This window comes from Rattus rattus, chromosome 3, assembly GCF_011064425.1.
Source record: "Rattus rattus isolate New Zealand chromosome 3, Rrattus_CSIRO_v1, whole genome shotgun sequence".
Taxonomy (NCBI): Eukaryota; Metazoa; Chordata; class Mammalia; order Rodentia; family Muridae; genus Rattus; species Rattus rattus.
Genome location: NC_046156.1, coordinates 64,199,271 through 64,307,573, shown reverse-complemented (window position 1 = coordinate 64,307,573; position 108,303 = coordinate 64,199,271). Strand labels below are relative to the sequence as shown.

General features: G+C 51.4%; 9 protein-coding genes across 17 annotated transcripts; 5 read left to right on the top strand and 4 right to left on the bottom strand.

Moving 5' to 3' along the window:
* Positions 1-5,215: 5,215 nt before the first annotated feature.
* Dcst2 (DC-STAMP domain containing 2) lies at positions 5,216-14,161 on the top strand. Its single transcript, XM_032896939.1, has 14 exons — positions 5,216-5,477; positions 5,603-5,773; positions 6,082-6,183; positions 6,370-6,567; positions 6,919-6,984; positions 7,443-7,656; positions 8,001-8,158; positions 9,057-9,221; positions 10,609-10,776; positions 10,881-10,981; positions 11,708-11,838; positions 13,070-13,197; positions 13,745-13,838; positions 13,927-14,161. Exons 1-14 carry the CDS (start codon positions 5,216-5,218, stop codon positions 14,159-14,161), a joined length of 2,193 nt encoding a protein of 730 aa, XP_032752830.1.
* Positions 14,162-18,372: 4,211 nt separating this feature from the next.
* On the bottom strand, positions 18,373-34,221 carry Zbtb7b (zinc finger and BTB domain containing 7B). Of its 4 annotated transcripts, none has more exons than XM_032897966.1 (4): positions 33,981-34,221; positions 33,544-33,644; positions 21,066-22,237; positions 18,373-20,696 (listed from the first exon to the last, which is right to left on the bottom strand). In XM_032897966.1, the coding sequence occupies exons 3-4, from the start codon at positions 22,229-22,231 to the stop codon at positions 20,231-20,233; spliced, it is 1,632 nt and encodes a 543-aa protein (XP_032753857.1). In that variant the 5' UTR covers positions 22,232-22,237; positions 33,544-33,644; positions 33,981-34,221; the 3' UTR covers positions 18,373-20,230. The 4 variants fall into 4 exon arrangements, with proteins under 4 accessions (XP_032753857.1, XP_032753858.1, XP_032753859.1 ...); XM_032897967.1 differs by lacking the exon at positions 33,981-34,221 and adding an exon at positions 33,799-33,842; XM_032897968.1 differs by lacking the exon at positions 33,981-34,221 and adding an exon at positions 33,816-33,831.
* Positions 34,222-42,047: 7,826 nt separating this feature from the next.
* Positions 42,048-51,335, bottom strand: Flad1 (flavin adenine dinucleotide synthetase 1). 4 transcript variants are annotated; one of them, XM_032897963.1, is made up of 9 exons: positions 51,238-51,335; positions 50,599-50,829; positions 47,492-48,236; positions 46,695-46,842; positions 45,669-45,767; positions 45,396-45,585; positions 43,461-43,534; positions 43,191-43,373; positions 42,048-42,392 (listed from the first exon to the last, which is right to left on the bottom strand). In XM_032897963.1, exons 2-8 carry the CDS (start codon positions 50,677-50,679, stop codon positions 43,238-43,240), a joined length of 1,473 nt encoding a protein of 490 aa, XP_032753854.1. In that variant the 5' UTR covers positions 50,680-50,829; positions 51,238-51,335; the 3' UTR covers positions 42,048-42,392; positions 43,191-43,237. The 4 variants fall into 4 exon arrangements, 3 of the variants coding, with proteins under 3 accessions (XP_032753854.1, XP_032753853.1, XP_032753855.1); XR_004387351.1 differs by having other exon boundaries at positions 42,060-43,373; positions 45,669-45,736; XM_032897962.1 differs by having other exon boundaries at positions 42,060-43,373.
* Positions 42,060-42,736, bottom strand: Lenep (lens epithelial protein). The gene is made up of 2 exons (XM_032897965.1): positions 42,480-42,736; positions 42,060-42,392 (listed from the first exon to the last, which is right to left on the bottom strand). Exon 1 carries the CDS (start codon positions 42,717-42,719, stop codon positions 42,534-42,536), a length of 186 nt encoding a protein of 61 aa, XP_032753856.1. The 5' UTR covers positions 42,720-42,736; the 3' UTR covers positions 42,060-42,392; positions 42,480-42,533.
* Positions 51,336-56,162: 4,827 nt separating the features above from the next.
* On the bottom strand, positions 56,163-59,892 carry Cks1b (CDC28 protein kinase regulatory subunit 1B). The gene is made up of 3 exons (XM_032897961.1): positions 59,631-59,892; positions 57,183-57,310; positions 56,163-56,654 (listed from the first exon to the last, which is right to left on the bottom strand). Exons 1-3 carry the CDS (start codon positions 59,687-59,689, stop codon positions 56,602-56,604), a joined length of 240 nt encoding a protein of 79 aa, XP_032753852.1. The 5' UTR covers positions 59,690-59,892; the 3' UTR covers positions 56,163-56,601.
* Positions 59,893-59,938: 46 nt separating this feature from the next.
* On the top strand, positions 59,939-71,458 carry Shc1 (SHC adaptor protein 1). 2 transcript variants are annotated; one of them, XM_032897958.1, is made up of 13 exons: positions 59,939-60,185; positions 63,490-63,657; positions 64,231-64,301; positions 64,786-64,849; positions 64,979-65,098; positions 65,476-65,529; positions 65,816-65,867; positions 66,031-66,157; positions 67,774-67,960; positions 68,048-68,117; positions 68,198-68,329; positions 68,469-68,707; positions 69,768-71,458. In XM_032897958.1, exons 2-13 carry the CDS (start codon positions 63,493-63,495, stop codon positions 69,894-69,896), a joined length of 1,410 nt encoding a protein of 469 aa, XP_032753849.1. In that variant the 5' UTR covers positions 59,939-60,185; positions 63,490-63,492; the 3' UTR covers positions 69,897-71,458. The 2 variants fall into 2 exon arrangements, with proteins under 2 accessions (XP_032753849.1, XP_032753848.1); XM_032897957.1 differs by lacking the exon at positions 59,939-60,185 and having other exon boundaries at positions 62,507-63,657.
* An 89-nt stretch (positions 71,459-71,547) lies between these two features.
* On the top strand, positions 71,548-76,678 carry Pygo2 (pygopus family PHD finger 2). Of its 2 annotated transcripts, none has more exons than XM_032897959.1 (3): positions 71,548-72,167; positions 72,564-72,613; positions 74,040-76,678. In XM_032897959.1, exons 1-3 carry the CDS (start codon positions 72,065-72,067, stop codon positions 75,102-75,104), a joined length of 1,218 nt encoding a protein of 405 aa, XP_032753850.1. In that variant the 5' UTR covers positions 71,548-72,064; the 3' UTR covers positions 75,105-76,678. The 2 variants fall into 2 exon arrangements, with proteins under 2 accessions (XP_032753850.1, XP_032753851.1); XM_032897960.1 differs by having other exon boundaries at positions 72,075-72,167; positions 72,458-72,613.
* Positions 76,679-78,354: 1,676 nt separating this feature from the next.
* Positions 78,355-91,214, top strand: Pbxip1 (PBX homeobox interacting protein 1). The gene is made up of 11 exons (XM_032897955.1): positions 78,355-78,449; positions 81,416-81,500; positions 85,100-85,220; positions 85,411-85,478; positions 85,546-85,708; positions 87,218-87,442; positions 87,532-87,555; positions 87,788-87,858; positions 87,960-88,088; positions 88,731-89,947; positions 90,337-91,214. Exons 2-11 carry the CDS (start codon positions 81,450-81,452, stop codon positions 90,428-90,430), a joined length of 2,163 nt encoding a protein of 720 aa, XP_032753846.1. The 5' UTR covers positions 78,355-78,449; positions 81,416-81,449; the 3' UTR covers positions 90,431-91,214.
* A 7,503-nt stretch (positions 91,215-98,717) lies between these two features.
* Pmvk (phosphomevalonate kinase) lies at positions 98,718-108,004 on the top strand. Its single transcript, XM_032897954.1, has 5 exons — positions 98,718-99,017; positions 101,187-101,250; positions 103,335-103,487; positions 106,151-106,280; positions 107,515-108,004. The coding sequence occupies exons 1-5, from the start codon at positions 98,923-98,925 to the stop codon at positions 107,655-107,657; spliced, it is 585 nt and encodes a 194-aa protein (XP_032753845.1). The 5' UTR covers positions 98,718-98,922; the 3' UTR covers positions 107,658-108,004.
* Positions 108,005-108,303: the final 299 nt, after the last annotated feature.

Below are 108,303 nucleotides of genomic sequence, written 5' to 3'. Positions count from 1 at the left end.
CCTTAGACTCCCACCATTTCCACTGTCCCCCCACAGTCCTCGTGCTCTCTCCCTGGGACTAGAGCCTACTGCTCCAACCCTGCACATGCGAAGTAAGTGTCTACCAGTGAGCTCTGCCCCCAGCTCCTAGACTGAGACTTCTTTTGTTTATTTCTTTTTTTTTTTTTTCGGAGCTGAGGACCGAACCCAGGGCCTTGTGCTTGCTAGACAAGTGCTCTACCACTGAGCTAAATCCCCAACCCCCCATCCCTTTTTCAATTCTGTCTTTCTATCACACTTGGTGGATAGACTCCAAACCATTAGACATGCTTGATAGACCCTGGAGATTGGCCCCTCCCACTCTCTCCCAGGATCCCAGGCCACGGAGTCTTTTGCCTATAAGTCCATGGGGTCCTGGCCAATGCCCATTTCTCACCAGGTCTTCAAGGTGTTGTTACCCTGTGCCCTGTCAGCTGCACTCCTCCCCATGGCTCCACCTAGACATACAGGTTTGTGGCAGACCCTGGATGCCACCCAGCAGTTTTTTTTTTTCCCCTCTGCCTTCTCACTTGTTAACACAACTGGATTTTGTTCAAGGACAATAGCCTGATTCTGCCCTGGCCCCTGGGGGTTGAGTCTGGGTTTGCCTAAACCAATCTATGCATTACAGGGCAGCGAAAGAAACTTGTTCTGTAGTCTTGGCCTTCTGGCCAAAGACTGGAGCTGAGACAATAGCTGACAGACAGGCTGATCGCTGTTTTATGTCCCAAGAGCTCCCTCAGCTTCATACAAAGGGAAAAAACTAGTCTTTTACTTAACCCAGCCAGTTTATAGAAGGGGCAGAGGGCTGGGTCATTATACTCCACAATACTAAGTAGGTAATAATTTTAAATAGAGAGATCTGGGCCTGGTGTCACATGCCTAGCACCTCAATTACTCAAGGGGCTGAGACAGGAGGATAGAAAAGTTTAAGGCCTACCTGATCTGTAGAGCACGTTTACCATCAGCCTGATCAACTCCATGAGACTCTCTCAAAAAGTAAAAAGGACTGGGATGTGGCCCAGTTGATGGAGCGCTTGCCTGACATTCGTGATGCCCTGAGTTTGATGTGCTGGGGACAGCACCAAAACCAAACCAAACCAACCCCAAACCTAGGTGTCATGGTGGTATATGCTTTTAATATTAGCCTAAGAGGTAGAGGCAGAAGAAACAAAGGTTCAAGGCCATCCTCAGTCTGTGATATATGAGACCCTGCCCAAAAAAGAGGAGGGGGTAGAGAGAAAGAGAGAGGCAGGGAGAGGAAGAGGGGGGAGGAAAGGGAGAGGGAGAAGAGGAAGAGGAAGAGAAAGAGGAGGAAGAGGAGGAGGGCTGTATATGGCAGAATTTGAGAGGCAGGCAGATAAGATCTGTGAGTTCAAGGCCACCCATATGTGGTTTACATAGCTAGTTCCAGGATAGTCAAAGCTACAAGAGCAATCGTTTAATTAATAAAAATAAACCAGAAATGTGAATGTTCTGGAAGTGAAGGGTAACATTTAGTGTCGGCAGGCACAGGAGGACATTCTGAGGATGAGATATCACAGGTCAAGTCCAGACCCTCTAGGGACTATCTCAGGGAGGGACCCTGCCTCATTCCTTGTGGACTAGATTCCAGCAGAACTGTAGCAGCTGGCTGGGTTGCTCCAGGCCCTGTCCTGTGTAGATCCTAGAGTGTGCAACTTCTCTCTAGGGAAGACGGCAACTACAAAGTCCCTAGCAGTTCCTGAAGGCAGCAGGCCTGAGGCTCTCCATCCACAAAGACAGCCTGCTGGGGGTTGGGATGCACATCTCAAAGGAGGAGCCTACGGATGGCTCACAGAAGCTACGGGGGTCCATCTGAGTACCCCCAAAAGAACATGGCATGCCAAGGGCACTGGTGAAGGATTATAACAGCATTGGCGACTTGGCCCCTTCCCATCGTAAAAAAATAAAGATTTTTGCCCTTTTTCCTCCAATCCCTCCTCTTCCCTTTCTGACATCAGAAGAAACAGTAAGGAAACCTGTAACTCTAGCACTTTCGAGGTGAGGACAAGGAGGATTAGGAGTTCAAGCCCAGCCTAGGCTACCTGAGACCTTGTCTAGGTGGGGAAAGGGTGCAGGGTAGTGTAGTGGGCTGAGTGGGGGTTGGGAGGAGCGGCCAGAGGGAGTGGTGTAGCTATTGATAAACTGCCCTTGCTCCAGTAATTAACTTCCGCATGTTTGCTGGAGGAGTTCTAATTAAACACAGTAGGTCACACACCGTAGGAGCCCTGGAAGGACTTACTGGGAAGAAAGGTTTCACAGGTGGGGCAGGGTGAGGGAAGGGAAGGTGGGGTTAAAAAGACTAACATTCACTCCAGTGTGTTAGTGCATGCCTTACTCCCAGTCCTCAGAGGGCAGAGGCAGGCAGATCTCTGAGTTCGAGGCCAGCCTGGTCTACAGAGTGAGTTCCAGGACAGTCAGTGTTACACAGAGAAACCCTGCTTGGAAAAGCAAAAAAAAAAAAGGGGGGGGGACTAAATTCATTATATGCATATATGAAACTATCAGTGAGTGCTTTGAAATGAGGCACGGAGCAAAGCTACACTAGAAAGAGAAAGAAGGAGAGAACTGAGTAGAAGGGGAGCTGTGTAGGGCCCTTTCACTGCAGGACCCAGGACTGAGGGGCAGATGGAGGTGAGGCAGATTGGAGCAGCAAGGAGAGGTGGTGACATTTTAGAAGTATGGGAGTCTGAAGTCCTGTAACCCCTTAAAATAAGCCCTAACTAGTCAGCATACCTGGGACTTGTGCATGTGTGAGCGAAAGGTCACCCACAGAACAGGAACTCGGAGGTCAGACAAGAAAATGGTCTCTTGTAGTCTTGGTCTTATGGCCAAAGACTTCATGTGTTCAATAAGCTTTAATTAAGCTTTAATTCCATCCCCCTGGCTTTGGGACAAGCTTAGGAAGGGCATCCGCTGCTGTAGAGAGAGATGTGAAATGGCTGCTGGCAAGTTTTCCTGGTTCCTGACCGGGGCAGGAGAGACATGCTTCCTCTCTGGATTTTGAAGTTAACGCATGGAGATGTGATACCTGGAGCTGTGGCAGATGTGTTGTAACCTAGAAACCTCTAGCCAGGGTCATTACTTGACAATCCAGACTGGCCTGGAACATAGTGAGTAGGTAATCTTGAATTCATGGCAATCCTCCTGCCTTGGCCTTATAAGTTTTGGGGTTGCAGGTTGGTTTTTCCAGACAGGGTTTCTTTGTGTAGTCATGGCTGGCTGAATTGGAACTAGCTCTGTAGACCAGGCTGACCCATAACTCGCAAGGCATTTTGGTTTGGGATTTTTTTTTTCTCTCTAAATGTAAACTCTAAAAATGGCTGGTGCTTGTCAATTTTGTTCACTTCTGAATCCTCAGTAAGTAAGTAAGGAATGAATGAATGAAGAAATGAACAAACGAACTGAGTTACTTAAAAATAAGAAGTGTGGGGCTGGAGAGATGGCTCAGAGGTTAAGAGTACTGTCTGCTCTTCCAGAGGTCCTGAGTTCAAATCCCAGCAACCACAACCATCCGTATTAGATCTGATGCCCACTTCTGGCCTGCAGGCATACATGCAGGCAGAAAGCTGTATGTTGTATACATAATAAATAAATATTAAAAAACATAATAAGTGTGCTGCAGTGGTCAACAGAGGTTATAGGTTAGGCTTTGGCCTATGCTGTGTGGGCGGTAGGACTCCAGGACTTATTGAAGGCAGCGGTTGGGAGCCTCTCTCCTCTGAGCTTCCTGTCTTCCTTTTCTGATGTGTAAGAGGAGGCTAAAGCTGTGGACTTTGGGGCACAGAAGGAGCAAACTCCAGTTTTCTCCAGGCCCCTAACACCCGGCTTTACCCACTACTAACTTGTCAAGCCATACAACGCCACCACCTTCTGCTCCTCGTAAATGTTCATGGGGTTCACCAAGAGCTGAAAGAGACCTGAAGGAACAAGGTGAAGCCAAAGTCAACGGACAGTTCCAGCCCTGCCCCAGATCTGCCCTTCTGCTCCCATACTTGCCTATGGCCAGGAGCCCACCCGTGCCTGTTCCTAGCAGGAAAGCAGTGACTGGGAACTCTCCTGGCTGGCGCCACAGGAACCGGCTCCAGGATACTGGAAGACCCCAGCGTAGGAGCCCCTGTATGACTGGAGGGGAGACAGTTCAGCTCAGAGCCTCCTCTTCTAGCTGAATGAGGCTCATTAAGCTTAACACTTTATTTTTATTTATGAGTGCATGTGTGCCTGAGTTTATGTGCATCGTGTTGATGCAGGGGGTCAAAGGATGTTGGATCCCCTGGAGCTGCAGTTACAGGCAGTTGTGAGCTGTTGGATGTGGGTGTTGGATCAGGTCCTCTGGGAGAGCAGTCAGTGCTCTTACCATTGAGCTAGCTCTCTAGCCCTCAAAGTTTGAGGGTCTTGAAACCTTCCCCACCCAAATTATTTATTTAGTTTATGTATATGAGTGCTCTGTCTGCGCGTATGCTCAGAAGGGCATACGATTTCATTATATAGGGTTGTGAGCTGCCATGTGGGTGCTGGGAGCTAAACTCAAGACCTTTGGAAATGTAGCCTATGCTCTTAACTGCTGGGCCATCTCTCCAGCCCCAAGCTTTGAGATTTTGAGAGGATCAGATACTGGGGAATCCTGGTGGTGGGGGGTGGGGGGTGGGGGTTAAGGTGTGGAGCACACTAGGAGGAGGGATGTTGAGGAATAAGGTCTGAGTGGGGTAGAAGAGAAGAGGGTGGGACTGAGGGAGGACAGGAGGGATAGAGGTTGCCAGGCCCCATCGCAGAGGAGAAAGGACAAGAGGAGTCTGGGGGATGATGGAAAGAGGCAGGCATCTCAGGGCTGTCTCACTGGTGTGGGGCTGTTTCCTTTGTTGCCCTCCTGCTCGGTACTGACGCTGTGTAATGTCCAGTAGCCTATTCTTGAGAGCCTCTTTTATCCCAGAAATCTTTTCAAGGATTCCCAGACTGTGAAATGTTGATGAGAGGAAGGACATGTCGCCTGTGTCCTTTGCTTCACACACAGCCCACGACTGGCCTGTGTCCTTCAATTCCTCAGCTCCTTGAGCCCTTAGAACTGGGGAGCAGCGGGTTCTGAGACACACCCATCGTACAAGCCTGCAGAACTTAGAACAGGACGAAGAATTCCAGGCCTGTCCTGGAGACACACTGGCATTTGGTCCCAGCAGCCATGGTCAAAACTGATATAGAATGGCCCGCTGGGGAGGAGAAGTCCAGCATAGCACGGGCTGTGGTCCGAAGTACCTGTGGCTTTACCTTGGGGTTGTCCTTGGCCACAGCCTATGGGCTCTTGCAGCTTCTAGCAGAAGGACACAGCCCCTTTGGCTGCCTGGTGACCACTGTGACTTTGGCTGCCTTCCTTGGCTTGGGCATGGGGTTCTCTCGCCAGGTCCGGGTCTCTGTCTTCCTGATGCTTCCTCAGGTCTTCTCCAGTGAGCCTGGGAGCAGGGCAGGGCTGGGCTGGGGTAGGGAGGGAAGTACTGTAAAAACTCACGTTAAGGATTAATGGCTGCCTTGCGGCTGGGGGTCCTGCTCTGTAACTGAGTTGTCTCCGTAGAGCAGAGCCGTTTGCTGCTGTTGGTGGCTGCCTTTGGGCTGGTGCTCCAAGGGCCTTGTGCCAACACCCTGCGCAACTTCACCCGGGCAAGCGAAGCTGTGGCCTGTGGGGCAGAGCTGGCACTGAACCAGACAGCTGAAGTGCTACAGCGGGCCAAGCAGCCCCTCATCAGTAAGGCCCACCCCTGCCTACCAGGGGCTCCCACCCGGCAGGTCTTCTCTCCTTCAGCCTAATAGCTTTCTGCTAGGACTGTGTCCCACCCTAAGAGGGGCTGGACCTGGAAAGTCACTTTCTAGTCCGGCTAAATCCTCTTCCCCTTGCCCTCCAGCCTCTTCCTCTACCTGGTTATTTTCACAGCCCAGCACCCAGACTCCCTAACTGCTCTGATAGCCGCCCCCTTTTATTCCCTCCCCCCAGGAAATGGTGAGAATCAGCTCCAGTTGGAAGAGGCCTAAAGCAATGTTGCCCTTTGTCCTCAGGTGCTCTGACCAAGATTAAAGCTATTGCCCAGAAGGCCAAAGTGGTGGCTGACCGGGTACGCAAGTTCTTCCGGTCTGTCATAGATGGCGTGAAACATATAGGTAGGTGTGTTACATGTTTGGTTTGGGAGGTCAAAATGCCCCCAATCTCCTTATCCTAGTGCCTCTCCAGGCCTGCTTGGGTCTCATCATACACAGTACATCTGACCACTGACCAGTTCTGGGGAGTTAGTTGGTGTTACCCAAGTCACTGAAAAAGGCCGGTACTGATGGAACAGCTGTCCCCAGCCAGGTGCCTGCAGAACATGTGGTATTGGCTCCTTCATATTGGCGATGTGTGCAACTCAGAGCTGGGCAACCCTTACATAAAATGTGCTCGGGTGTTTGATGATGCCAAGGACAACTGTATGAAGGTCGTGCCGCGATTCCATCAGCTGTGTTATGTGCTCTTGCCATTCAAACTGGTGTTCTGTGGACTTGCCAACTGTGAGAAAGCCAGGGGTTCCCTGCAGGGAGGCATGGACGTGGGGAGTGAAGCGCTGTGGGGTCTGTGAGAACCCAGGATCAGTCAGAAGGGTGGGCACAGGGGATCATATAAGGGGCATTGAGTGTTGAGCCCATGAGGATTCTGGGGTCAGAGAGGGAAAGGTGAGCAGGAAAGAAGGACTTATGGATGCTAAGAAAGATAGATGCACAGTAGAGAAAGGTCAAAAACCGTTAGCAAACGAAGAGATTGATGGGAAAGGCAAAAGGTTGAGAGAGCCCCGTGAGAGGAAGTTTCCAGAGGTGGGCAGGCAGGGGCTGAGCCTCCTGACCCTGAGCTCCCCTGCCTCTCAGTGGTCCAGTTGTTCTGTGTCATCCCCATGTACCTCCAACAGTTTCTGCGAAAGACCATCAAGACCCGTAAGTGACCCCTTCTGCCCCCACTACCAGTGCTCTTGTCTTACCGTGGCCACTGGCAGCTGATGTCTCCTGGTCTGTCCACACGTGAGAATCCAAGAGCAGGGAAGGACTTTGCAGGGTCACCCAGACTAATGTTTCAGTTGAGCTGATTGGGAAACTGAGGCCCGGCGCGTGGGGGAGGTGTCCCATCAAAGTCAGACTTCAGAGCAGAATCCGGGAGGAACAGGGCCTCCCACCAGAGCGTAGGTCATGGCTCACTCGTGATGAAGCAGCAGCCTTAGGCCAAGTCTAGTGCTGTGTGTCTGGAAGGTGTCACTGTTTCCTAGTTTAGGTCTGGGCCCTGGGAGTTCTAGCTGGTTTGTGAGTTTTGCAACTTCTGGGCCTGGACACCCCCACCCCATGCCCTATGTCCTCTTAACTATCCCGGCTCATGTCCCCTCTGACCCCACTGGTCTCAGCCGTGATGAAACTGCTTGATCGGGTACGTCGTGAGTTTGAGTTCAACATGACAGCCACCCACTACTTCTCTGTGGACCTCAATGCCTCTCGGAGCCTGTCCCAGGTGGCTTTGGATCTTCAGGAGGCTGTCAGCATGAAGTTGTACACTGCTAGGGAGGTCCTGTCTATGATGGGATACACCATGCCTCTGCTCTTTGGACTTCTCTACATCCAGTGAGGGTCTACCAAGGGCTTGTGGGAGAGATGGGCTGTAGGGCTGGCCATCTGTGGCATCCTGGGGGTGAGGGGAGGGGAACTGGCAGGTATCCCGGGGTACCTGGAGGTCTGGTAAAGAGAGCCAAGGAGAACTGGAGAGATGGCTCAGTGGTTAAGAGCACTGACTGTTCTTCCAGAGGTCCTGAGTTCAATTCCCAGCAGCTACAAATGGTGGCTCACAACCATTTGTAATGGGATCCAATGACCTCTTCTGGTGTGTCTGAAGACTCATATAAATAAAAATTAATTAAAAATTAAAAAAAAAAAGAGAGGCAAGGAATCTCATATGCTCTTCTCCTCAGAGCCCTCTATTATCGGTATGGTTACCTGCACTGGGACAATTTTGACAACGCCTATATCACCAGGCGCTTTCTGGACATGGAGGCAGTGCGCTCCTTGGCAGGGCTGCGTACGGTGCTGCCACTCAGTTCTCACGAGGCCAGGCACTACGTGCAGCCAGGTGAGGATGCTGAGGATAGAAAGGAAGGGCTCTGGAGCAGCCTGGGCCTTCCACAGCCCCGTATGTCTCTGAGTATTTTGGAGCATAAGGGGCTAGAGAGAGGAGGGATGGCTTCGTGCTGAGATGAAGACACATGGAATGACATGGAGCAGTGATATGAGGTTGGGAAGGCTTTCTGAGGTGAAGGCAGGAGGGGTGGACAACCTAATAGGGAAAAGAAGACTGACTAGGAGCAGGAGCCAAGCAAGCACAGAGGGGGTCCAGGGATGAGATACTGATGATCCCAGGTAAAGCTGCAAGGCTTGTCCATAAACCATCAAACCCCTACCCCTGAAGAGTGCTCCCCTACCCCTGCAGAGTACTCCCCTACCCCTGAAGAGTGCTCCCCTACCCCTGAAGAGTGCTCCCCTACCCTACCCATGAAGAGTGCTCCCCTACCCTGAAGAGTGCTTCCCACCCCTGAAGAGTGCTCCCCACCCCTGAAGAGTGCTCCCCCACCCCTGAAGAGTGCTTCCCACCCTGGAGTGCCCCCCCCCCTGAAGAGTGCCCCTACCCCTGAAGAGTGCTTCCCTACCCATGAAGAGTGCTCCCCTACCCCTGAAGAGTGCTTCCCTACCCCTGAAGAGTGCTCCCCTACCCCTGAAGAGTGCTCCCCTACCCCTGAAGAGTGCTTCCCTACCCCTAAGAGTGCCCCTACCCATGAAGAGTGCTCCCCTACCCATGAAGAGTGCTCCCCTACCCCTGACGAGTGCTCCCCCTTACATGGTCCTCACAGTCTCTTTCCTTGTCTTCTGGGTGAACAGTTAAACCAAGCTGAACTTGTAGGAGCAGGCCCCTTCCAAGGGCTGGGATATGTGGGCAGGAGCATTGGGGAACTTCTGAACACCTACTCCTTCAGGCTCCTTCTCCCTGACCCGATGGGAACAGATTTTATATATTGTGGAGACCTTTAACCTCGCCCGCCATCTCCTCCTTGTGCTCCTTCTGGTCTTTCTGGACTATGGCGTCTTCTGGATACTTGATCTGGCCCGGTACTACCTCCAGGGCGAGATTGTAGCCCGCAGTGAGTGCCCACCTGTCCTGTGTCCATCCACTCACCCCATGCATCCTTCTCGTCCCTGGCTGCTCCTCCTGGGGGTATCTCTGGAATCCTCATGTCACTTTTCCAGCCTCTGCCTCCTATCTGGGTCAAGGATAGAGCATAACAGAATAGCTAAAGGCACAAACTCTAAGTCAAACTGGCCTGGGTTCAAATCCCAGCCCTGCCCTTTATCAGGATGTGATTTTAAGTAATTTGCTTGGGAGTGGGAGACAGAGCCCCAGCACAGTTAATACCCCAGGTTCAACCCCCAGTACACACATCCACATACAAAGGACAAATTGCTTAACTTCTCAGAGCTTCAGTCTGCTCACCTGAACAATGGAGCAATGGCTGCTGACTGGGTTACTGTAAAAGAGTCAGACTTTTTGGGGTTGGGGATTTAGCTCAGTGGTAGATCGCTTGCCTAGCAAGCAAGCTCAAGGCCCTGGGTTCAGTCCTCAGCTCCAAAAAAAAAAAAAAGAGTCAGACTTTTTGTTTAGCACCTCCTTAATCCATGGTTGAGACCAAGTCACAAGCTAAGGAATATAATTAACCTGAATTTGTACATCAGGACATAAAGAACAGAAGAAAAAAATAAACCCAAAGATAAGGTGTCTCAGTGAGTAACGCACTTCTCACAGAGGCTCAGTCTGAGTTCAATCCTCAAAACCTTTGGAAATGTGGGAAGAGAGAACTGACCCCACCCAATCATCATCTAACCTCCAAACACATGCTATGGTATATATACCACCTTAGCTACACACACACACACACACACACACACACACACACACACACACAGATATGCACACACATACACTCATGCATGCACACACATACACTCATGCATGCTCACAGGCATCCACACACATACTCATGCATGCACACATGCACACACATACACGCATAGGTGTACACAGGTGTGCACATGCATACTCACGCACGCATGCACACATGCATGCTCATGCACTAATAACAAATGAGTAAACACCAAAAAAAGGAAAAACGGAACTCAGCCCAAAAGTAAAGCACAACAAACCTGAGAGTGGTGCTCTGTACCTGTAATCCCAGTGTTTGGGAGGCTGAGACAGTACTGTAGGGTTGAGTGACGAGGTGACATAGTGAAACCCAGTCTTTAAAAACAAAGGAAAATTTGTCAGCTCTCAGCCAACATTTCAATGGTTCTGGGATGGTCATGATGATGGTAGCAGTGCCAGCCAGCCGGATCATGGTGTTAGGACAGAGGCCGGACCTTAGGGTACCTTGAGGGGTACCTATGGAGGGTTCTGTCTACTTTCCACCCTGCAGAAGGTGGCAGAGGTTGGGCCATTGCCTTGAGTGTCTCTCACAGTACCTTTGTGCCCTGCAGGCCCTGTGTTAGTGTCTATAAAGGTGGAAGGGACCGGTTATTCGGGGAATATTTACCGTGACCTGGTGTCAGCTTTTGATGTTCTACAACAAGGCAACGTCAGTATATTGTCCCGGCGCTGCGCGCTTCATCCCTCAGAACCAGATGCTAAGGGTTACATCGTTATCGGTAGTTACCTCACTAAGAGTGAGGGGATGAGGGGAGCGCGTGGACCGAAGTGTGGCTAGCGCCTTGGGCAGCGGGTAGTGCTCACCGTGTGCTGTGCTCCCCAGGTACCATGTATGGTCTGTGCTTCTTCGTCACTCTGTTTGGCAGTTATGTCAGCAGGCTGCGGCGTGTCATCTGTGCCTCCTATTACCCCTCCAGGGAGCAGGTGAGGGAGCCATATCCATCAGTGCTTTGGATGCTACTAAGTCGGTGGCTGTCTTGGCTTTGAGGATATTGAAGTCCTTGGCAGCTCAGCCTTTAGTCCTCTGCCAGAGCCCAGAGCAAAGACCAGGCCCTCGGGTGGAGACAGGAGGAACCATATCCTTTGAATCGGGGCTTCCTGAAGCACATCATGCCTTCAAGGCTTTGCTAAACCCTTGGTGGCAGGGTAGTGTGACATACTCGGGTGTACTGTATGACGGTTGCTGTGCAGAGACTACAAGATGACGTAGAGAGTCTGGTCAGGCTGCCAGACAGGCATTTAAATTATTATCACTGCTTTTTGTTTTATGTGCATTGGTGTTTCGCCTGCATGTATATCTGTGTGAGGTTGTCAGAATTCCTGGAGCTGGAGTTGTAGACAGTGGTGAGCTGCCATGTGGGTGCTGGGAATGGAACCCGGGTCCTCTGGAAGAGCAGCCAGTGTTCTTAGTTACAGAACCATTGCTCTAGTCCCTCTAGAGTGCTTAAAGTGTTCTTTTACTTTTTAAAGTTTTAATTATGTGTACATATTTTTCCTGTGTGAGTGTATTCCATGTGTTTGTGGGTGCCCCCAGAGGCCAGAGGTGTTGGGTCCCCTAGAACGGAAGTCACAACCTGTTGTGAGCTGCCTGATGTGGGTTCTGGGGGAACTGGGGTCACTTATTCCCATCCCTGATCCGCCTCCCCCCAGGAAAGGATCGCCCACCTCTATAACATGCTTCTGAGTCGTCGAACCAACCTACCCGCTGCAGTGCAGCGAGCAGTGATGCGACGGGCAGCTGACCAGGGTCACATGAGTATCCTCCAGGTGCTAGCCACCCGGTGAGTCTATTGTGTTTCCCTACGGGTATAGGGTGGTGATAGACAGATGAAGAGCCAGAGGTCAGAATGGGTCCTTGTGCTTCCCAAGTGATACAAAGTCTGGTTGAGGGGGCTGTAGAGATGGCTCAGTGGTTAAGAGCACTGACTGCTCTTCCAGAGGTCCTGAGTTCAAGTCCCAGCAACCACATGGTGGCTCACAGCCATCTCTAATGGGATCTGATGCCCTCTACTTGCATGTCTGAAGACAGGCACAGTGTACTCATAGGCATAAATCTTTATTTTATTTTATTTTAAAGATTTATTTACTTTATTTATATGAGTACACTGTAGCGATCTTTAGATGCACCAGAAGAGGGCATCAGATCTCATTACAGATGGCTGTGAGCCACCATGTGGTTGCTGGGAATTGAACTCAGGACCTCTGGAAGAGCAGTCAGTGCTCTTAACCGCTGAGCCATCTCTCCAGCCCCATATGCATAAATCTTAAAAAAAAGAAGAAGAAGAAGAAGTTTGGCCAAAGAAGGTATCTAACCCATAACTTTCATGCCCTGGAGGGAGAATTAAGGATGGGAGTTTTATTTTTAAAAGATATTTGTTTTTATTATATGTGTATGAGTGTTTGGCCTGCAGGCATGTGGGTGTGCCATATGCACGCAGTGCTGGCAGAGGCCATAAGAAGGCATCAGATCCCTTTGGACTGGAGTTACAGATGTTGTGTACCCATATCCTGGGGACTGAAGCTGGGTCCTCTGAAAGAGCAGCTGGTGCTCTTAACTGCACGTAGGCCACCTTTCCAGACCCAAGAATAAGATTTTTTTTTTTTAAAGATTTTCTTATGTGTCTGAGTGTTTTGCCTGCATGTACGTACTATGTGTACTAAGCACACGTCTGGTGCCCATAGAAATCAGAAGATATTGGATCCCCTAAAACGAGTTACAGATGATTGTGAGCCATCATGCAGGTGCTGGGAACCAAACCCAGGCCCTCTGCAAGAACAGCAAGTGATTGTGCTTGTGATGGGCACCGAGCCATCTCTCCGGCTCCAAAGAGCTAAGGGTTCTTGAGAGGGAGGAGTGAAGGAAATGAGGAGGGGCCAGACAATGGAGAAACAGGCTAGAGTCAGAAAGATGGTGGTTAGGGCACTGGAAGGCTTCCCTCTCGTCTGGTGGCTGGTGTGGGTGTGGGAAAGACGACACTAGCTGAGCTTGGCTTCTGTGACCTTTCTTCTAAGGTACCCTTCCCTAAGTCCATTGCTTGGCCGGTTTTTGTTGCATCAGACTTATTGCCTGGGTTGTGGGCAGCCAGAAGAAAAGGGGGGCATGGAGAACTTTGTGTCCTGCAGTACCCCAGGCTGCAGAGGTGAGTACCCCTATTCCTGAAGGACTCTTGGTATTTGCACATGATGATCAACCACAGTCCTTCCTTTAGGGAATTTTCCTGTACCGTTATATGTCTGTACCCCTCAATTACTATCGTCTCATTTACATAGCTCTATTACTATGCACTGTCTCATTTACATAGCTCTATTACTATGCACCTTCTCATTTACATAGCTCTATTACTATGCACCTTCTCATTTACATAGCTCTATTACTATGCACCTTCTCATTTACATAGCTCTATTGCTATGCATCTTCTCGTTTACATAGCTCTATTACTATGCAGTCTCATTTACATAGCTCTATTACTATGCACCTTCTCGTTTACATACAGCCTTCATTTAGCTCCTTTCCCCTATAATGTCCTCGATTCCCCTGGATGCAAGGGGGTACTGCAGCAGCTCCCTAGTGGGTATACTTGACAAGGATGGTCCTTCCAGGCTGGGAAGGGGAGGCAAGGCCAAATACTAGGGAGCACAAGGTGTGAGGGGTTAGCTCAAACCTCCTTCCCTCCTGGTCTCCTCTAGGTCTCTACTGCCCTACCTGTTTTCGTCTCCTGGACAACACCTGTTCTGTATGTGCGTCTCCCCTCTCCAACCAGGGGCGCCTAGACCTGGAGCTGTGAGTCAGGGATGGAGAGGCTGTAGTGTGTGGGGGTAGAGAGAATAGTGCCCTTCTTCCAGGATATCACTGACCTAGGCATTTCCAGAGACTCCAGTGATGAGGAGGGTCCTCAGCTATGGCTGGCTGCAGCTCGAAGAAGGGCCCCCGAGCAGGAGCTGAAACTTCGACAGCAGCTTCAGGAAGCACTGGGCACAAACCTTTCAGACGAGCCTAGCTCCCAGTCCGAGACAACAGGAAGCAGGTGGGAACAGTACCTGTTCTGTCACATCTACATAGGCTGCCTCGATTCCAGGACAGGGATGGGAGGCAGAGGAGACTGAATTTCCTGAGAGTTTGTTCCCTTGCCTACAGCAGTTTAAGCTTACAGTGTGTATAGTGGGGAGTGGTGTTTCTTTTTTTCTTTCTTTTTTTTTTTTTCCGGAGCTGGGGACCGAACCCAGGTCCTTGCGCTTTCTAGGCAAGCGCTCTACCACTGAGCTAAATCCCCAACCTCAGGGAGTGGTGTTTCAAACCCCCCATTCCTCTTCAAAAAAGAAAATAGAAACTTCTCAGAGTAGGGGGTGGAGTGACACATGATTAGTTCCAGGTCTAGGAAGGCACTGACAGGCAAATCTCTGTGAGTTCAAGGCCAGCCTGGTGTACACAGAGTTCCAGGACAGCCAGGCTATACAGAGAAAGCTTGTCTGGGGATGGGGTGGGGCACAAAACAAAAACCCAAAACAAAACAAGCAAACATAACACCGACCAATTAACCAACCGACCAACCAACCAATCAACCAAAAAGACTTCACAGAAAAGGAGAGAAATGAGCTAGGGTTTGGGGAACCTGGTGGTTAGTCAGGCACATGCTAAGGGAGGCAAGGAAGTAGTGACCTTCTTTGAGTTTGGAGAATGCAAAGTATTTGGGAGGGTAAATAAAGCCTAAAGGCATGTGTGTGAGCGTGTGTGCTTTGTGCTGGGTGTAGGACCTCTGTGTTAGGGGCAGGGCGTGAAGGACCTGGGAAAGCACTGGTCTCTGGAGTATCTCAGGTGGCTGAGGGATAAGTTTACATTGTCTCTTTTTGTTTTGGGATGTAGTCTGGATGGGTAGACCAGGCTGTCCTGGAACTTGTGTAGACCAGCTGGCGTAGAACTTGAGAGATCTACCTGCTTTTACTGCCTCAGTGCTGGGATTAAAGGTGTAGGATCATCCCTGGCCTTGGCCTCAAATGTTTAGCAGTCCTTGCTGTTTGAATGCTGGCATTACACACACTGCTGTGTCTACTTCTGTTTTTTGTACCCCTCTTCCTTTTTCCTCTTCTTCCTCCTTTGTGGTGCTAGGGGGTCTAACCCAGAGCCTTCCTTGCACGTGCAAGGTATGTGGCGACTTTTTTTTTTTTTTTTTTTTTTTTTGAGACAGGGTCTCACTATGTAGCCCTGATTTGCCTGGGGATTCCATTCTATGTAGATCAGGCTGGCCTTGAACTTTGATATGCATCTGCTTCAGTAGAATGCTGGGATTAAAGGTTTACTCTTATCATCAGGCCATTATCTCTCTTTCTCTCTCTCTCTCTCTCTCTCTCTCTCTCTCTCTCTCTCTCACACACACACACACACACACACACACACACACACACACACACACACACACACCATCACACACCATAGCCTAAGTTCTTTTTGTTTATTTATTGTTTGCTGACATTGAAATAGGATTTTTCTATGTAGCCAAGAATGGCCCAAAACCCTCCCTTCCCTAAGGCTAGGATTAGCTGGATATTTCACACCCTGCTCAAGCTTGTGGTCTTCAAAGATAAGTGGGTGTCTGTTGGGGGGAGTGGGAGAGGGCAGTTTGGTCTATATAGTGAATTCCAGACCAGTAAGGTCTACATAGTGAGACCCTGGCTTAACAATCAAAGAAGTCTGAAGTTATTAGATAAGTTCCAGGCTAACCAGATCATTTTGGCAAGACCAGAGAGACAACAAGAAGGAATGAGGCTATAAAGAGGCAGCTTTGAGGTTGAGAGCAGTTGGTAGCCAGTGGTGACACTGGCCTTTAATCCCAGCATTCAGCTGGGGAGGCAGAGGCAGATGGATAGATTATCAGAGACCAGCCTGGTTTACAGTGAGTTCTGGGGCAGCCAAGTATACACAGAGAAACCCTGTCTCAAAAAACAAACAAAACCAAACCAAACCACTTGCCCTACTATCACAGGGCCCAGGTTCAGTTCCCAGCACCCACCCACATTGCAACTAGCAAGTATCTGTAATTCCAGGGGGATCCAACACCATCCTCTGGGCTTTGTGGCCACTGGACATACATACAGTGCTCACACGCGTAAACAAGCAAAACATTCATATATATAATGAAGATTCAGGGGCAGGGATGGCATTGTGGTTAGTACTTTCTATTTTCCCAAAGGACCTGAGTTCAATTCCTAGCACCCATGTTAAGGGGTGGGAACTCATAAGCAATCGTAACCCTGGCTCCGGGGGAATCGGTGAACAAGCACCCACCCACTTGGCAGATACTGATATAGACAGACAGACACGTACAATAAAAAGCTTTAAAGTAAGGGGACAGAGACATTGAATCTATTACTGGGAGCTACCATAACAGGCTAAGGAGGCAGAAGAGCTGGGCGTGAAGCTGTAGTGTCTGAAGACGAGGTTCTGAGAATGTTGGGTCTACACTTAGCCAAGGAGGAGATATCTGTAGAGGCTTCCAGCTCTAGCCACCCAGGGGGCGGGTGCAAAGGAGCTCAGCAGGGCTCTGCCCTGGAGGTGTCTCTTTAAGGAGCTGCCAACTTAAGAGAAATGGGCTCGGCAGTCCCCTTCTGTGGGAAGAAAGAGGGGGGCAGGGGCAGAACCCTAAAGAACTCAACTGCAGACCTGAGGGAAGAGGCTCAAGAGAACAGGAGAGCCTAGCCCATGAAAGGCAAAATGTGAGCCAGCAGGCTGGGACCGATGATCACTCCATAGGCAAGGGACCAGACAACTGGATGGTTTGTGGGAACCTTTCTCATGGTCTCAGGATAGCTAAAACTAGATCACAAAGCAACGGACAAAGAAGACTCAGAAATGGAGACTGGCTTCTAAAGAGGGAGATGTTTAGGCTCCCTTTAATACAATTTTTGCAATTAAAAAAAGGGCTTAATTACTTACTGAGGCAGGGCTTTACTATGTAGCTCCTAGTTGCCCCAACATTGGGGCTGGCCTTGAATTCATAGAGAACTGCCTGCCTATGCCTTCCTAGTCTTACTATGTGGTCCAGGCTGGCCTTGAACTTATAACCCTTCTCCCCCAGTCTCCATAGAATGGAAGTTATGCGCTACCATGCTTGGCTCTAAAAAAGGAAGCCTGATGAAGAATTGGCTTTGCCTACAAGATGCACAGCACCAAAAGATGTTTCCACATCCCAGTGCATTTAGGAGATGGGAGAGAGAGATTGAGGTCTATGAATGCAGGTAGTTAGAATGCAAGCTCAATCTCCAGCCCTGGACTACCGTACCAGAGGAAGAGATTGGCCAGGTGACTGAGGATAAGGTAGTGTCAGAGAGGCTGCTCTGAGACTAAGAACAGAGACCCTTCTAAACAGATGTGAGCCTGCTCCAGCCTCAATTTCTCTAGGGAGTAGGCGGCAAGGACACCTGCTGAAACCAGAGAGGTGGCTGGGAGTGGCGTACGGTTTTCAGAGTGGGTGGTAGAGGACGAAATGACTGCCGTGGGGAAGAGTGTGCAAAGAAGCTGGCCTTGGGAGGCTGAGGGATTTCCAGGTGGAGTGAAGGGCAGATAAGTGAAGCCTTTGTTCTTGGTCAGGGTTTTTTTGTTTGTTTTCCTTTGGTGACCGGGTCTCAGTATTGTAGGCCAGGTTGGTTTGAAATATGTAGGGGGTTGGGGATTTAGCTCAGCGGTAGAGCGCTTGCCTAGCGAGCTCAAGGCCCTGGGTTCGGTCCCCAGCTCCGAAAAAAAGAAAAAAAGAAAAAAAAAAAAAAGAAATATGTAGAGACTGTCCTATCTTGGCTTTCTAAAGGCTGATTCCATTGTTTTCCCTTGCAAATACGGTAGCCACAAGTTTGAGAGTTGAAGTCTGGCTGGGTTGGAGGGTGGATATTCCATCTGCTGTGTTCTCATTAAGAGCACTGGTGGGCAGAGGCAGGTGGATCTCAGAATTCAAGACCTGGTCTACAGGGACAGGGCTACACAGAGAAACCCTGTCTCAAAAAAAAACAGAAACAAACAAAAACGGAGGCAGAAAGGAAGAACAGGGGTAGATGCCAGGAGGGCAGTTGCTAGGGCCTGAGCGGAACAATGGTAAGGTTAGGTTTTGAGCTCACTGGTCCTTCCTCTCCTCCCAGTGACCAGGACGAAGACATAAACTCAAAGGAAGCATCCACAGCATCTCCCGGAAGATCAAGTTTTTTGAGGTCCCCCCTATCCCCCAGAAACCACTCCAGAAATCCACTATCCCCAAAGTCGCCCCTCTCCAGCCCCAGACCCTCCGGATCCCTCCCACTTACCCCCGAATAAAGGAAGCAAAAGTGGACACACATGAATCTTAAATTATTATTATTTCTTCCTGTCACTTACACCCGAGGCAGGGGGAGGGGGCAGGGGTAGGTGAAGGGAATGGGAGGGGGAATGCTTTCCCCCACTAAGGCACTGAGTGGGAAAGCCACAAGGAGAGAGAGTGGAGGCCACTGTCCCCACTCTCTGGGACTTAGCCCCAGGTTTCTCCAGCCGCGGGCTCCCCTATCACCTGAAATGCTAAGATGAGGCCCAGGGCACCTGACCTCCCTCCTAATATATTACATCACTTTTTAAATAGATACAGGGACTGGTCCCGCCACCCCTCCCTGTGTGACCCCTCCCCACTGTTGGGGGTACCTGGGCAGCTGTGCAAATGGGCATGGAGGTGCATGGGGAGAGGAGAGCACCGGGCCCCTGAACCTGCCCCTTTCCAGGAGGGGGAAGGGCCACCAGGCCAAAGGGTTAAATAGTGCAAGGCAGAGCCCAGGCCGCAATGGGGGTCCAGCACCCAGCAAGGAAGGGGTGAGGTGAAGATTCTTCCCCACCCCGGGGAAAATTGATAGTTAAAAATGTGAAATTGGATTTCAATAAGACCATCAGAAGAGGCTATGTACAGAACGGGGGTGGACTCAGTCCTAAGAGTGCCAGGCAAGGTCTGAGGAAAGGTTCCCTTTCCCCTAGGTCTGCTCTGCAGCGCACTTTTCCCAGGGGCAAGTGAGTTGCCTAGCCACTGTGTTGGCAAGGGGGCACCCGCTCACAGGCCAGGATGGCTGAGTGTGACGCTAGCTCACTGAAAGTGATCGCTGGGGGGCGCTCGCCCTTACAGGGCATGGCCACCAGATGGCGCTAGCGTGCCCGCTCCCCACAAGGCTACCTCAACCCCTCACCCCATCCCACACCCAGCGCCCGCCAGCCCGGGGGCGGCGTGAGTCAGGGGCAGCAAGCAGCAGAGGCGGCTCCGGCTTGCACCTGGGCGGGGAGGTAGGGAGGAGAAGAGGGTAAGACGCCCGGCCCGCCCTGCCCTCTGGCCCCAGGGAGGGAGCGCCAGGAACAAGACATTCCCTGCCCCAGGACGCGGGAGGGGAGAGGTGGAGAGCTCCCTTAGCTGGGCGGAGCCCTTCTGCTACCCCCAGGGGCGGGCGAGCCAATCAGGCCACCCTGCCCTCTTCTCCAGGACCCCATGACTCAGCGTTGGAACTGGGTGGAGGGGGACTGGGATGGCTCCGTCCTTACAGGCCCAGTCCCCCGCCACCCTAGTCTTTCAAGCCTCCACCTTGTTTCCCCCTCATACCCTTCCTTTGCCACCCCCCTTTGCATAATTTACGGCCAGGAAAAAGGAACAGAAACCAGGAAGGAGGGGTCTCGGAAGGGAGGGGCAGTCCACCCCCTCACACAGCCAAAACCCAGGGGGCATGGGAGTAGGGCAAGGCTTTGGTCCCAAGCCCCAGCCTCCTAGAAACCCGCATAGCCGAAGTGGGACCCCACAAATCAGAGATAGATTATTGCTTCAATTCCCCAGTAGTGGCTGGGGGCAGGGACTCCACCTTTACTGTGTGTGTGTGTGTGTGTGTATATATATATATATATGTGCAGAATGTGTGTGTGACGCACACACATACATATATATAATATATATATATACACACACATACATATATTTCATGTTTAACTCCTTGGGTGATTACCCCAATCAAGAGAGCTTGTGCCCCAAAAACCTCAGCTTGGAACTGGAATGAAAGCTCTGGGGGAAGGGCCTTGACTTTGATGCCAACAAGGTTCAGCATCCCTGACCCCAATACCACTTGTTTTATGTGCTCCCCACTGCTTGGCATGGTGTCCCAGGCCTTGTGCTGTCCCAGCCTGGCCATTCATCTCTCTTTTTAAGAGGACTCCATGGCACTTTCGGCCTGTGGTGTGGTAGGTGTCCCTTCCTCCTCCTCTTCCTCGGGGGGCCCTTGTGTAGTGACTGGGGGTCCCGTGGTGGCCGACTGCTCCCAGAATCGAGCCAAAGAGAGGCGGAAGGTGTCCAGGTGGCCGTTGGAGAGGTCAAGGCCGGCAGGGGATGAGGTGGTGGTGGAGGGCGGTGGGTAGTGAGGCGGTGCATCATCCTTGCGGCGCCTTCGGGTACGCACCTCCAGGCAGTTCTGACCCTTGAGATGGCGCTGCAGGTGGTCCTCCTTGGCGAAAGCCTTGTGGCACAGGTGGCACTCATAGGGCCGGTCCCCAGTGTGCAGATGCATGTGGTTCTTGAGGTCGTAGCTATGCAGGAAGCGGGCTGGGCAGTGTGGGCACGAGTAAGGACGTTCTCCTGTGTGCTTCCGCATGTGGATCTTCAGCTTGTCATTCCTAGTACAAGCAGGGCAAAGGGTAGACATTCAGAATGCGGGACAGGATCCCCAGCCCATCCTAGCCACACCCCCATGCCTTGACCCACTGGTTCCTCGCTGTTGTTTCCCCCCTCTACCCCAGGAGACCCTTTTTGATTGGCCCTTAGCTCAATGGGCCCCGGCACCATGAGCTCCTCTGCTTCCAGTTCAATCTTCTTGGGCACTAGTCCATTCCCAATCGTGCCCTTGCTTGCCTTGCTTGTCTCTTTTGGCCTCCCACCTCGTTCTAGGAAGCCACCAGAGAGCTGGCCCCCACTAGAATCGTCTGCCTTCACTCAGGTCTCATAGCCACCCTCAGCCCATTCTGGGCCACCCACCGGGTGCTCACCTGGTAAAGCGGACGCCGCAGACCTCACAGGCAAAGGGCTTCTCACCAGTATGGGTCCTCATGTGTCGAGGCAGTTTGCCTGCCCCATGGATTATCTTGTGACAGACCGGGCACTCTTGGGGCATCTGTGAACGGCGTTTACGCACCAGCTTGTCTTGGCCATCCAGGCCCGGTGCCAGGGCGTCCTGGTGCAGCGAACTTAGGTAAGCCATCAGGTCAGGATCGATGGGGTCCTCATCTGAGCCCAGCTCCTCTGGTGATAGTGAGGGCTCATTGCTCTGTGCTAGCCCATAGGCTGGGGGATATACCAGCTCCTCCTCCTCTTCCTCACCTTCAAAGACTTCATAGTTCAGGGGCCCCTCGGCAGGTGAGGCGGCACCTGCGGGAGGACTATAGTTGTCTCCAAGCCCACTGCCCCCACTGTTGCCCACTCTACCAACCATCTCTTCTTCTTCGTAGGCCAAGGGATGGGTGAGTACTGTGGGGGCCTCGGGGACCAGATGGTTCGCTCGGGCCCCTTTGGTTTGAAGAAAAGCTTTTCGGGGTTTGCGGCTGCGGCGGGCAACAGGTCGAGGTGGCGGCGGTGGCGGTGGTAGGAGGGGCACCTGTGGAGGGCTGTCTTCACCATTGGGCATTCCTGAGGTTGAGGCTGTGGTAGTGGCAGTGGCAAAAGCCTCCAGGTACTGTCGGGCTCGCTCACAGTCATCCTCATCTGGGCTGGGGGCTTCTAGCCCACTGCCTTGTAGAATCTCCATGCAAGCAGCGATGACACATGGGATTTCCAGTAGCCGAGCAGCTTGGAGTACAGCCGGCATATTGGCGCTGCTGGTGGTCAGTGTGGCTGTGTAGGCAAACTCGAGCAGGGCACCAAGGGCCTCTGGCCCTACAAAGTCCAGCTCACACACACCGGCCCCTGCTCCTCCAGCAGCTGTCCCACCACCCCCTGTTCCCATAACAGTCCCCCCTCCCCCCTCCGTAAAGAGCTTCTTGAAGTAGTGGCTACAGGCAGCCAGCACAGCCCTGTGGGTTCGGTACTCAAGACCCTGCGTCCTGATGGTGAGGTCACACAGATGGCCCAGCTGGCGCTGCTCATTCAGGCAGCTCAGAAGCTCACTGCTGTGGTCTGGGAATGGAATTCCAATCAGGTCATCCTCAGGGCTCCCCATCTTCTCCTGCAGGATCAAATAGAGGATGAGGTTAAGAGTACTTATCTTGGTATGGGGGATAGGGGCTGGGAACCCCTTCTAGGGTTGGCTAACACTTACTGAAGGAGGGCCACATGCTTCTGGATACTTTTCTAAATGCTTGTCAGCATCCCGTGCTTGTCAGCATCCCGTACCCTCCCCAATGTGACTACCTTCCATGTCATGCACAAGGAAACTGCGGTCCGGACAGATGAAGCAGCTGGCTGTCCAGGTAAAGTGCCCGGTGAGCAGGGTCACTTCGAGTCAGCAGACCCAGACCACCTTCCTGAGTCTCACACTGCTCTAGCCTGCTTCTGCAGTCCTGCCTTCCTGTAGCTCTCTGGACAGACTTCCGTCTCCCCGTCCCCATTCCCTCATCCCTTTAGAAGAAGCACTGGGGGTTGGGGATTTGGCTCAGTGGTAGAGCGCTTGCCTAGCAAGCGCAAGGCCCTGGGTTCGGTCCCCAGCTCCGAAAAAAAAAAAGAACAAAAAAAAAAAGTCCTAGGTTTCAAGAAAAACTGACTAAAGGACCCATGCTTGGCGTCTGAAAAATGAACAATGGAGTGTGCTGGAGCCTCCCCGTAGCTTCGGGAGAGGTCAGGCCTGGTTGGGTTTTGTCACAAGTAGAGTACACCCAACAAATGAAAGGAGCCATCCTCTTCCCCCTCGTGCCCCTCCCTAGGCTACATTCCCCCTGCCACCAAAAGTTAACCTTTCCTTCAAGATCCCCGCTCCCCACATCCTCCCTCCCTCGTGGGCCAAGGAACAGCTACCCTATGCTGGGGTGTCATTGGGCAGGTACTTCCTGCACCCCCACAGATAAGCATCACTGTCAAAAAAACTAAGTCCCACCCCTCCCCTCCCCACTTAAACTATCCTCCTCCCCCCTCTCTCCCTCCCTCTCCTCCTCCCCTCTCCATTCCAGGGGAGCCTCTCCTCTCCAGAGGCCACAGATAGTCTACCTTAGATTGTCTCCCTGCAGGGCCCAGCACTTGTGAGGCAGAGGCAGAGGCACGCGGATCTCGGAGTTCAAGGTCAGTTTGGTCTACATAGTTAATCCCAGGACAACCAGGGCCATGTCAAACAAACAAAAAACAAAAACAGCCAACAAACTAACCAACCACCCCCAAACCCAAAGCAAAAACAAACCACAGAAACAAACCCGGGGCTGGGAAGCGGAGCTGCAAAGGCTCGGCCGGAGCCCTCAGTCCCGGCCGTCAGTCCCGGCCGTCAGTCCTGACGCTCTGTCTAGAGCTACTAAGAGACTGGAATAGCTCTGGGCTCTGGAGTCAGCCAGGCTTGAGTTTGAATTCTTAGCTTCATGATCTTAAGCAAGTGATTTTATCTCTGAGCCTCTTTCCTCATCTGTAATACTGGGTAATTCCAGCTGACTGCAGGGGTTGTGGCGAGGGGTAAATCAGGCCAGGTGTGGTATGATACCTAACACACACACACAGTAGGGGCTCAGTCAGTATTCTGGCCTCAGGGCAGATTCCAGTGCACACATGGCCTCAGCTGAGAAAACTACTAGGAGACAAGGCTGCTTCTTCCCTCCCTGAATGTACCCTGAGGGGGCCAGGTTACTAGGGACCTGCTTGACCTTGGACAAGTCATTTCCTTTCAGAGGCCTATTCCTCCTCAACTGCAGTAAGAAAGGCTAGTCAGACGATCCTTAGGTAAGTCCGGCTGACTAACCCTGGCCATCTATGGGAAAGCGTTTTGGGGGACAGGGGTGTAAGTCAGGAGCACATATTCCTCTGTAGAACACAACACTGTCACAGTGACCTACCTGCTGGCCACCTTCCCTACAAAGCCAGAGCGCCTGCATGGGAGGAACACTGAGTGAATGCTATCCACTTGTCTGGAAGCTACACCTGGGAATCCTCACATAGTTCACCTGTTCCCACTTTAACTTCCCAAACCACTTCCCTCCCCGGGGGGAGGAGGGGAGCAGTCTGGGAGTCTGCTCCTCTCCCAGTACTTTACATACGGTACAAGAGGCAAATAGCCCCAGAACTTAAGAACAAGTAAAAATCAGGTGAGCAGCAGTGGGCACCCTCCAGGGTCCAAGTGTATGTTCATCCTAAAGGGTAGCTATCCTTGTTACCCATTGGCTGGGAGCTGGGTACCCGGAGGCACATGCCTCACCCTCCTTTCCTACCTATCCCACCCATTCCCGTTGGTAAACCTGCCTCCTTTCTCCCAGCCCAGGGCTGATCTCTGTGGCAACTTGGTTCGGCAGGTGTACTGTACCAATTGGCTGATCTTGCTGTCAGGTCACAGGCCCAGAGTAGTTCACTACCAGCTCACACAGGGCTTGGGCAAGGGTGGGTGTTTTAACTCCTTCGGCCCAAATCCAATGCCCATGGCCACAAGGTATCGAGGAAGGACTAGAGACGCAGATGGCAGACAGGACAGGAGAGGGTGTTCTGGGAAATCCCCTAGTCCTGGCACCTATACGACTGAGGTGCCACCTGGAACTACGATAGTGCCAACCAGGCCAAGGGGGCACTCCTAGCCCTATCATATGGGAGGAGTTGGTGGGGTGGAGGCCTCCCCTTCTTTCTGCCAGGGTGGGGCACTGGTGCCAGTATGCCCACCCCACCTTGGGCACCCTTCCCACATCTGTATCCCAGAGGGCCCAGTCCCCTGACGCCCCATGTAGGCAGCCCATCCCCACCCAGCCTGGCATGCCCCCTCTTGCTAAGACCTTGTGGGCATGGGTGTGTGTGGTAGTTGGGGGGGCAGCTATGCCAGGGAACCAGGCAAGGTCTGTTTGGTCTGTTTGCCTGGTAGGGGAAAGAACTGGGGGCCCCGCCCCATCACTCCCCTCTTTCTCGACACCACCCCCCCAGGCTCCCCTCATTGTCAGGCCGGCTAGACCGGCCAAGCCAGTGGGCAGCTTTCTTGAAACCGGGCCCTGTGTCAAGCCTGCACCATCTTTTGGTCGGGGAAAACTCGGGTTGACTATGGTTGAGAGTCCTGATCATGATCACCTACCCCGGTACCTAAAGGCACCTGCCAGACGGTGTCCACCATCAAACCACCAAGAGGTGGAGGCACAGGCTGACTTAGAGAGACAAAGGCAACAAGGACCTTCCAGGTGCTGACCTTAGGCAGCTTCCACACTAGGGCTGAGGGGCTCGAGAGCCAACCCTGCTGGCCTGAGCCAGCTGAAGGGCAGGCATAGGAGGCCCTGAATGGGGCAGCTGAGTAAAGCTGGCCCCCCTTCTCCCCACCTTGGGGATTAGGGACTGAGGCTTAGTGTGGGGGGCAGCCAGCAGAAGCAGGATTAGTGGCATAGAAAATAGATGTGGGTGCACAGAGCACCCCCTCCGCCCATTCCAAGGCCCCTTCTCCCAGCTCTGCCAGGGAGCCAGAGTGGTGCCTGGCCCAGCTTTTTCTGGAGCAGTAGCTTGGAGGCCGAGAGGGCAAGTGCCAGGTTGAAACACCTTCCTGCTAGGGATGACTGAGACCCAAGGCACTGCCCAGTGCTCCTGGTGCCTGGGCTGGTCACCCCTCCCCCTTCTTTCTCCTTTCTGCCCCCACCCCCCACCCCAGCTCCAGCCTCAGGTTCTCTTCCTGTTTTTTTGGAACCCAGTTTGCACGAAGCTGGGGCTCTGGCCTGTGGCTGGACCAGAAGGCCAGGGAAATTGGACAGCCAATCCAAAGTCCTCAGGGACCCAGGAATCCTTAGCCCATGGTTCCCTCCATCCTCTCTCAAGACTTCTGGGGCCAGAGAACCACAGTTATCTGAACTGTCCAGCTTCAGGCAGGTGAGGTGGCCAAGCCACATGTCACTAGAGGATTGGGAGAGTCTCCACAGAGGGGGCCAAAAGACAGGTCCTGGGCGCAGGGATGCCTAAGACACTTACGGAGCTGTCCCCTCCAGCCCCTCTAAACTTCTACAAGCCTTCCCCATCCCCCATGTGACGCTTCCCCCCTCCTAACCTCACCACCCCCAGCACTCACACTTCCTGGGGGCCGAGGCGGGGAAGAGAGACCGCAAGCCACGAAGGGGGAAGGAGGCGAGGGGAGCCGGCTGCTTCCCGGTGCCGTGGGGGTTAAGCTCCCACCAAGTCCCCCATCCTGGTGCAGGGGCTCTAGACTGAGGGACACCACAGCTGCTCCTCTGTATTTTCTTTCTGTAACATCAACTCTAACACACAGCTCTTTATAGCCCATCAAGGAGAATGGAACAAGATAAAGATGGCGGAGAAAGGAATGGGGCACCGCTTTTCCAGCCTCATCTCACCTCCTCTGGGAATCCTACCTTATCAGCTGCCCCTTACTTTTGGGCTTTTGCTTGGACTTCTCTTCTTCTTTCTAACTCTTTCCTACCTTCTGTGGGCCTTGTCTTCCCAGCACAAGATTGAACCTTGGTTCCCTTCCTTAGCCCTGCCAGCTCTCCACCATAGGACCTCTCCACCGTGCCTGTCCCTGGGACTTCTACTAGGAAGCATTGCCACCACACAGGGTTTCTCTCCCTCTTCCCATTACTTCCCTCACCGAAGCATCTCCTAAGCCCCAACATTTACCATGCTCCAAGCATCCCTCCACGCCGCCGCCGTGGAGAAGAGGTCAGAGGAACTGAATCAAGACCAGGGCTTGTTCTGCAAGGCCTGGTCTTATGAAGAGATGGCTGGGTTTCGGGGACCCATACCTGCTTTTTTGGAGGAAGCAGAGGACCAAAACTTGGGAGCCGCTTGGAGAAAAGAGGGGGCAGAAATGGGGTGTGCAGAGAGAGCGGATGTGGGGTAAGGGGGATAGTGAGTGCCTCTCTGCCCGTCAGAGTTTCCAGCCCTGAAGCTGCTGGACTTTCCCTAGAGTGCCCACCCGGAGCCAGGTAACTATTTGCTTGGACAGGCCCTGGTCAGCAGGGTTCCCAGCAGTCTGACTGGGCAGTACCAGCTCTCCTTAGGGCTAAGGAGACTGCACAAAGTGCCAGGGTCTACCTTGTATCCCCCTCCCCCCAGTCATGTCTTTGGCTGGGTAGCCAAGCTGGCTGGTAACCCCACACCCGCTTAGCCGCAGGCAGAAACCTGAGCCCCCCCAAGCCCCAGAAGACACCCCATCCGGGTCCCCGGAGCCCAGCTCCCTGCCAGCCTGTCCAACCTCCTGGCCGGGCCCAGCAAGCACAGCTTCCGTAGGACCCTTCTGCCTTCTGTCCTCTTGGATCCCTTAGACTCTGAAGGCCGCCCCACACTCCAGCACCTCAGCTCCTCTGTTCCCTAAAACCTCCAGTGAAATCTGGGCACCCTCTTCCTAGCCTGTTTTTCAGTACTTCTCTAACCCTTGGCCAATTCTAGGCCTCCGAGCCTCCCCTGGGGCCTGACCTCCTGAGCCAGAGCTGGGCCTACTCACCTGAACGCTGAGGGGCCTTGCCGGCAACTCCTCCTGGCCCCTGGGGGCAGCACGTTGGGAGGGGTGGAGGAGGGATAACTTGGGGGGGGGGTAGGGTAACTGTTCCCCACTCCAGCTCCCTCCTTCAAAGGGGCCGCCCACGACCTGGCCCAGCCCCTCCCCCTACAGCCTTAACCCTCTTGGTGCTGCCCCCCTCCCCCCTGCTTGGAGGGAGGGGTTACAAAAGGACTGGCAGCGTGGGAGAGGGCCCCAGAGTCTCTGCCTGCAGTGCCCAAAGCCCCAGCTGTCCCCACCCCCGCCTGTCCTTACTCAGTCCTAAAAGGGGAAAAAGGTGAGGGTAGGAAAGGTAGGCGGCCCAGTCCAGGAGGACAGAGGTGAGGAGGAGCGATGGGAGAGGTTGTTGGAGGTGGGACCAGGAGAAGGAAGAAGGGAGGGGAGGGGACAGAAGATAGCCTTGGCCAAATTGGGAGGAGGGGAACTCTGGACAGTCAGTGCCAGGGGTGACAGGTGCCTAGGTCCCAGCCCCTCAGGGTATGTGGGATTAGGGGAACATAAAGAGACCCCCTCAGACCCAAGTAAGCTCTGGCCCCGTTCTGGGAGCTGTCCGGATTCTCTTCACCTTGTACCAGGCTGGGGCCCTCAGGGGCTGGGCAAGGCGGCACCCGCCCTCCTCATAGCCTCACCCCAAACCCACTCACATACCACAGTTCCTCGCCAGGGCGCCAGCCCTGCCAACCAGGCCAGGGGGCAGCACTCATGCCAGACCCCAGTGACCAGGGGGACAGAGCTGGCCAAGGAGGGGTAGACATATTGGGGGAGCTGTAGGCACCGAAAGAGGAAGGAGCTGGGAGGGGGCATCTGCTGGGAAGCTCCTCGCCCCACCCCTTGCGCAAGCTACTGCTACCCTGGCTGGTTGGGTGGGACCCGCCTGGGCCTCAGGGGGCAACTCAGGAAAGCTCTGAGATGAACTGGGTGGGCCACCAAATGTCATGAAACTCCTGGGATTTCTTATTCTTGGAATGAAAGGTACCCCAATATCCTCTAAGCAGTAGGCCATCCTGCTGGGCTTAGAGAGAATGGCAGAAATGTCCCTGAAGATACCCCCTCCCTGCTACCCCCAACAGCTGCTGGCTTGGTGCCGCTGGCCTGCTGCTCCTCACCGGCTCCCGGCCTGGCTGGCAGCTACCCACCAGGATGCTGGCAGTCCTGCCCGCCTCTCCCTCCTACCCCCTGCTCGCAGTGCCCTATGCCAACTGTGGGCCTGGGGTGGGGGAGGGTCATTTCTGTGCCCTGGTGCCAGGCAGGCGGGCCCGGGCCCCTGAGGTCCTATAGATAAGCCCCAAGCCCCTGTCCTTAAGCCACCTCCTTAAGAGGAAGCATATTGCCTAGGACTGATACAGAGAATGGCTAGGCCTATGAGCAGTTACTGAAGGATCCACGCCCCAAGGTGGGGACCAGTCTCTCCTGTCACCAGGTGCCAAGCTCCCAGCAATCCCCTTACAAATGCTTGGGCACCAAAGTCCCTGCGATTCCTAAGATCTCTAGTCTAATGCCTATAGCCTGTGAGGGAGTAGGGTGGGGCTGCTCCTTGCCCTTTGATCCCCATAAAGGGAGGGAACTAGCCTGGAGGGCAGGGGGCAGGGAAGGAGTTCATGGGGCCCCTCATTTCCCCTGCCAGGGGCATCAGGGCAGGGTGTGGGCATCTCTTGGGTGGGGCTCATCCTAAGGTGAGGATGGGTAGTATGTCTCAGCAATGAGAGATGGATATCAATACATGGTGTCATGTGGGAATGCAGTAACAAGAACACAGTAAGGAGAATAGAGGGTCTCTATGTTGCAACCCACTCCAGTACTGACTTTTACCCTTACCCAGAACACTCTTAGACTCGGTCAAACCGAGAGCTCAAGGACTACAACTCCCAGTGTGCACCACAACTGCTTTGCATGTGCTCTGGGAGTTGTAGTTCCCTTAAGAAGCTCTGGGTTCTCTTTCCAAGAGCTTAGCTGGTAGGTTAGAGAAAGAATGGTCACAGACCTCTTTAAGTTGAACACTAAGAAAAGTAAGACAGGTTAGTAGGTCCATGATGGAGAGAGAAGACCCCTTTACTCCAGGCAAAGAGGAAAGAAAGGAGGAAGGAAGGAGGAGAGGATGTCTGTTGAAAGGGGTATATGGTTGGGGAGGAGCTGGGGGGGGGAGTGGAAACAGGAAGGAAACTAAAGCCAGAGACATGAAGTCGAAAGCAAGGTCTTGGGGGAGCCCCACTCTGAGGTGTGGCAGAGACTGGGAAGGCATTTCTCCTACCATTCTGGTGACCTGCAAAGGTTTAGGAAGAATTAGTGATGCTAAGTGCTAACCAATTTGTGTGTGTGTGTGTGTGTGTGTGTGTGTGTGTGTGTGTGTGTGTGTGTGTGTGACTAGCTCCATTTGTTTGCCATCAAACCTCTTTTGCCAAGGGTCCCCTCAAAGTCTGGATGTGGTATAGGTGTTTGCAGGTCAGGAACCTCTGAGGTACTAGGAAGGCTAAAAGGCAGAGGAAGAGTTTGGGGCAAGGAAGGGCTCAGTCTGATGGTGAGCACAGCGGAGGGAGGCATGTATGGGGTTAGATCCAGGTGTGAAGCCAAGCAAGAGCAGGGCAGAAACAGCTAAAGGGTCCCTGTGTCACTCTGCTTCCTACCCATCCCAGGCTGTGGGCCAGAAAGAAGGAAACCTTTTTTGGCCTCACTGAGGCATTTACTAAAGGTACCTGGACTAGCAGCCTGTGAACATAAAAGATATGGCACCTCAGAGAGCCAGATGGTGGCTGGGTGTCTTTCCCTGGTGGGGATGGAGGTCAGAAATGGGTAACAGACCTACTTTGAGAACACTTTTTCTGGGGTTCCTTAAATTCTGGGACAAATGCTGACAGGCTACAAGGTTATTGTCCAGGCATTAGCTTGGCTAGTGGTGGTGGGAATGGGGTCTTTCTTGACCCTCTGGTTCTTGATGGGATCAGTCATTCTATCCCTTCTCCTCATTCCCCCAGGCCCGCATTGGCACCTGGCCACTTGTGGGTTGGCAGGACTGGAGGGGGTGGGGGGGCAGCAAGGCAACTTCAAACTGTCCGGGCAAAACGTCAAGTTTACTCACGAGTTTACTCAGCAGCAGGAGGGGGAAGAGGACAGACAGAGCAGGCACACCCCATGCCAGGGTCCTATCCATCTGCCTGTCTCCACCTTCCTCCCCCACCCTCCTTTTTAGCCCTAGGCCAAAACAGGCACAAGCCCCAAGGCCTGGTGGCAAGGCTGTCTTAACTCTCAGGAAGGTCAGAGAGCCAAGCAGGCTGGAGGCAGGAAGCCCTGAAGCAGGCCCAGAGGCTTCTATCAGAGGGCAGTGCCCTGCCTGAAGCCCATTTACTCCCCAGCTTAGGTCTTTGGCCTTGGGCCAAAGGAACTGGGTCTCTCTCAGCCATCTAGAGGAGGGCCTTTCCTCCTCCACCTGGGCAGTCTGCTGGCCTAGTAAGTTCTGATCACCAAATGTCCACTCTTGGGCTGGGCCTCAGGTACCAACACCATGCCATTCAGGATCCCATTCATCTTAGCCTTGGCTGGGAATGGGGGGCTAACACTCTATCTGACCTACTTCCCTTTCCTCCCCACCTGTTTTCACTCTCAGCTTCTCTCCCCAAGCCTCCACTGTCCCCACCCCAGAGGTGCTCCACCCCCCCATGCCTGCTGGGTCCCCTCCCCCACTCTTCCCCAGGGTGCCAAGTGCAAGCACACAAAGGGCCCGATGGTGCATTGTTAGCCCAGCCCCCGCTGCCCGCCGCGCCCTCCTGGGGCAGGCACTAGGCCAAGGAGGAGCTGGGGGCGGTGGGTGCCAGGGGGCACCATGGGGAAGGGGGAAGAGGACAGCACCTGTCTCCCAGACACCGGGGTTGTAGCACCTGGACTGAGTAGTAGTGAGAGGGCCCCATTAGAGCAGGCCTGTCTCCTTGACACCTGAGCCTAGTGGGCACTGCTTGCTTTCTTCCCAAGAGCCCCTTTCGGAGGGTATTAACCCCTTCCTGACCCCAAGGCTGGGGATGGTGGTACCCAAGGGAGGGGGACAGTGTCTGGGGGTGTCAGCAGGCAACAGCGTGCCTACAGCAACCATGTAACAGGCACGCTGGGGGAGCTGGGGTCCCGGGGGCCAGGGACAGGAGGCACTGGCAGAGATTTCTTCTTATTTCATCAGCTGCTCCAGGGGGAGCCCCCTGTCCTTCTCCCCAGTTACCACGAAGGAGGAACACTAACTACCATCCAAACCAAGTCAGAAATATGCCCTTCTCCTGCCTAGCACAATACTTCTTATGCCCAGTATCTCCTCCCAATCTAATGTCCACTCTATGCCAGCTCCATAAACAGTGCCAGGAGGGTACAGGGGTGACCAAACCAGTTGGTGTGTGTGGGGTAGCAAAAACGCAACCCATAATCCTCCAGGCCTTAGCGCCCCCCCACCAAAACACACACAGCCCCAGGGAACAGAGAGTTCCTATCTTGGTTTATTTAACTCCTCACTTCCCAATCTGTCTCCCCCTAACCCTTGATAAACGGTCCCCTCCTCTAGGAATAAGTTGGGGGAAGGAGAAATAGCTGCGCTGACTCATTCCCATTCTCAGCTGCAGCTAGGGGTCTCCAAGGCATTCGGGCGGGGGTCAATTCAAGAACGCCCTCCACCTGGCCCGGAAGCCAGGACAGCTTGCCGGTCTCCCCCTCTCCCCAGCACCCACTTCCGGTGTCCCAAACTAGGTCAGCAGTGCTCGTTTCCTGTGGGTCAGCTAGCACCGGCGCCTCTGCCCCTCCCCTGCTCCGGACCCAGGCTCCCCGCCTTATCCCCCGCCCCCCCAGGGCGCCCCGAGGTCTCACCACGTCTCAGCCGCCCTTTGATACATGGGGGTTGTGCGGGGCGGGGGGCAGGGGACCCGCCCTCTCTCCAAACACTAGCAGGGCCGGGGCGCCTGGGCAGGCACGTGTCCGGGCACAACCCGCTGCCCACGCTGCCCCCCCTCCACACACCCCCCCGCTCTGGCCAGGACACGTCGCTCTCTTACTTGGGTGGGGTGGGAGGAGGGGAGAGAAAGCTGGGAATGGAAAGAGCGCCCCCCGCCCCTTTGAATGGCCAACCTCAGCCCGCGGTGCGCACTAGGTTTCTACCACACAGCGACCCCCACTCTGCTTAGGGCAGGTGCGCCGGCGCCGGCGGCAAGACCGCTGGTAGGTCGAGTTCTTATCACCCAGCCGCGCACAGGAGTTGTAAGAGCAAAAGCTGACTTTGAAAAGGTGGCGGTGGGCCTGCGGCTTGAGAGAAGGGAATGTGATTGCGGGGCGGGAGGGGCAGAGCCGTACTACCACTGGAGAGACGACGCGGCTCTGGAAGCGCAAGAAACCGAATAGTCCAGCCGGTGACTTTCCCCCAAGCCGCGGTTCCTCCCGCCGCCCCCAACCCGCCATGCCACTGGCCTGTGTCCAGCCTACCGTGCCAGGGGGGCGCGGAGCTGGGTGGGGGGGTGGGGACACGCGTTGTCCTAGTTAAAATCCGTCAGGGTTTCCATTCCCCCATTCGGTCGAGTCTGGGGTCTCTCCCTAAAGTCACAAAGGCGACTGGGGGGAAGTTCAGTGCAGCTTACCCTCTCTCCATCCCGTAGCTCACAGTCTGTCTGATATTAGAAGTGCAAAGAAAGTTTCTGGAGACCCTCCGCTCAGAGTTGGGAGGAGGCCATAGTTCTCTACCTTTCCTCCAAGTTAAAACCAATTCCAAAGACCCAGAAAAGCTACAGGGAATGCGACTGGTTGAAATCTGGTGTGTGTGTGTGTATGTGTGTACAGGGGTCTCACAGGACGCACGAAGGACACTGCAGTAGGCTCGAGTCTAGTGGACCCCGTGCCAAGGGACAAAAGTGGGGTTCACTTACCTCTCAGCCGTCGGGTCCGCTCGCTGGTGTTGCAGAGGCACTGAGTGTAGGAAGAACCGCGTTCCCCGCCAGGCTGGGGGGCTTGGGGCCCTGCTCCGGTCCTGGTCAGAAGGCCGCGGTCAGTGGCTCGCTGCTCGTTGCTGGGGGGCTCCTCCTCCGCCACCCTTTGCCTCCTCCTGCTGCCCGCCCCCCCTTGGCCGCGGAGAGCCGTACATTCACCTGGCTCCCACTCGCCCCCCCCAGGGCCCGCCTCACCTGTCCTGCTGTCTCACCTGTCCTCTCTCTCTTGCTTTTCCCCCCATCCCTCCTCCCTCCCCCCCCCTGCCACCCCCCAAACTCCCCCCCACCCTTAGCAACACCCTCTGTCACTTCCTGGTTTTTCATCCGCCCCCCCCAGGCACCCCCTCCCTCCGCCCAATAAGGACATAAACTTCCACCTCTTCCAACAGCTAGTTCCAGCAAGGAGCATGTGGGTCTCTCCCTTCTTTTCGCCCCCTTTCTCCGAGCTTTTGCTTCGCTCCCTACGCCTTTCCCACCCTTTTCCTTTCCCTTCTTTCCTTCAATCTCCCTTCACCTGCCGCGATCCCTCTCCCTCTCTGCTTTCTACTACTATCTCCTCCAGTCCACCTTAACTGGAGCTCCGCCTCCGACCCCCGTCCAGCCCTCTGCTGCTGCCCAGCTCCACCCACTGCACGCCACCGCCCTGCCCACCCATTGGCCTGAACACCCGCCTATCCCAAGTGGGACGCGCCTAAGGTTCATCCAGGGAGGGGTGGAGCCTGGGGCTGGCCAGAAACCAGAAGGGGAGGGAGGCCGAAGACAGTGTCCGCAGTGGCCAGGGAATGGAGCAACCCCCTCAGGGACTTCCTCTCCTTCAAGAGGGGCTTCTGTGGGGTCACCACCTGGGGAGGGAAGGGTAGGAGAGGTTACGGATACGCTGCTGGGGATGAAGACCTAGAATTTAAAAAGTGGGGTCCCGCCGAGGGGTTTTAACCAGGTCAGAGCCCCTGGAGGGAAGGGAGAAAGCCTCTAGACATTGAGCTGCAGCTTCTTGGCCCATCCCTCCCCCTCAGAAGGAGCGGGGGAGTTAAGGCTGCGGGCACTCAGTGTCCCTCCCCACGCGTGACGGCGCCCCGCGGGGAGGGAACAGTGCCCCGGGCAAGGAGCCTCTGCGCTCTAGCCAGTGCCCGTTGCTGCCTTGGCATTTTCAAAGGGGAGGGACTGAGACTGGGAAGGGGGAGGTGCGCTCTCTCTCGGGCTCAGGCGCTCTGCCTTCAACCCGCCGGTACTTTGGAGAAACTGAGACTCTACAGTGGAGGGGTCTTGGCGCAGATTCACTCAGACCCCCAAGTGACGATAGAGTCCTGGGTGTTTTAGGGTGTTTGCTTAAGTGGATTTGGGAAGAACCGGTATTTAAGTGCCCGTCCAACAGAGAATGGTAGCCTCTGAGGGACTCTTACAACTGGGCTGACGATGTACCCCCAAAAGGGTCCCTCCCACTGGTTTCAAACGGAATCAGATCCTGCTCTCTAGGGCCAGGTTCTGCTCGCTGCTGCTGGCTAGGCCGAACCGGGTCGGACTTGTTCTCTTTCCCAGCCCCCTCCGCAGGGGGCCTCCCTCCCTTTCCAGCAGGTGGCTCCGCAGGACACCAGCTCAACCTGTTGGACCACAATGGGCGGTGCCAGGGGGGCCCTGGCCCTCACCCGGGCTGACCCGGGATCCCCAAGCAGGGGGAGGGGTGGAGTCGGTCCTCCCTCCTTCTCCTTCTCCCCCTGACGTGACTCAGCCTCGAGGCCGCTGCTCTGCCCCTCAGCCAGGGGCGGAAAGTGTGAGACGCCCCGGAGGGCTCAAGCCAAACCAAACAGCCCCCCACCCCAGACATTATCTCACTGGAGAATTAGGGGGGCAATAGGGACCAGTGGCTAGCATGAGGAACTCTGGCTCAAGCAATCCGGTCCGGGTTTTCCTATCGTTTCTGTCCCGCTTTCCCCCGCCCCCCACACCAGCACGCTCTAGGTCAAGTCTGATCTTTGCTCCAGGTTTTCTTAGCGGCCCCGCAAGACTGTTTCTGTCGGAAGGATTCCGAGCTTGAAGTGTCTGGACTAGGGTTTTTCCCTTCCTTCTGCTGTCAGGGTTTCGCTGACCAGGGAGGGAATAAGCCGTACCGAAGCAAGGCAGCAGTGCTAGACACCTAAGTAGAGGGGAAACTGTTTCCACGAGAAGGGTACAAGACCTAGGAAAAGGATTTGGGGGAAGGTAGGAAAGGGGCCCAGAAGTGCGAGGGTCTTGTCACTAGCTGTTTAGGGACGTAGACACGAACTGCTCTGCTGTGTCACCCCTGCCTCTGGAATTGAGTCTGGCTAGACACAACCCGGATCTTTCTGCGGCTGGATTATCACTCTCCAGTACTCCTGGAAATCTACTGTTAGTTCTTCAGGAGCTCTTTTCCATTCCATGTTTTTCTTTTTCTTGTGGTACAAATAGTTTCCTTTCATATTGGGGAAACACCGACTTGAAATTTCTGCCTACTGCCCCCCCCCCATTTTAGGTCGTAACTACCAAACCAGAGACAGAGGCCAAGTGCTGGTGAGACCCTGTCCCCTTATTGGGAATCTGGCATCGCCCCTCACCCCCATATCAATCCCCCCTATATACCTGAGCTGGAACTGGAAGGCAAGTGTGGGGTTTACAGGGGCTTCCTGGTGAGCGTCCCTTATCCTCACATTCAGATTTAAATCTTCAGGCAACTTTCTAGATTCTAGACTTTAATGTACAAGGAAAGTAGGTGAATAAATTCCCCGAGAATGAGGTGTTTGCCCTGAGAAGGATAAAAGCCCCAGCAAGGACTTTATACCTAAAGCTGGGGACAGGCTGGCTGCTCCAAGTACACAGAGAGTGGCTGTGGAGCCGCTACAAGTTTGCAGAGTCCTGGAGGAAGTGTGCGGCTGGAGGCGAGGCTTTCCATGTCAGGGTCCTAAAGTGAGTCTGGGGGCCTGTTTCTGGTGGGGCGCTGAGCTGAAAGCAGAGCCTCGGTCTGCTCCGGCGCCCACCTAATCGCTGCTCCCCCGCCCCTTTCCCGCGGCTGCCTCCGCTTCCCTCGAAAAACCCGCCGCCCAGGAAACCGCTGGGGGCGCTCAGACCGCAGCCCCCTCCCTCCCGCCGCCCCCCAGAACCCCTACCGCGACCGCCCAACCCACCTGAAGAGGCGGTGGCTGCCAGGGGTACTCCCTCCCGCCGACTCCCCCCACACCTGCGGGTAGCACTATTTATAACTGCGCGCCTATTCTGGGCCTCTCGGCTGGAGCCCGCTATGCGCAGGGCTAATCGCCGCTGGGATCTCTGCGCCCCCCAGGGCCGGGGGAGGTAAATTTAGCTTCAGGAAGCTCCGGGGAACATTTTCCAAAACTCCACGTCCCAGACAGGCAAAACAGAACCCCTCTGCGCGTAGCCTGCTTCCTACTCGCCACTAGGTGGCGCAAGGCTCCTAAACCCAGTTAAGGGTTTTAGGGTAGCGGTTCTTCAGAGATAGGTAAGGAACTGTGGATAGCTACTGATTCAAATGGATATATTTTAGGAGGCTGGGAAAAGACGCTCGAGTCTGAGAGCCACGGAGAAAAGGGGCCAAGGCTTCTCCTTAGGGATGGGAAAATAACTCATACGTAAATGAAATGCAAATGAGGGCGTTGTTCCTTGTGCCTAGGGGTGTCTGTCCCCTGGTGTCTGATTGCCTCTGTCCACTGTGAAAATGTGGGACTGTCCCCCTTGGCTCTCAGACTCATTTTACTGTGATTTCTTTCTTACCTCTTTGTGCTCCACCCCCAACTCTTTTCTCACATTGTACCCAGATTCTACTTGGAATGTAATCTACAGAAATTTTGGATAGGTTTTTCTTTTGCTGTGATACTTGAAGGTCACCTGTTGGTCTAGTCAGCTCCTTTCAACTCCAACTAGTCTCCTACCGATTATGCCTGCTAGAGGGCTTCAAGGAGCCAGGGGTAGGCAGTAACTCCCCTTTCTGTCTTATCTTGCTTCTCTACCCACACTATCCCACACATGAGTTCCTGAAGCAACAGTTTGAGTGTTTAAGACCTGGATAGCTCTTTTTGGGAGAGAGCATTGAGAGACATTGCTGCATTTCCTTTTCTCTTCTAGGAAAATGGGAGAGTCGTTGGTAAGGAAAACTATATTCTAGTCAAAAGGTGTTTAGATGAGACTTTAAGTTGATCCGAGGAGCAAAGGACACAGTGATCTTGGAGCTCTGACAGGAATCAGGTGCAGCTTAGGAGGGATGCCTCTGCCTCCTGGGCCATTAAACTCTCTTTTTTGGTTTGTCAAGACAGGATTTCTCTGTGTAGCTCTAGCTGTCCTGGAACTCACTTTGTAGACTAGATAGGTCTCCAACTCACAGAGATCCGCCTGTCTCTCTGCCCCCTGAATGCTGGGATTAAAGAATATTGGGATTAAAGGCTATCCCACTACCGCCTGGCTCAATTAAACCATTCCTATCAGAAGAGGAAGGAAGGTTAATGAGGAACCTGGTTTTGATTTTTCTTTTCTTTTCTGGACAGGAGTCTTACTATATCGCCCATGCTATTCTCCAGCTCCTGGGTTCAAACCTCCGAGAATAGAAGGGGAAATAGGTGTGTGCTACCAGCCTGGCAGGCCCTAAAGGCCCTAAAGTCGAGATCTGAAAAGCTCTCACTGAGTGTCTGTTCTACTAGAGTGTTATCCTTCTGACCTTGGGATGAATCACTTCACCTTTTTGGGACCTGTTTATTCAAATTAATGTGATATAATTCCCTTTAATGTTATCTTGCCTACTTTTGTTCTGTGTGTGTATGTGTGTGTGGGTTTTGTTTGTTGTTTGGTTCCGAGATAAGGTTTCACCATTTACTCAAGCCTGCCTACTTTTGAAGTTTACTTTTCCCCCTGAGCACACAGACACTCAGGTGCGGAGGTCAGAGGACGGCTTGCAGGACTTGGTTCTCTCTTTCCGTCGTGTGCCCTGGGGATTGGAGTGATCAGGCTTGACCGCACGCACCTTTATCTACTGAGTCATCTTGCCAACCCTGAAGTGTAATTTTTAAAAAAATCCTTAAGCCAGGTACTCAGGCAGAGACAGGCAACCTTTATGAGCTGGAGGCTGGCCTCATAGACATGATGAGTGGGACAAAGCTACACAGTGAGACTTTTTTTTTTTTTTTTTGGTTAGTTTGGGGCTGGGGAGATGGCTCAGCAGTTAAGAGTACTGGCTGTCCTTCCAGAGGTCCTGAGTTCAAATCCCTAACAACCACATAGTGGCTCACAACCATCTGTAATTGGGGTCTGATACCCTCTTCTAGTGTGTCTGAAGAAAGCATACTCACATACATAAATAAAATATTACTTTGCTTTTTCGAAACTGGGCCACTCTTTAGCCCAGGCTAATTTTGAACTTACTATGTAGCTCAGGCTAGCCCCAAACTGGAGGTGACCTTTTGTCTTCACCTCCCAGGTACTAGATTCTAAACATGAGCACTACCCCCTGCCTGAAGTAGCGGTCGGGAGAAGGATCACAGCATCTTCTCGGCTAGGATGTTTCCAGGCTGTGTGACATGTCTTCCCCCCGTGAGAGCTTCTTCCAGCTGCAGCTCCCCTTGAGCCTCTGTGAGTCTTCATTCCTCTTTCCGTCCACCAGCTCCTCACCACCTGTCCCCACCATAGCATGCGGCTCTCGGCTCCGCATCCTCCATGTACCACTCACTTCCCTTTCCAGACATCCTCTCCTCTAGCAAAAGCCTTTGTGCTCAGACCTCAGACTCTGGGATCAACTTCTACTGCGCAGCTTAGTGCGAGTAAGACTTTGAGTAAAAGAAGGTAGCAAGCGTGGGCTGAATTAGGGAGCGGCAAGTGCAGACTCAGGAAAAAGGAGAGCCCAGGTTCAAAGAGAAGGTAGGATCTCTGCCCGAACTCCAGCTTCTCCCTACCTGCGCAGTGTTCTGGGGCAAAGGGGGGTGGGGTGGGGGTCAGAAGCAGCCAGGCAGCAGTTCTGACCTGTAATATGCAGGTGTTTAGAGGAGCAGATATGGCGGTGGCTCATCCTTATAATCCCAGGACTGGGGAAGCTGAGGCAGGAGGATTGCCACAAATTCAAGGGCAGCTATGACTCCTGATTCTAAAATCAAACCAATGAGCTGGGCATGGTGACACACATGTTTAATCCCAGCACTTAGGAGGTAGAAGCAAGCAGATCTGTGAGTTCCAGGACAGCCTTGTCTATACAGTGAGTTCTAGGATAGCCAGGGCTACACAGAGAAACTGTGTCTCAAAAGACCAAAACAAACCAAAAGTCAAACCGAAGAAAGAAAAGGGTGTACTAGTTAAAAAAAAAAAAAAAAAGCAGGCAACTCGGAAAGTCTCAAAGGGAAAAAGGAAGGAAGCATTAAGCACTAAATGTACTGTTAAGATATCCTATGCAAAGCTCACAGAAAATGCAAGGGGCCAACCAGTAAACATGTCCAGTCCAAAGCCAGTCATGGTGGTATGGAGTTAGCATTTCAAGATTAGCCTGGGCTACATAGTAGGACCTTGTCTCAAAAGAACCAAACTAACCATAAACCACACAGAGAATCCAGTCCATTCTCTGTTCTAGGAGAGCCACTAGCCTATAGCCTGCATCCCTCTACTACTTCCTAATTGGCCTTATATCTTGTGCTTACTCCCTAAAGTGCATCCTCAAATGAGCTCAGGTTCAGCACCTTGCTTTACCTCTCCATTCTGCCCTGTACAAAAGCTCAAGTTACAGAGTCTGTAGAGATGGCTCAGTGGTCAAGAGCGCATACAGCTCCTAAAGAGGATCTGAGCTTGATTCTCTGCACTTCGGGCAGCTCTGCCTGCAAGTCCAGTTCCAGGAGGAGCCAGGGCTTCTAGCACCCACACACAATACACATAATTAAAAACAAGTTCGCAAAGGCTCCAGTTCTAACTTATCCTTCATGGCTTGGCTCCTGTTTATCCAACACACCCAGACCAGTATACAGTAAAGTTATATTTTTGGAATGATAGAGATGTCATCTTTATGTACATTATGTACATAATGGGGGCTTGGAGAAACTGTTGCTATTAGAATTTCTGTTGTTGTTTTCTGTTTGTTTGTTGAGTCAGGGTTTCACTCTAGCCCAGACTGACCTAGAACTTGAGGCAATCTTCTTATCTCGGCCTTCCAGATGCTTGGATTATAGATATGAGCCACTACCCAGCATTGTTGGAATTCTTTACTTTAGTCGTACATTGTCATGTGATACACACACACACACACTGCTGAGATCTCAGGGCCTTGCGCAGCACTCCACTGCTGAACTGTATCCCAACATTTTTGTCTTATTTGAGACGGAGATAGCTTGGAAGTGTACAGCCCAGGCTGGTGTACTGGGGACACTCCTGTCTCAGCTTCCTGAGTGCCAGGCATATAGTGTTTCTTTAAAAGGTATTTGTTTATTTCTTTTTTCCACAGGGTCTCATGATGTAGCCCTGGCTCCGATAAGGGAGCTGAGGAACCGTGACAAAATCTTTTATTCCTTTTCCTTTTTGTTTTTCCTGCTCCTTTCACTAATTTTAAGGTTTGATTATCCAGTTCATATTCACTGAAGAATGTGCTGTGTAGATCGGGATGGTCTCAAAATCTTCCTGCCTCTGCCTCCCAAATGCTGGGATTAAAGGTGTGGGTTACCACAACTAGTACATATAACATCTGTACGACAACAAAAATCAGGCTGTGGTATAGGTAGGTACAAAGCCTTGGGACCAGTTCCCAACACTAAAACCATCCATCCGTCCAACCAGATAACCAACAGTAAAAACAAAGAGACCCAGAGAGAAAGGAGTTAACTAAGAGAAAGGCCAAAGAAGTGCTGGCTCTGGGGGCTGGGACAGGATGATGGACTACCTCCAGGACAGTGCTGCAGGTAAGAAGGAGGTGGGCAACGGCTAGGCCAAAGAGTGCCACTCTGAGAGAAAGTGGGCATGAGCGAGTTGCTGTACATGCGCACAGACTGCTAATGAATGGTTCAAAGAACAAGTGAGCTGGTGGCTGCCAAGGGGAAGTCAGGAGGTGGTCCACTCACTCGGACTGTGTCCTGTCACACGTGTGCTGATAGGCTTGACGGGTGGTGTGACCACACAGGTGTTTTCTCTTATAGCTGTGTCTGAACTGAGACTCCTTTCACAGCTGGGGACCAGTGAGTACACTTCCCAGGTCCCTTAGGGACAGGGAGCTGCCTAGGTCACATCTCCTTTTGGGAGAAGGCCGAGTCTTCAGTTCCTCATCCTAGCATCCTAGGCCTCACAGAATGGATAGGGCTCTATCCCTTCTGCCCTCCTCTCTACACAAAGGTTGGGAGGAACCTGTGGTTTGCCCTTCTATCCTAGCACAGAGAGAGAGTCAGCAAAGCTGGTTTTCAGTCTCACTCTTCCTTCTTGCTCTCTGTCTCTGAGCCCTTTCCAAGCACACATGCCCCCAATTCCCCTTTACACGTAGAGAACTTTTGGCCTCAAGGCCTATTTATTATATAGTTGAGTGATTACCAGGTATCTTAGGGGCAGTCCATTCCTGGTTCTTCAAGTGTGTGGGTTGGTGGGGTCACTGTGCCAATTTTGGAGAATATTAGATCCTGCTGTAGTCTCACTGGAGTCTTAGGCGGCAAGCCAAGCTCATGAGTACCAGAACCACACCAGAGACAGGAGCCCAGGATAGATGCCCCAGGATGAGGCAGGTCAGACGCATAAACGGCTCAAAGCAAGGTTCATGGTTCCCTCTCAGTTGTTTGCGCTCCATCCTTGGTGAAGGCCGGCCGGCTCCAGGAGTCTTAGGGCTATAGAAAAGAGGGGAGAGCTGAGCTGCAGGTTCCAGCCCAGAAGCTGCAGCCACACCTCCTGACACTCTCCCCTCCCCTCCCCACCTGAGTGATGCAGGTCTTGGTGTCAGGGATGACAGGAGGTGTTCCCCGCCACCATTAATCCAGCAGTTCCTTGATACACCAGCAACAAAGAAGGATGTAGGCGACTTCCTTCAGGGTTCGATACATGCCTTCCCACCCTGTGCCCATCTTAATGACAGGCACGCGGAGACCAGTGCCTCGAAGGGCATCTCTCAGAGAGAAGGGCAGGGCCTGGGTCAGGGGCTGCATCGGTGGCTTCATGTGGACAGCAGCTCGGCAGAGGGGTGTGGACGCTGCCTTTGGGACCTTTTATCCACTGTCCCCACCCCCTCAGGCCTCATGACTAAAAACAAAGGCTCTAGGGTCTAGCAAAAGAAGGTTCTGGGGCCTCGGAGCAGGCTGAGTCAGCCTTTTAGATGGGGACGGTGGTTAGAAGGGAGGGCTTGGCCACCCCATCCTTTATCCTCCACAGCCAGGAAAGCCCAGCTTCCCTTGCGAGCAGGCAGTGCTCTTCCTGGTTGCCTCCTCTCCTTTGGTTGACATTGAGGCTCATTCCTAGAAGCTCCTTTCTAGTATGTTCTACCTTTCCTCCAGCCCCCTCCCCCCTCCCGAGTGAGTACTGCCAGTTCGGGAGCTGGCAGCCTCCCTTGACCTCAGAGCAGGAAGGCACAGTCAGAGCAACAGGCACCAACAATGGTACATGAGGTACAATTTACTGACATGACAGGTTACCCCAGGCCAGCCCCCTTCCCTCTGTCTTGTCCCAAGCTTGTGTGAGATCACATTCGGGAGTTCCTTTCCTCATCCTCATTCTCCAGGAGGTATGCTGGGCGGTAGACAGGGTGCCCTCCTGGGCTCAGGCACTTCAGGGCCGGATTCTGCTTTGTGTTCTCCCGACTCCCCAGTGATGTGTACCTGGAGTGTTGAAACAGGAGCACGTGGGTGATGTGTGGGCTCTTTCTATCTCAGCATCCTCTCCCCCCAGCCCTTCAATAACCTTACCCTCTGTCATACAGGATGCAGTATGGGACAAACAGCTGCCGCAGAAATTCCCAGATGTTTCTGTAGGTCCAGTCCTGGAAAATGACAGTCACTAGAACTGGCCCCAGCCACACCTACCACTGCCATCCCCAGCAATGGGCCATCCAGGTACTTCTGTTCCCCTAGCTGTGAGGAAGGCCTGCTGTCTGGATCTCTGTGTGGGCTAAGTAGAGAGCCAGAGAAAGTCCTTACCCAGACAGATTCTATCCCAGGACCCTGCGGTATAAACCCCACACCATGGCGAGGGCTGTGTTTAAGGATAGAGCTTTCTGCCATGGTAGAAGTGTCTAGCCACATGCTGTCTCACACTGTAGGATTTGAAATGTGGCTAGGATAACTTAAGATGTGAGTTGTGGGCTGGAGAGATGGCTCAGCGGTTAAGAGCACTGACTGCTCTTGCAGAGGTCCTGAGTTCAAATCCCAGCAATCACATGGTGGCTCTAATCATCTGTAATTCTGGTTCCAGGGTACTGACACCTCTTCTGGCCTTGTCAAGCACCCCGTGTGCTCATGGTAGCCAGACATACATGTAAGGACACACCCATATACATAAAATATTGGCTTAATTTTTTTCTCCCCTTTCCTTCCTGCTTTTCTCTCTCCCCTTCTTTCTAGCAGGGGTGCTGGAGAGATGGCTCAGTGGTTAAGAGCACTGGCTGTTTTTCCAGAGGTCCTGTGTTCAATTCCCAGCAACCACATGGTGGCTCACAACCATCTGTAAAGGGATCTGATGCCCTCTTCTGGTGTGTCTGAAGACAGCTACAGTGTATTCACATACATAAAATAAATCTTTGTAGTGAGGTCTTACTGTGTACCTCATACAGTTCTCAAGATGGCCATCCTCCTGCCTTAATCTTCACACCTGCTGAGAGTTAAGGTGTGTACTAGGCATGTCTTACACATCTTAGGCTGGCCTTGTACTCATGTAGAGCTGGGAATGACCTTGAACTTCTGTCCTCCCAAGTCCCCAGTGATCTGTACTTAGAGTGGTGCTGGGCAGGCTCGGGCAGGTGGGAGACACTGAACTCAAGGCTTTGTGCATCTAGGGAGGCTCGGCCCCAGCTCAGCTACTTCCCTGTGTTATGTGGTGCTGAGAATTGAAGCTACAGCTTTGTCCATGCTAGGCAAGGATTCAACCAAGCCCATCCCAGCCCTTGGAACTGATCTTTGCATTTTATCTAATTAAAAAAAAAATGACATTATGAATCACATGCCATAAATTTCATCTTCTGAAAGTAAATAAATCAGGGCATTTGTTTTCTTGAGACAGGGCTGGGCTGTCTCATACAATCCTACCTCAGCATCTCAGTGGTTTTAATCATTTGTATTTTCTTCTTTCTTCTATTTTTGAAATAGGGTCACGTGGCTAGACTGGCTCACTATGTAACCAAGGCCTTCTTTGACCCTTAAAAAATAAATTGTATTCATTTATTTGTGTTTTGGGGGGAGGCAAGGTCTGTGTGAGGTCAAAGGGCGAGTTGTGGGAGTCAGTTCCCTTCTCCTGCCACCTTGGTCCTGGAGATAAAGTGAGGTCATCAGGCCTGGCAGCAGGCCCTGGCCTTAAACTCCGATTCTCCCAAAGACTGACATTATAGGCATAAGCACATGATGTTCAGGTGTGCCAGGCAAGCACTACACCAAAGGAACTCATCCTCAGCCCCAAAATCTGTATTTCAGTTCAATTGCAAGTATGGACAAATGACTGCTGTCATACTGGATAGCACAGGCCCAGGTCACTGTTTTGTCCACAGTGAAAAGCACACTGCCTGCCACTGAATTAGTGCTCAGCTTAACTGGTCAAACTGAGGATGAATGGACAGCACCTGTCTGCCCTGGGAGACTGGGCGGGCACTGGGAAGGTCCAGGGACCGGAAGCAGTCAGTCCTGTCTCCTTACCAGCAGCGGGTTGATGCGCATGAATGAAGGCCAGCCAGGGTCGGTGGGGCTGAAATGGTGGAGGCTACAGGAGTAGGGGTCAGTCCGTCGAGTGCCCATCAGGACAGCCTCCAGCTGGGGGTGCTTTCCCTGGAGCTCACCCAGGGCCTGCTTCATGTTACCCTCAGCTTCTAACACCTGTAGGTTATACCTCGGGGAGGAAGCAGACAGGATGAGGACCAGAGGGGATTCTACCGAGCCCCTCTGGGAGCCCAGTCCTCTAGGTCCCCATACCTCTTGATGGTGTCCTGCAGAAACTGTTCCAACTCAGGGAAGGGCGAGATGCTGCGAATGTACAGGATCTGGAGAGGTTTTGGAACATCAGGAAATTTTCTGGGGAGAGTAAGGATCCATAGACTTGCCAGTATGGAGAAGAATATTGTTCTCCAGAGAGCTCAATATTCTCTTGGGACGTGGGACCAACAGCCATACCTCTCCCTTTCCCTTCTTTCCATCCAGCCAACTCACACCCACTTCCTGAGACACCCGCTCAGGTCTCTTTTCCTTTTGTTTGGAGACAGGGTCTTGCTGTGTAGCCCAGGCTGGCCTGTAATTCCTTATGTAGCAGCCAGCCTCAAACTTGTAGTGTTTACTTTACTGCTGCACCACCCGAGAGCTGGGATGACAGGCGTGTGCCAATTTGCCTAATTCATTCTCATTTCAAACCTAAGTGTCAGTTCTGTTGTTAATAAGATTAAAAAACATCTCCTGTCCCGAGGAGAAAACTGGGTTCCACAGGCTTTTAGGTTGCCCAGGCTAGCCTCAAGTCATAGCAGTAGCCTCTGCTGCTTCTGCTGGGGTTGAAGGCATGCACCACCACAGCCAGCTGAGAATTATTATTATTATTATTTTTAAAGATAGGGCTTTAAAAAAGAACCCTCATGGGCTGAAGAGTTAGTTCAGCAGTTAAAAGCACTTGTTGCTCTTGCAGAAAATCTGGGTTCCAATCCCAGAACCCACGTAAAGCAAGCTCACTCCCTGACTTCTGGGACTGTGACCAAGCCAGGTTCTATGACTGCCGGTAAATCTCACCTCCCCGGCTGGACTGCTGACTTCCCTGTGGTTGACTCCACACTTAGACCTGGGGTCAGACATATGCCAGATGTTCAATAAATATGGGGGACCGGCACTGACTGATCACCTAGCTACCTTCCTCCCGAGCGCCACCTGTACACCCTGTCGCTCTGCTTTCTGGGATCGGGAGCTGGAGAGGTTTCAAGTAGGTCTTTCTGAGGCCCTGCCTCCCAGGGGTAGGCTTACCTCTGCACAGCTGCATGGAAGAGGTGCAGGAGGGCGGTGCAGTCCTTGCCCCCATTGAAGCCCACACAGATCTGGGAGAGGTGGTATTGAGCCAGGGCAGTCTCAATGGTCTGTAGGGCACCTGCTACCTTTTTCCCCAGACAAGACCCTGCCATGCAGGCAGGGAAGAGAATGTCAGCTAGGTATACACGGCTGTCAGAGAAGTTATGTGACCTTTGCTTAAAGAATCACTATTGTCCCCATGTCCTGGGACCAAACTCTTCCATGCTGTCTGGCATCGTCTGTCTCCCTGCCTGCTCTTCAACCCTACCTCCCATGACCATGGTTTAAGTCTTTCCTCTCGGGTAGGGACTGAGGGCTGGGAGTATGGGGTATTATGGCTTCCTTTCACCCTCTGCAGCCCCACCTGCTTCCTGCCAGCCTCTTTCCATATTGTTTGCGCTTGCCTACCTCCATGTGCCACCAAATCCCCATCCCTCGGTGCTTATTTGTCCAGAGAACCCTTCTCCTCCCCCAGATCAAAGCTGGTGGAATTCTGGAATCCACTGCAGAATCACATCTCAGCTACAAGCACTGGTTTACCAGCTAACCCGTGTGGTAGAGCACAGCAGTTCTGACAAGCTATACCAACCCCCACACCCAGCAAAGCGCTGGTGAAAGGAGGTATCAATAGTTTACTGGGAGAACGAATAGATCAACAGCAACTCTCTTCGACCTTTTCCTGCATCTGTGGGAAGCCCTCTGAAAGCACTGTTAAACCTAGAGAACTCAGACTCCTTTCCCAAGGAGGCTCCTACCTGACTCAGCGAGTTTGTAAACAGCCTCACTGGCCTTCTCAACAGCATCGGGTAGGTAGGGGACGAGTGATCCTTGGGGCAGACGTGCAGTCAGATAGGCCAGGCATTCCTCCAAGGGCTCCTTTTCCTCGGAGTCTAGAATCAGCTTCACCTGGTAGTAGTTGCTGCTCCAGTCAGGATAGGAACCCAGGTTAAGCCTACGCCCAAAGTGGGCCTGCGCCTCAGACAGGACGGGGGCGATAGAGCCCTCTGATGCAGCCACATACAACTCCTTCAGGTGGAATTGCACGGCTGTGTTTTGGAACAGCCCTTTCAGTCCCTCCAACACTCGTCGCAGCAGCTCCGGAATTCCTGGGAAGAGGTAGACATTTCGGACAGAGACCAGCGGGAATCTGAAGGGGTGGCCAGTTCCGGGATCTGTACCGTAATGCAGGCGGGCAGAGGAGGGCACCATCGACAGCTTCTCCCAACCCTCCCCTCCTAGGGTTTTGATGGCTGCTTGGAGCTCAGGGTGTGGTTTGAGCTCCTCCCCAAAAGCCAGTGCCACTGCCTCAAAGGTCACATCGTCATGAGTGGGGCCAATGCCCCCCGCGGTGAGGACGTGAGTGAAGCGCCTGGAGAATGAGGTGACCTCGGATGCAATGGTGGCTACTTCATCAGGTACAACAGAGACTCGGCACACCTGGACCCCCAGGGAGCGCAGCGTTCGGCAAAGAAAGTAAGTGTTGGTATCTTGCGTGTGTCCCTAGGAATTGGAGGAAGGATGATACTGTCAGTGCTGGAGAATGAGGGCAGATGGGGAGGTAGCTACATCTGTCAAGTGAAGGGGAGATTGTTTCTGGAACCGGAGTGAGAATGAGAAAACTCATTTGAATGTAGAGAAGAGGGCATTCTCCTTGGGGCTGTCCATTCGTCTTGGCCTTACTTGGATTTAAAGATTTCATAGTCAGTTCTGCACACTTTGATCTTGACTTGATGTACACTCAGTCATTAATTCTGTGTGGATATTTGGACTTGGTCACCAACCCCAACAGTTTCAGTTTTGGTCCCCAGTTTCAGGATCCTGTTAGACAGCCTCACCACATCCCTGGTTATTTTGCTCAGTGGCATCCCGGACACAGTCATGGTCAGGCCTTTCATTTTTGTCATCTCCACTTGTAAAAGCCCTCCCCATCTTCTCTCCTCCACACTCTCACTTCCTGGGTGATGCTGACAGCCTCCTGGCCAACTCCCCACCCCCACCTCCAGCCCCCAGCGTCCCACCCCCAGACCTCAATCTCGCTCCATCAAACTCTGCTCCCTGCCTTCTAAGTGACCTTTTTAATGTGTCACTGTGTTCGCCGAATCACTTCTGTGCTCAGAAACATGTTGTCTCCTGCATACAGAATAAAGTTCAAATTCTTTTGCAATCATTAAAGCTGGCTGGCCATACTGTGTGCCCTGTCTTCTTTCCTAGCCTTAGCTTCTACTTCTCTCTCTACAGAGGGATGAGTAGTTAAAGAGTTTGTGTTGGGACTGGGGATTTAGCTCAGTGGTAGAGCGCTTGCCTAGCAAGCAAGCTCAAGGCCCTGGGTTCGGTCCCCAGTTCCGAAAAAAAAAAAAAAAAAAGAGTTTGTGTTGCACCCTGTCTCAAAATAAAATAAATGAAAAGTTTGTGTTCTGGAGCTGAAGAGATGGCTTAGTAACTAAGAGTGCTTTTCCAGAGAACCCAAGCTTGGCTCTCAGAATGGTTGGGCAGCTCATAAGAGTCTTAAGCCCCACTCCAGGGAATCTATAACTTCTGCCTCTGTGAGTACTCCCCCTCCCCCACAGACATATAAACATAAAATTAACATCTTTAAGCCTGGCATATGGTGGCCTACATCTTTAATCCCAGCACTCCAGAGGCAGAGGCAACAGCAGGTGAATCTCTGTGTGGTCAAGGCCAGCCTGGTTAACATTTAAAAAAAAAAAAAAAAAGAAAAAAAAAAAAGAGAGAGAGAGAGAGAGGTCTAAGCCAGCCTGGGATACCCAAACTCAGAAAAAAAGTTTGTGCTCTGGAGAAAAAAAAAATTGGTTTGGTCCCCAGCTCAAAAAAAAAAAAAAAAAGAAAAGAAAAGAAAGAAAGAATTGGGCTAGAATTCCATCTCTACCACTATTTATTTTTTCTTTCTTTCTTTCCTTCTTTTTAAAAAAGATTTACTTATTATATATAAGCACACTGTTGCTGTCTTCAGACACACCAGCAGAGGGCATCAGATCCATTACAGATGGTTGTGAGCCACTGTGTGGTTGCTGGAATTTGAACTCAGGACCTCTGGAAGAGCAGTCAGTGCTCTTAACCACTGAGCCATTTCTCCAGTTCCCACTATTTTCATTTTTATTTATTCTGAGATAAGGTTTCTTTATGTAGCCCTAGCTATTCTGGAACCAGCTCTATATACCAGGCTGGCCTCTAACTCATGAAGATCCACTTGCTTCTGCCTCCCAAGTGCTGTAAAGGCATGTGCCACCTTGCTCCTAGGACCTTGTAGTCTTGTGACCTTGGATAAGTTTCTTAATTTCTTTGAGGCTGTTTCATAATCTATAGAGATCTGTAATAAAAAACCTAAGCGCACAGAATTGTTGCAGTTTGTAAGGCCGCATGTGATGTAGTAAGTGCAGACCAGCCTCTGGTAGACAATAAAAAAGATCAGGGTAACTATTACTATTAGAAACCTATGCTTGCCACCTCCCCACACTGGGGCCATTCAGAATAGAGTCCTTTCTTCCAGTACCTTCCTTCTAGCTCACCTATCCAGTCTGCTGAGCTCCTTGAATAACTTAAAAACACGTGGGATACACATCACATACACCTGTGCTTCCTCTCCTTGCCCTGCCTCCTGTAATTATGTGGCTACTTTGCTCCCCTTTGCTTCTCCGTGGCAAGTTGTAGGAAAGTTACTATCCATCTTTCAACAAAAAAAAACTCAACGGGAGGGTCATTTTCCTCCAATATGTTAGAACTCACTCCAGGGCCCTACTTTGACAAGAAAGGGGATTCCCACTCTGGTTTCCCTCCTTTCACCGGAAAGAGAGCCCACAGCAGTAGAATGCCACACTCTTCCCCTCTTCCATTCCAGACACACCTTAAGGATCTCATCTCCAACAATGATGATGCCCGCTGTCACGCTGCGTCCTGGGGGCAGTTCAGAGGCCCTAGATGCCATGGTCCTGCTCTCTCTGCTTTTTAGCAAGGCTTTCAAGTAGCCACTCAGAACCCCAAATTGGGGCCGTAAGTACTGAGAGGCCGCCAGGTCTACAGGTCTACAGGATGCTGGAGGCCATACCCTGAGTACTCAGTCCGGGGTTGAGGGAGCCTGGAAGAGCCGGAAAGGACAATGAAGATGGCAGGAGTGTAACTTTTTCCTTCTTGGAGGAAGGAAGGCTCAATTTTCTTTAGTCGCCTTTACTCTGGTCTCTCTAACGTATTCTTAAGGCCCAGGTTCCTAAAAGCGTCTCGATTCCTATTTATTTAAAAGTGCCATGTTCTCCCAAGACCTACCACTTTAGCTATTTCCGTTTGCTGAGCAGGTCTGAAATTTGCTCTGTCTTGGGTATCTGCACCTTTAAATGTCTCTCTTCTCTTCGGATCACCTGCCCCTTTAAATGTCTACCTTATTCTGGGCCTTAGGGTCCCTTTAAATGCATTTCTTTCCTCTCTCCACCACTCACCAGGACTTAACCTACTTTTGCACCCTTTCTATCCCGAAATCTGTTTTTCTCACCAGGCTTCAGATCACTGATCTTGTATCATTCCACCTCTATTTTGCCCCCTTCACAGGGTCATTCGCTCTTTCCTTCCCGCATGTCCTAGGACAGCTTCCGTAACTCAAAGTCCCGCCTAACAATGCTTCATGTTGATTGGTTACTCTGGCTGTCGCTCACTCTTAACAATAGTTCTATTGGTCTATTTGGCAATCGCTCATGCGCTTCATCCTAGGCGCTAAAGGAAATGCTAAGTTGTTATTGGCAACACCACGTAGTCATCACTGCCCGGAAATAAAAATAGGGGCCTGCCCTTAGCCCATGGAAGGCGGGACTTAAAGAGTTTGGTACGGGAAAGGAGAATGTTGGGAAGTGCTTTAAGGATTGTCGGGTGCGGCTTTGTGATCTGATTCTGTTTCATTCAAGTATTAAAAAACAGTTAAGACAGAGCCCCAGTATATAGCCCTGGAAATAACTTGTTTATACAGATCAGACTGGTCTCGAATTGGTTGGGGAGTGGTGGGATTCATGGCACGTGTTACTACAGTTTGTCGCATCCACATTTCTTTTTCTGTCTCTCTCCTCTTTCGAGATATGGTTTCTCTGTGTAGCTTGGCTTAACTGGAATTCGCTCTGTGGACCAGGCCTATTAACTCCTCCAGACTCTGCCTCCAAAGTTCTGGGACTTAAAAGGCGTATGCCACTCCCGCCCGGTTTTGCCTCTTATATTTGAAGGAGATCTTCCTTTCAGAGTCCCTGGGATGGGCAGCCCAAGATAGTGCGCCAACCTGGGGTTCTATTTTGTAGCAGAAAGATGAAGACGGTGTTTATCCATCTCACAATGGGGTGTGAGTTGCAGAGTGTGATATCTTCGTTTCTTTCTAATATAAACGTAAAAACTACTTAAGCCTCTGACACTAAAAATTAAAAACCCTTTCCTGCCCCGACCCCCTCCAGAAGAACATCACTTTTCAGTGATGGGTCCCTGCAGAGAAGGAGTAAGTAGAAGTAACTTGTATTCACTTGGGTACCCATAACATCCTATCGAATTCCTATTTCGGTGCCCCTCCACCCTTTGCTTTCTTTGCTGGGGGAAAATAGCTTAGTCACCTGCGATTTTTAAAAACCAAAAACGTTTTTACCATTATTGTATGATGGGAGGGCAGCAGTGCCACAGCAGGCATATGGAAGCCAGAGGACAACTTTCTGGTGTCCCTTCTCTTTCACCTTTACCTGGGTGCTGGGATCTAACCCAGGTGGTCCAATTTGGGTGGCCAAACCTTACTCTTTTACCTGCTGAACCACCTCACTATCCCTGGATATTATGGTTATGTAAACTGTGATCCAGTAGATTTGGATGGGGTCTGAGATCTACATTTCCCCCGGGATTTTCTGTTGTGACTTGAAGGTGTGCTAAACCACAACTGGCCATATTTTATTCCACAAAATCTTTTCAAATAAATATGCTCTTGTTACATGTGAGGAACAATGTTAGCAACGTGGCTTAGTGGTAGAGCACTGGTCTAACATTGGGAGGATCTGAGTTCATATCTCAGGAATGAGAAAGAATTATATATTGTTGGATATAAGTTCAGAAAGGTCAAGGGGTGCCACACAACCTTAAAAATGCTACAGTGAATGAAAGATCAGCTTTAAGTAGTAAGTCCTGTGTGATTTCCTTTGTTTAATAAAAGAAAAATAAATAAGCAGCTAAAAGGGGGATGGGTGGGTGGAGGAAGAGTGCAACCAGAATTATAGACTTGTTTGAAAAAATCTTTTTAAAAAGATGTATTTATTCATTATGCATAACTACACTGTAGCTGTCTTCATACACACCAGAAGAAGGCATCAGATTCTATTACAGATGGTTGTGAACCACCATGTGGTTGCTGGGATTTGAACTCAGGACCTCTGGAAGAGCAGCTAGTGCTCTTAACCACTGAGCCAACTCTCCAGCCCTTGTTTGAAATTCTTAAACTGGGAGTGGTGGTACATACCTTTAATCTTAGCACTCAGGAGGCAGAGGAAGGTGAATCTAAGTTTGAGGCCAACCTGGTCTACAGAATGAGTTCAAGGCTAGCCAAAACCATATAGTAAGACCCTGTCACAAAATAAGCAAACAACAATAATTCTAAAAAGAATATAGGGGTTGGGGATTTAGCTCAGTGGTAGAGTGCTTGCCTAGGAAGCGCAAGGCCCTGGGTTCGATCCCCAGCTCCGAAAAAAAGAACCAAAAAAAAAAAAAAAAAAAAGAATATAAGCAAAAAATACCACCAAAACCACATCAAACATCCACTTGCCTAATGACTGCCTAATACATGGTATTTTTTATTGTATTAGAAATGCTGGGCTGGAGAGATGGCTCAGCGGTTAAGAGTACTGGCTGCTCTTCCAGACGTCCTGAGTTCAATTCCCAGCAACCACATGGTGGCTCACAACTGTCTGTAATGGAATCTGGTACCCGTTCTGACGGGTCTGAAGACCGTGACAGTGACAGTGTGCTCATATACATTAAGTAAATAAATCTTTAAAAAAATTACTAAAAAAAAAAAAAATGCTGACTTCTTCCTAAACAAATGTTCCAAATGTTTTGTTTTTTTTTTTATTCATTTATGAGTACACTGTAGCTGTCTTCAGATACACCAGAAGAGGGCATCGGATCTCTTTACAGATGGTTGTGAGCCACAATGTGGTTGCTGGGAATTGAACTCAGGACCTCTGGAAGAGTAGTCGGGTGCTCTTAACCGCTGAGCCATCTCTCCAGCCCATGTTCCAAGTTTTTAAGTGCTTGGTAGAACCACTGAACTTTTAACACATTGCTTAGGCCATTTCTCAGGATTTTATGAACACTGTGCCCAGAGTCTGCACTTTGAGCATTTCCAGGAGATGTGGATGCCTTGAGGTTTGTGAGTTGGGCTGGAGAGATGGTTCCGCAGTTAAGAGCACTTGTTGCTTGTTAGAGGACCAGGTTCCAGGCCAGCTGAGGCCCAGATCCGATGCCCAGGGACCACATGGTGAACACATACCTGTGAGGACAAAATACTGACACATACAATATGAACCTGAAGCTAGGCATAGTTGTATAAAGCTTCAATCTCAGTGCTTGAGAGGCAAAGGCAAGGCCAGTTTGGTCTACAGAGAGCCTGTCTCAAAACCAAATATATCTTAAGTTTTAAAATAGTGAGTTTACCTAGGAATAAAAGAACAATGATGACAATCTCTCTTATGTAAGGAAATGAAAAATAATTTACTTGGAGACAAGAGAATTCAAACATTGAGTGTTTGTGCATGTGTCCATGTGCCACAGCACACCCGTGGAGGTCAGAGAACAGCCTAAGAGTTCTCCTTGCACCAGTGGGTCAAAGTGGTGGCAGGAACGCACTCTTGCTAAGCCACCTTTTAAAAGTTCTTATATTTGAACGTGTATAAATGCTTTGCCTCCATGTAGGCACTGTACCATATGTACAACATCGGAGTTGTGCATGGCTGTGAGCACGGGACCAAAGGTGGGTCTTTTGCAAGAACAACCAGTGCTCTCAAGTCACTGAGCCATCTCGTCTCCCCTCAACCACTGGTCTTTTTTTTTTTTTTTTTTTTAAAAGATTTATTTTTATTTTTATTTTTTTTTTCTCAGAGCTGGGGACCGAACCCAGGGCCTTGCGCTTCCTAGGCAAGCGCTCTACCACTGAGCTAAATCCCCAACCCTAAAGATTTATTTTTATTTATATGAGTACACTGCAGCTGTCTTCAGACACACCAGAAGAGGGCATCAGATCTCATTACAGATGGTTGTGAGCCACCATGTGGTTGCTGGGAATTGAACTCTGGAAGGGCAGTCAGTGCTCTTAACCGCTAAGCCATCTCTCCAGCCACTTCTTTTTTTTTTTTTTTTTTTTTTTTTTTTTTTTTCGAGCTGGGGACCGAACCCAGGGCCTTGCGCTTGCTAGGCAAGTGCTCTCACGCTGAGCTAAATCCCCAATCCCCAGCCACTTCTCTTAAACAGCTAGTTGACATCTTTTTTCTCAAAGCTTAGTAAATAACTACCGGCTTTACATTCTTACACTCAGTCTACACGCCACGATTTTTTTCTAAAATCATTTTTTAAAATTATTTTATTTATATAAGTATACCATCACTGACATACCAGAGAGAACAACAAATACCATTACAGATGATCATGACCCACCATGTGGTTACTGGGAATTGAACTCAGGACCTCTGGAAGAGCAGTCAGTGCTCTTAACCACTGAGCCATCTCTCTATCCACTCCCCCCTCCCCGCCCCCCTTTTAAGCTTATAGATATGCCAGGTGTGTTTGGTCTCTGGAGGTGTGTTCAATCTCCTGGAACTGGAGTTACAAGTGGTTGTGAGCACTCCTACATGGTTGCTGGGAATTGAATTCAGGTCCTCTCAAGGAGCACTAGTGTTCTTAACTGCTCAGCCTTGTCTTCAGCCCACGCCAAAGGATTACTCCAGGAATGACTTTGGTGGTCTCAGTACTTGAAACTGTCCATGACAGTTCTAATATCAACTCCATTTGAAATCCAGCTCCAGCCACTATTCAGAGGCTGGAGTCTTGTGTGGTACTTAATCCCACTCCCACGTCTTTGCATACGCTTCAAACACTGGGGCTGTGTAAACGACAACACTGACCAGACTCTGTACAACAGTTCATCTGCTTTGATAAGGTAAGACAGTTCCAATAAAATAATTATCATAGGCTAGTAGTCAGTGAAATACATTTCAGTGAATGTTTTTACATCAAGTCCAATTAAAACAGTATATGTGAAGAGTCAGGTTTCCATTATCCCCCTGAAGGTGTAGGAATCAGAATGATTCCTGTCAATCACCTTGGCTGCAGGAGGGAGATGGCTCAGAGGGAATGAAGGGGTGAGGGGCACACAATAGCACAGGGATAGGACGGTTTTATAACCACAGCATTAAGGTTATTAAAAAAAAACTTCCTTTAATCAAGGCTTGTAACATGGAAGAGATTTGTCAGATAAAATGGAAAGTTTCCAATACATTGAAACATAAATCCACAAGTCATCATAAATACAATACCCAATAGTAAAAACCACAATAGCAAATTCACACCATCCCTGTAATAGCCATGATCTGATTTCAAATGCTTCTGACAGATGGCAAAATGGCCTGCTGGATACCGAGCACACTGGGGCTTTGAGGTCACACTCATCTGACGGGGCTGTGGCATTGGTGGCTCAACTCCAGAAGCAAAGCAGGTACCAGCACATTCAAACAGTGTATCCTTTACATATCAAAGTGAGAAGTAAGAAAGCAACACGGTCACGCTATCAGAAAGATGGTGGGGAGTAAGGACAGCTGTGTAAAGCTCGAGGCCCAAAGTCAGTTGGTTGCTGGCTTCATTTCTTTGGCTTCTTGGGCAGTGGCCGCCGGAACAGTAAGATGTGAGGTTCTGAAAAAAAGCAGTGAAATCTAAGAAAGAAACTCCCAGCATTCTGAGCAGTCAGCAGTGCATGCTACTGTGCAGTGCAGTGCCACTCACGCTTTACCACCGCACGCAGGTGGATGCAGCCCCACAAGCCTGGCCTTCCTGCACGTACAGAAGTATTAGGTCTCTCCTCTGGTTTACATAGCCTCGTGTATCCTTTGATCAGTTTTGCCTGGCAGCTGGGTGTCTGCTGTCTTACCAAGAAATAGGATCACTTTTGCTTATTTGGAACACATCCAGGGGCCATAACTGGGGTGTAAGTGGCCTTAAAGAGTCCCCTTTGGCTCAATGAAAGGCTGCAATTGCTTTTGTTTCTTTCTAAGAAGGCTCATCCCCCATCTTCCTACATGTCTTACTCATTCTTGTTACTGTGGTCCCTTTGCATAATGAGTGTGGGAAAGACCCAGCAGTGAATGACACCCTCCTCCCTCTATTGCTCTGCTCTGTAATCTTCTTCCTTCAGCCAGAGATGCCGCCTTACATTTCACTGACCTGGTTCATGGATCATATAGTGGACCCATCCCTGACTCTGCTGAACACCGAGATTTCTCCATTCAGATTCAGACATCAAATGGGTTTTAGGGACCAGCTTGGCTATGTCCTTGGGCAACATGACATGCCTGTAACAGAAACATGGGGATGTCAGTGTTGTATCAGAGTTGGCAGTCTGTCAGACACTGACCTACATACACAGAGAGGCAGAGAAAGGAAGAGTGCAAATGTGCCACGATCCTGGCACTCAGGGATATGGCAGGAGGATTACCAGGAGTTTGAGGCTACCCTGGGCTACAGAGAATCTGTGAAAATAAGCCCAGTTGGTGGTGCACTCCTTTAACCCCAGCACTCGGGAGGCAGAGGCAGGTGGATCTCAGAGGCCAGGCTCGCCGACAGGGCAAGTTTCAGGACAGCCACAGGTGCACAGATAAACTCTGTCTCAAAAATATAAAATCAAGGGGTTGGGGATTTAGCTCAGTGGTAGAGCGCTTGCCTAGGAAGCGCAAGGCCCTGGGTTCGGTCCCCAGCTCCGAAAAAAAGAACCAAAAAACAAACAAACAAACAAATAAATAAATATCAAACAACAAACAAACAAAAACAATAAAAACACCCAAGGATTTTGTACATTTTCATAAAAGTTATTAAAAACACAAATGAACAACTGGAATGGATGACTGGGTATAAGACACTGATGGTATTTGTATCGCCTTTGATTTCACAGGTCTTACTGTCCTCTAGCTGATTCCCCATTCTACCCACTCTATTGGAGGACTGTGTGGAGAGGAAAGGTCTATAATGGAGTGGGGTACGGAACAAGTATGAAGAGAACCATGCAAATGTTCACATCTCTAAGGATGTGCTACTATCCTTGGGAAATCCCAAGCTTCCCCAACCAAAAGTTTATGGCGAAAAATTACCTGACTTGACTCAGACTCCCTCAAATAGACTTACTTTATCACGCTCAATGAAGAGTATTAAATGCTCCCTCTGTAGTAATAACAAGAGCCTTCCCCATAATGTCAGAAAAGAACTTCCATTCTAACATGTCCCAAGCACACAATTGTGACTTTGATGTACAGAAACAAAACAAGACCCCCCCCCCAAGTACCCCACAGAAAAGGAAACCCAAACAAACCCCTCCTTTAAAAACAAAATGCCCGATGCAAGGCTAGAGTTCAGCTTTCTCGGGGATGAAGCGCTCATTTCTCCTCCATGCAAATACTCTTAAGTGTAACATTGTTACACACAAGGAAAACAGTACAAAAGTTAACTGGGTCCAAAAAGCATATAACAAAGCAGCCTAACAGGCTTAGTGTCAGACCCAGGTGACTGTCAGTACAACCCTGTGGGGGGTTTCTTGCCAATAAAGGATGGTTTTATCTGTCAGTACACACCCCACTTCTCCGGGGTGTCTGAAGTAGAACATGTCTAGAGACACTGAAATGGTAGTTTTTATGTTCTCTCAGGAGAGATAATACAAATTAGGAAGTTAAGTATTACAAGGGATACACACCAGAGTAAGGAACCTTTGTAGAAGCTTGTCTTCCCTCGCCTTCAATTCAAATTCATGGACATGGTATTTTCACAAATGCTTGCATATTTGGTGCAAGAATTTCTTACAGTTTTTGGCCAATAGCCAGCATTTAGACTCTCCAACGACCACACACACGAGTTCTCTCAGGGTCTCATCTCAGGAGTCTCCTCTAGCACAATTCCCCTAGCTTTACCCCCCCTCCCCCATCTGTACTCAGCAGTCAGGTTCTTTCTAGAGTCCGTTTACTCCACGGATTTTGAAATTACTTCGCATTTCCAGAAAATATTAAAGGTGTGAGCTATCATACCAGCTTACCCTGCACCTTAAGGGAACACTTGAAACCTCTATGCACGCCACGAATGCTCAAGTTATTTGAAAGGTATCTACCTACGTCCACAGTCTTCATGCCACTTCAAGTCCTGTAAACTCTTATCTAAAACTAATAACCAACACTGAGGCTCTCTTAGAACCGTCCTTTCATCAAGAGCACGAAACTTTCAGCTCTGCACTGGCTACCTTCTGTCTCTTAGAAGACTTTGAGATTTCAGCAACGCAAGCAGTTTGCTATTAGGGAAATTAACCCGCCACAACAAGGTTGTGCGAGTGATGTGAATTCCCTGATCAGAACTACAACGTGCTTCTACTTAACAGCCAGCCAACTCCAAATTCCCTTTCATTGTTTTACAACCTCCGGCCACCTTTTGCGCATGCGCTTCGCTGCTGCACCCAATCCCACCCCCACCCCCACCCCCACCCCACTCCTCGCTAATCTCTTGCGCACGCGCCGGTTCTACACTGTTTTTCGCTCCCCCCATCCCCCGCCGCCCCCTCCGGCCTAGGTATCTAACTCCTCGTGTGCTCTCTTTGGTCAAGGCGCACGACCTGGATGTAGTCCCCGCGCCAGCACTAACCGGTACTCGAATTCCTCGTCGTCGTATTTGTCCGAATAGTAGATTTGTTTGTGAGACATGACTGCTCTGCCCGAGGGCGCTCAGCCCTGTGCTGCTGGCCTCCAGACAACTCCCAGCAGCACGCGCTCCCACCCTCTTTGGCCTCGCTTTCAAACACACCGCCCGCACTTCCTATTGGTCTCTTCGGCCGAAGGCGGGACAGCTCCATTTTGAAGTCCTGGATTGGCTTGCACTGGCGTCTCCTCAAGTCGTAAATGGAGTGCAGTGCTCAGGTTTCTGAAGAATGAGCTGGGTCAAACTAGGATTCTTATTGGTTCTCACTGCGCCCCTTGAGCCTGCTCGCGCAGTCATTGGCCAGCTTTGGAAAGTAGACGGGTAAAGGAGGGACGGCGAGGTAGGGGGTCAGGGGTTAGTGAGGCCGGAAGTGAGTGTAATAAAGTTTGTCTGGGGAGGCCCAGGCCGGGGTGAAAGTTGGGGCGGTGACTTAAGCAGACAGTTGCGTGGTCCGGAACCAGATCGGCCCGCGGTGCGGTGCGGAGACTCCATGAGACCCTGGTAAGTCTAGACTTTCTCTCTGGGGCAACCCACTCCTCTTCCACCCCGGAACCCCTCTCCTAGGACCCTACTTCCGGTCTTGTTGTCTAAGTCCCGCCCCCGAGACCCCTCTCCGGAAGTCCCACCTTCCAACTTCAAGGGGCTCCCTGAACCCCGACTTGTCTCTTATTATCGTGACCACACCCTGTGGTCTTACTTCCCTGGGAATCTAACCCCAGACATGCTTCCCAGCACCACAAGATTAGTTTTTCTAGTTCTCTGAAACTGCTTCTTCAGAATTCTCGGCTAAACCTAGTCTATCAAAAGCCTGGCTTCCAAAAGGGGGAAAACCTTGCTTTAGAAAGAACGAATTGACTTTGTAAAAGTGACGCCTCTCTGGAACCCCGCCCCTTTGGTACCCGCCCCTTCCACTGTCCACGTCTGACCCTGGGAAATGTGCCGTACTCCTTGTTAGGGACCTGGTCCCCTCAGAACTCTCCTTCCTGGTGGGCTTGGGTCAGTACCGCAAAACCCAGGTCTTAAATTCCGGACGTTTCATCCGCTTTCTATATCTCTCTCCTTGTTTTAAGCCTTGGGCTTAATTTTCCTGAGCTCTGGTGCTCTATAAGGTGGGAGGTTGAAAATTGTGGTTGTAAGGAGTGAGCATATAGGCAGCGTCGTTTCTCCCTCCTGTAACTTACGAGAGTGAATTAAGTTGAAGGGGCTGAGTTTCGTTTACGGCTGGAGCGTGGATGAAGGAGTGGCTTTTCTAGAGACTCTTGATTCTGCTCCTTTCTTGGGCAGACCCCATCCTAAAGACAGCCATAGGTGGCGCCTTCCCTGGATTGGACTTAGCATGGTTTGTGTGAGCCTAAAAGGAGTGGAAGTTTTTCTGCTGTCAGAAGAAAAACTGTTTTGGAGACAGGAGTAGGGGTTAGTGTCCTTTCCGTTGTTTTTACAAGACCCCTCCCCCTAACCTGATACTCGAGTTTGGCATTCATCCTGGCCCCACTTGCCTAACCTTCCCTGCTGGAAACATTCCTGAGGCTTTCGCCATTTCCTGCCATTTCCTGCAATTTCCTGCCACTCCAGCTTCCTCCCTGCTGTGCTGAGGTGTTTGACCCGGCTCTTCCCCTGCCCCCACTACCTAGCCTTTGGTTCAGTAGGCAATCTCTAAGTAAATTTAAAGGCTTGTGCTTACTCTTTCTTCCACATGTGCGCATCTGTTGGTCATTCCTGAAAGCTACCACAGAAAGCCATCTCCCAAGATAACATCATGATGTGTGTTTGTGTGATTGGGAGTGTAAGGCTATGGCAGATTTTTTTTTTCCTCTTGTGCCTAAGAGCTGAGGTCTTAGCAAACGGAATGACAGAATTTCTTTTAAGGAAGAGGCGTGGTGTTCAGTAACAGCTTTTCTGGGATGGGGACTAAGGACAGGTGAACGAATGAAGCATGATATTTAACCTGCTTTAAGTGCTACTACTTAGGAGACAGAGGCAGGTGATTCTCTGTAAGTTTGAGGCCAGCCTGAGCTACAAAGCAAGTTCTAGGGCAGTCAATGTAGTTACACAAACGAACCCTGTCTTGAAAAACCAGACAAACAAAAAAGTACCTTTTACTTCTTGTGTTTGGTTACTTTTTAAAAAGTGAATAAAGCTATAGTTTAATCTGGAGCTATTTTGATTGGTCACTTTCTTTAACTTCCTGAATGGCCTTCAGCAGAGCTGTGGCAGGAAACTGTGGGCAAAGAAATACGGGTTTGGTATTATTATGCACTTATGGCCAGATTCCAGCTTCTGATATCCCTTTCTCCTTCCTGTCTTTATTAACACAGATTTGTTTATGGCCCTATTATCCCTTTGTGGCTTGTAGGCACCAGTTCTGTGTGTTTCTTTCTCCTACCTCCAAGGCCAACTCCTCTACTAGTGTGAAGTACATTGTCTGGTGGGGTTTGTAGCCTATAAGGTGTAAAAGTATATCTGTAGGTCCAAGGGGTGGCCAGATCTCTATATCCTCTGGGGGCTTTCCTCACTAGGTCTCTGGAAGAGCACCCCCACCCCCAAGTCTGTTGGTCCTTGGTGACTTGTAGAAACAGCCTTGCTCTAGCTCTTGTCTGGTAGCTCCCAGATGCACCACCCGAATTAGCCTTTATTCCTATTTCAGCTTTGTCTTTCCTCTCGGCCTCGAAGTACATCCACTGGGACTACTTCCCTTCCTGGTTCTCAACTCTGGTCCTCAGCTGTTGGGGTGGATGCTAATGGCCCAGGTTCCCTGGAGCTACCACCTCACTCACTGTATGGTGGGGGTGGGGGTGGACTGGGCTAGGGGGTGAGGGATTCACGTCTTCAGCCGAGTCTGGAAAGGAAATGCTAAACTCTGAGGGACAACTTCCCTCCCCCCCCTCCCCGCTCAGCAGCTTCTGTTTCCTTCCTATCCCTCCCAGTCTTCCCGGTCTTCCTGCTCTCTTTGGCTTGCCCAGGTTTGTTTGGATTGGTCCAGAGTTTTCCTTAACTCCTTCCTTTCTTTTTTCTCTTTTGCTTATTCTTCCTTCTTTCTTTCTTGCCCGGCACCTCCTCCTTCCCAGACAGATCACTAGTTGTTTGTATTGGGCTGGGGAGAGTGGCCTGGCTAGCACAAATTATGTGGGGAGGTGTCTCAACCCCTCTGAGCCTGTGAGTCAGCACTGTCCTGGGGATTGGTCTCTCTCCTTAGTTCCCCGCCCCTGGGGAGGAGCCAGTCAGCTCTGGGTCCAGCCTGTACTCCTCAGCCAGAAGAGGTTTCCTAGCTGGGCTGGGCCAGGATGTGGTCTGAAACTGTCTAGGTCTGAGTTGGGAGAGCAGAGGTCACTTGTCCTTCGCCTTCCCAGGTCCTCTGTTATCACCCGGCTGCCGAGGTCAGACTAGGCTAAGGGTCTGGGGATGCCCCCTGCCTGGCCCCCTTGCCTGAATTGGCAGGGGGGCCGGGCTGGGCAGCAGCCCCCCCCTTCTCACCCCAGCCATGGATCTTCTACCCCCCAAGCCGAAGTACAACCCACTTCGGAATGAGTCTCTGTCATCGCTGGAGGAGGGGGCTTCAGGGTCTACTCCACCGGAGGAGCTGCCTTCCCCATCAGCCTCATCCCTGGGACCCATTCTGCCTCCTCTGCCGGGGGACGATAGCCCGACTACCCTGTGTTCCTTCTTTCCCCGGATGAGCAACTTGAAGCTGGCCAATCCTGCTGGGGGGCGCCTGGGACCTAAAGGGGAGCCAGGAAAAGCTGCAGAAGATGGGGAAGGGAGTGCAGGGGCAGCCCTTCGGGACTCAGGCCTCTTGCCCCTCCTCCAGGACATGAACAAGCTGAGTGGAGGCGGCGGGCGCAGGACTCGGGTAGAAGGGGGCCAGCTGGGGGGCGAGGAGTGGACCAGACACGGGAGCTTTGTCAATAAGCCCACACGAGGCTGGCTGCATCCCAACGACAAAGTCATGGGACCTGGGGTTTCCTACTTGGTTCGGGTGAGTGCATATCCCCTTTTCTACTCCCCCCATACCCCTTCCAGTTCCTCTGCTCACTCCAGATTTGTCGGGACTTCCTGCTCTTCCCCCAGGAACATCTGTGCCATTCTCTTAGTTCTTAAACCTGGTGCATTCCTTCTCCAGTTCTCTGCCCTTAATTTAGCCTGCGAATCTTCTGCCTTTCCTCCTTTGGTCTCCACCCCCCAGTTTACACAATGCTCAAGCACATCAGAGGCTTTTAGTAAAAGTTGAATGAAAATGACTTCTTGATTCTTCCCTTTAGACTCCTCCTTTTTCCAGAGAGGTCACTCCATCCCACCCAATACCTGCTACTCCTCTCACAATGTCTCTGTGGTGCATGAAGTTCCTCTTTGTGGTCTTTCTTTCCCCTTTCCCCTTCACAGTACACCTATGGGGTGGTAGCCCCAGGCAGTAGGAAAGCTACTTCACCTTTACTTTCCTTAGGGACTAAGGACTTCATAAGGCAAAGCCCTAGAACCTTCTGCAAAGGGCTGACTAGTGTGGGGTGGGGGATGGGGACAGCTGATCCATTCTTCCCTCCTTCCCCTACAGTACATGGGTTGCGTGGAGGTCTTACAGTCAATGCGAGCCCTTGACTTCAATACCCGGACTCAGGTCACCAGGTTAGTGGGGATTGAAGTTACAGAAGTCTCAGCCAGGGAGAGGAGGAAGTTGGGCATTTGGTGGTGGTGCTGATGGCGATTTCTCGTGGGTGGTCAGAGAACTGAAAGTTACAGAAGTAGTTCTGACTGGAAGGAGCCAGCTCTGGTGTGGAGCACCACCTCACCTAACTAATCCAGCCTTGGAGACTGTGGGAAGATGGACTAGAAAAGGCAGCAGGGGTAGGAGGTTGCTGATGCTTTAGGGAAGGGGATGGAACATTCGGGAGCTGGGAAGGGGTGGAGCTGCAGCCATTGAGGCCCTAACCCAATCAGCCAGGAAGCGGCCCCTCAGTGTCATCAAATATTAAAGGCCCTTAATTCAATCCACCACGACAAAGAGCCTGGAGTGCTCTGGGAATCTGGCCTGGTCTTCCCTTCCCCCAGCTCTGTGGCAGCCCTAGCCAGGGGGAGCCCATGGTGGGTCTGAGTACTCCTGTTTCTCCAGGGAGGCCATCAGTTTGGTGTGTGAAGCTGTGCCTGGTGCCAAAGGGGCGACGAGGAGGAGAAAGGTATGTGTGGTTGGTGTTGGGGCTGGGTGATTGGAGGCAGGGGAAGGCATGTGCAGGGCGTGTCGGGAGAAGGTGAGTATTTCCTTATGTTGGGAAAACTCAGATTCTGAGACTTTGGGCCCTTCCTAGCCCTGCAGCCGCCCACTCAGCTCTATCCTGGGAAGGAGTAACCTGAAGTTTGCTGGAATGCCGATCACTCTCACTGTGTCTACCAGCAGCCTTAACCTCATGGCAGCAGACTGCAAACAGGTGGGTAGGCTGCTCGAAGGAACCAGGGATAGTTAGTTATGGGAGCATCAAGTGGGGATTGGAGGCCAAAAACTTGCAGTCTTCAGGAAGAACTGGAGAGTAGAGGAGGAAGAAGTTAGGAAGGTTGAGTATAGTGATACCTTTTATCCCAGCGCCCAGGAGGCCAAGGCAGAGGAATCTGAGTTCTAGTCAGGGCTACATAGTGAGACCTTGTGCCTCACCCCACCAAAAGAAGAAAGAAATTAGGAGAATGCAGGGTAAAAGACCAAGAGAATGATCCTGGGGCTCCAAGGTTCTACGCTGGGGTGGGTTCACGTGGAGCCCTGAGGCTGCCTGACATTTACCATTCCCTTCCTTCTCCACCCCGCCCTCATCAGATCATTGCCAACCATCACATGCAATCTATCTCATTCGCGTCTGGTGGGGATCCGGTGAGTTGGGGAACAGAGAAAAGACGGGTGGGGAAGAAGAAACTAGGGGCTGAAATGATGCTGGCTAGAGGCTGGGAGTGGTGGCCACACATGAATCCCAGCACTCAAGAGGCAGGATAGCCAGGGCCATGCAGAGTAATCCTTCTTGAAAAACCAAAAGAGGGAGGGAGAAAATACTGGCTAAAGAAGTGGTGCACAGGGATTGTGAAATATGTAAAAAGGACAGAGTTAGTGGGTCAGGAGGTTAAACTCTAGCTAACTGGCCTCCTGGATCTGCCCTCCCCAGGACACAGCTGAGTACGTTGCCTATGTTGCCAAAGACCCTGTGAATCAGAGAGGTGAGGCGTGGGGGACAGCACTGGGTGGAACCAATTCTCTGAGAAGCAAGTGATCAGTTACACTCAATAGGGCTATCCTGCTGGGAAGGGCTGGGGTGGGGCTCTCGCCCTCGTGTTCTCCTAGCACCCTGCCTCAGCTCACTGGCGTCTCCACTGTGCCCAGCCTGTCATATCCTGGAGTGTCCTGAAGGACTTGCTCAGGACGTCATCAGCACCATCGGGCAGGCCTTTGAGTTGCGCTTCAAACAGTATCTCAGGAATCCACCCAAGCTGGTCACCCCCCATGACAGGTGAGCTGTGGGAAGAGGATGAGGCAGCTCTTGAGCCTCAGACTGGGGTTGAGAAGTGGGTTTCTTCCCCTGCTTGGCTACAAGGGGTTCAGAAAAGATAGTGACCTATATGACCCTGTTCCCTCTTCTGCTGTGTTAGCTCTCAGTGGCTCATCGGGAAAGACCTGAGGGCCTGCTGCAGGGACACTTTCTATCTTTTGTTTGCCTAGGGTGGAGTTAGAGTCCAGCACCTCTCACCAGACTGCTTTTTTTTACTGGATAAACATTTAATTTTTAAGTTCCTCATTTTTGGCCTAGCCCTGTGTTCTTGTACACTTTCACCTTTCTTAAAGATTTATTTTTATTTTATGCATATGTGTAATTTATTGCATATACAAGTGTATGCATTGCCTATGGAAGCCAAAAGAGAGCATTGGATCTCTTAGAAGTGGAATTACAGGTGTTTGTGAGCTGCCATGTGAGTGCTGGGAGCCAAACCTGGGTCCTCTGCAACGTCAGCAGTGTTCTTAACCCCAGAGCACCGTACTCCCCCATTCATTGTTCTGTGTTTTCCTGCCTCTGACACTCAAATGAGTCTGGATCGTAATCCGGCCTTTAATCCTAGCACTCAGGAAGCAGAGGCAGTGGATCTCTGAGTTTGAAGCCAGCCTGGTCTACACAGGGAGTTTCAGGACAGCCAGAGCTACACAGAGAAACACTGTCTCAAAAAACAAACAAAAACAAAAACAAAAAAACAAAAAAAAAGAAAAAAAACCTAAAAGGGTAAGGAAGAAAGAAAGGGGGTAGGGAGGAAGAAAGAATGAAAGAGAAAGGAAGAAAAAAGAATCTGGTTTAAGAGACTATCTTTTTCTTTTTTTGTATGTACGTGTGTGTGCGTGCGTGTGTGTGTGTGTGTGTGTGCGTGTGCACGCACGTGCATGTCTGTGTGGGGCATATGTTGTGTGTGCATGTGTAGAGGTCTGAAGTTGATGTCAGGTGTCTTCCTCTGGTGTTTCACACTTTATTGAGGCAGGATCTCTTTCTGATCTGGAGCTCGCTAGATCTAGCTAGCAGCAACCAGATTGGTCTGGATCCTGTCTGCCTCAAGAGTGTTGGGGTTATAGGTGGCCACCATTGGAAAAGTGGTCTGGCTTGCACATGGAACCTGGGGATCTGAATTCTGACCCTCAGACTTTATCAACTGAGCTATGCCCCAGCCCCAGCACCTCTGACCTGAGATCCCCAGGCTGCTTTCTTAAAGTCTCAAGAGATAAACAATATGGCCACCAGGGACTTTGTATGTGAAATCATCCTGGATGTTCCCTTTGTTTGATGGAGCTTCCATCCCTCTTTGGAGGTAGCATAGCTGTCAAAAGTGAGAGTTTTCAATTCAAAACCAAATTAAATCTCAAATCTATCTCCTTTCAGTTGAGAGACCTTGTATGTATCTCTCCAACCCCAATCTTTATTGCAATTTCTTAAATTGTGGAAGGAATACCAGTCTTAAAGGGTTATAGCACCAAGCCTTAGAGCTGACCACAAGTATATGCTGGTATGTGGTCACTGTTTTCCTCCCTCCCTGGGTCTCCTAGCTACGTATTTACACCTACCTCTTCTCTCGCTCCTTCTTTTTTCAGGATGGCTGGCTTTGATGGCTCAGCTTGGGATGAGGAGGAAGAAGAGCCCCCTGACCATCAGTACTACAATGACTTCCCAGGGAAGGAACCCCCTCTTGGTGGAGTGGTAGATATGAGGCTTCGGGAAGGGGCTGCTCGACCCACTCTGCCCAGTACCCAGATGCCCAGCCACTTGGGAGCTACACTGGTAAGGGGCCAGGGTGGAGATACTTAAGGCCAGGGTGGGAATGGCTGGCTAAGGCCTTACTCTCACCCAGTTTTCTTTTTCTTACAGCCAATAGGGCAGCATGTTACAGGAGACCATGAAGTCCGTAAACAGATGCTGCCTCCACCACCGTGCCCAGGTGTGAACACTGCTGATAGAACAGAGAGGAGTACAGAAGGCAGGGCTGGGATTGATGCTGTCTTTTTTTATCTTTAACAGGCAGAGAACTCTTCGATGATCCTTCCTATGTCAACATCCAGAATCTAGACAAGGCCCGGCAAGCTGGTGGTGGGGCCGGACCCCCAAATCCTTCTGTTAATGGCAGTGCACCCCGAGACCTCTTTGACATGAGTGAGTGAGTCTCTTGTAGCCCCACCTTCTGTTGTTTCTTCTTTTCTGCCTGTTGTCTCCTGTCTGACTTCCCCACTGAGCCTGGGTCTTGGGTGTATACTGGGTGAGCTCGCTCTCCTAGCCATCTCTACACCCCTAGAGCCCTTCGAAGATGCACTCCGGGTGCCGCCAGCTCCCCAGTCCATGTCCATGGCTGAGCAGCTCCAAGGGGAGTCCTGGTTTCATGGGAAACTCAGCCGGCGGGAGGCTGAAGCGCTGCTGCAGCTCAACGGTGACTTCTTGGTGCGAGAGAGTACAACCACACCTGGCCAGTACGTGCTCACTGGCCTGCAGAGTGGGCAGCCCAAGCACTTGCTTCTGGTGGACCCTGAAGGTGTGGTAAGTGTGACAGGTGTGGGAGGGGGTGGTAAGGAAAGGTACCTTGCCCTCTCCTTATTGCTTTCTAGGCTTTCTTCGCGAGAGGCTTTCTGGGGGCCTCCTTTGCTCTGCTAGCTACTTGCATCAGGCTGCAGTGGCTCAAAGTTCCTTCCCTGCTGTCCTTGAGTCTGAGCTGTGTTCTTTTCAGTTCTGACCAGACCTCAAATCCCAGTGAAGGGGTTGGGGATTTAGCTCAGTGGTAGAGCTTGCCTAGCAAGCTCAAGGCCCTGGGTTCGGTCCTCAGCTCCGGGAAAAAAAAATCCCAGTGAAACCTACCTGACCTACAGAGTGTTTACTTGATCTGAACCCTCTTTGCTAAGTGAGGAAATGACACTGGATAGGTAGTGATGCCCCGTGTCAGATGGTTAGGGGGTAGAGACTCCAAATTTCCTCTCATAAGAGGAGTCCGGAATCTCTGGAGCCCCTTAGCCTCACACTCAGTGTTCTTTTAACAAATCTAACCTGCTGTACTACTCCATACAACCTTGGTTTCTTTCTTCTTCCTCTTCTTCCTCCTCCTCCTCTTTCTCCTCCTCCTCCTCCTCCTCCTCCTCCTCCTCCTCCTCCTCCTCCTCCTCCTCCTCCTCTTCTTCTTCTTCTTCTTCTCTCGGGGAGTAGTGGTGGGTAGGGTTCAAGACAGGGTGCTCTATGTAGCCTTGGAACTCACTCTGTAGACCAGGCTGACCTCGAACTCAATAGCGCCCCTAGCTCTGCCTCCCGAGTGCTGGGATTAAAGGCTGTGCCCCCACTGCCCAGCTTTTCTTTACTCAGCATTCTTTCCACGTTGTTTCAGCATTGTGTATTCACTTTTGAGACTCCAGCTTCCATCAAGTCAGGATTTTCACCGTCAGCTTCTGTGACTTCTGGTCTCCTTCACCGACCCTTCCTACCTGTGTGACTGTCTTCTTTGTAAAGAAACCTAGATAATCATGGCTGACCTGGCCCATCTTCCTCAGTCTTGGAGGCTAAGGTCTTACTGAGCTCTTCTCCTGAACTGACTGTCTTATTTGCCCCTTCCCAGGTTCGGACAAAGGATCACCGCTTTGAGAGTGTCAGTCACCTGATCAGCTACCACATGGACAATCACTTACCCATCATCTCTGCAGGCAGTGAGCTGTGTCTACAGCAACCTGTGGATCGGAAAGTGTGATCCTTCTCAGCCTCTCCTGGAGGACGCTCTCCACTCCCTTCTACCGTGTACTCGTGGGGCCACTGCTTGGTGGGAAACTGAGCAGCGAGGACACGGCTTTAGTGCCCACTTGAGAGAGGATTTTTAGAAGCCTGGGGAAGCATCTTTCTTCTGCCCAAACCTCACCAAAGTATTAATGTGCAGAGTGGTCCCTTGTCTGGGCCTTGCCTGTGCCAACCTGATGCCCTTCCCCCAAAAGGGTGGGTTTTATAATGGAAAATACCCTGTGGTGTTAGACCCAGTGGAGTAATTGCCCTTTGGGGGAAGGGAAATAATCATACCTCTGGTTTACTCCTGGTCTTCAGGGTACCCCAGACCCCTTTTAACATATCCTACTCCCTATGCATCCCCTTAAAACTTTGTGCCTTCGACTATCATAGGTCTGCAGATACTTTATGCAGAGTTCTCAGGCCCTTCAGATGTGGACAGGGGTTACTGACACCTTGACTTCTGGAACTCTGTTCTGCTCAGCACCCCTTCCTGTGTCTGGGGAGAATAGGGCAGGAGTGGCCGCCATCTCCTCTGCTTTTGGATGTACAGCCTTTTAGAGGTTGCCCCAGGCCAGGATGTGGTGACACATGCCTTTAATCACTGCACTCAGGAGGCAGAGGCAGGAGGATTTGTGAAGCTACCCTGGCCTACAACAGTGAGTTCCAGGACAGCCAGGGCTATGGAAAGAAGACCTGTTTCCAAAAAACCAAAAAGAACAATTACCCCCAGAGCCTTGGGGAGTGGCAGGATTGGACCCGCCTTGCTCAGTGCCTCCTGACCTCAATGCCTTCCCTCCAAGGGGTCTGTATACATTTCTTAAGCCCGCCCCTCCCATGTTTGCATGTGTGTTATAGTCTACAGCCAAAGTGTAGCCGTTACTGTAACCCCATCAGTCTCCCTCTTTTGGGACGGGTATGTGTGGCTGACTTGGGCCTCCAGTATGTGTGCAGTCCAAGTGGGTTTTATGGAGGCCTGGAGACTGAAGCAGTAGACAATCCCCAATACCATTTGCAGATCTGGAACTGCACTCTCTCTCTTTTTTTATAAAAAAAAAAAAAAAAAAAAAAAAAAAAAAGGTATACATTTTAGGGCTGTAGATTTATTTTCCTGGTTTTGTTTTTCGTTGCTGACTTTTGAGCACAGAATTATGATAATCAATTACATTTATACATCACCTCGTTGACTTTTCCAAACTTTTTTTTTAAACATCTTGTTGGGATTTTACTCCCTGGCCTAACTAGGACAGGGTCCCGTACCTACTCCCACCCCCCGCCCCCGCCCCCTTCTTCCTCAAGACATCCGAGCAGAAATTTGGCTGAACGGTGTTGTGGAATTATGTGATAGCTTTAGATCCTCCCTTCTGCTTGAGGGCAGATGCGGCCAGGCCAGCACAGAAACCTTGCAAGCTTACTCTGAAGGCTTTCTGGACAAGGAGTGGTCGACTGGATTTCAGTCTTGGCTGTCGCCTATTTTTGGTTTGGATGTCTTATACCAAAGGGAAATAGTCTTCATTAAAGTCCGTATTTCTTCTACCTCGGCCTCTCAACACCTCTGAAAAGTCTGATTGATGGGGGCTGTCAGTGGGAGGTGGCGGCAGACCCCGAAGGGGCTAGGTTGAGTGGGCTCAAAGCCAGCGCTCAACACCAGTGTACAGACAGTGGGGAGCTGTGAGGCTGTGCGGTGGGGACGTGTCTGCAAGGCTACTGGCTCACAGCGGGAAGGGGCGTGTCTGGGCCGCCCCGAGGCCCACCCGGAGCTTACGCTGCCCCTGTTGAGTGGTGCGTCTCACACAACTACCCAGCCAGCTAGGGCGGCGATAAGCGGCACTTCGGAGGAGTGGCGTGACGAGGCCCAGCCTTCCTGGGTGCGGCGTCTGGTCCCTTCCCAGCTTTCCCTCCTCACGGTGCTTGGTGGTGGTAACCCATTGGAGTTCCGGTTCCGGTTGCTGTGGCTGCGGGCGGGCGGTGAGTCTGGAGCAGGCGCGCAGTTGGTGCTCCAGCTCTGTGCTTTCCTCCTCAGCGTGACTAGGGCTTGCTGCTGCTCGGGGGGGCTGCGCTGCCCCTGACTCCCGTCTGGGCGATGGTGCGGCCTGAGGACGCCTCCATCCCCCGCCGACGCTGACTCGGGTCCCCCAATCCATGGCCGCCTCGGCGCCGCCCCCACCGGACAAGCTGGAGGGAGGCAGCGGCCCCGCACCACCCCCCGCGCCGCCCAGCACCGGGAGGAAGCAGGGCAAGGCCGGTGAGAGCGCAGAGAAGGGCAGGGGCTATGGAGGCCTAGGACCCTGGAACCTCGGATGGAACGGTTGGGGGATGGGGGAAGTTGCCTAGGAGCTTGGAGGTAGCTTCAGGGGAGAAGGGTCAGTGGTTTGGGACAGGTGTCACAGAACACTTTAGGTTTTGGAGGACACTGAATTGAGAAAACTTGGTAGTTTTGAAGAGATTGGGTCATTTTTGATTTGAAGGAAGATGTAGCTGAGAGTGTAGTCATACTAGCCATTTTTCATATTTCACCCCTGTTTCTTAAATAAGTAAGCAAGTATACGTGGAAGTTAGAGTCTGGAGAGTGGCTGGGAGGAAAGAGACTGTAGAAACCTCAGGAAAACTTGCCTCCGTCTGCCCATTGCTGCTCTTCCAGGTCTGCAAATGAAGAGCCCTGAAAAGAAGCGAAGAAAGTCCAATACTCAGGTAAGCGGGGGTCTGTGGTGGGAGTGTTTCCTAGAAGCCCCTCCTGCTTTGTCTAGCTGTGTCCCCGTTGCTCTTCTGTGCTTTCCATCAGGTGCAGGATCAAGAAAAAGTGGAAATACTCTTCTCTCTTTTCCCTTTTGGGTCCTAGTTCTGTCTTGATGACGTTTAGCCCAGCCTTTTTTCCTTCCTTTTGGAGACAAGGTCTCATGTATCCCAGACTGGCTTCATATTTGCTGTGTAGCCAAATGACTTTAGGTCTCTATGATCTTCCTGCTTCAGCTTTCCAAAGTGATGGGATTTCAGACGTGCAACACCATACGAGTTTCTGCAGTGCTGGGGACCCCCTGGATGAGTGCATGTGCCCTAGGAGGCTAGAAGAAGGGGTCAGATTCCCCAGAACTGGAGGAGAGGGGCGCCTAGGAGCTACCAAGTGGGTGCTGGGAATAGAACCCAGAGCTTCTGCAAGAACCTGAAGTGCCCCAAAACCTGCGAGCCATTTCTCCTGCCCGCACTCTACTTTTTTTTTTGAGACAAGGTGCCCAGCCTTGCTTTTTTTTTTTTTTTTTCGGAGCTGGGGACCCAGAACCCAGGGCCTTGTGCTTGCTAGGCAAGTGCTCTACCGCTGAGCTACATCCCCAACCCCCCAGCCTTGCTTTTCTCTCTGCTGGCATGACTGGCATGTATCACAGGCCCAGCTTACTGAGTCTTTTCTAAGTGTCATAATGCTACAATGCTTTGACAGTTGTTCTCTTATAAAAGTTTAGAAAATACAAGGCTTTTAAAAAGTTAAATACTTCCCTGTGCATGGTGGTGCACATCTTTAATCTCAGGACTTGGGAGGCAGAGGCAGGCAGATTTCTGTGAGTTTCAGGCCAGCCAGGGGGCTATACAGAGAAACTGTTTCAAAAAAAAAAAAAAAACCAAAAAAAGAATAAAAAGAAAAAAGTTAAATATTGTGAGTGCTAGCCTAGCTAGCATGCAACAAAGCCTTGAGTTCAAACCCCAGCACCACATACATCAGATATATGCACCCCAGAGAAAGAGGTAGGAGGATGATGATAGTGAGAAGTTCAGGGTCAGCTTGGGTTATATAAGACACTGTCTCAAAATTAAAAATTTTAGAAAATTACTTTGGGGTCAGACCTGGGTTTTGTATTTTTTGAGATTTTTGGTGTTTTTTAAATTATTATTGTTGTATTTAGCCATATGTGTATGTGAATACAACTCTTGAAGGGAGCTGCCTTTTGGTGTTTTGGTTTTTTAAAAACAGTGTCGTTGCACCGCAGGCTCTGCCTTGCCCCCTCTAGCATGTCTAATGTCAGTCAGAGTTTTGGATCCGAGCTGTGTCAGCTTCCAGAGAGTGTGCTGTGTCTGAGGTGCTCTCCTTATTTGCATCTGTCTCCCATCTTCTTCCTGTTTTCACTAGGGTCCTGCATACTCACATCTGACGGAGTTCGCTCCACCCCCGACCCCCATGGTGGATCATCTGGTCGCTTCTAACCCTTTTGAGGATGACTTCGGAGCCCCTAAGATGGGGGGTGCGGGCCCTCCATTCCTTGGCAGTCCTGTACCCTTTGGAGGCTTTCGTGTACAGGGGGGCATGGCAGGCCAGGTCCCCCCAGGCTATGGCACTGGAGGAGGAGGAGGTCCCCAGCCACTTCGTAGGCAGCCACCTCCTTTTCCTCCCAACCCTATGGGTCCAGCTTTTAATATGCCTCCTCAGGGCCCTGGCTATCCGCCCCCAGGCAACATGAACTTTCCCAGTCAGCCCTTCAACCAGTCTCTGGGCCAAAACTTTAGTCCACCTGGTGGGCAAATGATACCAGGCCCGGTGGGGGGATTTGGTCCCATGATCTCACCCACCATGGGGCAGCCCCCTAGAGGCGAGCTCGGTCCTCCTCCTCTCCCCCAACGCTTTACCCAACCAGGAGCACCCTTTGGTCCTTCTCTTCAGAGACCTGGTCAGGGACTCCCCAGCCTGCCTCCCAACACAAGTCCCTTCCCTGGTCCAGACCCTGGTTTTCCTGGCCCTGGTGGTGAAGATGGTGGAAAGCCCTTGAATCCACCCGCCCCCACTGCTTTTCCCCAGGAGCCCCACTCAGGCTCCCCAGCTGCTGCTGTTAATGGGAATCAGCCCAGTTTCCCCCCTAGCAGCAGCGGTCGAGGTGGGGGCACTCCAGATGCCAACAGTCTGGCACCTCCAGGCAAGGCAGGTGGAGGCTCAGGGCCCCAGCCTCCCCCAGGCCTGGTGTACCCTTGCGGTGCCTGTCGGAGCGAGGTGAACGATGACCAGGACGCCATTTTGTGTGAGGCCTCCTGCCAGAAGTGGTTTCACCGTGAGTGCACCGGCATGACCGAGAGTGCCTACGGCCTGCTGACCACCGAGGCCTCTGCCGTCTGGGCCTGTGATCTCTGCCTCAAGACCAAGGAGATCCAATCTGTCTACATCCGTGAGGGCATGGGCCAGTTGGTGGCTGCCAACGATGGGTGACTGTGCGATGGCTTGGGGAAGTGTACATCTCCACCATGCTCTTGCAGGGTGGCTCTCGCTCCTGTCTTCCACTGGCTCCCCATCCCCATGGAGCAGAAGCATGGCTCCTGGGAGCAGAAAAGGAACTGAGGCAGGCAGGCAGGCAGGCAGAAGAGCCTGGGTTGCTTGTTTGTTTGTTTGTTTCTGGGAACTTGTGCACTGAGTACCTCCCAAGACACAGGAAACAAGTCTTGCTGAGCAGAGCCATTCCTAGAGTCCAACTCGAGGCTGCAAGAGAAAAGGGGCTGGAGGAAGTTTCAGAGGACAAGGATGTCCTGTGCGCAGATGACCCCAACACCCGTGCCTACGATCCCTGTGTAGCCCCACGGCTGCTGCTGTAGCTCTTGGAGTCATGTGTTCAAGGTTTCTTCGCTCCCTGAGATAGAGCCCCCTTCTTCAGTCCTGGAAACAAAAGTGGGGATTTCTCTCTTCTCTCTGTCCCTTTGCTTCCCCTGGACCTGACTTACTCCATTCCTCGTGGAGCACCAAATACCTTGAAACAGGAGCGTTCCTGACTAGAGCAGTTGTCTGTCTGGGGCTTCAGGACTGTAGGTAAGAGATGCTGAGAAGACACCTTCCTCATACCAAAGTCACTGGTCCTCTCTCAGCTTCTCTTGTGGTTTTCTCTCAGTGACCATATGTTTTGCCAAAAATTGGGATATGTGGTCCGAGTGACCAGAGTATTTGAAGTTTGGGCTCCCCTGGAAATCTGGACTGGAGGTGTAAGCCCCTTTGTCCCCGCTTGTCTGGTGCACAGTGTGACAGTGCTTTTCTTCAGCTCCTGGTACTCATTTCCTCTGTCTCTCTTGGGGAAACGTACCTTGTACCTCATTCCGTCCCTGATGAAAGGACCCAAGGGAGGCCCTGCTATGGCTTTGGGGACAGGCTGGGCAGTAGGCCCCTCAAAGCCATGACACTATGAGCTGAAAGAACCCGAAGTTTTCTCTTACCCTTTTTTATCCTGCGATGTCATCTTGGGCCTGGTGATCCAGCAACTAGGCTTGGTTTATTTTTATTTTTGTACCACTCTCTGCCAGCGATGGGATTGTGGCCTGATCAGGAGACCCTCTCAGCTGCTCTTCTCTCCAGCTAACCCCAATGTCCATTCCTCAACTGGGTGGGGAAGGCAGGCTTGGGTGTGGCCCTCCTGAGAGAGTCAGAGGTGCCCAGCTTGATGATAAAGGCTACCCTCTGGGACGTCCCATCTCAGTCCTCATGCTCCCTGCATGGGGAGAGAGAAGACACTCAGAGTTGGCAGCCTTTGAAGCTGGAGGCGGCAAGGGTGGACCTGCTTCTTATTCTGCGCCCCTCAGCTCCTAAGCCTCTCTGCTTAGCTCTGTGTTGTACTGTGGTTTTGTTCGCACCTGTTACCTGCCACTACTTTTGTGTTGTCTCCATGGTTTGTAAAATGCTCCCGGGGAGGGCCCATCCCCTTGTTCTTCTCTGCTACTCTTTGGAAGAGAGTGGGTTGGCAGGGATGCTGTTACAGGATCTTTTTGTACGGTTGGATTAATAAAATGACATGAAAATCCAAACAAGGACTCCTTTGTTAATGTTCAAAGAACGTTGGGATAAGCCACTGCTAGGAGGATGCCTAGAGGGTGAGGCTGTCCCTGCTCTAAGCTGCTGAGCGGAGGAGGCCCTTGGAGGAGGCCCCTGGTTTCCCTGTTCCACTTTGTAGGTCCTCAATATGGGGACCTCTGCTTTTGGAGCAATTTTTGGGCTAGTCTGGAAGCCAGAAGGAGTTGGAACCAAGGCCTCTGGCATCTGCCTGAGCTCTGGATTTAAACTTTTCAGTTCCTCTGCGCCTAGATTTTTATTTCAAAATTTTATTTGGGGTGCCCAGGAAGGTGAAGATACTTTGGGCTGACCTGAGGATTTGAGTTCGATCTCCCAAACCCACGGAGTGGGAGGATAGAACTGACTTAGCAGTTTGTCCTCTGGATGGCTCACCAGTTAAGAGTAGTTGCTAGTCTTCCAGAGGACTCAGGTTCAAGTCCCAGCACCCACATGAAAGCTCACAGCCATCTGCAATTCGAATCTACAGCCATGCAAGCAAAACACCCATATATATAAAAATTCGAAAGCTTTTAAGTGCTTCGTTCTCCACAGTGCTCACCGCTGAGTCACATCCAGCCCTGCATTTAATTTCTGGATGCTTTTCTGCCTCAGGCTCCTGTTGTTTTTGTCTGAGTTTCTTGCTTTTGTTATAGTTTGGTTTTTGATTTGGAATTTGTGCAGTGTTACTTTTGTAGCCCAGGCTGGACTTTAACATCCTCTTCTTCATTCTCCGAAGGGCTGGGATTATAGCACCTCCTTCCATTGATTGCTTAAAAGTGTATATTACCTTGTGTTTGTATGATATGTTGAGGTGCAGGCATGTACACATGTGGAGGTTTTACCCAGCTGAGACATTCCTCTGGCCTGAGCCATCCCATAGGGTGAGTGTGAGTGTGTGTGTGTGTGTGTGTGTGTGTGTGTGTGTGTGTGTAGCAGAATCTTTTTTTTTTTTTTAAGATTTATTTTATGTATGTTAAGTACCCTGTCACTGGCTTCAGACACACCAGAAGAGGGCATTGGATCCCGTTACGAGTCACTGCGAGTCACTGCGTGGTTGCTGGGAATTGAACTCAGGACCTTTGGAAGAACAATCAGTGCTCTTAACGGCTGTAGCAGGATCTTACTATGTAGCCCTCGCTGGCCTGGAACTCAGATCTGACTGATTTTAAACACAAGAGACCCACCTGCACACCTGCCTCTGCCTCCTAAGGGCTGGGGTTAAAAGCGTGCACCACCACTCTTGGCCATCCTCCCATTTCCAAAGTAGTGGCATGCTCAGTCTCGGTTGGGGCGGATAGGAGTGGCAGGAGGGCTATTTCTAAACCCACAACTTGCATCGGTCCCCATCCCCCATCCTACAGCTGTCTCTGTCTATCCTGGGACCAACATGGCCCCTGGTCCTTGCTGCCTTATCAGACAGTACCTTCGGTTTTAGGTCTTCCTACTAGACACTAGACATTGAGAAAAGAGGGGAGCTCCCCCCCAAATTTTTTTCGCTGGGGACCACAATTGCCCACCAAAAGATAAACCAAGAGAGAAGTACTGCGTAGATCTCCTCTCCCCTCCCTAGGCGCTCAAGTCCCGCTTTTTATTGGTCAAAAGTTCCCCCTCACACACCCCCGCGGGGAAGTCGACTTTTCACTGGTCAAACACTAGCCACGTGACTCCCCTCCTGTCTTCCTGGGCTGGAAAGCAGGGGAGGTTGCAACAAGTTAAAGCAGAAGATTGAAGCGAGAGCTGGTTCAGGTAAATCCCTTACTGGGAAGGGCCGACAGACTCCCACTTTTATCCCCAGATAACAAAGGAGGGCAAAGTTGTATAAACCCCAGGCGTCCACATACTGCCCAACACAGGACCGAAGGGCGGGGAAGGAGGGAGACAGATGATTCCGAAGCAGGAACTCAGGCAAGTTTTTGTGGTCCCAGGTCCTTCCCTTTAAAGGTCAGAGAAGGATGTTAGAGAGAATCAAGGGCATATCAAACCAGACTTCCCAGTTTTGTGCAGACTGGGAACACTCTCTTTTTAGCCGTGTTTTTAAAACAGCAGAAGTTTTTGTGGATTCCTGTCTGCGTGAAGAGGGGAGAGGAGGGAGTGGGTTTTCTTCATAGAGGTCAAAGACTAAGCGCCCTAAAATCACAGCTGGGAAGGGTGGCAGCTAAGTAGCCGCTAGATTTCTTAGACCGGCTTCCTAATAAGGTATCGATGGGATAGGAGAGCGGTGATGCTTTTTGGTATCAAGGTTTGGGACCCCGAGAGCAGTGCTTCTAGGAAGTCTTCTGCTTAGGTTTTAGGTTTGTCTTGTTGACCCAAATACCATACCATTGCTGGTTTCCATGGAGACAGTGGGTCTGACATCACCCTGGTTGCCATGGTGCTTAGTTCTGGAGGACCTGAGCAGGCTGTAAACAGCCAGGGATAAACAGGGACTTCTGCTCAAGCGGCTGTGGCCACTTCCTTCCTGCTGCCACCTGTTAACAGTCACACATAGCAACTGGGGATAGCAGGACAGTGCAGGGGTGAGAGCCGAAAGCTGAAGGAAGATGGCTGTGTGGGTGTCACTAGAAGAAGGAGTGTGGGGAGCTCGTTTTTTTTTGGGACTTGGTATAGGGAAGTCATTGCAATTGTTCTGTCCCTGTGTGGGATGGGTGCCGGTGTCTAGGAGACATGAGCATTGAGGAAGATGCCACTAGATGTCCCTTACCTATCTTGGGCTTGAATCTTGACCAACAAGAGCCACAGGATTTTTTTTTTTTTTTTCTTTTCTTTTTTTCGGAGCTGGGGACCGAACCCCGGGCCTTGCGCTCGCTAGGCAAGCGCTCTACCGCTGAGCTAAATCCCCAACCCCGGATTTTTTAAGGTAATCAAACAGGACTTAAACCCAACTGGAGTAGATGGGGAGCCTTTGACTGGTACAGTCAAATTCTACATTATGCCACTGGGGAAGCAGTCACATACCTGTCTCTGAATGATCACAGTCCAGGACTCTGTGGGTCAGCTGTCTGTCACTCCATCCCCTTGCTTGATCCCAGTTGCACCTCCCTAGCCCAAGGGCACAGCCTTGCTTCACGCTAGTCTTTGGAAGTGGGGGCGATACCTTAACCCCAGCTGCCCTCCAAGATGATTAGCAAGGGACAAGATCAGAGACCCAGTTTTGCCCCCTCTCATTTTGCAGACTTTAATGTGATTTATTGATGGTAATTGCCACCCCTCCCCTTCTCCCCAATTACTTTTAAGATCCCTGAGATCAAACTCTCTAGACTTTAAGGAGAGAGACCCGGGTGGACCACTGGGCCCTGCCTGACCTGATCCTGCTCACTTCAGTGGCGATCCTAGCCGAGCCCTGCACAGCCAGTGCTGAGAACCCCTAAACCAGTGGTTCCCAACCTTCCTAACACTGTGACCCTTTAATACAGTCCCTTGTGGTGACCACCAACTATAAAATTATTCCATTGCTACTTCATAACTGTGACACTGCTGCTGTCATGAGTCCTAATGTAAATGTCTGATATGCAGGACATCTGACGTGTAAGCCCTGTGGGGTGTCGACTCACAGGTTGAGAAAGAGCTGCCCTAAACCAAGTGCGTGGAGGACTGATGGTGGATGGGTACTGGGACACTTAGGCCTTAAGGAGGTTGGTGGGCTTCTCTTTGGGCTCTGTGGGAGGACACTGGGGACTATGGAGGACCCAGGTCTCTCTCTATTCAGTCAGCCTGTGAGATTCCTCCTCCCTGGCCAGAACACCAGGGGCTGGACTTTTCAACCTTTGTCTTCTTTGAATTTTTAAGGCCAGTGCAGTTTCCCAAGGCCCTATGGATCCTTGAATGAGGTAGCTTCTCTGTGACTTTGGCAAGGTGAACACGCCAGGAAAGCTGTGGGGTCAGAAGGACTGGGACCAGCCTGGGTTTCTGAGGAGATTGCACATCTTTTGATGCCTGGAATCCTGCTGCAGCTGTCTGCCTCTCCTGAAGGAAGCTCCCCTCCCCCTCCCTCTCCCCCTCCCTCCTCCTCCTTCTCCCTCTTTCTCCTCCCCCTCTTGCTCCTCTTCCTCCCCCCCCTCCTCCTCCCTCTCCTCCCCCCTCCCCTTTTCCCTCTTCCTCCTCTTCCTCCTCCCCTCTTCCTCCTCCCCCTCTTGCTCCTCTTCCTCCCCTCCCCTCCTCCTCCTCCCCTCTTCCTCCTCTTCTTCCTCACCCCCCTCTTCCTCCCTCCCCCTCTTGCTCCTCTTCCTCCCCCCCCTCCTCCTCCCTCTTCCTCCTCCCCTCCCCTCCTCCTCCCTCTTCCTCTTCTTCCTCCTCCCCTCTTCCTCCTCCCCCTCCTGCTCCTCTTCCTCCCCCTCCCTCCTCCTCCTCCCTCTTCCTCCTCTTCTTCCTCATCTCCCTCTTCCCCCTCCCCCCTCTTGCTCCTCTCCTCCCTCTTCCTCCTCCTTCCCCTTCCTCTTCCCCTCTTCCTCCTCCTCCCCCTTCCTCCTCCTCTCCCTCTTCCTCCTCTTTATCCTCCTCCCCTCCTCCTTTTCCTCCTCCTCTTCTTTCTTCTTTTTCTTCCTTCTTCCTTCCTCTTTCTTCTTTTTTGGTTGCGTCTTTGAAACAAAATTCATCTGCATTACCCTGACTATCCGGAACTTGCTCTGGCATCACACTCAAAGAGCCACTGGGATGAAAAGTGTAGGCCTCCATGCCCAGGAACTCCATTCTTAAGAGAGCTTTTTTCTCTGCAGGCAGCCACTCTAGCTGCACTAGACCTCCACAACTATGGCCTCCTGCCCGGACTCAGATAATAGCTGGGTGCTTGCTGGCTCTGAGGTAGGAAGAGTGGGCCTGGGAACTCCATGGGAGAGGGGATTCCTACAGGGGTGGACTGCTTTGACTAGAACCTGCAGGAATGAGGGTCCAGAAGAGCAAGGTGTTGCGTGAGAGCGCCAGGGATTAGGGACTGAAGAAGATGGACGCAGTATCTGGGACCAAGAGGTCTCACACAGTGGATGACTGACACGAAATGAGATTGTTCAGAAGTACAGCATCGTACATACAATTTACAGGGAGATGGCCAAGGTCAGCAGCAAGCTAAATCAGACGGTGTTGGCAAAGAACACAGGGTACCTCAGACACCGCTGCCTTGGGATTGATAACCACAGTCTAGGGGAAAGAGTCAAATCACCAGAAACTGCAACCTTGACGCCTTCAAGACACTGGCTCTAGCCCTAGACAAGCATTGCCAAGTCTGTTCATGAACAGGGACACAGAACTAAAGTTTCCTTTGTCCTTTCATCAGTCTTGGGTTGTCCCGGCTGCCCACACTGCTTTCTGGATCTGTCCTGTTTTCTTAGTCCGGATGGTCATGGCAGAGTCCCTGTTGGCTCTCTGAGGCTCCAGAGGAGGGAGGAGATCTGGCACAGAGCTCTGGTGTGGGGCTTGGGCTAATCTGGGAAGAAGGGACCAGATAGGTAGGCTGAGAGAAGCAGAGAGGGACTTCTGGTGTAACCCCAGCAAGAGTAGGGTCGTGAGGTGACAAAGGGGAGCCATGTTGAGACTGCAGAGCCTTAGGATCAGGGGGAGACCTGCTATAAACCATTTTGGAAGGGCCTCTTCGAGGGTGCTGTCTTAGGGCTCGCTGTGAGGAAACACCATGACCAAAGCAACTTGGGATGAAAGGGTTTATTTCAGCCTATCCCCCAGGTAACAATCCATCACTGAGGGAAGGAAGTCAGATCAGAAACTCAGACAGGGCAGGACCTTGGAGGCAAGAGCTGATGTACCCCTGGAGGGATGCTGCTCACTGCTTTGCTCTCCATGGCTTCTCAGCCTGCTTTCTCCTAGAACCCAGAGCCACTAGCCCAGGGATGGCACCACCCACAATGGGATGGGTCCTCCCCCATCAATCATTAATTAAGAAAATGCTCTGTATTGGAATATCCAAGATACAATTCACAAACTACGTGAAGCTCAAGAAGGAAGACGGAAGTGTGGATGCTTCAGTCCTTCTTAGAAGGGGGAACAGAAATACTCACAGGAGGAAATACGGAGACAAAGTGTAGAGTAGAGACTGAAAGGCCATCCAGAGACTGCCCCACATGGGGATGCATCCCATATACAGCCACCAAACCCAGACAGTATGGTAGATGCCAAGTAGTGCTTGCTGACAGGAGCCTGATATAGCTGTCTCCTGAGAGGCTGTGCCAGAGCCTGACAAGTACAGAGGCAGATGCTCACAGCCAACCATTGAACTGAGAACAGGGTCCCCAATGGAGGAGTTAGAGAAAGGACTGAAGTAGCTGATGGGGTTTGCAACCCATAAGAAGAACACACTATCAACCAACCAGACCCCCACCCCAGAGCTCCCAGGGACTAACCCACCGTCCCAAGAGAACACAGGGATGGACCTATGGCTCCATCCACATCTGTAGCAGAGGATAGCCTTGTCGGGCATCAATGGGAGGAGATGCCCTTGCCCCAGTGTAGGGGAATGTCAGGGCAGGGAGGTGGGAGGGAGTGGGTGGGTAGGTGAGGGAGCACCCTCATAGAAGTGGGGTGGGGGTGGGGGGATAACAGGTTTATGGAGGGGAAACAGAGAAATGGGATAACATTTAAAATGTATATTAAAATTGCAATAAAAAATACTGGAAAAAAAAAAAAAGAAAGAAAAAAAGGAAAAAAAAAAAAAAAAAAAAGAAAATGCTCTATAGACCGGCTACAGCCTGATCTTATGAAGACATTTTCCCAGTTGGGGTTCTTGCCTCTCAGATGACTTGAGCCTGTGTCAGGTTGACACAAAATTAGCCAGCACATGTGTCATCTGATGAGTAGACAGTGCAGGGCTGCTGAGTTGGAGAGTAGCCTAACATTCAGTGTCATTGGCAGGGGACCAAGCCTCTGTGTGGCTGGGTGGGGACAGGACAGTGCTTTCAGAGCTCCTACAGCCTCCCAGGTGGTATTCGTTAGGGCAGGAGACAGGAGGGCTGCTGGTACCATCCAGAAGGGAGACGGCCTGGTGGGCTGGGGACAATGGCTAGAGAGGGATGACAGGAAGGGTCGAAGGATCTCAGGCTTCTTTAGAACTACTAGGAGGAGCTGGACATAGTGGAGCAAAAGCTGCGATCCCGCTAATTGGGAGAAGGGGGCTGGAGGATCAGGTCAGGGTTATCCTTGGCTACATAGCAAGTTTTGGGATACATGAGACCTTGTATCATAAAGGAACAAATAAAAATAGGTAGCTAGAGAAGCCACAGAACTCCATTTAGACTTGCTGGGTTTGAGGTGCCCTTATGGAGATCGACCAACAGGGGGGTGAGGAATTGACATCAGCAGTGACCCTAGAGTAGACTACAAGGACCAGTGCCCAATGGTGGGGAGTAAGATAGGCCCTGTGCTCAGTGGGGCCTGGTCTCCTGTCATGGTGCCTTTGCTGACAGCAGGGGACCTGGGCCAAGTATTTCACCTGCTCATCCTTTACTATAAACCAGCCTTGTGATCCTTGCCTTGCAGGGGTAACCTGAGAAAAATAAATGTGATTTGTAAATTGCCAAACAGCATACTGAGGTCAAAAGTCAGTCTAAGCCAGGTATGGAGTGCACACCTCTAATCCCAGCTGTCAGGAGACAGAGGAGGCGGATGGAGCTCTGTGAGTCTGAGGCCAACCTCATCTACATAGTGTGTTCTAGGATAGCCAGGACTATGTAGAGAGTCTCAGTCTCTCTCTCTCTCTCTCTCTCTCTCTCTCTCTCTCTCTCTCTCTCTCACACACACACACACACACACACACACACACACACACACACACACACACACTTACTTTCTCTCTCTCACACTCTAATAATATATATATTTTTAAGTTGGGGAGATGGCTTAGTGGTAAAGCACTTGCCACATACCCACGGGACCAGGCTGTGAGCCAACACCAAGGGCCAGGCTGGCTGTGGCTGGGGGCAGTTGTTGGGCCTCTGCCAGTAGCTGCTGGGAAATGGCTGTTGGGGTCACATAGGCCAATGGGAAAGGCCAGAGAACTCAAGATGGATGTGTGGGTGGGCAGAAGAGAGAACAGCTGAGAGCGTAACTACCATGACCTGGGTCTGGGTCTGGGTCTGGGATGCTGGTTTATGGGGAGCACAACACTGATGATAGGGGGCTGTTGGCTTCCCTCAGGGACTGCTGAGTGAATGCCCTGGTCCCAGAACCTTGCTTGAGGCTATGATTTTATAGAAACCTGGCGCCTGGGGCAGCGGGGGAAGGGTGGGGAGTTGCAGAGTAGAATAAACACTTTGGACAGCACCGGTGCAGAGCAGGCTGCAGTTTCTGAGATGTGGGCTGTAGTATGAGTGCTGTTAGCCCCTCAGATCCTGTCAGGGAATTTCCGCCCCTGATTTTGTCCTGATAAAGTATCTTAGTGCTCGTCTCCCTCTGGCCAGACTCTCCCTGTAGAGACTCTGGGCCCCGAGTCCAGGATGGACCCAGAAGAAGCCCCCCAGGCCCTTCAGGACTCCTCCAAGGCAGATGGTAGAGAATCAGCTGGGACCTTGGACGGAGAAGGTAATGGGGCTCCTGGAGGGTGGGGCGTAGCCTCTCCTCTTATCTTCTTACTTGGGGGAAGGGTGATCACTGTTTGCTAATGTTGCCTTATGAGCCGCCACACTGAAGTAGGGGCCTGAGGGTGCTAGAGGGCTGCCCTGTAGTTCAGTTCAGGGCAGCGGGTTTTTCTGGGCTTTATCTTGCACTGCAGAGACGCTTTTCCAGACGGAAAGTTCCCAGGGCGAAGGTACTGCTCTGCCAGAAGAGTCTGAGGCCAAGGTGAGGAGCTTCCCTGGGGTGGGGAGGAGAGTGGAGAGGGCACAGCTCATAGTTCCATCCATATCAGGGTGCTCTGGGCAGTGATGACGGTCATGGGACGAAGCCCCCAGGAGACACAGTGGTCCAGGAAGATTTGCAGGAGACTCCTATGGTGACAAGCCTTGGACCAGACACACAGGACCTGGAGAGTGATATCCACCCACAGAACCTGCCCTCAAGTCCCAGAGCAGGTCAGGGGCCATCTTGCCTTCTGTTCTGGAGGGGTGGAGGGGTGGCTCAGCAGTTGAGAGCACTAGCTGCCCTTCCAGAGGACCTGAGTTCAATTCCGGCACCCACATGTCAGCTCAAAACTGTAAGTGCAGACAAGAGAAGTTAGGGAGCGCGAATGAGGGCCCATGATGGCTGAATCTTTCTTTTCTTCAATGCGTCCTCTTTTTTTGCTTCTAGAGCAGGGGTTCTCAACCTTCCTAATGTTGTGACACTTTAATACAGTTCCTCATGTCATGGTGACCTCCAACCATAAAGTTATTTCCATTTCTACTGCATATGTGTAATACCTATGTATCATATCATAATGTAAATATCATAATGTAAATATCATAATGTAAATATCTATGTTTTCCAGTGGTCTTAGGTGGCCTCTGTGAAAGGGTCATTTGACTCCCAAAGGGTTGCAACCCACAGGTTGAGAACCTGCCCTAGGACATACCCTTTATTCCCTTGAGCTGGCTCTGACCCACGATGAGGGATGGTGAGAGGCTCAGGGACTCTGTAAGAAGCTGAGTGGCCTGAGCCAAAGATCCAGTCAGACCACAAGGGATGCAGAAAGGGCATGCAGTTCAGCAGTTCCTGAAGGAGTGGGAGGGAGACAGCTCGGTCAGGTGATGGTGAGAGTGAGGGAGAGGCAGGGACAGTTGGAGGTGCCATTTGAGAAGATTCTTGAGCATCGAGTAGGTCAGGAGAAAACATCCCAGAACGTGGCATCGACAGAAGCCTGCGGCTAGTCCATGGTCTGTTCAAGGCAGTGGCAGAGGTGACAGGAGACACACCTCCCCACACCCTCCATCTCTGTCGAATGGCCATGGGGAGGAAGAGATTGGGGCCAGGTGCCATTAACGGGGCAGCTGCAGGAGTCAGACGGAAGACCTAAGGCAGGCCTGCGAGGCCTGTAAAGAGAGTCTACTGACTGCGAAGGCCATCAGTGGAGAACCGTCTGACTGACGTGGGATAGAGAGGAAAGATTGAGGCTAACCAGAAAGGCAGTGATGTCCTTTCCTCCTGGGGGGGGGGGTGGCGTACCCAGAAGAATGTGGCTAGAGGACATATAGTCAGAGAGGCAAGCCTAGGATACTGGGAAGGCCACAGAGGGGAGGTCAGTGGAGTGGGTAAGAGGTTATGAGGGGAGTTATTAGCCTTAGGACTGGGAAAAGCCAAAATGGCCCAGTAGCCAAGGAGGTTAAAGGGGACGCAGGAAGGTGGCATCCTGTGTAGAAACTTGATGTGAGGCACACTGGGAGAGGGAGGGTTTTAGGATAGACATGGCTCTTGTGTTTGTAGATGTTTGTCAATGACTGGACAGGGCCAGTCAGTTAGTACCCAGGCCTAGATGGGCAGTCTTCTGTGCCTTCTCGGTGGCCAGGACTGGGCCTCCCTGTGCCTTCCTCCTCCTCCTCCTCCTCCCCCGTCTCCCTATGCTCATCTCTACTTGTCTCACTGCCCTGTCCCTTCCCTTCCTCCAGTTTGGAAAGAGCATGGCTGCTCTAGCAGTGATGATGACACTGATGTAGATGTGGAGGGTCTTCGGAGACGGAGGGGCCGAGAGCCTAGCCCACCCCAGCCCATGGCAGCCGTGGATGGAGAGGACCAGGCCAAGGGCGAGGGTATAGGAGAGCTGGGCATCTCTCTCAACATGTGTTTCCTGGGGGCCCTGGTTCTTCTGGGCCTGGGGATCCTCCTGTTCTCTGGTGAGTACTACTGGTTGGGCCTTGCTGCCGTGTCTGCCCTTACCTCTCGCTGCTTCCCTGAGGCCTTACCAGGCTTTCTTCATCTCCAGGCGCACTGCTGGAGCCCGAGACTGGTGAGCAGGAGACTCTGCCTTGGCTTTCTTTCTGGGTTGGGCGGTAATGTGCATTGTATGGGGAGTGGCTCTCAGGTAAGGTGTCCAGAGTTGCCTGTTATCTCTTCAGCTCTTGAACTTGTCCGCAGGACTAGGAGCCGTGGGGTGTGCTCGGGGAAAGGAGGATGACTGGGAGAGGGGTGATGGGCTCTGTGGATCGGGGGCTTAGATTCAGATGCTCACTTACCTACAGGGCCCGTGGAGGAAGCCGAATTGCAGGTCTTTCCAGAGACTGAGCTGGTACAGACTGTGGGGAACAGGCAGGTTCGTATAGGTTTCCATAGTGGGCGAGGGAGCACCGGTGGGGAGGAGCTGGGCTGCTCTACCTGGGAGGGAGCATGAAGTAGCTGCTCTTCTGTCATCAGGATGAGGTAGAGCAGCTGCAGGCCTCAGTACCACCTGACAGTGTCCCCAGCCTGCAAAGCATGGGGCTTCTGCTGGACAAGCTGGCCAAGGAGAACCAGGATATCCGGCTGTTGCAGGCTCAGCTGCAGGTGGGCCCTAGCAAGAGGGAGGGCTTCATCTGGCCACCTTTACCCAGGTGTATGTCCTAGTGGGTTCCCCCAGAAGGAGTTTTCCCTATTCATCTGATCCTGGAGCCTCCCTGTTTGCCACTGTAGTAAGGGCATCTTCTTGTTCTGGCTGACTTTCCTCATGCTAAGGGCTATGTTGAGACCGGTGTACCTGTTTTACATGTCAGGTCACCTCTGAGCGACGAGTATGATCGTCCCATTTGAAGAACATACCACGACTCTTACTAAGTGCTAGGATCAATGCACAGTGTCTGCTCTGGGTATGGCGGGTGGGAGAGGGACGAGGAGGGCTAGATAGTGGCTATGCTGGGTCTAAAGAGTAAGTGTTTGCTATGTAAGGACATAGATGCTGGGTAGAATTTGACCATCTCAGGACAGTTCCTCAGATGAGGGGTGGAGAAGAGGAGGAGGAACCCCTCTGGCTCTCCAAGGCAGCACTGGGGCTCAAACCCAGGGCCTTGCACAGACCAAGCAGGCTCACTCCCAACAGAACTCCATCTCTAGCCCTTGCCCACTCTAATAGAATAGAATCGGGGTAGAAGGCCTTGTGCCCGCCCTGATATGGACTTCTTCTGTTTTCTTCTGTTCCTAACTACGTTCTAGGCTCAGAAAGAAGAGCTTCAGAGCCTGTTGCACCAGCCCAAAGGGCTGGAAGAGGAGAATGCCCGGCTCCGGGAAGCCCTGCAGCAGGGCAAGACCTCCCACCAGGCCCTAGAGTCAGAACTGCAGCAGCTAAGGGCCCGACTCCAAGGGCTTGAGGCTAACTGTGTCCGGGGTGTGGATGGGGTGTGTCTCAACTGGGGTGGAAGTCCACAGGGTGGCAAGGCCACTACAGAACAAGGCCACAAGGGGCAGGAACCAGACCCCAGCTTATTGGAGCAGCATAAGCAGCTTGAGGCCGAGGCCAAGGCCCTAAGGCAGGAGCTGCAGAAACAGTGGCAGCTGTTGGGCTCTGTGCACCGCGACCTGCAGAGGGGCTTGCAGGATGCCGGCCGAGGAGCCCCAGCTCACGCTGGCCTGGCTGAACTTGGTCACATGCTGGCTCAGACACTGCAGGGCCTAGAGAGTCAGGGTATTAACACTGGCAGGTCTTCCAATGACTCCGAGGCCTGGCACCAGAAGAAGCCTCGCTTCCAGCATCCCAGGGAGTGGAGTGGGAGGGAGAAGTGGCGTGGGGGGCAGAGGGATCAGAAGGCTGAGCACTGGAAGCTGAAGAAGGAGGAATCTGGCCAGGACAGGAAGAAGAGCTGGAGGGATGAGGGCAGGGAATACACGGGGCACTGGAAGGAGAACAGGCCGAGGGCCGAAGAATCGGGGAGCAGAAAGGACAGCAAGCGACAGGACCCCAAGGTACACCCTAGGAAAAGTGGGAACTCCCACTCTGGGGAAAGGCAGAAGCATTCTTGGGGGAAAGACAACAGCCCTGACTCTGTGTCCTGGGAGGAGCTGCTAAGGCGCAAGTACCGGCCCCCTCAGGGCTGTTCAGGCGTGGCCGACTGTGCCCGGCAGGAGGGCCTGGCCCTCTTTGGTGTGGAGCTGGCCCCTGTGCGGCAGCAGGAGCTGGCCTCTGTGCTGAGGGAATACTTGGCTCGGCTGCCCTGGGCCGGACAGCTGACCAAAGAGCTGCCCCTCTCACCTGCTTACTTTGGAGAAGATGGCATCTTCAGGCATGACCGCCTTCGCTTCAGGGATTTTGTGGATGCCCTGGAGGACAGCCTGGAGGAGGTGGCACTGAAAGAAACAGGTGACGATGATGAAGTGGATGACTTTGAGGACTTCATCTTCAGCCACTTCTTTGGAGACAAGGCACTGAAGAAGAGGTGGGAATTGGGGGTGGGCGGGGGAGGGAGTAGCCGAGGGGTTTGAAGGCATTGGGCCCTGAATGCAGAGGTCTGCAGCTTGAGTCTCTCTCTTCATTTCTGATCCCCAGGCCTTAGAGAAGGCTTCTGGGTACACTTTCTATCTTCCCATGAGGGGCTACGGTGGTCCTCAGGGGTATCCTTTTGAGCTAGAACCCCCCTTTCCCCACCTTGCCTGTACATAGAGGGCCCCTTCTTGTCTGCCCCAAAGGATTCATCCTGAAGCCCAGGTATCTCCCAGGTTTGGTGGCTGCCGCCTGAGGAACAGGGCTCCTTCTCCTTAGTGTCCTATCTCAGTACCTGGTATTGTTTCCTAAAGACCATTCCTTGTCTGCCCTGTCTCCCCATAGGTCAAAGAAGAAGGAGAAGCAGCCTTGGAACCACAGAGCTGTGGGGCCCAGGGAAGAGCACAGCCGCCATCCCCACCACTACCACCAAGGCTGAGCCCTGCTCCTGCTGCAACCACTGGCCTTGGCATGCACCCAGCTAAAGATCCCTGGAATTATGTGACCCATGCTCACACTGTCCAGTGGGCTCCTCCTGGCTCGTTAGTGCCCTTGGACGTCCTTCACAGAAAAGAGCAAAGCACTCGGCCCTGCACTGGTACCACTTTTGCTTAAAAAAGGCCGTAGTTGACACTACTGAACTGTTTAAACAAATGTATGCAAATGATAAAGGCCCTGGGTACTAAGTATCCTGTAGGAGCCTGCTGGGGAGGACTCTTATTCTGAAGCCAGAGAGCTGTCCTTTCTTGTGGCTATCCTGGGTCCACAGCACAGCTTACCACTACCCTGCACTGGAGCTGCTGGTTGGAGACTTAGCTCCGGACTTGCCTTGGGGTTTTTGTTAGCTTTGGAGACAGCTGTCGCTAAGCCCGAGGAACCCACACCATGCCTCTTGTGGCTTTCACCTCCCCACCTGAACTGTACACCATGGTAGGGCTCTGTCACTTGAGGTGGTCTCTAAGTGCAAGGGGACACCTTGCAGCCACCACTCCAGTGTTTGGGCACAATCTAGACACTGCACTCAACCTTTTTCCCTTTCTGCCCTCAGCCTTCCCGTCTGTTCCCCATGTTCACCCACCTTTCCCAAGGAATCTAGCCTTGAGTCCAGCCACCAATTGTCTCACAATACACAGTGTGGTATTCTTATCCTCTGAAAGAGGGCTGAAGGGCTGAGAATGGAGTCAATAAAGCAAGGAAACAAACATCCTGTTTCTGCCACACAAGAGTTGGTCCTTTTTTTGGAGCGTGATGGGGAGGGCAGAGAACCTGGTGCCTAGGTCTACAGAGGCCAGGGAGCCACTAGGTGGCGCTCTGGCTCCACCTTTTCCTAGACTTTGCCTCCCTCCTGCGACTGGTCACTACCCCACACCGATGACCCCTACCCACTGACCAGCTCTTAAGAATTCCCAGAACCCCCCTGGTTATTCTTTAGGAACTCCCCCTCCGTTCTAACCTCTACACCATTGGTACCACACTGACTGGGCTTCTAGACCTGGAAATCTCCCACGGTGTGGGGGTGGGGTCAGTGACTACTCAGGCCAGGTCAATTAAGGAGGGGATTAGGGACTGTAGGCGCTAGAAAGGTGCTGGGATCGGCTTCTGAATTATTTAGCAATACTTCCGTGTCACTGTTCAGAGGCTTTTAGGTGCAATGGCTTGTTTAATTCCGGTGCTAGACAAGCCAGGTGGAAATGGAACAAGGGTGGCTCATTCCACAAATGTCCACAAATGTTTAAACATCTATTGTGTGGGATGGGAGGATGGTTCAGCCACTGAGCACAGGCTGCTCTTCAGAGGACCCAGGCTTGACTTCCTGCACCCTCGTGGACTGTCTGCAACTTCAGTCTCCAGGTTCCAATGCTCTCTTCTGGCCTTCTGGGCATTAGGTGAGCACAGTACACAAACATCCAAAAAAACCAAAAACCAAAAAAACCAAAAACCAAAAACCAAAAAAAAAAAAAAACAAACAAACTAAAACAAACACTAAAAATATTACAACTACTAAAGAAGTAAGTAATTGCAAAAAAAAAACAAACTACAAAGGAATATTAAAAAAAAAAAAACAACAAAAAAAAAAAACCCCTAAACAAACAAAAAAAACCCAAAAACACCCATTACATTTTTTTTTTTTAAAAAAGTCTATTGTGTATCAGACAGAGCCAGTGAGGCCCTAGGACTGTAGATCCTTTAATATGCACAGACTCTGCAGCCGGAGGAGCTCTGGTTAGACTTAAGGAACGTTACCTTACACAGGTTAGTGCTGTAGGCTGGGGGCTTCAGGAAGAAGCCTTCTGTTTTAGAAAGACAGTTGTGGGCTGGAGAGATGGCCCAGCGGTTGAGAGCACTGACTGCTCTTCCAGAGGTCCTGAGTTCAATTCCCAGAGACCACATGGTGGCTCACAACCATCTGTAATGAGATGTGATGCCCTCTTCTGGTGTGTCTGAAGACAGCTACAGTGTACTCATGTACATAAAATCAATAAATAAATCTTAAAAAAAAAAAAGGCAATTAAAAAAAAAAAAGACAATTGTATTTCATGACTCTCTGGACCGGTGACCCTCAGAAGTAAGGCAGGTTTAACCCTGTTTTTGCTGTTCCATAGAAGGTCCTCAAAGATTGTCCTGCTTACACAGCTGTGGTGACCTTGGTGGTTGGGAGAGAGCTCAAGGCCAGAGGCAGGCAGGTTGGCAGTCTGTCAGGGTGCTGGGCCTGGAGACGGGGAGAACACAGGCCTGCCTTGGTTTCCTAGAGGGGGTTGGTATGTGACTCTCTGACCTCTGGTTTCCATGTCAAGGGCTCGTTTCTGGTGGATAATAAGTTTTGGAGTCTCAGGGTCCTTCTAGCCCCTTCCCCTTCTTACACATTCAAGACTTTATAGGCTGAACTGCAGGGTCTGTGACTGCCAAGCTAGGAAAGATGGGTGAGCCATTAACCCAAGGGGCTTGCTGGGGAAGGCCAGGGAACCAGGTACATTGGGACCCATGGGGAGGGCCTCACCCCGACCATGGCTCTGAAGCCCCTCTCTCTGTCACCCTCACGACCGACAGTAACACTGAAGAGTGACCACAGACGCTCCCCTGACTATGGGTCCAGTGTGTGGGATGAAGTGTTTAGAAGGGCTGGAGGCAGTGTCTCTGCTCCCTTCCCACGGTGCCTGAGAACCTTGACAGCACTGCAGGACAGAGTGATCCTGGGAGCGGAGGTGCTGGGTGCTGCCGCTGGTCCCCGTTGGCTCCTTAGGGTCTGTGCTGGGGCTTTTCTAGTTGAAGTTCTTGTTGTTTGGTTTGGCTTTCTAGCCTCTCTCTGGGGGCTGCTGCTCTTAGAGTGTCCCTGGGAGCTTTGTGAGAGTGTCACTGGAGTTGAGGGTAGTCGGGCCTCTCCTCTCCGATGTCTCCTCCTCCTCCTCCCCCACCTCTCCCCTACCCCTTCTCTTCCCTCACCTATACTTCTCTCTCCCATCTCCTGTCTTGTTTCTCTTTCTCCCCTCCTTACCCCTCCCCTTCTTTTTAGCATCAGACGCGGGACTCCTTAGCATTATTGCCCAATGGCACCTCTTGCCGTTTTTATCTAGAGACAGGATATTACTGTATATCCTTGGCTGGCCTCAGACTTTCAATCCTCCTCCTCTGGGGCCTGTGGGGTTGGAACTACAGTCCTGTACCGCCACATCCTCTTCGGGGCCTTCTACTTTTAAGTGGAAAACATTTTTTCATTTAGCCAGCCAAAACTGCTTTCCCAGGGGCCACAACTTTTCCACATGGCTCCACATGGCCTCAACCCAGCCTTTTACCATCAGCCTATGCCTGTCATCCCCTGACCCCCTCCATGCTCCCAGTCTCCTCTGCTGGGCCCAAGGACAGACCTCAGGACTAGCTAGGTGTTGCCATGGTAACCTCTCAAAGGCACCCAGGTGCAGAAGCTCTTTTTTTTTTTTTTTTTTTTTGTTTTTTTTCGGAGCTGGGGACCGAACAGGGCCTTGCGCTTCCTAGGTGGCGCTCTACCGCTGAGCTAAATCCCAGCCCAGAAGCTCTTTATAGTCATCCCTGTTCTAGGTCACAGATGTGTCTGGTCCCTTCACATGCTTACACCAAGGGCCTTGGTGCTTCTCCATTTCAGTGCAGTGATGTCCTGAATCCAGACACACCAGGTCTCTCCCCGCTTTGCTGCTTCATCTCGGATCTGCCTGAGCCACAGAATCCCACTTAGACTTCTGAGTCTGCTGGCCCGGCACCCTGGGATGGCTTCCTTTTCTATCAGTGTCCGGCCCAGGAGACCTAACTAGAACTTTGGCTGAGTAAGTTTGGGGTTGGAAAACCTAGTGTGTCAGGTTTCCAACTTGATCACCTACAGGCCCTGGGTAAGATGTCCAGACTCCCTTAGGACTCAGCCAGACTCTCATGCAAGTTAGAAGTGGCAGTGCCCCCTTTTAGTGAGTCACTGTGAGATCCATGACGGGGCTCTTCAAGTGGTGGAGTACGGTCATTCGTGGATGCTTACCCATGGTTGATGCTCTAGTCCCCTATATAAAAGGGCATGGCGGGCTGGAGAGATGGCTCAGTGGTTAAGAGCACTGCTCTTCCCGAGGTCCTGAGTTCAAATCCCAGCAACCACATGGTGGCTCACAACCATCTGTAATGAGATCTGATGCCCTCTTCTGGTGTGTCTGAAGACAGCTACAATGTACTCATATATAATAAAAACAAAACAAAACAAAAAAACAAAAACAAAAAGGGCATGGCGCTGGTATATGCCCCACACAGAGCCTCCTGTGCAACTGGAACATCTCCTGATTACTGATGGTGCTACCCAATGTGATCGATCTAAACGCTAAGTGTTTGTTACACTGTATTGTTTAGGGAATAACAAGGAAAACCCTTGCACATGCTCAGAACATTTTCTTTTGCATCAGTTCTTTCTTTTCTTTTTTTTTTTGGGGGGGGGTGTGGTTAGGATGGGTGGACGGTGAGACTATGTAGGTCTCACTATGTAATCTTGGCTGTCCTGGAACTCACTATGTAGATCAGGCTGGCCTTGGACTCACAGAAATCTGCTTGAGACCTGCTTGCCTCTGCCTCAAGTGAGTGCTGGGATTAAAGGGATGCACCACCGTGCCCTGCTGTTTTTGAGTCAGGCTCTCCTAGAATCGCCTAGCTTTGAACTCACTGTATAGCTAAAGCTGACCTGATCCGACTGCCTCAGCCTCCGAGAGCCAGGATTCCAAGCATGTGTGGCACACTAGGCTCCTTTCTTCCTCTCTCCTTCCCTTATTCTTCCCCCCTCTCTTTCCTTTTTTTTTCTTTTAATTATTTTTATTTTATGTGTACTGGTGTTTTCCCAGCATGGATGTTTGTGTGAGAGTGTCAGATGTTGGAGTTACAGAATGTTGGTGGCTGGTAATGGAACTCAGGACTATTTTAACAGGGGAAGAAACACATATACACACGTGCATGTACATGAACACACACACACACACACACACACAGAGAGAGAGAGAGAGAGAGAGAGAGAGAGAGAGAGAGAGAGAGAGAGAGAGGTGAGCAATGGCCCAGGCAGTGTGTGGACCACAGGGGACCGTGGCCTCTCCATCTCTCACAGAGTCGAGCAGTCAGTCAGATCTGAATTTACACTGTGAAGTTATTACTGTTATTTTGCAAGGGCCTGGGCAAGAACCCAGAGCCTTGACTTACTTGGCTCAGGGCTAGAAATTCCCCTGAGCTTCATTCAGTCCTACTATGCTCTCTCTGACTCCCTGGATCTATGTGTGTCACTTGCCCCTTGGAGAAGAAACAAAAGAAGCTTCAACCTCTGCTCCTTGGGCCCTTGGTTAGGGAAACCATTTTCCCTGTCTACCAGCTTCCATCTCAGTGGCTCTGGCTTGTGGTTAGGCGGTCAGCTCTGGAACAGTCTTCTGAGCATCATTTCAGAGGTAGAGAAAGGCCCAGAGAATATCAACTTGTGCAGGCTCCCAAAGTTTGCTAGGACAGAGTTAGGCCAGGAGCCCAGGGCAGCAGCAGCACACACACACACGCGCGCGCACACACATGCATGCATGCACGCACGCACGCACGCACGCACGCACGCACGCACGCACGCACGCACGCACGCACACACGCACACACACACGCACACACACACACACACACACACACACACACACACACACACACACACACACACACACACACACACACACACATACACACATTGGCCTTTGAGTTTGGGCTCTGAATTGAAGTCCGGAGGAGTATGCATCACAGGTCAGGCTCCTCCTGGTTCTTGTTCCTTACAGATAGCTCTTTGCAGAGAAGAGTGGTTGTGACCACAGGGTGGCAGCAGCAGGTCGGGCTGAAGGTGGGTGGGGACTTGCTCAGGATGGGAATGGGAGGGAGGCAGGGAAGGAGGTGCCTCAAGGAGCTGCCCCAGGACCTTGAGCAATTGGGTTTCGGATTGCACAGACCTAGTCTTGGGTATATCCATCCATAGAGGTCCCCTCTAACCTTAGGGGGACAGTCCTGTCCTCCTAGTCTCCCCTGTGGAGCACCATTCATTCCTTCATTTCTTGACCAGGCATTTGGGACTCCACCCACATCGTGCCTGGCCCTGCCTTTGATAGTACTTGATATGTTTCAAGCATCCGAGGAAGGCATGGGATGCAGTTTTGGGGGAAGAAGCAGAGGGAAGGGGCTGGGCCTGCCCCTGAAGGCTGGACAGGCATGTCCAGGACTGGAGATGTCCATGCCTGGACTGGAAAACATCTGGTTTTGGAACCAGAAAGCTGGTCTCATCACTTAGTGGTCTAGACCTTGACACAAGTCTCTCAGCTTCTTACTTCATTTTATGTGTGTGTGTGTGTGTGTGTGTGTGTGTGTGTGTGTGTGTGTTGCCTGCATATATGTTTGTGCACCATATGCATGCAGTGCCTGTGGAGACCAGAAGAGGCTGTCAGATTTCCGGGAACTGGAGATACAGATGGCTGTGAATCACCACGTGACTTCAAACTCAGAGCTCTGCCTGCCTCTGGCTCCTGAGTGCCGGAATCCAGAGTGGGCGCCACCACTGCCTGGCTTAGGCGAATAAATTAGAAAGCTTTGTGATTGGGACTAGAATTCCAAGAAAGCTTGATTCCAGGGTGTGGCCAAGGGAGGGGTAAACTGTTCGATTCAGGCAAGTTCAGGATTCTGGGTGGAGGTTCTGATTTCTTTTGAGTGAGGATTGGTGAGTAGGAGGCCAGAGTGACTTTACCCTATATAGGCTTTACTGGCCTGGTGAGGGCCAGCTTTCAGTGGGACCCCAGATGGGCTGGACGATGTGCTGACTTACAGACTGTGAAACCACAGTGCTTAAAACAAGTAAGCAGCCGGCTGTGAGTTTAAAGTTTATAAAGCATTTTGTTGTACAGCCATGTTTCCCTCTGTTTACTCAGTCTCTCACTTCCTTCTCTGTTTTATTGTATTCCAGGCTGGCCTGGAACTTGTCTGCTTCCACCTCCAGTGCTGGCACTTGCCACTAAGCCCAGTTTATTTAGTGCTGGCCGTCAAACCTAGGGCTTCCCTCAGGCTTAGGCAAGCACTCTACCGAGTGAGGGGCAGCCTCAGCCCATGAGTGCAGTTCTGGTGATTCTAGAGTCTGTTCCTCTGGATCTGATCGCTCCCGTTCCTCTTTATTTTAAAATGATTTATTTTATGTGTTTTGCCCATATGACTGTGTACCCTGTGCATGCAATTCCCAGAGGCTTTAGGGTCCCTGGAACTGGAGTTACAGTTGGCTATGGACAGCCAAGTGGGTGCTCTTGCAAGAGCAGCCAATGCCCTTAACTGCCGAGCCATCTCTTCCGCTCCAAGCCTCTTTGGGACAGAATCTTTTTCTTTTTTTTCTTTTTCTTTTTTTTTTTTTTGGAGCTGGGGCCTGAACCCCGGGCCTTGCGCTTGCTTGGCAAGCCCTCTACCACTGAGCTAAATCCCCAACCCTTCCAAGTCTCTTTGGAATATGCAGGGAAATGATTTTCCTAAGAGGTTTCTTCATGGTTTTCACTTTGGTTTTCACAAGACTTTGCAGAGGTCATACAATGGAAATGTCATAGGTAGCAGGGTTTATTTTGATAAGCTTAGAAAAAGGCAGGACAGTAATTTCTATCTACAGATAACAGCACGTGGGTGTCAGAACACTCCTAATTCTGTCTCTCAACTTCTGGCTGGATGTTAGTCTCCGGAGGAAATTGGGTAATCTTGATTACAGTGGCGTCAAAGCTCCTTAACCTAAGCTACTAATGTCACCGATGTTCCCTAGATTCTGAAAAGCTTTAGAGAGGATACGGCTAGAGATCACTTAGTTCTGGCTGGCGGCTTCAGCAGTTACAAAACCTTTTCGACAGTGAAATAGCATACTGTTCAATAAACCCCTCCCTCGCTATGACGTCAGGAAACACACCCTATCATGTCATTGTCTGGTTACTTCTTTGGAAAGAGCTATTTTTAGTGCGAGCAAACACATACTTGCTTTAGAACATAAACTGGTGTTATGACGCACAAATTAAAAGGCAGATTTGAAAATGCCTTAAACATTACTATTTTTCTTTATGTTTGCACGGTTGTGGAGAAGAGAACGGGAGGCTAGTCTTTCCACCCGGTGTCCCTCTCGGTTCAGGGTGTCAGCCGAGAAGGCGGGGCCATGACGTCACATCTGGGCGGGCGTAGACTGTTCTAAGTGCGTGCCGCGGGGGAGACTTCTTAGATACCAGGCTGCAAGGCTCTTTCCCTTCCGGTTTCTGCGCCCTTTCTCTGCGCGCTGGTTTCGACCTGGGCTGTGTAGTGTGGAGAAGGGGCGGGATCCTTCCTCCCTTCTGCTCCTACTGGGGCGAGTCCACTTCGTGCCTGGCTGGATTTCAGGGGTCCGAAGTGTCAGCTGTAGGCCTGGTGAAGCTTGGTGGCCCCATGGCCCCGCTCGGAGCTTCCCCGCGTCTGGTGTTGCTGTTTAGCGGGAAGAGAAAATCCGGGAAGGACTTCGTGACCGAGAGGCTGCAGAGCAGGTGTCGGCGGGTACAGGGAAGCCGAGGAAGGGCGCTACCTCAAGTGATGGAGGGAGGGTTTGATGGAGGGAGCTCACTGAGGGCAAGGAGGGACAGGATAACACAGGGAAGAAGGTAGATCCTCGTGGTCAGTGAAACAGCAGCCTGCACATGTGCCCCTCTAAGAACCAGGAGACTGCTTCTGCAGAAGAACTCTGTCATCGAGAAACATGGATTGCTATTACATCCAGGCACCTTCAAACGTGCCATTCCTGTTTCATGATTCTGGTGGGAGGTAACTGGTGTAGATAAGGAGACTAACGTGACTCTAAGGGGTTTTCAAGACCACGAGCGTGTCTGTTCCAAAGAGAATCTTCCCAGAACACCCTGCAATAGCAGGAATTTATGGAATATTCTATGCCAGGCATTGTACGTCTATATCATCTCATTTAACTCACATAGCCCCTTTATCAAATAGTGGTATTAGCATTCCCATGTCACAGATGCAGAAGCAGGGGCCCTTAGGAGCTAAAACCCAGTGTGCGTGTGTGTGTGTGTGTGTGTGTGTGTGTGTGTGTGTGTGTGTGTGTGTGTGCCAGCAGCAGGGAAAGTTCATACATCTAGGAGTTCAAGGCCAGAGTGGACAACAACATGCTGACTTTTTGAGTATTAAAGTGTTAAAATTTGTGAGGGTTATAAAGTAGCAAATTGAGGGTTTAAATTCAGCTTTGCCTTGAAATAATACCTTTCACTTGTTCTGTCCTTCCTTTCTAGTTATTTGTTTTCAAAGAAGTATTTATGCTATGGGTTTGGGTTTGTGCCTTGTGTGTGCAGGTGTTCACACCAAGAAGAGGCCAGAAGAGGGCACATGATCCCCAGAACTGGAGTTACAGATGGTTGTGAGCCTTCGTGCGGGTGCTGGGATTGAAGGCCTGTGCCACCACACCTGGCCCACCTCCAGCTTTTAAAAAGTATGGGTTCTAGGGGTTGAACTAAGGTCATCCGGCTTATGAGGCTCGCCTTTTCCCTAGCCTTCTACTTTTCTTAAGTGATGAGATGTTCTGGGAAACATTTTTTTTTCTAGGAACTTGGACTAGGAAGGCAGAGAAGGAGGAGAGAGAACAGTGAGGCTCCTCTCCAAGGCCAATGGGGCAAGTGTTAGGTTGTTCTAAGAGGTCCAACTTTTATCACTAAATAATCACCATCAATGTGTAAATTTTACCTGCTCTTAGCTCCACAGATAGTCTGAAGACCACCCAGAAGCCTAGAAGCTGGGGTTAGACTGCTGGGAGTTCACGGCCCGGCCCAGTGCTTACTGCATGACCTGCTACAGACGTCTTACCCGTTCTATTCCACTTCTGCCTCGTGCTAAGTGGGTGTAATATGGGATGGTTAGAAGAATTAAAGGAGCCAACACTAGAATTAGAGTGATTCTTGGCCGGGAATACAGTGTCCACTAATTCCCTGTTTTTGTTACCCACAATGTTACTTTTAGTTAACTTTCTTCACTCAACCTCATTTTCTTCATCTGGAACAAGAACCAGGGCCGTGAGGCGGCTCAGCAGGCAAAGGCTGTCAAGCCCGATTCAATGGAAGTAGGGAACTGACCAATGAAAGTTGTCCTTTGACTCCCCCCCCCCCACGAAATGTTTCTAAAAGCAGGGGCGGGGGGCACCAATTTCACCATGAGGCATTTAAGTGCCCTCCTGGGCATCTCAGGGCCAGGTAGAAACTGGCACTTACATTGGTATTGCTTGGATCCAAGTATAGCACACAGGAAATGGTTATACGTACACCAAGTAACTCAGAGGGCAAATTATTAATGTTGCGGTGACCAGGTCAATGCATACCAAGGTCTCTGTGGCTCTGAGAGAATGAGTTTGGAGTCCCAGCAGAAAGCTGATCCAACAGAATCTCAGCAGGCCTGGAGTTTCCCGTGGCACTTACTTAATACATTCTGCTGTTAGTTCAGGGCTCCTTGATAGTTCTTTGGCTTTTGCAATAATCCTTTGTGATTGTAGGGCAGATGATGCCATTATTATAAACGAGCAAAGGGGATCAGGGGAGGGGAGGCCGAGAGTAGGAATTCCTAAGGTAGAGATGAGCAACAGAGGCACTGGACTCCTCTTCTGGACACTGGAGACTGTCGGCAGCACAGGGTTAACCGGGTTCTGATTCCTTGTCCCATAGACTTGGAGGTAACATCTGTGCTGTCCTGCGGCTCTCTGGTCCACTCAAGGAGCAGTACGCTCGGGTAGGTGGTGGCTTGTGGCATCTGGGGGTGCTGGGAGGAACCTGCTCTTGGAGCAATGGCTGCTGCTTGAGTCAGTGGCTCAAGAGAGTCTAGGGATGAGGCCCTAAGAAAAGGAAGGGGTCCAGGAAGGGCTGTAGGTGCTTGAATTGGTAGCTCTGATGCCCCGTAACTAATAAGGATCTGTGCTTTAATCCCCGTTCTCAAACCCAACTGTCCTGATGCAACCCTGGAATTCTCAGGGCCTGGGAAGGAAGATGGTGCAGTTGATAAAATGCTTGCCATGACCTGGGTTCTATCCTGAATACCTACATAAAAAGCCAGGCATGGCATTGCACACCTGTAATCCCAGCACCAGGGAGGCAGAGACAGGAAGATCTCTGTGGTTTGCTTGCTTGCCAGCTTGGCCTAATTGGTGAGGTCCAGGTCCCAATGGGAGACCTTATCTCAAAAACAAAAGTAAACACCTCAAGGTGGATGGACAGCACTGAGGTTGCCGACCTCCAATCGCACGCAGATGAACGGGTGCATAGTCACATGAATTGTCAAGACGCGTGGTCAGACAGGCAGAAGCAGCGCAGTGTGCAGATGCCCTAATCAGTTTGGCTTTGGTATAATACATCTGAGACTGGGTACTTTCGTACAGAAAAGAGATATAACTCACAGTTGTGAAGGTCCAAGGCCAGGGTGCTAGCATCCTCTTAGCTTCTAGTAAAGGCCTTATGGTGGAAGGACAGTGGACAAAAGAAAGATCACAGGGCAAGAGGACTGAGGGGAGAGGCCTGGATCCTTATATAACAACCTACTTTCAGGGTGACCAATCCAGTCCCACAGAAGTGGAAACTCATTAGTCCTCCCTGAGAGCCACAATCCCCCAGAGGCACCATATCCCTATACCACCATATTGGGGGCAAGGCTAAATAGGAGATTTGGTGGGGACAAACCATACTAATGACTGAGAATTAGAATCGTAGGTGGTGGTGCATACATTTCATCTCAGTACTTGGAAGACAGAGGGAGGTAGGTCTCTGTGAATTTGACGCCTGCCAGGTCTACAAAGAGTCCAGGCTAGCCAGGGTTATGGGGTGAGACCCTGTCTCAAAAAAATTATTATTATATTTGCTCCTATATTCAGTTCATATATACAGTGTTTGCCCCCTTTGAACACTGTTCCAGCTGTGGGGGATGTTCCAGATGTGAGTTTCTGCACTGCTGGAAAAGACACCATGGGAACTGCAGTGCTGGCTGCCATAGGAAGAGGAAGGAAGAGGGGAGAAGAGATTTTTATTGTAAACAAATGCATCTTTTTTTGAGTTTTGGTTGTTATTTTACTATTATTATTATTTATTATTATTATTTTGAAACAGGGTTTTGCTATATATCTCTGGCTGGCCTGGTTTGTAGACCAGGTTGGCCTCAAACTCACAGGGATTCACCTGCTTCTGCCTCCTGAGTGCTGGGATTAAAGGTGTGAGCCACCATCGCCTGGCTATGGGTTATGTTTTTGAGAATGCCTTTCTGTTCTGGAGCCTTCTGGATAGGGCCTTTGCTTGTCATTGTCTCTGGAGAAGGGGAGGGAAGGCCCAGAAGCAGCTCCCTGGGGGTCAGAGTAGTCCCTCCGGTCTAAGGGTTTCTCTAGGTGTGCAAGGTCCTAGGAATGCCCAGAGCCAAATGAAGCAATGCTAGGTCAGCCAAGTGAGGACCTTGGGTGTGGGGAAGGAGAGGAAGGGGAGACATCTCTCTGGGGTTTTTGGTGGATGCAAAAGGACACAAGGTTTCTTATTGGAATGCAATAGACTAAGGCTGTGCCCAGGGGTTGCAAACTCACTTCGGGATTAGTTTAAGCCAGAAATAATTGGGAGGATGAAACTCTCAGAAGAGAAAAATGACACCACACATGTCAAACAATTTTGGAATTATTTAAGACCTCCCAGCTTTGAGTATCTTGGGGTGCTCCCTTGGTAGGGCTCTCCTCCTTGCCGCTTTGTCACTCTCAAAGCTGGCTAGTGACTGCAGGGAGGTGCCAGGCGGGGCTGGTTCTTCCCATTTTAGGAAGGACTGTGTCATAGATGGACTGTGTGTTGCAGGAGCATGGCTTGGACTTCCAGAAACTTCTGGACGCAAGCACTTACAAGGAGACCTATCGGAGGGACATGATCTGTTGGGGGGAGGAGAAGCGCCAGGCTGACCCAGGCTTCTTCTGCCGGAAGATTGTGGAAGGCGTGTCCCAGCCTATCTGGGTAAGGGGGCTCTACCTTGGCTTACAAAACAGCTCTTCCCAGATCTCTCCTGTGGTCATCTCTCATCTTCACTGCCACCTTCTGCACACGTTGCTAGCATCTCAGAAGTCTTCTTCTGATGCCTCTTGCCTCTGTGAGTCATCTCTGTACAGGAGACAGAGTGGCTTTTTCAAAGCAAGCCATAGATCACTGGCAGATCTAGAAGTGCTGGTGCCTCCCACCCTCTCACAGCAAAGTCCTAGTTTTGCTGTGAATGTCGGGGCTCCTGTGTTCTCCATCCTAACAGAGCTGAGGCCACCAGCTTCTCTTACATCAACCATGCAGCCAGGACTTTGCTTTTTTTTTTTTTTGGAGCTGGGGACCGAACCCAGGGCCTTGCGCTTGCTAGGCAAGCGCTCTACCACTGAGCTAAATCCCCAACCCCGTGACTTTGCTTCTTTTCCTTCCTGCCTTCCTTCCTGCCTTCCTTCCTTCCTTTCTTTTCTTTTCTTTTTTTTGGATAATGTTTTACTATATAACCCTGGCTACCTACTTTGTAGACTAGGATGGCCCCAGACTCACAGAGATTCACCTGCCTCTGCCTCCCAAGTGCGGGAATTAAATGTATGCACCACCACACCTGGCAGACCACGCCTTTGCGTGTCTTTCTGCCTGGCTGCCCTTTCCTGACCCTTTTACCTGATTTACTCTGACACTTTTCATGTCACCTTCACGGGGACGCCTTCCTTGACATACATCATTGTCTTTTCTTTCTTTCTCTTTTTTTCCCTTCCTCCTAAGACAGGGTTTCATGTAACCCAGGATGGCCTTGAACCTCTGGGTGGTAAGGAGGACCTTGAGCACCTGATTCTCCTGCTTCCACCTCCCCAGGTCTTAACTAGCCCACAGCACCCTACACTGGGCCTTCCTTATTCATACTTGTGGTAAATTCTGAGTGTCTCCTTTTGTCAGGCACCTGTATAGGTTCTTAGGATGTGCTGGTACAAAATGGAATGAAGAGTTCATCTTTAAGAAACTTCCTGTTATAGTTAGGAGTTGGGGAGCCATGTTCTAAATAAGTGTAGGTGGTGCCAGGCAGGGTGAACAAGACAGGCGGAGGTGCGGGCAGGCCCGGGAAGGATGCTCTTTAAAGCCTGCTGTCTAGGGACTTCTTTTTAAGGCATAGGAAGGCTTTAAGGCTTAAATCTTTTTTAAAGATTTATTTATTTATTTATTTATTTATTTAATGTATATAAGTACACTGTAGCTATCTTCAGACACACCAGAAGAGGGCATCAGATCCTATTACAGATGGTTGTGAGCCACCATGTGGTTGCTGGGAACTGTACTCAGGACCTCTGGGAGAGCATCTCTCCAGCCCAAAGGCCTGGTTCTTAAGGCAAGGTCGGAGCATGAGGAAGGAAGTGAAGGAGTGAACTGAAAGGCTAGTAAGGGAAGGAGCTTTCTAGAAAGAAGGACCAGAATGTGAGGGCTGGAGAGGGGCCTGTTCCTGGTATGTCTGAAAAGCAGCCATTGCGGTAGCCTGTGGGAAGTTAAGAGCAAATCGTGTAAGGCTTTGGAAGAGACTAGAAGTCACTGAGAAGTTCTGTGAAGAGGAAAGACATGGTTTAGGAATTAAGGGGCAATTTAATTACTAGGGTGTAGACCAATGATGAAGCATGTTTTAGTATCTGGATATAGTTCTTGGAAGGAGTGGGGTTAAGAACCTGAGACAGGAGATGGCTCAATGGATAAAGCCCTGGAGTTCAGATCTCCTGGAACCCACATAAAAAAGTCAGGCGGGGCTGGCGAGATGTCTTAGTGGATAAAGACATCCACTGTCAGAGCCCACATGGTGGAAGGTGAAAACTGACTCCTTTGAATTATACACACACGCACACGCACGCCTCTCCCACATCTGGCATTATAGATGTGGTGCATAGGCCTGTAATTCTAACACACAGGAAGCAAAGACAAGGAGTTGAAGGTTAGCCTTCCCTATGTAACAAGTTTGAGGCGGGCCAGGGCTACATAGTGATACTTTGTCTCAAAACCAAACAAAGGATGTAATGGGCTTTCTCTGGCTGCGGGAGGGCAGGTAAGAGCTGCAGCAGAGAGACCCAGTAGATGGTCAGTCCGATGTTATCCGCCAGTGACAGGCTGGCCTCAGAGCTGTGAGAGACTTGAGAACTCTTACATGGATTTTAAGGATAGAGCCATTAGGAGTCGAGTAGGTGATGAGTTGGTTCTGGGGCAGAAGGACAATGATTTTCATTCTGAGTAGAGGCAGGAAGGGTCAGGATTGGAGGGATCAGGAGGTGAGGAACGATGCTTCAGCCACGTCTGGGCTGACATTCATCAGACTGCTCTGTGGTCCCATTTGGAAAAGCTACTGTGTGTCTTGTATTGCATCTCCTGCTCTATTGTGTGTTTCAGCGCCAAGAGAGCAGGGCAAGGGTGTGTTTTGCGTATGACACCATCCTCGGTGCCTGGCACAGTGCATAGTAAGTTCTTGCAGTGCTCCTAACTTAGAACTGCGGCTGAGTGATAGCCTTGTCTGGCAGGTGGCAGTACTCAGAGGTGTTCAGTGAGCTGCACCACTGCTCTGGCTTCCCCGCCTCCCAGCCTTCCTTCCCTATAGCACTTTGTCCTAATGGTCACCTATTTGTGTCTCTTCTTTGCAGCTCGTGAGTGACACACGGAGGGTGTCTGACATCCAGTGGTTTCAGGAGGCCTACGGGGCTTTGACACAGACTGTCCGAGTAGTAGCCTCGGAGCAGAGTCGACAGCAACGGGGCTGGGTATTCACACCAGGTAGGCTGCAAATAGCAGTTATCCCCATGGCTCAGCACACAGCTCAGCCACCCCTGTGCTCTAGGCCTAGAGTGAGTGAGTGAGAGGCTGTAAAGGGGAACGAGTTGGCAGAAGGTCAAGGTCATAGGGTATCTTCTTTGGCTGCCTTGTTAAGGCCAGTGGACTTGTCTGGCTAGGCCCCATTCTTTTGGCCCTTAGGTTTTGGGGACTGACAGTGGTTGGTGAGTGTCTTAGTCAGGGTTTCTATTCCTGCACAAAACATCAAGCTGGGGAGGAAAGGGTTTATTCAGCTTACACTTCCATGTTGCTGTTCATCACCAAAGGAAGTCAGGACTGGAACTCAAGCAGGGCAGGAAGCAGGAGCTGATGCAAAGGCCATGGAGGGATGTTTCTTACTGGCTTGCTTCAGCTTGCTCTCTTTTAGAACCCAAGACCACCAGCCCAGGGACGGCACCACCCACAATGAACTAGGTCCTCCCCCATTGATCACTAATTGAGAAAATGCCTTATAGCTGGGCCTCGTGGAGGCATTTCCTCAACTGAGGCTCCTTTCTCTGTGATAGCTCCAGCTTGTGTCAAGTTGACACACAAAACCAGCCAGTACAGTGAGCAAGCCAAACAAACCCTGGATAAGCCATGGGGCCAGACAAGAAGTTTTCCAGAGGCCTCAGTGGCACCAGCCGAGGACCTGCTTTGCAGATAGTTCTGAAGCGCGGCTCAGGCCTCTGTTCTGCCCCAGGTCACTGTTTCTTGGATCCACTCAGATCTAGTGAGTGTGAGAGCTAACAGCGTATCTCGTGGCCAGCCTGTGTGTGGTGCTTCTTATGCCCCCTCTTAGAGACCCATGCTTTACAGCTACCGTGGACGCTGCTCTTCCCATGCTCCTGGTGATGAGCGCCTTGGCCCACAAAGGTCAGGTTTCTTTCTCAAGGCCGTGGAGAGTGGGAGGAGCCACACCCTCACCCTGCTTCCAGCCTTAAGGACAGCATATGCCTCCCGACAGGCTCCAGTCCAGCATGTGCCAGGCTTGCCAAACAGTGTGACACCCCTTCGGGTTGTCTGCAGTTGTTGATCCAGTCTTCTCTCTGTAGGCGATGACCAGAGCAGAGTGATTTCTTCAGGGGCTGCCATGGTGGGAGGCCACGCCTATCTCTCGGAGGTTTTCAGAGGAGAGGCACAGGGTGGATGCCTGCTGTCTGTGGGGCTGGGGCCTGACTCCTATTCTTCCTCCCAGGGGTAGACGATGCTGAGTCAGAATGTGGCCTGGACAACTTTGGGGACTTTGACTGGGTCATTGAGAACCACGGAGATGAACAGTGCTTGGAGGATCAGTTGGAGAACCTTCTGGAATTTATTCATGCCAAACTTCAGTGCTAAGGCTTGAGGGGTGAGCAGAGACTGATGGACCGGGCGAACCCTGCTTCTACCAGATGTGCGTCCCCAGTCCTGGCTGAGGTCAGAAAACAGACAAACGGTCTGGCTTTAAACTTCCAGAGGAATGAGGAGGATGCTCATGGGTAATGGCAAATAAAGAAACCTCCGGTGTGTGTGCCTTCCCTGGAGAGGACGCTTACAGGGCAAAGGCCGGTGCATTAGTTTTGCGTGAGACAGAAACATTCCCATGCCCATGGTGGGGCAGGCCTGCAGAACTGTGGTGGTGTTGCTTCCCTGTGTGTAAGCTTTCAGCCCTGGAATCCTAATAAACCTCCTTGGAACACAGCTTAGAGCTGGAGACTGGTTATTTCCCTGACATCTTGGACAAACTGGGAGTGGAACTAGGCGGTAGAGGTGCAAGCCTTTAATTCTAGTGCCCAGAAGGCAGAGGCTGGCAGATCTCTGAGTTTGAGGACAGCCTGGTCTACAGAGTGAGTTTGAGGACAGCCAGGACTACACAGAGAAACTGTCTCAAAATAGGACACAAAACAAAACAAAGAAAATCTGGGGTTTTGGGGCAGGTATGGGCAGGCCCCACTCTGCCCTGTACATGGCTGGGATGAATCCCGCAGAGGTTGACCTGAGTCTA

What these genes read in the sequence shown, in the direction of transcription:
- Dcst2 (XM_032896939.1), top strand. Translation starts at nt 5,216, where the DNA reads ATGGTCAAAACTGATATAGAATGGCCCGCTGGGGAGGAGAAGTCCAGC. An exon ending in GCTTCCTCAGGTCTTCTCCA is followed by an intron (nt 5,478 to 5,602) that starts GTGAGCCTGGGA and finishes TTGTCTCCGTAG; the next exon opens with AGCAGAGCCGTTTGCTGCTG. An exon ending in TTTGGACTTCTCTACATCCA is followed by an intron (nt 7,657 to 8,000) that starts GTGAGGGTCTAC and finishes TCTTCTCCTCAG; the next exon opens with AGCCCTCTATTATCGGTATG.
- Zbtb7b (XM_032897966.1), bottom strand. Translation starts at nt 22,231, where the DNA reads ATGGGGAGCCCTGAGGATGACCTGATTGGAATTCCATTCCCAGACCAC. An exon ending in TGCGGCGTCCGCTTTACCAG is followed by an intron (nt 20,697 to 21,065) that starts GTGAGCACCCGG and finishes TGCTTGTACTAG; the next exon opens with GAATGACAAGCTGAAGATCC.
- Lenep (XM_032897965.1), bottom strand. Translation starts at nt 42,719, where the DNA reads ATGAAGCCACCGATGCAGCCCCTGACCCAGGCCCTGCCCTTCTCTCTG.
- Flad1 (XM_032897963.1), bottom strand. Translation starts at nt 50,679, where the DNA reads ATGGCATCTAGGGCCTCTGAACTGCCCCCAGGACGCAGCGTGACAGCG. An exon ending in TTCCATGCAGCTGTGCAGAG is followed by an intron (nt 45,768 to 46,694) that starts GTAAGCCTACCC and finishes TACTCTCCCCAG; the next exon opens with AAAATTTCCTGATGTTCCAA. An exon ending in CTGCAGGACACCATCAAGAG is followed by an intron (nt 45,586 to 45,668) that starts GTATGGGGACCT and finishes TTCCTCCCCGAG; the next exon opens with GTATAACCTACAGGTGTTAG.
- Cks1b (XM_032897961.1), bottom strand. Translation starts at nt 59,689, where the DNA reads ATGTCTCACAAACAAATCTACTATTCGGACAAATACGACGACGAGGAA. An exon ending in GACGAGGAATTCGAGTACCG is followed by an intron (nt 57,311 to 59,630) that starts GTTAGTGCTGGC and finishes TTTCTGTTACAG; the next exon opens with GCATGTCATGTTGCCCAAGG. An exon ending in CTATATGATCCATGAACCAG is followed by an intron (nt 56,655 to 57,182) that starts GTCAGTGAAATG and finishes GCTTTTTTTCAG; the next exon opens with AACCTCACATCTTACTGTTC.
- Shc1 (XM_032897957.1), top strand. Translation starts at nt 63,163, where the DNA reads ATGGATCTTCTACCCCCCAAGCCGAAGTACAACCCACTTCGGAATGAG. An exon ending in AGACCCTGTGAATCAGAGAG is followed by an intron (nt 65,868 to 66,030) that starts GTGAGGCGTGGG and finishes CACTGTGCCCAG; the next exon opens with CCTGTCATATCCTGGAGTGT. An exon ending in GCCACTTGGGAGCTACACTG is followed by an intron (nt 67,961 to 68,047) that starts GTAAGGGGCCAG and finishes TTTTTCTTACAG; the next exon opens with CCAATAGGGCAGCATGTTAC.
- Pygo2 (XM_032897959.1), top strand. Translation starts at nt 72,065, where the DNA reads ATGGCCGCCTCGGCGCCGCCCCCACCGGACAAGCTGGAGGGAGGCAGC. An exon ending in GAGGAAGCAGGGCAAGGCCG is followed by an intron (nt 72,168 to 72,563) that starts GTGAGAGCGCAG and finishes CTGCTCTTCCAG; the next exon opens with GTCTGCAAATGAAGAGCCCT. An exon ending in GAAGAAAGTCCAATACTCAG is followed by an intron (nt 72,614 to 74,039) that starts GTAAGCGGGGGT and finishes TGTTTTCACTAG; the next exon opens with GGTCCTGCATACTCACATCT.
- Pbxip1 (XM_032897955.1), top strand. Translation starts at nt 81,450, where the DNA reads ATGGCCTCCTGCCCGGACTCAGATAATAGCTGGGTGCTTGCTGGCTCT. An exon ending in GGGTGCTTGCTGGCTCTGAG is followed by an intron (nt 81,501 to 85,099) that starts GTAGGAAGAGTG and finishes CCCTCTGGCCAG; the next exon opens with ACTCTCCCTGTAGAGACTCT. An exon ending in GGGGATCCTCCTGTTCTCTG is followed by an intron (nt 87,443 to 87,531) that starts GTGAGTACTACT and finishes CTTCATCTCCAG; the next exon opens with GCGCACTGCTGGAGCCCGAG.
- Pmvk (XM_032897954.1), top strand. Translation starts at nt 98,923, where the DNA reads ATGGCCCCGCTCGGAGCTTCCCCGCGTCTGGTGTTGCTGTTTAGCGGG. An exon ending in ACCGAGAGGCTGCAGAGCAG is followed by an intron (nt 99,018 to 101,186) that starts GTGTCGGCGGGT and finishes CTTGTCCCATAG; the next exon opens with ACTTGGAGGTAACATCTGTG. An exon ending in GCGTGTCCCAGCCTATCTGG is followed by an intron (nt 103,488 to 106,150) that starts GTAAGGGGGCTC and finishes TCTTCTTTGCAG; the next exon opens with CTCGTGAGTGACACACGGAG.